Source organism: Anarhichas minor, unplaced genomic scaffold (assembly GCF_050575085.1).
Source record: "Anarhichas minor isolate MPS153535 unplaced genomic scaffold, ASM5057508v1 ptg000136l, whole genome shotgun sequence".
NCBI classification, from domain to species: domain Eukaryota; kingdom Metazoa; phylum Chordata; class Actinopteri; order Perciformes; family Anarhichadidae; genus Anarhichas; species Anarhichas minor.
Window position 1 is genome coordinate 17,989,297 of NW_027466582.1, and position 144,179 is coordinate 18,133,475.

The window sequence follows — 144,179 nt, forward strand, 5'->3', positions numbered from 1 at the left end:
TGGAAAGCCCATTTTAAAGTCAGCAAATACTAGCAAGTTGCTTGCACTAGTCTTTGTGCTATCATGAAAAAAGGTGTCTTTAAAGTCCCTGTGTCTATGATATAAACATTTCTGACATTGGGGTTCCTTTCGATGTCAATCTCACAATGTCAAGACCTATCGCTTTAAAGCTGCACCAATCACCATTTCTATATTATCAATGGATCAAAAGAGATTCTGGTGTGATAGCTGTATGGATTGTATTCAAATTAATTTGAGCAAGCTACACATTAGTTTGAATTTGTTCAAACTTAACTTGTAACCAACAGTCGACATGGGTACGTCAACTCTCAACCCAAACCTGGAGCCAGCAGGAAGGGGGAAGGATGACATTTACACAGTGTGGGCAGCATCAGGGGCGTTTCTAGGATTCAAAGAAAGGGGGGGCTTAGCCCCAAGGGGAGTGGCATGTTTGCGCGCGTAGTGCACGGCAATTTTTTTTGGGGCCCATTTGGGGCCACGGATATCCATTGTTTCAGACAGTTCATAGATTGGTTCAATCAGAAAGAGTGTGATTTTGCTCTGTAGTTTTGCTTGCATTCAGTATATGATAACACAAGAGACCAAATTTGAGGTCATAGTGAAATTTGACAGCACAAATATGAACTTTTCTCAAATAAAGAGAGAAATAATTTTCCTGCTTGTAAAGGAAAGACGGATAAACTAGCTTTCATATCCGCGTCACTCCCAAATCCTAATTCTTAAAGGGGCCGCACACAATGGATGGAGAATGGACCGGACAGTGTCAACTTTATATCGTTAAGTATGATGATGGCTATTGGATTGTAATTTGAAGGGGGAGAAAACATACAAACCAGAACGCACGCACATATGTAGCATGTTAGAGTTATAAATAACTTGTCCATGTGAGAAACAATAGTTTAATTTAATGACATCACCAAAATAAAAAAAATAATATATATATATATACATATATATATATATATATATACATATATATATATATATATATATATATATATATATACATATATATATATATATATATATATATATATATACATATATATATATATATATATATATATATATACATATAAAGCCAATAATGCCAAATTATTTGGGGGGGCTGAAGAACATTTTAGGGGGGCTTCTCAATAACTTTTTTATGTTTACCGTGTTCTTATCTCCAGGTGACTGTACGCATTTGGTGTATTCATGTTAAGAACAAATATGGAACGTTAAAATCATGCCTGTATATGAAAATGATGCATACATTTATACAATACTTATTACAATCATGAAGCCTAATAGGAATGCCTACACATTATGCTTTGTATGTGTGATGGCTGCAGCTACTAGCCAAACCATCAACCAGGCATCGTGAAGGACATAGTAACATGTTTCCCAGTTCTTTTGTTTAACATCATTATACAAGACATAAAGACACTTGTTTTGGCCCACTTTATTTTTCTGGATTGAGTGCACGCAATCAAGTAAAATTGAGTTAAGGTTAAGGTAAAAGTGTTAACAACTTTCCTGTCAGTGTCCCGTAGCTGACCATCCTTCTGGCAAAAGACTGAGTCCTTGTCAGAAGAGTACTCATAACGTTGTTTTGAACTAAGTTCTGTTTAGGTAAGTTGTGCTTAGACTCCAGAGCAGTTATGTTAAGTTTATATAGTTATTCAAATTTTTCACTTTTGCTTGATTTTGTTACCCATCTTAATTCTTGTAAATACTTTGGGTCAGTAAAATCCCTATGTTTTTCCACCTTTACCTGCTCTTCCAGCTTTATGCATACCCCGGTCCTTCACAGTATGGTAATAGAAATAGATGACATTTTGTTGTACACTTGCATATGGGAATTATGTTTATTCAAAGTCAATTTCATAGTCTCTTGTCTTTTTTGATAATGCTTGCACAATTTGCTTTAAGTTCCACCAAATAAAAACTTCAATGTGAATACAACAAATGCCATGAGTTTGTATAATCTCTATTTTACAAGTGATATGTATTATGTCCAGGACAGTCTAATATAAAGCATATGATGTTAAGAAATAAAAAAAACATTTTACTATCTTAACTAGGTCTTTATAATAGAAACAAATGTATATACAACTTCGTCAATACTGGTATAAATGTTAAAACGGTACTGTCCTGCATACACATAGTTGTTTATCCAAACGTGAAGATAATTGCTTCTTGTTTTCAATGAGTTTGTTTTTTTTGGTTTTATTTAATCTTTCGTAATTATATAACATATTTGCAGTAATAACCTCACAATTTGACAGAACAGAGTGTACTGTTTAAGTGACTTTAGACACCTGTGTGGTGCAGACTCTGTGTACATATACTAACTACACAGAGCACCAAACAGTGACAGTTCCCTTGCACCATGAATACTTTAATAAGCTAGACAGAGTGGATCCAAGATGTTAATCTTTATTTTTTTCCTAATAACATCAATAGTCAGTGCAAATCATCAGACGATGTTACACTCCATAATATCTGTCAATAAAAATACAGCACAAGTTCAGAATGGAAGATGTGCTTATCAAAGATGCCACAAGCAGGTCAGCCACAGAGTTTGTGGGAGCGTAAAGCTGTGTGAAGTAAATAATTATCACAGGAAGGTTTCTACATATTGTGTCAACAGTTAATGAGTCAAGGAAAATATATAACTCCACATAACATATAAGAGGGGACTGCACATTGTTCAGACGGCCCATTGCTATGAAACAACATTAGTCCAAAAAATGTTGCATCAGAGCGAAAGCCCATTTGTCCGACAGCCCGTTATCCCGAAAACAAACATCCATTCGAAGGCCGGAGTTTAACATGTTATTTAAACAAAAGACGAGTCAAAGGAGTTTTGAGTTTGCAAAATTACCTTGAAATAGTTTTCCAGAAATGATCATTCTGAAAGCTGTTCTGAACCAGCTGTAAAAGAAAGCGTAAATAAATGGATTAAGCATTGAATTTGACAGTGTAAGCCAGTTCAGTGTTTCAATCACAGCAATTGGTGTAACATTGTACGTTAAAGGCTGAAAGATGATACAAAGAAAGTACGGAGTCCAACATAAGAGAAAAACTCCCAAAACAATAGCCAGAGTTTTGGTGGCCTTTCTCTCCATCTTACTGACGGTTGCTCCAGATGACTTTGTGCTCAGACCGGTTGTGTTCTGAATGCTGATTGCCTGTCTCTTTGCAACAAGGAAAATTTTCAGGTAGATACTAAGCATTATAATGACCGGGATATAAAATGAAAAAATACATGCCAGAGTGGTTGATATTAGAGCATCAATTAAGCAACTTTCTTCACATTTTCCTTGATTAAAACCTGCAAATATAATGCTGATGCCAATTACAGCAGCAACTGCCCAGCTCACCAGGATCATAATTCCAATGACACGATCATTTACTTTACTTTTATAAGCAAGAGGCTGACACACTGCGTAGTATCTGTCAATAGAAATACAGCATAAGTGCAAAATAGAAGCTGTGCTCAGTGTAACATCAAAGCTTCCTCGTACTTTACAAAACAAACCCTCGTGATACCAACATGAGGTTACAGTGAATGTCATACTGAAAGGAAAGACTAGAACTCCTACAAGCAGATCGGCCACAGCCAGAGACAGAATGAGGTAGTTTGTAGGGATGTGGAGCTGTTTGAAGTAAGAGACGGAGATTATTACGAAAAGGTTTCCACATATTGTGACAACAGACAATGCACCGAGGAAAACATATAATAAAACACATATTATGGAAGGGTTGCTTGTGAATAAGTAAGTTGTATTATCTGATTCGTAGCAGGGATGTATGTCATTAACAGTGTAACTCCCGTTGTCAGTCGCTTCTGGTTCCATGCTTCTACATAGATTCCTGAAATTCAAATTTCCAATATTAACCAACTGAGGAAAATTCTCAAATACTTGAATATTTACTTGTGCATGTGTAACCACAATATCAATCTTCTTGAGAAACAAAGACATACATTTAAAATAACAAAATAATTGTAGTGTGTTAAGATTCATACCAAACCACTCAAAATAGATGACACATCAGCGTGGGGTGTCCTGGGTGTGTGGCATTCTCTGTGCTACTGTGCAAAACCTTTTGACTAGATGTTAAAATAATCAATCCCCACCTAATTACCATAATTTATTAAAAAGTCACCAGTCTAATTAGATGAGATATGCTACATTCTGTTTGCATGTGATATGAGGTATTTTATACTGTGTGTGTCCTTGAGCCTGTTATAACAATTTCAAAGACATTTTTTAAATTAACAATTTAATGTTTACTAAAAGGCTAATATAAGATATACTGCACTTATAGAAATGCAATGACAAGAACCTAGCTACTGCAAAAATGTACAATAAAATGAAGACTCTAAGGCTACATCCACACTAATATAAGTTGTAAAACAAAATGATCTCAGTCCACAACTGAAAACGAATATCACATGACTATTCACGTACACTGGGCATGCGGGTACCGGTGTAAACAGGAAGTAGATTGGTGGCTTAGTTAAAAAAATGATATATATAATACATATAAAGTAATATAGTAGTCTTTAATAATGAAAGGTCGTGCTTGATACTTAAGATCTTTCTCTAAATTCTTCCTCTATAAACTCAAATAGACAAATTTCGTTTTAGAAGTTTTATTTTTCAGACTTAGTTACATTGCTGTGTGTCTTGCTCTCTCTCTCTCTCTCTCAAACATCAAATTTATTTTAAAATCAACACTTACACATAAAAGTTTACTAGATTATGGGTCAAGAAATTTGGTCAACACGCGTCTCTCACTCGTTCCCTCTCGGTTTCGTTGTGTTTTCACAGTTGTAGATCTGCTGGTGGCTGACGTCTCTGTCGTAATGGAGAGCAATTACTGCTTTTGTTCCTTTACAGTTCATGTGTGTTAACTTCACAACAGTTGTGCAGAACAAAATAAGCACTGATAAGGAAAGGAAAGTCCTCCGTTTTGTGTCCGCCGTCTTCCTCAAAGCCGCAAACCGTGACTTCAGACGTCTGCTCTGCCGCTCACTAATTGCTTCAATAACAGCTGCTTCCTCCACAAAAATGAAGACTTTAAGTGCACAACAGCTGTTAGTAAAGACAACAAGGTTAGCAAAACCTGTAATCAGTTCATGTTTTGTGATCTTCCGGGAAAGGGTTGTAAAGGACTCTTAAGAGGTTCTGTGAATGTTTCCTACAAACCTTTTAATTAGAAGTTACTTAAGTTAATCACTTCCTGCTAGCTTTTATTTTGTAAGTCCCTTTTTACGTTTTGGGTCCTTTATTTTGAAGTAATTTTGGCGAAACCGGAAGCAGATCCAAATCTCGTCAGAGTATGTTAGCTTGACTTCGCCACAAGAAAAGTATGAACAGTACAGACTAAAAGGAAAAGTATTATAAAATATATTACTCCGCAATAACAGTTTAATAATTAACGGTTAAGCACCTAGCTGGAACGGGAACAAGGTATTGTGTTTTCATTGTGTTCATTGTGTTTGATGTGTTGGTGTTTCAACTGGATGCTAATGTTAGCTTAACAGATATAGCTAAATGACTAGGCTGTGGTTTTGAGCTGGCATTGGCATCTGGTTGAAGCATTAATATATGCTCCCATGTATATTTAAATGTTATTTTCTGAATGTTTAAACTCGTAAGAGCTCATTCATGTTTTATCTGTTCCGTAGCTCTTACGGTGTTTTCTGGAGAAAGGAGAAAAGTAAATTTGTGTTCATCAAAGTAAAAGTCAACGGTTGAATATGAATAAAGGCCTCTGAAACATCAGTACGCTTCACCATTGTCCGGCTGGGGTCCGCTACAGTAAGAGCTTGGCCCTCACCGATCTGATGACTTGCTGCCTCTATGACGGGCCGTGACAGAGTGTCTTCACGGCTACCTGCTGCTGCTGCTACGTCTCCACATGCTGTCCACATGGATTCCTCCAGCGTCACATGTGCCCATGTGCCAGCACGTAATGCACTTCGGCAACTGTGGTAGTGGTCTCATGGATTCGGTGCATTGGTCAAGTACGGTCACATTACACCCCCCCCCCCCTTTATTACCCACAGTCTACAGTACTGCAAATAAGGAAATAAGGTGAGCCTTGAGACTGAACCAGTGAACATTTCATACTGACCTGCTCATCTACAGTAAAGGAAAGACATTGTTGTTTACATTCATATGGACTCTTATTAATTACAAACATTTTACTACTTTGGATGCTATATTCCAATTACTTTGAGAATTGTGTTAACACGGTACTTACCTGAATATTTACAGTAATTTGAGTATATGCACACGAACGCAACTGTGTTACTTTCTACTGTTGATCTGATATTATACGTTCATGCTGTTTATTGCAAGGGTTTTATAATATCTGTTTAAAGGTTTTTCTATTGGCTAAATTATTTAAGAAATTTAGTTTACGATGTCAGAGTCGGGTAGCGTTAAGGAGACTGAGGAACTTCAAGATTTGCAGAGTGAGCTCCTCTCACTGACTGATGTATCTGAGAGACCCAGTCTGAAAGATAATCTTCACAAAAATGATGACCAACCTGAAGGTCCTCGACGCTCTGAACGTGCACGGAACCCTACAGAGAAAATGCTTGTGTTGCAAGGTGAAGAAGCCAAGAGAAGGGAAAAAAGGCTGCTCTTAATGTATGAGAAATGGAAGCTCAATGTACGTAAGGCAAGAGATCAGCTGAAGACGTACATGCCAGAGAGCGAGCTCTGGCCTCTCATTGAATAGCTGAAGAAAAGTAAAGATAACGTAACATGTATTTCGAGAATCGAGATCTCGCCACACCTCCCACTGACGTGAGAAGACGAGTAGATACGTGTGAATCAATTACCACGGAAATTATCAGTATCGCCTATAATAGAGCAATTAATGAAGAAAGTGAGTTTAATGAGGACCAGGAAAGACACCGCCTTCATGAACTGCTCCACCGTGACTGTGCAAAGTCTGTTTACGGATCTGCTGCTTATTCTATAAGTCACAGCAAATCTGAACACCATTCTATAACTTCATCCACGGCAGCTAAGCGTGTGGATGCAGCTGATGAACTTGCAGTGAAGGAAGCGAATTAAGATGATGGTAGCAGAAGAAAGGCAAAAGGAAGTGATCCGAGAGTTAGAGGAACAGCAACGGAAGGCTCTAGAGGCACAAAAGCGTGAGTTGGAGCGATTGCAGGCAGAGAAGGAAGTGCGGGCGGCTCAAGCCAAACTTAAGGTGTACGATAAGGAAATGGAACGTGAAGCCGCTGACTGCATTAACAACGAAAGGAACGAGGACTCAAGGAATGAGCCTGTAACCACAGTCCCTCTTTCACATGCTGCAACACCCTCTCCTGCAGACATTTCCTCTCTTGCTCAGGTCTTTCAAGACAGCATAGCCTTAAATAGGCTCCCTCTTCCAGAGCCATCCATCTTCAGTGGTGATGCAATGCAATTCATTGAATGGAAAGCAGCATTTACCTCACTCATCGACCAAAGGGTGATCGCTCCAGCTGAAAAACTCTACTATCTGAAGAAATACGTTGGTGGTCCAGCACGTCAGGTGCTAGATGGCAATTTCTTCCAAAATGATGATGAGGCCTATCAGGATGCCTGGAACAAGCTAAATCGTCGCTTTGGCCAGCCATTTACCATTCAGAGAGCATTCAGAGAGAAGCTCACCAATTGGCCAAGGATTCAAGCTAAGGATGCTGAAGGACTCAGAAGCTTCTCAGATTTTCTGAGTGCCTGTCAAGATGCCACGCCTCATGTCAAGGGTCTCAACATATTAAATGACTGTGAGGAAAACCAGAAGCTCACCCGTAAACTACCAGACTGGGCAGCTTCACGCTGGAACCGACAAGTCACACATAGCCTAAAGGAGAAACAAGAATTTCCAAGTTTCAAGGACTTTGCAATCTTTGTGTCAACTGAAGCTGAGATTGCCTGCAATCCAATTACATCTTTCCATGCTCTTCATACATCAGACTCTCGCACTGAAAAGAGAAATCTCCTAGACACAAAGAGAGACAGGGCCAGTGTTCTCACCACTCACACAGCTACAGACAATGCAAACCAAAGGTCGGATCAGAGACAAGTTATAACGCCCTGTATTCTCTGTGAAGATAATAGATACCAGCTACATGCATGTCCTAAGTTCATGGAAATGTTGTTGGCAGAGCGACGGAACTACGTAAGGGAGAAGAAACTTTGCTACGGATGCTTAAAATCTGGCCACAGTGCAAAAGACTGTCGTCACCGTCACTTCTGTGACAACTGCAAAGGAAAGCATCCTACTGTCCTCCATGACTACAGCTATGGAAATGAAAGGTCTTCATCAGAAACAGGGACAAATCAAGGTGTCGCTGCAACGTCCCTCAGTGTAGCAGGTGAGGGCTCATCCTACACATCAATGGTAATGCCTGTGTGGGTGTCATCTAAACACAACCCTACAGTTGAGAAGCTTGTCTACGCCTCTACTCGACACTCAAAGCGATACCACATTCATCGACCAAGAAGTGAGTGACAGTTTAGCTGCTGACAAGTATCCAGTGAAGTTGAAGTTGACCACGATGACTGGAAAGAACACGGTTCTCCCAAGTGAGTGTGTTTCTGGCCTTTGTGTAAGAGGATACAGTTCATCCATTCATGTTGAACTTCCAGGTGCCTACACAAAGGACTGCATACCTATAAACCGTGCTCACATTCCCACTTGTGAGAAGGCTAAACAATGGAGCCACCTCAGAGAAATAGCTGACAAAATCCAACCACTAAAGGACTGTGAAGTAGGACTTCTGATAGGCTACAACTGTTCCAGAGCAATGGCACCAAGACAAATCATTCTAGGAGGAGATGAGGAACCCTACGCTGTATGGACGGATCTAGGATGGTCTATTGTGGGGCGCTCCTCACAAAGCCATGATTCACTGAGCACAAGTGGCTTGTGTCACAGAATCACAGTTAAAGAGCTACCTCTGGTACCACCTGCAGATGCTATTCAAATTCTAAAATCCGACTTCAAGGATGGCAGTGAAGACAGTGAAACTGTGTCACAAGACGACATCACTTTCTCAACAAGCTAGATGAGAGCATATGGAAAAATACGAATGGCCACTACGAAATGCCTCTGCCTTTCAAAAGCAGACCCAGCTTACCTTACAAGGATTCAGCCATGATACGCCTCAACCACCTGAAAAGGAAATTGCAACAGAACGGAAGGTATACGGAGCAGTATGTCAAATTCATGGAACAGGTAATCGAAAGAGGAGACGCAGAGCAGATCGTGGGAGTGAAGGTGAGAAATGATACATTCCACATCACAGCGTTTATCATGCAAGAAAGCTGGATCGACTTAAGGACCAGCCTGCAACACGCCGCGGCATTCTGTCAACAGTGGCCTCACTGTATGATCCTCTCAGATTTGTGGCGCCAGTTCTGCTCAAGGCAAAGGTCATTCTTCAGGAGATGTGTAGGCAAGGAACAAGTGGGGACGATCTTCTCTCAGATGAGCTTCGTCCGCCATGGGAACATTGGAGAACAGATCTAGCTCAACTAGATAATGTCACCACATCCCGCATTTACTCACCTGCTGGAGACTGATTAAACTTGCTTACTCCACTATGCTTCACAATACTTTCTCCAAAAGCTTGTGAGCTCACTTAGTTTATGAAGGTTTTCCACTTTCTTATTGTATATGGAAGGTCATTTTCAGTTAAAAATCATTCGTTCCTAATGTAAATTGTATACAGTTACATTATTTACTCATGATTGGTGGGAGTGTAAAGGACTCTTAAGAGGTTCTGTGAATGTTTCCTACAAACCTTTTAATTAGAAGTTACTTAAGTTAATCACTTCCTGCTAGCTTTTATTTTGTAAGTCCCTTTTTACGTTTTGGGTCCTTTATTTTGAAGTAATTTTGGCGAACCGGAAGCAGATCCAAATCTCGTCAGAGTATGTTAGCTTGACTTCGCCACAAGAAAAGTATGAAATTCACGGTACAGACTAAAAGGAAAAGTATTATAAAATATATTACTCCGCAATAATAGTTTAATAATTAACGGTTAAGCACCTAGCTGGAACGGGAACAAGGTATTGTGTGTTCATTGTGTTTATTGTGTTTGATGTGTTGGTGTTTCAACTAGATGCTAAAGTTAGCTTAACAGATATAGCTAAATGACTAGGCTGTGGTTTTGAGCTGGCATTGGCATCTGGTTGAAGCATTAATATATGCTCCCATGTATATTTAAATGTTATTTTCTGAATGTTTAAACTCGTAAGAGCTCATTTATGTTTCATCTGTTGCGTAGCTCTTACAGTGTTTTCTGGAGAAAGGAGAAAAGTAAATTTGTGTTCATCAAAGTAAAAGTCAACGGTTGAACATGAATAAAGGCCTCTGAAACATCAGTACGCTTCACCATTGTCTGGCTGGGGTCCGCTACAAGGGTCACGTGATAGGGGGGTGACGTATAAGGGAAGGAGACGTCATGACTGCTAAGAACCAATCAAGTAGCGAATGCGGGAGTCTACGTCATCATTTCCAAACTTATGCGTTTAAGACCGTCCACACTAGGAGGCAGTGGTGGGCCGTGCATTTTATACCTGGGCCTTCAGTGCTGTCCTGCAGCTGAAACACCACGTAATAATCTATTTATGAGGCACGCGCAAGCTACGGTTATTTGTTTCTAGGGGTGTAACAATACACGTATTCGTATTAAACCGTTCGGTACGAGGCTTACGAACCAAACAATACGTTTGAATAATACTAGTGCATTTGGAAAATGCAGAAGCTTAAGAAAAAGTATTAAATTATAAAATAGCTATAACTTTGTGATTCTGTTTAGGCCAGCAGAGAAGGCCTTACTGGCCCTGATGGCCCACCACTGCTAGGAGGTAACCCCGGAGTTTTCAAACGTATCTGTTTTCTGTGCTCTGAAACTCTCGCCTAGTGTGGATGCTCAGTGTAAACGTAGCAAAAGATGTGCGTTTTCAAATGGAAACGTAGTAGTGTGGACAAGGCCTAAAATATCATGAATCAATGTATCCAATTATGCAACTCCCCGACACCCTGAACCGCTTCTTTGCCCGCTTTGATATACAGCACAGCAGAGCAACAGCTGAGAAGACCCAGCCCAAGGAGGAGCAGACACTCTTCCTCCAGCACCACCAGGTGAGGTCCGCTCTGAGGAGGATCGACATCACCAAGGCAGCGGGACCAGACAAAGTGTCGGGCCGCACACTGAAGACCTGTGCCGACCAGCTAGCAGAGGTTTTCACTAACATCTTCAACCTCTCCCTGCAACAAGCTGCAGTCCCCACCTGCCTCAAAGCCACCACCATTGTCCCTGTCCCAAAAAAGACCGCAGTCACCTGCCTCAACGACTACCGCCCAGTTGCCCTGACCCCAGTCATCACGAAGTGCTTCGAGATGATGATTCTATCGCACATCAAGGACGTCCTCCCAGCAGACCTGGATAGACACCAGTTTGCGTACTGAGCAAACAGGTCTACGGAGGACGCGGTCTCCATCACTCTTCATACGGCCCTGTCTCACCTGGAGCACCCTAACACATACGTCAGGATGCTCTTCATTGACTTCAGCTCTGCCTTCAACACCATCATCCCCCATAAACTGTTGCATGAACTCAAAAACCTTGGACTTTCTACATCACTCTGTTCATGGATTCTGGACTTTCTCTCAAACAGACCACAGAATGTCAGGATAGGGAACCTGACATCAACAACCACCATCCTGAACACAAGTGCACCGCAGGGCTGTGTGCTCAGCCTGGCCCTCTTCCCCCTCTTCACCCAGGACTGCTCCGCCACACATATTCCTCCAACACAATAGTGAAGTTTGCTGACGACACCACTGTGGTGGGTCTCATCTCCAACGACGACGAGACACACTACAGACAGGAGGCCCAACATCTGGCTGAGTGGTGCTCGGACAACAACCTGGTCTTGAACACCACCAAGACCAAAGAAGTCATAGTGGACTTCAGGAGATCCAGGAAGACCACACCCTCTCCACTCTATATAAGTGGGAACTAGGTGGACAGTATCAAATTCCTGGGGCTCCACATTACTAAAGACCTCACTTGGTCCCTGAACACATCACACCTGGTGAAGAAAGCCCAGCAGAGGCTCTTCTTTTTGAGGAAGCTAAAACAAGCTGGCCTGCTCCCTGCACTTCTGGTTAACTTCTACAGAAGCGTGATCGAAAGCATCCTCTGTCAGTGCTTTACTGTGTGGTATGCCAGCTGCACAGCAGAGAACAGGAGGGACCTGGCCCGGGTGGTTAGAACAGCACAGAGGATTGTGGCAGTTACTCTGCCTGACCTGGACACTGTGTATGCTGGCCGTCTCCAGAAGAAGGCCAGAAACATCTGTACAGACATCACACACCCGGGTCACTCTTTGTTTGTTCCACTACCATCAGGAAGGAGATACAGGACCATCAAAACCCGGACTAACAGGCTGAGGAACAGCTTCTTCCCCAGAGCGGTTTCCTCCATCACCCCCCCACCGCCACCCACCACCCCACCCAGCTCACACCGGACAGTGCTGAAACAAATATAGTCAATAACACGACACTGTAACCAAGAACATTTTTCACTTTGAAGCCATTGATGCCTGTTCTTTATCTTGTTTTATCTTGTATATATTTATTTAATGTCTTGTTTTTAAATCGTCTTGTCTTAATGTTTTTATACACTTTTTAACTGTTGCTGCTGTACTGATGAGTCGCCAACTCAATTTCGTTGTATGTTCGTACAATGACAATAAACATCCTTATCCTTATCCTTAAAGTATGAGACAGAATTATTTTGAACACAATGAAAAAAACCGGTTAATTCCTCAATCAGATATAAAAAGATTTAAAAAACCCACTCCTAACAGCAATCCAAGACACACCGACATTTTGTATACTCAAAAGACATAAACACATTTTTTTGTGGTTACTATCAGAGACTTCATCATTCAGATAACGTATCAAGTATTATGATAGATAAGATGTAACTTTATTCATTGTGAGGGACTGTACAGTAGTTGCAGCACAAAATAGGGAATATATGTAGAGTGTAAATCTACATGATACCAGAAATGCAAACGGGTTAACGGTGTCATAAATATGAGCTGTTTAATGTAAGGTGCAAATCCAACAATGCCAAAAATAAAGCAATTATTGGGAAAGACCACAGATATGTATGAGAAATGGCATATAGCCTTGTATGTACAGTATCAGATCTTAGTTCAGGTGGGTATATGTGATTAATTAGACAGTGGACCAGCTCTTTACCCTTGCAGGGCTGTTGGAGGGGTTATGGGACTCAGGCCATCCAGTCTACATGAGTTTAGTGAACTTGGAAAAGGCTTAAAACTGTGTCCCCCCCTGGAGTCCTGTGGGGGATCTGCGGGAATACAGGGAACCAACTTCGTTGCTACGAGTAATCCGGTCCTATAACAGAAGTAAAAGCTGTGTCCGTATAATCTGCACAAAGTCAAACACTTTTCCAGTGGGTGTTGGCCTCCACTAGGGCTGTCCCCAGTTTGGGGATCTCAGAATTGTGTTTCTGTTCTTTGCAGATGATGTGGTTGTGTTGGCTCCTTCATACCGTGATCTTCAGCATGTGTTGGGAGGGTTTGCAGCTAAGTGTGAAGCATTGGGATGAGAGCCAGTACCTCCAAGTCTGAGGCTATGGTTGTGCGTCTTCGCACACGTGGATTTCGCACACCGCTGCCAGGCATATTTCTCTCAAACGTCCGCTCACTGTGCAACAAACTGGACGAACTTCAGCTACTGGTGGGGAAAGACAGAGACTTTTCTTCATCTTCCGTTTTGTGCTTCACTGAGACCTGGCTCTGTGGATCGATAACGGACTCTGCGCTCCAGCTGGCTGGCTTCAGAGCGGATCAGAGCGGATCGCGACACGGAGCTCTCCGGCAAATCAAAAGGTGGAGGAATCTGTTTCTGCTCCAACAGTGGCTGGTGCAACGATGTGACAGTGATTCTACAGCACTGTTCTCCTGATCTAGAATCTTTCATCATTAACTGCAAACCCTTCTACTCCCCTCGTGAGTTTGCTTCATTCATACTGGTCGGTGTTTACATTCCGCCGCAGAGCAACGTGCAGAAAGCACAGCGGTCACTCGCCGAACAGATACTGTGTGTGGAGCGTACCAACCCGGACTCTTTAGTTATTGTCCTTGGTGACTTTAACAAAGGAAACCTCAGCCATGAACTACCCAAATACAGACAGTTTATTAAATGCCCTACCAGAGAGGAGAACATTCTAGACCACTGTCACACAACAATCAGCGGGGCCTATCACCACGTCATGGTCCATCTGATTCCTGCATACAGGCAGAAACTCAAGCTCTGCAAACCTGTGGTGAGGAAATTCAAGAAGTGGACCAGTGAGGCTATGGAGGATCTTCGGGCGTGCTTGGACTGTACAGACTAGGACGTTTTCAGGACTGCTACCAACAGTCTGGATGAGTATGCAGAGGCTGTGACTTCATATATCAGCTTCTGTGAGGACAGCTGTGTTCCATCAAGCACCAGGGTGAGTTACAACAACGACAAACCCTGGTTTACAGCAGAACTCAGACAGCTAAGGCCATGTCCACATTACTCCGTTTTTGCTACGTTTACACTGAGCGGCCACACTACGCCGGAGTTTTGGAGCACCCTAAACGGAGGAGTCTGAAAACTCCCCCGAGGTTGGAGGTGTTTGAGAACTCTGGGGTTGCGTTTGCGTGTGGACGGTCGGATACGGATGTGTTTTGAAAAAATGACGGCCACACCCGTGTTCGCTACTGGATTGGTTCTTAGAAACCATGACGTCTCCGTCCCTGATTTGTCACACTCACTATCACGTGACCCGTACCCGGAAGAAATCGCGATTCATTTCAACATGGATAACTAATTGCAAGCGTTGCTGCTAGCACAACAGCTAGCAGCAGCTAGCAGCTGTTGTGCAGTAAAAGTCTGCATTTCTGTGGAGGAAGCAGCTGTTATTGGAGCGATTAGCAGGCGGCGCTACCAGCGGCGTCATCAGCCCTATGGAGCAGCTCGTTGTTTTTAGATTCTAATGAGAAGACATGCTGCACTAACGTTCTACTTCTTCCGTTTGGTAGCCTTGAGAGACCTTAGTCTGTAAGTATGTATTTATGAAGCATGAAAAGATGTACGTAGATATATTCTATTCGCTCTGTTAGTATAACATTTGTGTTGTATTAAATGCTAATCGCGGTTAGCATTTCTCCATTGGCGGTAATGTTACAATTAGCTTAGAAGCCAGCTAGTCGGACATGTTACATGATGTTCAGAGCTACGACTGAGAACAGACATCAACAACACGGAGGAAACGAGTGAGAGATGTGTGTTGACCACATTGATGGACCCATAATCTAGTAAACGTTTACGTGTAAGTGTTGATTTTAAAGTAAATTTGATGTGAGAGAGAGAGAGAAAGACCCGCAGCGCTGTAACTAAGTCTGAAAAATAAAACTTCTAAAACTTTCCACGAACTGTGTCTGTTTGAGTTTATAGAGGAATATTTTAGAGGAAGATGTTAAGTATCAAATACAACCTTTCATTATTAAAGAGTACTTTATTACTCTGTCGTAATTTTTTTAACTAAGCAACCAATCCACTTCCTGTTTACACCGTCACGTGCATGCCCAGTGTACGTTAATGGTCACTGCTGTCCACCTTCGAAGGTTGCCGTGTGGATGCAGATCAATTCGAGAATGATGCTGAAACGGTCGTGTGGACGGAGATCGTTTCTATTTGACAAATCTGCTTCCAAATAGAAACGGAGTAGAAACGGAGTAGTATGGATGTAGCATAAGACTGCAAAAGGATCAGGCATTTAGGAGTGGGGATAAGGACTTGTATAAAGAGTCAAAGTACAGGTTTAGTAAGGCAGTGAGAGATGCTAAACGACTGTACTCTGAGAAACTGCAACACCAGCTCTCAGCAAATGGCTCTGCTTCTGTCTGGAGAGGCCTCAGACAGATCACCAACTACAAGCCAAAAGCCCCCACTCCATGAACGACCTCCGCCTGGCAGACGAGCTGAACGAGTTCTACTGTCGCTTTGACAGAAAATGGGACAGCCCTGACTCCATCCCCCACAGCTCCATCAACCAGCCCCAGACCACTTGGTTCCCCTCCCCCAGCCCAGCAGGAGCCCATGCCTCTGTACCACCCATCACAGTGTCCCCCCCACCCCCCTCCCCAGTAACGACTCTCTCTATTCGGGAGAGTGACGTCAACAGGCTCTTTAAAAAACAACATGCCAAATACCAGCCTGCTTCAAGGTCTCCACCATCATCCCCGTCCCCAAAAAACTTAATGACTACAGGCCCGTCACCCTGACCTCTGTGGTCATGAAGTCTTTTGAACGCCTGGTCCTGTCCCACCTAAAAACCCTCACTGACCCACTCCTGGACCCCCTGCAGTTCGCCTACAGAGCCAAGGTCTGTAAACGACGCAGTCAACTTGGCCCTTCATTTCATCCTCCAGCATCTGGACACCCCAGGAACCTATGCCAGGATCCTGTTTGTGGACTTCAGCTCTCCCTTCAACACCATCATCCCGTCTTTGCTGCACGACAAGCTCTCTCAGCTGCACGTGCCCAACTCCACCTGCAAGTGGATCACAGACTTCCTGTCTGACAGGAAGCAGCACGTCAAGCTGGGAAAGCACGTCTCAGCCTCTCGGACCATCAGCACCGGTTCCCCCCAAGGCTGCGTTCTTCCCCTCTGCTCTTCTCCCTGTACACCAACAGCTGCACCTCCAGTCACCAGTCCGTCAAGCTCCTGAAGTTCGCGGATGACACCACCCTCATTGGACTCATCTCTGGTCAGGATGAGTCCGCTTACAGGTGGGAGACTGACTATCTGGTGACCTGGTGCGGTTTGAACAACTTAGAGCTCAATGCTCTGAAGACAGTGGAGATGGTTGTGGATTTCCGGAAGAATGTAGCCCCACCAGCCCCTATCACTCTGTGTGACTCCCCCGTCGACGCGGTGGAGTCCTTCCGCTTCCTGGGCTCGACCATAACCCAGGACCTCAAGCGGGAGCTGAACATCAGCTCCATCACAAAGAAGACTCAGCAGAGGATGTACTTCCTGAGGCAGCTGAAGAAATTCAACCTGCCAAAGACAATGTTGGTGCACTTCTACACTGCCATCATTGTGTCCATCCTCTGCTCCGCCATCACAGTCTGGTATGATGCAGCCACTGCCAAGGACAAGGGCAGGCTGCAGCGCATCATTTGCTCTGCCGAGAGGGTGATTGGCTGCAATCTGCCGTCCCTCCAGGACTTGTTCACTTCAAGAACCCTGAAGCGAGCAAGAAGGAATGTAGCCGACCCCTCTCACCCTGGACAAAAACTGTTTGTGCCCCTTCTATCTGGTATGAGGCTGAGGTCCATCAGGACCAAGACCTCACGACACATTAACAGTTTCTTCCCTTCGGCAGTCGGGCTCATTAACAGAGCCCGGGGCTCCCACTGACTCCGTCATCCCCAGGACAATTTCCTACCGGTCACTCCCCTGCACATCCCTTCTAGGTTCTTATTTAATTATACTTTTACACTACACTTACATCTCACTTGTTTATAGTCCTATTATCTGTTTGTTTGTGCACTTTATTTTATATTTCACTTTATTTTATATTCCACTTTATTTTATATTCCACTTTATTTTATATTTTACTTTATTTTATATTTTTCTGTAAATTTTAATATGTTTCTACTTTGCACGGTTGATTGTTGTTGATTGTCGTTAAATGTTATGCACCTCCCGTCATGTCAAATTCCTTGTATGTTCAACATACCATGGCAATAAACGGTTCTGATTCTGCATCCCTTGGAATGGGAATGAGTCACCCACAGAAGTGAAGGAGTTCAATTATCTTTGGGTTTTCTTCAGAAGTGAGGGTAAAATGCCACCTGTGGAGTAATGTACATGGTCACAGAGATCCAGTTCAGCAAAAACGAGAACAGCACACCTTAAGTTTTATTTTCTAACTTTTGCTAGCTTTCAAATCAGCAGTGATTTTACTGATGAGAAGCAATATGTGATTATTGTTTTTTGTACTAAGGCAGCTTAACTGTCTTGTAAAAACCCAACAGCTTCACCAAGATGTTACTCAAGCGTTTGGTGGAGTAATTATGTTGATTAGTAGTACAGGGAACTGGTTAATGGCATTTTTGATGGAACAGAACTTGGGGAAAACTAAACACATAATAGGTTGATGCTTAACTGGAGCACTGAAAAAAGTTGAGACCAGCATTTGTAGTGTGGGATGCCCGTATTGGGCGTCAGTTTGTAGCTTCATGTCACCGGCCTTCATAGAAAATGAGATATAGCCTGTTGCTGTGTTAGTAGTGTGAACAGAGCATTAAGGTGCTTTAACACCTAACCCGTTTGATTCCTATAAAACAAACTCAGATCTGTTTTCCTGGTTAGTTCAAATGGGGGGGTGGTGTGAAAGCTGTCAATCAAATCCTGGTGCGGACCTGGTTTGTTTGTGGCACGAAAGCAAATGAACCAACCACATGATTGAATGATAGCAGATATGTGATTTTAGCACTATTTCGAAAGCTAAATTACTAATAAATCTATGTCTATGTCAGGATAAATCTATGTCCATGTCAGGGTGGGTATTTTCCCTAATTAATAGGTCAAAAGATGTTAAAAGTCCTGTTCTTGTATCCGACTCTGTGGAGTCCTTCCGCTTCCTGGGCTCCATCATATCCCAGGACCTCAAGTGGGAGCTGAACATCAGCTCCATCACTAAAAAGGCTCAGCAGAGGACCAAGACCTCACGCCAGACGAACAGCTTCTTCCGGTCCGCAGTCGGGCTCATTAACAGAGCCCGGGTCCCCCACTGACTCTGTCATCCCCAGGACAATTTCCTTCCCTCCCTACTACTCCCCTGCACATCCCTTCATACTTAAATACACTTGTCACTTTTACATAACACTTGTTTACAGTCCTGTTATCTGTTTGTTGTGCACTTTATTTTATATTCTTTTAAATTCTATTGTAAATTTTAATATGTTTCTATTTCTTGCACTGTTGATTGTTGTTTATTGATTAATGTTATTGTCTAATGTTATGCACGTGATTCTGATCACCGGGTCTACTACAGCTCTGGTTGCTGCTGCAGCCTGGGCCGGGAGGATCCACAAAAAATCTCCCCCTGCGGTATACCATCCATAACTTTCAACAGTATTGGTGTATGTTGAAACAAAACACTGTTAAGATGAAGTGGAAAGTTGTTGCTTTCTTCTATTTTTCATTGTTGTCAGAAATGATTAGACTGCAGCTTGCTTGTGTCAGGACATTGTTCCTGGCCCTGACTTCAGTGAAGCATAAAAGGGATTGAGTGTCTTTCTAGAGGAGCAGAGCTGACAACTGATCACCATTTTGTGGTGAGTTGGATTAGGCGTACGGAACTGGTAAACCCAATCATGTAGTTTGGCTGAACTGGGAATGTCTTGCTGAGGCCACTGTCCTCGAGGTCTACCACTCCAACCTTCGAAATAATTCTTTATGCAATCCCGGGGGAGGCAGGTTTTGGGAATGAAAAGGAGCGAGTTTGAGTTATCAGCCTACAAGAAGTGTTGTTTGTGTGGGTCTGCATGCAGTGTGTGTGTAGGGGGGAGAGAACAGCTCAGACAACGTATGATGTAATCTGAAACTTGGCGACGTCTCTCGCGAGCCCACAAGATGGCGCGAGGCTCTAAAATGGCGGTAGACAATAGAGATCTCGTTATCTACACGTATCAGAAGTCGTTAGCGCAACCCCGGAGCTACATTAGCTTAAACCTATATGTGTGTGTTGGTTAGTAAAAGAAGAGAGAAAGCAAACAAAACTAAATAAATCCTCCAAAAACACAATATAATCCTCCCTGCCGCGGTGGAGTACGGAAGATTGTTCTCATCTACAGAAAAATAGCTGATGACTCTCTGATTCGCACAGCCACGGTTCTGACCTCTGAACTAATGAGAAACAACTTCCGGCCTCACCAGCAGTGAAACATCTCCACACGATTGCAGCAGATACACGGTAACTTCTACACACCATTAACGATCTCGGTCGTTAATCTCGGCGATTTTGAGCATACACACCACGTTATGAAAATGAAACAGTAACTTAAGCAACACAAACAAAATAATAAACACAATAACCTAACTGCCCAGATTCTTTGCCTTACTATGAGTCGATTTCTTGGCGGTCGATGAGGTCCTTCTGAGTCCTTGGCTGACTCAGGTTGCGCGGCTCCATGCGGCGCGGTGATAAAACTCTGTGCGTCAGAGAATTTCTTCGGGGTGTTACGGGAATCCTTACGGCTGAAACAAAGGCGGCTTGGGTGGAGAGGAGAAATGTGCTTCTCTCTCTGAATAATCCGTTTCTTGACTTCTGCAGGAAAATTGTCTGCTTCCTCTTCCAGGATGCGAACAAAAACAAAACAAACAGTCCACTAAATTCGTCCAGCGAATGTAAAAATGTTTAACCTAGGATTTTCCTTTAAAACACAGCAAGGTTGCGTGCCTCCTTTTCCAATGTGAGTCAGATGGGAATGGCCTAGAGGTCAGGCTGAAAGACTGTTTTATGGAAACCGGGCTGGTCCACAGGGCACCTGGGGTGTCTGTGGGCCTTGGCCAATGGGAGGACAGTTTGGATGCTATCTACCCAAATCAGGATGGGTCTTGCCTGCAGAATCGGCAGGCCTAGATCTTTGTGTCAGAGCACATGGTGAAGCCAAGGACATGGTCCCAACACTGGGGATATGGAATTAATCTGGGCAATGTTCATAGCCTGCATTGTGCATGAGGCTGCTAGTAGCTGTGGTCAGAAAATCATCAGTGCCTGTCGTGGCGGCAACCTAAGAATGAAGGAGGCCGTCAAGCTGAACAGGTACAGGTTGTCCAGAAGGTCTGCAGCTGTGGTTTCCAAAGCAAAACCCCGGTTGTGGGAAGAGTTCAGAGAGATTATGGACAGGGACTTCCAGTTGTCCTCAAGAAAGTGCTTGCAAACCGTTAGACAACTCAGGAATGGAAAGCAGAGCTTGGCACAGGCTGTGTTCAGCAGGGGAGGAGTACTGCAGAAACGGACTGGGAATTTTGCCGGGCAGTAGAAAGAGCACTTTAAGGAACTCCTGAACCAGACCAGCATGTCCTCGGTGGAGGAGGCAGAGTTTTAAAACTCCGGGGAATGACCCATCCCTATTCCTGGCAGAGGTTTCTATGGTTGTAAAAAAAAGCTCCTCGTCTGCAGGGCGCCATGGGTAGTTGAGTTTCGCCATAAAATGCTGAAAGCTCTGGACATTGTTGGGCTGTCTTGGCTGGCATGCATTTTCAGTGTCACGTGGATGTCAGGGACAGTGCCTGTGGAGTGGCAGACTGAGATGGTGGACAGGGGATGTGCTTTGATTATCTCTGTATCACACTGTTCAGCCTGTTGGGAAAGTTTATCGCAATGTGTTGGAAAGGAAGCTCTGACTCATTGTTAAACCTCAGATACAGAAGGAGCAATGCGGATTCCGACCTGGCCATAGAACAGTGGATCACCTCTTTAACCTTGCAGTTCTCTTGAAGTGGTCATGGGAGTTCGTTTACTACTGAATTTTATTTCTTACACTGCTTTTTAGTGTTTTAATGACTGTTTTTAATGTTTCAATGAATGTTCTTAATTGTTTTCAAATCTCCTTTTCTTTTGCCTTATGCTGCGTTCACACCAAACGCATCGCGAATTATTCGCGCGAGTAGATTACATACAAAGTCTATGCACAGACGAGATGAGACTGGCGCTGCGCGAATTTGCGATGGTGCGGCGCGAATTTGTGATGGCGCGGCGCGATTGACGCGAATTCGCGTCAAACGCCAAATCGCCCCAAACGCGCGAGTTGAAATTTTTGAACTTCTGCGAAATATTCTTGTTACGCCCCGGCGTGATAGCCTATCAGCGTTGAGATGCTCCTCCTGTCATCACTGACGTCCTGCTGTTGTTGAATCAGGAAATAAATACTGTAGCCCTCTGTGTTCACCCAGAGCTCTACGATCAAATCGGCATCATTACGGAGTTATTTCGGAGTCTCTTTTTGTCGGTTTATTCCCGTTAAATCACAGCCAAATCAATTTATTTTGTGTTCATACAGCTATAGTAAACAGCGACGTGTGGCTTGCTAGACACAGTGAATACACCTCGATACTATGTTATCAACCCAGACATGACAGTGTTTAGTTTCCCGGGATATCTGTGACTTCCACACCACGTACTAAGCAGAAATAGAGGTTATTTTTCCATGGTTAATGGCGGACAGTTGAACGGCTTTCAGGGCGATAGCCTCTCCGGCGCATCCAGCACGAATGAACACAAATGGTCCCCGGCATTTTGACCGGCGGCGCGGATGACTAGAATACGCGGCGCGATAAATTCGCGACGCGTTTGGTGTGAACGCACCATTATGCTTTGATGCTGTTAATGGTTTTATGTGAAGCACTTTGAATTGCCTTGTTGTTGAAATGTGCTATACAAATAAACTTGCCTTGCCTTTGTCCATCAAGTCAACATGTGTATTGTAGACTTGGAGAAAGCTTACAACTATGTCCCTCTTGGAGTCCTGTGGGGGATACTGTGGGAATATCGGGCACTGGGGTCGTTGCTACGAGCCATCTGGTCCTTGTATGCCATAAATTCTCACCAATCCTGTTTGTGATTTTCAGGGACAAGATCTTAATTGTCTTCCCATACTCTTGCTCATGCCGCTCCCTCTCCCACACAGATCAATGCTCCAGCCTTGCCAGAGAGCCGTTGCACTGATCAGGGATCAAATAAAACACTACAACAGCTCAATGCACCTTTTGTATGATCGTATGTTTTAACATCGCTTTGTGTGGAGCTGCTTTTTTCTCAGTGCAACTTCAAATTACAGGTTTCAACCCCAATTCTGTACCGACACCGTGACTCACATTATCAAGCCTCTTCTCCCACTTTTGCGCCATGAGCTTTGTGCAGTGCATGGAAGTACTAAAGGGAGTTGGAAAGCCCATTTTAAAGTCAGCAAATACTAGCAAGTTGCTTGCACTAGTCTTTGTGCTATCATGAAAAAAGGTGTCTTTAAAGTCCCTGTGTCTATGATATAAACATTTCTGACATTGGGGTTCCTTTCGATGTCAATCTCACAATGTCAAGACCTATCGCTTTAAAGCTGCACCAATCACCATTTCTATATTATCAATGGATCAAAAGAGATTCTGGTGTGACAGCTGTATGGATTGTATTCAAATTAATTTGAGCAAGCTACACATTAGTTTGAATTTGTTCAAACTTAATTTGTAACCAACAGTCGACATGGGTACGTCAACTCTCAACCCAAACCTGGAGCCAGCAGGAAGGGGGAAGGATGACATTTACACAGTGTGGGCAGCATCAGGGGCGTTTCTAGGATTCAAAGAAAGGGGGGGCTTAGCCCCAAGGGGAGTGGCATGTTTGCGCGCGTAGTGCACGGCAATTTTTTTTGGGGCCCATTTGGGGCCACGGATATCCATTGTTTCAGACAGTTCATAGATTGGTTCAATCAGAAAGAGTGTGATTTTGCTCTGTAGTTTTGCTTGCATTCAGTATATGATAACACAAGAGACCAAATTTGAGGTCATAGTGAAATTTGACAACACAAATATGAACTTTTCTCAAATAAAGAGAGAAATAATTTTCCTGCTTGTAAAGGAAAGACGGATAAACTAGCTTTCATATCCGCGTCACTCCCAAATCCTAATTCTTAAAGGGGCCGCACACAATGGATGGAGAATGGACCTGACAGTGTCAACTTTATATCGTTAAGTATGATGATGGCTATTGGATTGTAATTTGAAGGGGGAGAAAACATACAAACCAGAACGCACGCACATATGTAGCATGTTAGAGTTATAAATAACTTGTCCATGTGAGAAACAATAGTTTAATTTAATGACATCACCAAAATAAAAAAATTATATATATATATATATATTTATATATATATATATATATTTATATAAAGCCAATAATGCCAAATTATTCGGGGGGTTGAAGAACATTTTAGGGGGGCTTCTCAATAACTTTTTTATGTTTACCGTGTTCTTATCTCCAGGTGACTGTACGCATTTGGTGTATTCATGTTAAGAACAAATATGGAACGTTAAAATCATGCCTGTATATGAAAATGATGCATACATTTATACAATACTTATTACAATCATGAAGCCTAATAGGAATGCCTACACATTATGCTTTGTATGTGTGATGGCTGCAGCTACTAGCCAAACCATCAACCAGGCATCGTGAAGGACATAGTAACATGTTTCCCAGTTCTTTTGTTTAACATCATTATACAAGACATAAAGACACTTGTTTTGGCCCACTTTATTTTTCTAGATTGAGTGCACGCAATCAAGTAAAATTGAGTTAAGGTTAAGGTAAAAGTGTTAACAACTTTCCTGTCAGTGTCCTGTAGCTGACCATCCTTCTGGCAAAAGACTGAGTCCTTGTCAGAAGAGTACTCATAACGTTGTTTTGAACTAAGTTCTGTTTAGGTAAGTTGTGCTTAGACTCCAGAGCAGTTATGTTAAGTTTATATAGTTATTCAAATTTTTCACTTTTGCTTGATTTTGTTACCCATCTTAATTCTTGTAAATACTTTGGGTCAGTAAAATCCCTATGTTTTTCCACCTTTACCTGCTCTTCCAGCTTTATGCATACCCCGGTCCTTCACAGTATGGTAATAGAAATAGATGACATTTTGTTGTACACTTGCATATGGGAATTATGTTTATTCAAAGTCAATTTCATAGTCTCTTGTCTTTTTTGATAATGCTTGCACAATTTGCTTTAAGTTCCACCAAATAAAAACTTCAATGTGAATACAACAAATGCCATGAGTTTGTATAATCTCTATTTTACAAGTGATATGTATTATGTCCAGGACAGTCTAATATAAAGCATATGATGTTAAGAAATAAAAAAAAACATTTTACTATCTTAACTAGGTCTTTATAATAGAAACAAATGTATATACAACTTCGTCAATACTGGTATAAATGTTAAAACGGTACTGTCCTGCATACACATAGTTGTTTATCCAAACGTGAAGATAATTGCTTCTTGTTTTCAATGAGTTTGTTTTTTTTGGTTTTATTTAATCTTTCGTAATTATATAACATATTTGCAGTAATAACCTCACAATTTGACAGAACAGAGTGTACTGTTTAAGTGACTTTAGACACCTGTGTGGTGCAGACTCTGTGTACATAGACTAACTACACAGAGCACCAAACAGTGACAGTTCCCTTGCACCATGAATACTTTAATAAGCTAGACAGAGTGGATCCAAGATGTTAATCTTTATTTTTTTCCTAATAACATCAATAGTCAGTGCAAATCATCAGACGATGTTACACTCCATAATATCTGTCAATAAAAATACAGCACAAGTTCAGAATGGAAGATGTGCTTATCAAAGATGCCACAAGCAGGTCAGCCACAGAGTTTGTGGGAGCGTAAAGCTGTGTGAAGTAAATGATTATCACAGGAAGGTTTCTACATATTGTGTCAACAGTTAATGAGTCAAGGAAAATATATAACTCCACATAACATATAAGAGGGGACTGCACATTGTTCAGACGGCCCATTGCTATGAAACAACATTAGTCCAAAAAATGTTGCATCAGAGCGAAAGCCCATTTGTCCGACAGCCCGTTATCCCGAAAACAAACATCCATTCGAAGGCCGGAGTTTAACATGTTATTTAAACAAAAGACGAGTCAAAGGAGTTTTGAGTTTGCAAAATTACCTTGAAATAGTTTTCCAGAAATGATCATTCTGAAAGCTGTTCTGAACCAGCTGTAAAAGAAAGCGTAAATAAATGGATTAAGCATTGAATTTGACAGTGCAAGCCAGTTCAGTGTTTCAATCACAGCAATTGGTGTAACATTGTACGTTAAAGGCTGAAAGATGAGATAAAGAAAGTACGGAGTCCAACATAAGAGAAAAACTCCCAAAACAATAGCCAGAGTTTTGGTGGCCTTTCTCTCCATCTTACTGACGGTTGCTCCAGATGACTTTGTGCTCAGACCGGTTGTGTTCTGAATGCTGATTGCCTGTCTCTTTGCAACAAGGAAAATTTTCAGGTAGATACTAAGCATTATACTGACCGGGATATAAAATGAAAAAATATATGCCAGAGTGGTTGATATTAGAGAATCAATTAAGCAACTTTCTTCACATTTTCCTTGATTAAAACCTGCAAATATAATGCCGATGCCAATTATAGCAGCGACTGCCCAGCTCACCAGGATCATAATTCCAATGACACGATCATTTACTTTACTTTTATAAGCAAGAGGCTGACACACTGCGTAGTATCTGTCAATAGAAATACAGCATAAGTGCAAAATAGAAGCTGTGCTCAGTGTAGCATCAAAGCTTCCTCGTACTTTACAAAACAAACCCTCGTGATACCAACATGAGGTTACAGTGAATGTCATACTGAAAGGAAAGACTAGAACTCCTACAAGCAGATCGGCCACAGCCAGAGACAGAATGAGGTAGTTTGTAGGGATGTGGAGCTGTTTGAAGTAAGAGACGGAGATTATTACGAAAAGGTTTCCACATATTGTGACAACAGACAATGCGCCGAGGAAAACATATAATAAAACACATATTATGGAAGGGTTGCTTGTGAATAAGTAAGTTGTATTATCTGATTCGTAGCAGGGATGTATGTCATTAACAGTGTAACTCCCGTTGTCAGTCGCTTCTGGTTCCATGCTTCTACATAGATTCCTGAAATTCAAATTTCCAATATTAACCAACTGAGGAAAATTCTCAAATACTTGAATATTTACTTGTGCATGTGTAACCACAACATCAATCTTCTTGAGAAACAAAGACATACATTTTAAATAACAAAATAATTGTAGTGTGTTAAGATTCATACCAAACCACTCAAAATAGATGACACATCAGCGTGGGGTGTCCTGGGTGTGTGGCATTCTCTGTGCTACTGTGCAAAACCTTTTGACTAGATGTTAAAATAATCAATCCCCACCTAATTACCATAATTTATACAAAAGTCACCAGTCCAATTAGATGAGATATGCTACATTCTGTTTGCATGTGATATGAGGTATATTATACTGTGTGTGTCCTTGAGCCTGTTATAACATTTTCAAAGACATTTTTGAAATTAACAATTTAATGTTTACTAAAAGGCTAATATAAGATATACTGCACTTATAGAAATGCAATGAGAAGAACCTAGCTACTGCAAAAATGTACAATAAAATGAAGACTCTAATTCATCGAATTCATCGCGCCGCGTATTCACGCCATTCGCGCCGCCGGTCAAAATACCGGGGACCATTTGTGTTCATTCGCGTGAATTGCACTGGACGCGCCGGAGAGGGGGCGCGGCTTATCGCCCTGAAAGCCGTTCAACTGTCCGCCATTAACCATTAAAAAAATAACCTCTATTTCTGCTTAGTACGTGTTGTGGAAGTCACAGATATCCTGGGAAACTAAACGCCGTCATGTCTGGGTTCATAATATTGTCCAGAGGAGCTCCATGGATTTTATCGAGCTGTATTCACTGTGTCTAGCAAGCCACACGTCGCTGTTTACTACAGCTGTATGAACAAAAAATAAACTGATTTGGCTGTGATTTAACGGCAATAAACCGACAAAAAGGGACTCCGAAATAACCACGTAATGATGCTGATTTGTACTTGTCTTCTCAATGGAGCTCTGATGGATCGGTGCTAGGCTAAGCTAACATTGTAGCAGCTCCACCAACACTCAGAATAACGTCATGTAGACGTAAATACGGCAGCGTCTATTCATTGTTTGTACCATATGGTTTACACACACACATTTATACACATAGTTTGGTCCGGTCTCTATTGATATGAGGTATCGTAGAGCTCTGGGTGAACACAGACGGCTACAGTATTTATTTCCTGATTCAACAACGCCAGTCCTCGATGGTTGTTTCTGATTCAGCAACGGCAGGACGTCACTGATGACAGGGGGAGCAACTCAACGCTGATAGGCTATCGCGCTGGGGCGTAACACGAATATTTCGCAGAAGTTGAAAAATTTCAACTCGCGCGTTTGGGGCGATTTGGCGTTTGACGCGTCAATTGCGCGGCGCCATCGCAAATTCGCGCCGCGCTAGTCTCATCGCGTCTGTGCATAGACATTGTATGTAATCTACTCGCGCGAATAATTCGCTTTGGTGTGAACGCACCATAAGGCAGTGGTTTTCAAACTGTGGGGCGCGCCCCTCTAATGGGGCGCAGCGGTATTGCAGGTGGGGCGCAGGGGGAAATGCAGAATTTGTTTATTTCAAGAACTTTATTCATACCTGCAAACTTGTCGCTTTACAATATGTACACATTTGACATCCTCTTGTCCCGGGACCCTCACATCGGAACAGGAAAAACTCCCCCAAAAAACCCTTTTAACGGGGAGAAAAGAGGAAGAAACCTTAGGGAGAGTAACAGAGGAGGGATCCCTCTCCCAGGATGGACAGAACTGCAATAGATGTCATGTGTAGAACAGGATAAGTGAATTACAACACATTCAATGTAATTACAACACATTCAATGTATGACATAACCACGGCAGGAGGTAAGACCTGGTCCAGGTATAACCCGGATACACAGGAACCTGTGAGGCGAGAAAGCACAGAGACTGGTGAAGAAGCAGGTCAATAATGTGCATTAATGGTATCGGTAATATGAAATAGTAATGTGAGTAATAATAAAAGTGATATTAGCAGTTGGAGTCAGCAGGGCCATGGTAGGAGGAAGGACCAGGGTCCAGATGAAACCATGCTCCATGGAAACCTGTGAGGAGAGAAAGCACAAGGACTCCGGGGGAAGAAAAAAAGTCAGTACTGTGCATTAATGGTATCGGTAATAGGGTTAATAATGTTAATAATGAAGATCGTAGTAGGTGTCAGCAGGGCCATGGATGGTTGAAGGACCAGTGTCCAGATAGAACAGCGGTCATGGGAACCTGTGAGGCGAGAAAGCACAAATACTCCGGGGAAGAAGTAAAGTTAGTAATGAGCATTAATGGGACATTAATGCATAAAGACAGAAGTGAAGAAGAGGAGGAGAGAGGTGCTCAGTGTATCCTAAGGAAGTCCCCCTGTAGTTTTTGCCTATACCAGTTTGTCTAAGGGCCGGTCTAAGGCAAACCAGAGCCAGCCCTAACTATAAGCACTATCAAAGAGGAAAGTCTTAAGCCTACTCTTAAATGTGGTGAGTGTGTCTGCGCCCCGGACTGAAACGGGAAGCTGGTTCCACGAAAGAAGTGCTTGATAACTGAAGGCTCTGGCTCCCATCCTACTTTTTAAGACTCCAGGAACCACAAGTAACCCTGAATTAATGGAGCGCAGCTCTCTAGTAGGGCAGTATGGTACTATAAGCTCTTTAAGATATGATGGTGCCTGACCAATTCGGGCTTTGTAGGTAAGTAAAAGGATTTTAAATTCTATTCTAGATTTTATAGGGAGCCAGTGCAGAGAAGCTAATACAGGAGTAATATGATCTCTTTTCTTAGTTCTTGTTAGTACACGAGCTGCAGCATTCTGAATCAACTGGAGAGATTTAAGAGACTTATTAGAGCAGCCTGAAAATAAGGAATTGCAGTAATCTAGTCTAGAGGTAACAAATGCATGAACTAATTTCTCTGCATCGCTTTGAGACAGGATGTGCCTGATTTTTGAAATATTACGTAGGTGAAAAAAGGCAGTCCTAGAAATTAGTTTTATCTGAGAGTTAAAAGACAAATCCTGATCAAAGGTAACTCCAAGATTCTTTACGGTGCTGTTGGATGCCAGCGCAATGCCATCTAGAGAAACTATATCATTAGATAAATGATGTCGGAGGGGTTCTGGGCCTAGTAGAATAACTTCAGTTTTGTCTGAGTTTAACATCAGGAAGTTGCAGGTCATCCAGGTTTTTATGTCCTTAAGACATGCTTGCAGTTTAGCAAGCTGATTGGTTTCATCTGGTTTGATCGATATATATAATTGAGTATCATCTGCATAAGAATGAAAGTTTTTAGAGTGTTTTCTGATAATATTGCCTAAAGGAATCATATATAAGGTGAACAAGATTGGTCCAAGCACAGAACCTTGTGGAACTCCATAATTGACGTTGGTCTTCATCGAGGCTTCATCGTTTACATAAACAAACTGAGATCGATCCGATAAATAGGATCCAAACCAGTTCAGTGCGGTTCCTTTGATGCCAATATAATGTTCTAGTCTCTGCAACAGGATGTAGTGGTCTATAGTATTGAACGCAGCACTAAGGTCTAACAGGACAAGAACAGAGACTAGTCCTTTGTCTGATGCAATTAGAAGGTCATTAGTTATTTTTACCAGAGCTGTCTCTGTGCTATGATGCTTTCTAAATCCTGACTGAAAATCCTCAAATAAACTATTGTTACGTAGAAAGTCACACAACTGATTTGCAACTGCTTTCTCAAGGATCTTGGAGAGGAAGGGAAGGTTAGAGATCGGTCTATAGTTGGCCAACACCTCTGGATCAAGAGTGGGCTTCTTAAGAAGAGGTTTAATTACAGCTACTTTGAAGGACTGTGGTACATGGCCTGTTAATAAAGACAGGTTGATCATATCTAATAAAGTCGTGCTAATTAATGGTAGGACTTCTTTAAGCAGCCTAGTCGGTATAGGGTCTAAGAGACAGGTAGAAGGTTTAGACGTAGAAATTGTTGAAGTTAGTTTCTCATGGTCGATGGGAGTAAAGCCATCTAAACATATATCAGGGTTTACAGCTGTTTCTAAGGTTATTCTATTTGTGGAAAGATCGGTACTAGTCGAGGGCAGTACATTGTTTATATTCTCTCTAATAGTTATAATCTTATCATTAAAGAAGTTCATGAAGTCATTGCTACTGAGGTCTATAGGGATACTCGGCACAACAGAGCTATGACTCTCTGTCAGCCTGGCTACAGTGCTGAAGAGAAACCTGGGGTTGTTCTTATTTTTATCCATTAACGATGAGTAATAAGCTGCTCTGGCATTACGGAGGGCCTTCTTATACGTTTTAAGACTGTCTCGCCAGACTAACCGAGATTCTTCCAAGTTAGTGGAACGCCATGTTCTTTCAAGTTTTCGCGATGTTTGCTTTAATTTGCGGGTTTCAGGGTTATACCAAGGAGCGAACCTCCTTTGTTTTGCTAACTTCTTTTTTAAAGGAGCAATAGAGTCTAGTGTCCTTCTCAGTGAGCTTGTAGCACTATCAACAAGATGATCAATCTGGGTAGGACTAAAGTTAGCACAGGAGTCCTCTGTTATATTGAAGCATGGTATTGAGTTAAATATAGATGGAATCACTTCTTTAAATTGAGCTACGGCACCATCAGATAGACATCTAGTGTAGTAACTCTTGCTTAACGGTGTACACTCCGTTAGTAGGAATTCAAAGGTTATTAGATAATGGTCCGATAAAAGAGGGTTCTGTGGAAAGACTATTAAATCTTCTATGTTAATGCCATAAGTCAGAACCAGGTCGAGAGTGTGGTTAAAACAGTGAGTGGGTTTCTGTACATTCTGACAGAAACCAATCGAATCTAATAATAAGATAAATGCAGTACTGAGGCTATTGTTCTCGACATCCACATGAATATTAAAGTCACCTACAATAATTATCTGTTTTAAGGACTAGACTTGATAAAAACTGAGAAAATTCCGATAGAAATTCAGAATACGGACCTGGGGCCCGGTACACTATAACAAATATAACTGGCTGTATTGTTTTCCACGTTGGGTGTGAAAGACTAAGAACCAAGCTTTCAAATGAGTTATAATCTAGTTTAGGTTTAGGGTTTAATAATAGGCTTGAGTCAAAGATGGCTGCTACTCCACCTCCTCGGCCGGTGCCTCGAGGAATGCGAGTATTAATATGACTTGGAGGAGTTGATTCATTTAGGCTGACATATTCTTCATTACACAGCCAGGTTTCAGTAAGACAAAATAAATCAATATGATTATCTGTTATTAGCTCATTTACTAGTACAGCTTTAGATGACAAAGATCTGATATTTAAGAGTCCACATTTAATTATCCTATTTTGTTGCACTGTTGCGGTAGTTTTAACTTGGATTAGGTTATTTTGTTTAACTCCTTGATCGTTTATTTTTGATTTAATTAATTTAAGTGGCCGTGGGGCAGACACAGTCTCTATGTGGTTTTGGGTGAGTAACTGCTCTAATGGAAGCTCAGAGAAGTGTGTAAGACTGCAACTCTGCTTCCTGGTCTGAACTCTGGGTTGTCATGAACCAGGTCCATACAGAAACTGGGTCATATTTGCAGAAATGAGATCTGCTCCATCCAAAGTGGGATGAATGCTATCCCTCCTAAGCAAACCAGGTTTTCCCCAGAAAGTGTCCCAGTTGTCTACGAAGCCGACATTGTTTGCTGGGCACCACCAAGACAGCCAGCGGTGAAATGATGACATGCGGCTAAACATTTCATCATTGGTCAGATTCGGGAGCGGGCCAGAGAAAACTACGGAGTCCGACATGGCTTTTGCGTATGTACACACAGATTCCACATTAACACTAGTCCCCAGTTTGGGGATCTCAGAATTGTGTTGCTGTTCTTTGCAGATGATGTGGTTGTGTTGGCTCCTTCATACCGTGATCTTCAGCATGTGCTGGGAGGGTTTGCAGCTGAGTGTGAAGCATTGGGATGAGAGCCAGTACCTCCAAGTCTGAGGCTCTGGGTTTCTGCGTCCCCTGGAATGGGAATGAGTCACCCACAGAAGTGAAGGAGTTCAATTATCTTTGGGTTTTGTTCAGAAGTGAGGGTAAAATGCCACCGGTGGAGTAATGTACATGGTCACAGAGATCCAGTTCAACAAAAACGAGAACACCGTAAGTTTTATTTTCTAACTTTTGCTAGCTTTCAAATCAGCAGTGATTTTACTGATGAGAAGCAATATGTGATCATTGTTTTTTGTACTAAGGCAGCTTAACTGTCTTGTAAAAACCCAACAGCTTCACCAAGATGTTACTCAAGCGTTTGGTGGAGTAATTATGTTGATTAATAGTACAGGGAACTGGTTAATGGCATTTTTGATGGAACAGAACTTGGGGAAAACTAAACACATAATAGGTTGATGCTTAACTGTGTCATTGGAGCACTGAAAAAAGTTGAGACCAGCATTTGTAGTGTGGGATGCCCGTATTGGGCGTCAGTTTGTAGCTTCATGTCACCGGCCTTCATAGAAAATGAGATATAGCCTGTTGCTGTGTTGTTAGTAGTGTGAACAGAGCATTAAGGTGCTTTAACACCTAACCCGTTTGATTCCTTTAAAACAAACTCAGATCTGTTTTCCTGGTTAGTTCATTTCATGTGGGGTGGTGTGAAAGTTGCCAATCAAATGCTGGTGCGGACCTGGTTTGTTTGTGGCACGAAAGCAAATGAACCAACCACATGATTGTATGATAGCAGATATGTGATTTTAGCACTATTTCAAAAGCTAAACTACTAATAAATCGATGTCTATGTCAGGATAAATCTATGTCCATGTCAGGGTGGGTATTTTCCCTAATTAATAGGTCAAAAGATGTTAAACGTCCTGTGCTTGTATCCGACTCTGTGGAGTCCTTCCGCTTCCTGGGCTCCATCATATCCCAGGACCTCAAGTGGAGCTGAACATCAGCTCCATCACTAAAAAGGCTCAGCAGAGGATGTACTTCCTGAGGCAGCTGATGAAATTCAACCTGCCAAAGACAATGATGGTGCATTTCTACACGGCCATCATTGAGTCCATCCTCTGCTCCTCTATCACAGTCTGGTACGCTGCAGCCACAGCCAAGGACAAGGGCAGACTGCAACGCATCATCCGCTCTGCCGAGAGGGTGATTGGCTGCAATCTGCCGTCCCTGCAAGACTTGTTCACTTCAAGAACCCTGAAGCGAGCAAGAAAGATTGCAGCCGACCCCTCTCACCCTGGACACAAACTGTTCGTGCCCCTTCCATCTGATAGGAGGCTGAGGTTCATCAGGACCAAGACCTCACGCCAGACGAACAGCTTCTTCCGGTCCGCAGTCGGGCTCATTAACAGAGCCCGGGTCCCCCACTGACTGTCATCCCCAGGACAATTTCCTTCCCTCCCTACTACTCCCCTGCACATCCCTTCATACTTAAATACACTTCAATCAGGAGAGACAAGTAAATGATTAGTAGTTAACATTTATTATGACAGATGAAGCGTTCATAAGTTACACGGAATTTGTTTGGCGCTTGAACTCGACAAGGATATTTGTGATTGCGTTGTGATTGCCCTGAGCGGCAACAATATATATAAATCCCCCCGAGGAGTCCAGACACTGGTGGTAGTGGCTGGAGGTTCTGCTGGAGTTGGCTGGAGCTGCTGATGGAGTACTGCATCTGCGAAGATGGATGGTGCTGGGGAGGAGGGTCGCATGAAACAGCAGCAGGAAGCTGGAGGCGGGGATAGGGCACATTTAAGAGGAGACAGCGGCAAGCTGATAGGCTAACGAAGAGGGTGTGACTCTGCACTATTAGCCGGGAACGGCCAGCTGTTGAACAGCTGATAGAGTCTATGACACCTCTGACAGTGACAGCCGGAATAGAGAATGTGCTGCTAGTTAGGGAGCGGTATGAGAGAAAAGCATATGAGCATGAGCGTGCAGGGATAGTCTTCCTGTCTGAACTTGCGCTAGAGCTTCATTTCAATCAGGAGAGACAAGTAAATGATTAGTAGTTAACATTTATTGTGACAGATGAAGCGTTCATGAGTTACACGGAATTTGTTTGGCGCTTGAACTCGACAAGGAGATTTGTGATTGCGTTATGATTGCCCTGAGCGGCAACAATATATATAAATCCCCAAAAGTGAGGAGGGAACATGCGATATGACCCCCCCGAAGAAAGTATTACTTACCAGGCTGTACTTGAATGGCTGCGAATTTTCAGCGAGTCGGTGTGGGCTGCTTAGAGATGAGGCATGAGATAAACATTACGCTGCAGTTGAGGTTAAATGGATAGCCGTACTTATGATTTAATGATGTGCCTGCAGTAGAGCCAGCCATGCCCTACTTGTGATGAATGCTTTAGCCAGCATTGGCTAATGGTCACCAGTGACCTGAAAGGATCCGTTTGAGCTAAGAAACGTGGCTAGTGTCCTAGAATGACCGGCATGATATTTTATGGATTTCCCCAGCGGGAAGTCTCCATTACCTACCCCTTTTAATGAATCGGCCATCCCTCATAGGACAGGCTGCGTGCCCTGCTTGTGATGATGTAGCCAGCAGCAGCTAGAGGGCTGCGTGCCCTGTTGTGATGACTGAAGTAGCCAGCAGAGCCCCTGACTGCTAAGGTTTAGACTTTGGATGACCGGTTTACATGAATCACGAGAATCACAGAACTTTCAGTTTATACCATACATGATACCACCCGCTTAAGCATTTCATACATTTAAACAACGAAGCCTTAATGATCCTGCGGAACTCTTAGGGTCGGTAATGACCTGCATTTATGATTTGTTGGCTGAGTAAAGTGTAAGACCCTCAACCACCGACCACCAGTTATATGCAGTGCTTATGGCTGCTAAGATTTTAGGGATCTTTGAGCTCCGATGATGGCAGAGACATCAGGACGCACGTAGGAGGCATAAGCTGAGGATGACCAACACCCCAATTGTTGAAGTGACGCCGTAGATTGGCCTTGTATGGCTGCTGAGGTTGCAGCGCCTATCCTGAATGAATGACCCGAGTAGAGTTTTCGGTTTAGGTCGCATTTTTGAAGTACCTGCTCCAGGTGATGGCTAAACCAGGACTTGGACATGGGATTACCGTTGGAGGTCAGGAACAGAGGGGCATAAGGGTCGCCCCCCGACCTGTTTTTTAAATATTTACACATAGATTTAAAAGGGCAGAATTGAGAATCCAACCGGGCGATAACTATTTGACAAGCACCTCCGGCTTTGGAGTGTTTGAGTAAAAGAGTGAAGAAATCTGGGTGAAAGGTTAAATCTGCCAAGGTGACGTCCTTAGCTGGGTCGAATGAATTAGAGGCAGTGGTGAATTCCCCGCTCCTTAAGAACCCACAAACAGCTAGTAGAAAACAGCTATCCAGCAGGGAATCCACGTAGGGAGAAAAACACCCCTGTTTAACCTCTTGGGCCCTAGCCCTATTTTTAGGCCTCTTCGCGAAAATTGCATAGCCATACGCAAAAGAGTCCTGAGCTCTAACTACAAGGTCTATTTTAATAATTTTGATGCTAGAATACTGGTAACACTTGTGAGATGTGTTTAATTGTGTAAATATTGTGTATATGTTACTGGTTAATAACTGATATACTTATGGCACAGCTCAAATTAAAAAATTTCTAGGTTTGCCTGAAAAAAAGCACTTGTATTGAAAAAACATTTTTTTTAAATAATGCAGCTGCAAATCTAAAATCACACCACAGTCATAGAACAACACGTGTTACATGTCCCCACAACATATTTTACTTCGATTGAGTGAAGAAAGGCCAGCATAAATGGTCATAAAAATCAAAATTATGATTTTATGATTTTGCTGTATACTCATTTCATATACTATATAACTACATATTAACTATATATTCACTTTTCTTATCACTAAGAGTGTTCAATAATCCTAATAAATCAGTTTGACACCATTTTGAATAATTTTGAGCAGTTATGATGTGTCATATCTGTCATTCATAACAATAAATGGCTCATAATGTGTGTCATGTGACCCTGGTAAGGCCGATTTACTCGTGTGAGACATTTTTAGATGTGGGATAGTCCAACGGGAGCCATGCAGGGGTGTTTGATCGTATCCGGGTCTGTTTACTGGCTAGAAATCGCAAAATGCTGGGCGAACCCCCCTCTCTACATGGATTGCTCCACCCCACAGAATCGTCTGCCATTTTGTCATTCATTCCGCCAGCGCATTGATCTCACTCACAGGCATGCAGCACAACATGGAGGAAAGAGCTGCGCCGAAATCCGCTGGAATAAATCCGTTTTTCGTCGCCAAAACCGTCAAAACGTAAGTTTTTTTTACCCAATTTTTTTTCTCGTGACCTGTGGCTGATGTTGACATGCATACCCATAACTTTTGAACGGTTTGAAAGAGAGTAATTTGGACGCCGCTGTGCGTTTCCGGGTCGAATCGTGGCCCTCCTGCATGTGTTCAGCCGCCATGTGCGATCATGCTCCGTGATGAGAGAGCCATAGAGTGAGCATAGATCGTCGATTTTTGGCCAAAATTGTGGCAAATCTTCTAGATATCGTCCAGATATGATATTAGTTCATGTATAATTGTGTTTGCAGTGTTTACAATGGCTGGTATGATGATGTTGCTCGGACTTTTCCCGTTAATTCGATATTTAAAATGTCTGGAGCAATAATCATATTTCTTTATGAAAAATGCTTTCTACCACACGCTGAATGCTGCACACTCTAAAACAGCCCCCCGTGGGTCCAGCTCGGGTCCAAAGGGAGCATTAGTGCTTCTAGGGGAGGAACGGCTGTTGGAGATGGGTTGGCTTCTGGGCACAGGCTCTTGAATACCTGAAATTTGAAACGGGATAAGGCATCAGCGATTACATTGGTATGACCTGGCACGAAACGAGCTGTTAAGATGAAGTTTTGTGTGACAGACAGCCATGAGATGCATCTCATGAAAGGCATTATGTCGAGGCTGGATGAGCGGCCTTTATTGATAATGCCTACAACTGCTTGGTTGTCGCACTGCACCGCATGCGTTTGCGTCTCCAAAACTTCCCCCATAGGTGACAAGCTACTGCAATGGGGTAGATTTCGGCCATTGCTGAGGAAGAATCGAGCTTGGGGAATGAATGAGGCCAGCTGCTGGCAAACCATTGGCCTTGGAAGTACCCGCCGAAACCCACAGAGGGCGCAGCGTCTGTGAAGAACCTTAGAGAGTCGGAGGAATGAACTATGTCATCTTAAAATAATGTTACCCCGTTCCAATGCCTTAGCAACCGTGACCAGAAACGCAGATCAGAGCGGCACCCTTCGTTCAGTGTGATGACGTCGTGCAAATTTGGCACGACGAAGCCAGATACAGCAAGCTGGAAATGAATGAGCGGCCCTGGGGAACGACGTGCATTGCGTAATTTAAATGGCCAAGGAGGGAAAGCAATTGCTGCTTTGTTACTTCTTTTGATGTCGTATGGGACTGAGAAATGTCGGCAATGCGCTCGCGTTTCTCTGCAGGAAGAGAAGCTTTCATTACGACAGTGTCCAGTGTAATGCCCAGACACTCGAGGCGAGTTGACGGACCATTAGTTTTCTCGTCGGAGAGTGGAACGCCGAGATGTTTAAACAGGCGCTTAAGTTTGCCCAGTGATGCGCCTGAGTTATCGTGCGGAGGGTCTATCAAAAGAAAGTCGTCGAGCAGGTGAAGGAGAGAGGGGACTCTGACTCTGTTTAAGAGAATCCAGCAAAGGGCTTCGGATAATTGATTAAAGATCGCCGGACTGCTTTTACACCCGAACGTGAGGCGCACTGCGAAATACAGTTTAGCTTCCCACTTAACCCCGAAAAGATGCCACTGCGAAGGATGAATTGGGATAATTTTGAACGTGTCTATGATGTCCGTTTTGGAGAGCCATGCGCCCTGCCCGGCTAGTTTGATGAGCTTTATGGCGTTGTCTATGGTGGCGTAGTGAAGGGAAAAAGGTTCGGAAGGAATGAGACTATTAACACTCGGTGTTGGCCCCATGTGGGGGGCGGAAAGATCAAATATTAATCTTTTATTTCCGGAGTATTTCCTAGTTGCTACTCCTATGGGGCTGGATCGGAACACGGAGAAGGACGAAGCATTGAAAGGTCCTATTACGTACCCCTTGTCGACCTCTTTTTTAAGAAGATTGGACACTACCGTTGGTTCTTTTATCGCAGATTGAAGGTTTTTGGACACGTGAGAGGACTCTAGCGGTGAAGCGACCCCTACCCGGAACCCTTGGGAGAGGCCGGAGAGCAGGTAGTCAACAAACACTGAATCAGGATGAGAAGATAATTCTGATGCAAGAGCTGGGACGTTTATTGGTGTTGATAGGTGGACTGTCAGTAAGTCCTTGGCCCTCGACGCTTCTGCTGGGGCCGAGCCCTGCGTAGACACACAGATTTTGGGTGTGCATCTTGGCAGTAGCTGCAGATGTGAAGAAATGCGCAGTTGGGGTAAGTGCACACATTCTCATTGAAGTTATTGCAAACAGGCTGGTTATTGACCATGTGCACCTTGCGGCCGCGGCTGTCTGTTTTCTCCGGGGAACGTGAATCCTGGTAGAGGCAAGTGCGGTCAAATTTGGTTTCGGCCTTAGCGCCGTGCTCCGTGGGAAAAAATGGTACCCTCGGGCAGAGATGTGCTGAGTGACCCGGCATACCGCATGTTAAGCAAGTCACTGGCTGCGAGCCACCCACTATCATGACTAGCAGTTCGGTGTCCAGGACTGACCAGTTCAGGCGGATGTTTGATTGGGCTATGTATACCGCGGCTTTGATGGAAAACCCTTTGTGGTATTTGAAGAAGGTGATTTTTCCGTACCTGATATTAAGGTCGCCAATAAGCGCTAGATACACATCCAGTTATTGACGGCGATCTGGGTACACGGAGCATATTACTTCTCGATAGATGCCGAAAGCAACTATGAATTCGCCGATTGACATGTCTCTTGACAATCTAGGGTCGGCCGTTTTGATGAGTGCAGTAAATGTATCTCCGGTGGTGATGTTACCTTCACACTCGGGGGATGGCAGTATGAGGCTGATGAGGTTAATATCTTTCCCCTGCAGGATTTTTGATCTTAGGCGTGGTGAAATGTGAAGGGGAGTGGGGATGGCGGAGGCCAGGGAATGTTGAGGTAGGATTAGGTCGTATGCTTGCTGGAGTGCAGGTGCTGGCCGTGCGTTGGACTGCAGATTTTGAGCTCTGCGCCTTGCCGAGGAAGATGAAGCTTGGTTGTCTTCTATGGACTGGAGGCGGGCATCTATGGCCTGGATAGAATTGACCAGCAACTGGAGAGTTGCTGAGAGGGCCGGAGGTTGGTCGAGCTGGGCTGAGCTGGGGGCGACGGCCTTATGTTTAGCTGGAGGAGCTGCATGATGAGCTTTCTTTGCACGTTTGCGGCCGGGAGCTGCGGTGGTGGGCTCGTCCTGGGCTGGTGATCCGAGACCCACTTCGTCGATCAGGGTTTGAAGCTGTGAGCCGTCTAAGCCCGGAGCCGGAATTATGCCTTGAGCGGTTAAGATCTCCAATAATTCAGAACCCGTTTCCTCTTGACGGGTTGCGATGCGTTGCGGATGTGACCGAAGCCGAATCGTTCAACTCAGCATCGATGAATTCTGTGTCTGAGTCTGCCATCGTGAGGAGGGATATCAGCCCAATGATTAGCAGCAAAACGAATCAAGGATTTGCCATGAGCGCCTGTCAGTACGGAGTCGCATGAAACAGCAGCAGGAAGCTGGAGGCGGGGCTAGGGCACATTTAAGAGGAGACAGCAGCAAGCTGATAGGCTAACGAAGAGGGTGTGACTCTGCGCTATTAGCCGGGAACGGCCAGCTGTTGAACAGCTGATAGAGTCTATGACACCTCTGACAGTGACAGCCGGAATAGAGAATGTGCTGCTAGTTAGGGAGCGGTATGAGAGAAAAGCATATGAGCATGAGCGTGCAGGGATAGTCTTCCTGTCTGAACTTGCGCTAGAGCTTCATTTGTCACTTTTACATAACACTCGTTTACAGTCCTGTTATCTGTTTGTTGTGCACTTTATTTCATATTCTTTTAAATCCTATTGTAAATTTTAATGTTTCTATTCCTTGCACTGTTGATTGTTGTTTATTGTTTAATGTTATTGTCTAATGTTATGCACCACCTGCCATGACAAATTCCTTGTATGTTACATACATTGGCAATAAACGGTTCTGATTCCGATCACAGCCCCAGGCTGCAGCAGCAACAAGAGCTGTAGTAGACCCGAGCCGGGAGGATCCACAAAAAATCTCCCCCTGCGGTATACCATCCATAACTTTCAACAGTATTGGTGTATGTTGAAACAAAACACTGTTAAGATAAAGTGGAAAGTTGTTGCTTTCTTCTATTTTTCATTGTTGTCAGAAATGATTAGACTGCAGCATGCTTGTGTCAGGACATTGTTCCTGGCCCGGACTTCAGTGAAGCATAAAAGGGATTGAGTGTCTTTCTAGAGGAGCAGAGCTGACAACTGATCACCATTTTGTGGTGAGTTGGATTAGGCGTACGGAACTGGTAAACCCAATCATGTAGTTTGGCTGAACTAGGAATGTCTTGCTGAGGCCACTGTCCTCGAGGTCTACCACTCCAACCTTCGAAAGAATTCTTCATGCAATCCCGGGGGAGGCAGGTGTTGGGAACGAAAAGGAGCGAGTTTGAGTTATCAGCCTACAAGAAGTGGTGTGTGTGTGTGTGTGTGTTTGTGTGGGTGCATGCAGTGTGTGTGTAGGGGGGAGAGAACAGCTCAGACAACGTATGATGTAATCTGAAACTTGGCGACGTCTCTCGCGAGCCCACAAGATGGCGCGAGACTCTAAAATGGCGGTTGACAATCGAGATCTCGTTATCTACACGTATCAGAAGCCGTTAGCGCAACCCCGGAGCTACATTAGCTTAAACCTATATGTGTGTGTTGGTTAGCAAAAGATGAGAGAAAGCAAACAAAACAAAAGAAATCCTCCACAAACACAATAAAATCCTCCCTGCCGCGGTGGAGTACGGAAGATTGTTCTCATCTACAGAAACACAGCTGACGACTCTCTGATTTGCACAGCCACGGTTCTGACCTCTGAACTAATGAGAAACAACTTCCGGCCTCACTAGCAGTGAAACATCTCAACACGATTGCAGCAGATACACGGTAACTTCTACACACCATTAACGATCTCGGTCGTTAATCTCGGCGATTTTGAGCATAAACACCACGTAACACCAGTAATTTAAGCAACACAAACAAAATAAAACAATAATCTAACTGCCCAGATTCTTTGCCTTACTATGAGTCGATTTCTTGGCGGTCGATGCGGTCCTTCTGAGTCCTTGGCTGACTCAGGTTGCGCGGCTCCATGCGGCGCGGTGATACAACTCTCTGTGCGTCAGAGAATTTCTTCGGGGTGTTACGGGAATCTTTTTTTCCTTACGGCTGAAACAAAGGCGGCTTGGGTGGAGAGGAGAAATGTGCTTCTCTCTCTCTCTCTGAAGTATCCGTTTCTTGACTTCTTGACTTCCGTTTCTTGACTTCTGTAAAAATGTTTAACCTAGGATTTTCATTTTAAACACAGCAACGTTGCGTGCCTCCTTTTCCAATGTGAGTCAGACGGGAATGGCCTAGAGGTCGGGGTGAAAGACTGTTTTATGGAAATCGGGCTGATCCACAGGGCACCTGGGGTGTCTGTGGGCCTTGGCCAATGGGAGGACAGCGTTGCATATGGGTGATGAGTTCACATCTAGATGTGAACTTTTTTCTGGTGGGGGTTTGGATGCTATCTACCCAAATCAGGATGGGTCTTGCCTGCAGAATCGGCAGGCCTAGATCTCTTTGTCTCAGAGCACATGGCGAAGCCAAGCACATGGTCCCAATACTGGGGGTATGGAATTAATCTGGGCCATGTTCATAGCCTCCATTGTGCATGAGGCTACTAGTAGCTGTGGTCAGAAAATCATCAGTGTCTGTCGTGGCGGCAACCTAAGAATGAAGGAGGCCGTCAAGCTGAACAGGTACAGGTTGTCCAGAAGGAGTGCAGCTGTGGTTTCCAAAGCAAAACTCCGGTTGTGGGAAGAGTTCAGAGAGATTATGGACAGGGACTTCCAGTTGTCCTCAAGAAAGTGCTTGCAAACCGTTAGACAACTCAGGAAGGGAAAGCAGAGCTTGGCATAGGCTGTGTTCAGCAGGGGAGGAGTACTGCAGACACGGACTGGGAATTTTGCCGAGCGGTAGAAAGAGCACTTTAAGGAACTCCTGAACCAGACCAGCATGTCCTCGGTGGTGGAGGCAGAGTTTGAAAACTCGGTGGAATGACCCATCCATATTCCTGGCAGAGGTTTCTATGGTTGTAAAAAAAAGCTCCTCGTCTGCAGGGCGCCATGGGTAGATGAGTTTTGCCATGAAATGCTGAAAGCTCTGGACATTGTTGGGCTGTCTTGGCTGGCATGCATCTTCAGTGTCACGTGGAGGTCAGGGACAGTGCCTGTGGAGTGGCAGACTGAGATAGTGGACAGGTGATGTGCTTTGATTATCTCTGTATCACACTGTTCAGCCTGTTGGGAAAGTTTATCGCAATGTGTTGGAAAGGAAGCTCTGACTCATTGTTAAACCTCAGATACAGAAGGAGCAATGCGGATTCCGACCTGGCCATAGAACAGTGGACCACCTCTTTAACCTTGCAGTTCTCTTGAAGTAGTCATGGGAGTTTGTTTACTACTGAATTACATTTCTTACACTGCTTTTTAGTGTTTTAATGACTGTTTTTAATGTTTCAATGAATGTTCTTGTTTTAAAATCTCATTTTCTTTTGTGTATTGTAGACTTGGAGAAAGCTTACAACTATGTCCCTCTTGGAGTCCTGTGGGGGATACTGTGGGAATATCGGGCACCGGGGTCGTTGCTACGAGCCATCTGGTCCTTGTATAAATTGTCACCAATCCTGTTGTGATTTTCAGGGACAAGATCTTAATTTGTCTTCCCATACACTTGCTCATGCCGCTCCCTCTCCCACACAGATCAATGCTCCAGCCTTGCCAGAGAGCCGTTGCACTGATTAGGGATCAAATAAAACACTACAACAGCTCAATGCACCTTTTGTATGATCGTATGTTTTAACATCACTTTGTGCGGAGCTGCTTTTTTCTCAGTGCAACTTCAAATTACAGGTTTCAACCCCGATTCTGTAATGACACCGTGACTCACATTATCAAGCCTCTTCTCCCACTTTTGCACCATGAGCTTTGTGCAGTGCATGGAAGTACTAAAGGGAGTTGGAAAGCCCATTTTAAAGTCAGCAAATACTAGCAAGTTGCTTGCACTAGTCTTTGTGCTATCATGAAAAAAGGTGTCTTTAAAGTCCCTGTGTCTATTATATACACATTTCTGACATTGGGGATCCTTTCGATGTCAATCTCACAATGTCAAGACCTATCGCTTTAAAGCTGCACCAATCACCATTTCTATATTATCAATGGATCAAAAGAGATTCTGGTGTGACAGCTGTATGTATGAACTGTATTCAAATTAATTTGAGCAAGCTACACATTAGTTTGAATTTGTTCAAACTTAACTTGTAACCAACAGTCGACATGGGTACGTCAACTCTCAACCCAAACCTGGAGCCAGCAGGAAGGGGGGAAGGATGACATTTACAGTGTGGGCAGCATCCTTTCAAATAAGACATTGTGATTGAAAGAATAAGCGTATTCTGACTGATTGCTAACTTTTTTATGTTGACCGTGTTCTTATCTCCAGGTGACTGTAAGCATTTGGTGTATTCATGTTAAGAACAAATATGGAAAATTTAAATCATGCCTGTATGTGAAAATGATGTATACATTTATACAATACGTATTACAATCATGAAGCCTAATTGGAATGCCTACACATTATGCTTTGTATGTGTGATGGCTGCAGCTACTAGCCAAACCATCAACCAGGCATCGTGAAGGACATAGTAACATGTTTCCCAGTTCTTTCGTTTAACATCATTATACAAGACATAAAGACACTTGTTTTGGCCCACTTTATTTTTCTAGATTGAGTGCACGCAATCAAGTAAAATTGAGTTAAGGTTAGTAAAAGTGTTAACAACTTTCCTGTCAGTGTCCTGTAGCTGACCATCCTTCTGGCAAAAGACTGAGTCCTTGTCAGAAGAGTACTCATAATGTTGTTTTGAACTAAGTTCTGTGTAGGTAAGTTGTGCTTAGACTCCAGAGCAGTTATGTTAAATTTATAGTTATTCAAATTTTTCACTTTTGCTTGATTTTGTTACCCATCTTAATTATTGTAAATACTTTGGGTCAGTAAAATCCCTGTTTTTCCACCTTTACCTGCTCTCCCAGCTTTACCCCGGTCCTTCACAGTATGGTAATAGAAATAGATGACATTTTGTTGTACACTTGCATATGGGAGTTATTTTTATTCAAAGTCAATTTCATAGTCTCTTGTCTTTTTTGATAATGCATGCACGATTTGCTTTAAGTTCCACCAAATAAAAACTTCAATGTGAATACAACAAATGCCATGAGTTTGTATAATCTCTATTTTACATGTGATATGTATTATGTGCAGGACAGTCTAATATAAAGCATATGATGTTAAGAAATAAAAAAACATTTTACTATCTTAACTAGGTCTTTATAATAGAAACAAATGTAAATACAACTTCGTCAATACTGGTATAAATGTTAAAACGGTACTGTCCTGCATACACATAGTTGTTTATCCAAACGTGAAGATAATTGCTTCTTGTTTTCAATGAGTTTGTTTTATTTTTGGTTTTATTTCATCTTTCGTAATTATATAACATAATTACAGTAATACCCTCACAATTTGACAGAACAGAGTGTACTGTTTAAGTGACTTTAGACACCTGTGTGGTGCAGACTCTGTGTACATAGACTAACTACACAGAGCACCAAACAGTGACAGTTCCCTTGCACCATGAATACTTTAATAAGCTAGACAGAGTGGATCCAAGATGTTAATCTTTATTTTTTTCCTAATAACATCAATAGTCAGTGCAAATCATCAGATGATGTTACACTCCATAATATCTGTCAATAAAAATACAGCACAAGTTCAGAATGGAAGATGTGCTTATCAAAGATGCCACAAGCAGGTCAGCCACAGAGTTTGTGGGAGCGTAAAGCTGTGTGAAGTAAATGATTATCACAGGAAGGTTTCTACATATTGTGTCAACAGTTAATGAGTCAAGGAAAATATATAACTCCACATAACATATAAGAGGGGACTGCACATTGTTCAGACGGCCCATTGCTATGAAACAACATTAGTCCAAAAAATGTTGCATCAGAGCGAAAGCCCATTTGTCCGACAGCCCGTTATCCCGAAAACAAACATTCATTCGAGTTTAACATGTTATTTAAACAAAAGACGAGTCAAAGGAGTTTTGAGTTTGCAAAATTACCTTGAAATAGTTTTCCAGAAATGATCATTCTGAAAGCTGTTCTGAACCAGCTGTAAAAGAAAGCGTAAATAAATGGATTAAGCATTGAATTTGACAGTGTAAGCCAGTTCAGTGTTTCAATCACAGAGATTGGTGTAACATTGTACGTTAAAGGCTGAAAGATGATAAGAAGAAAGTACGGAGTCCAACATAAGAGAAAAACTCCCAAAACAATAGCCAGAGTTTTGGTGGCCTTTCTCTCCATCTTACTGACGGTTGCTCCAGACGACTTTGTGCTCAGACCGGTTGTGTTCTGAATAATGATTGCCTGTCTCTTTGCAACAAGGAAAATTTTCAGATAGATACTAAGCATTATAATGACCGGGATATAAAATGAAAAAATACTTCCCAGAGTGGTCGATATTAGAGCATCAATTAAGCAACTTTCATCACATTTTCTTTGATTAAAACCTGCAATTATAATGCTGATGCCAATTACAGCAGCAACTGCCCAGCTCACCAGGATCATAATTCCAATGACACGATCATTTACTTTACTTTTATAAGCAAGAGGCTGACACACTGCGTAGTATCTGTCAATAGAAATACAGCATAAGTGCAAAATAGAAGCTGTGCTCAGTGTAACATCAAAGCTTCCTCGTACTTTACAAAACAAACCCTCGTGATACCAACATGAGGTTACAGTGAATGTCATACTGAAAGGAAAGACTAGAACTCCTACAAGCAGATCGGCCACAGCCAGAGACAGAATGAGGTAGTTTGTAGGGATGTGGAGCTGTTTGAAGTAAGAGACGGAGATTATTACGAAAAGGTTTCCACATATTGTGACAACAGACAATGCACCGAGGAAAACATATAATAAAACACATATTATGGAAGGGTTGCTTGTGAATAAGTAAGTTGTATTATCTGATTCGTAGCAGGGATGTATGTCATTAACAGTGTAACTCCCGTTGTCAGTCGCTTCTGGTTCCATGCTTCTACATAGATTCCTGAAATTCAAATTTCCAATATTAACCAACTGAGGAAAATTCTCAAATACTTGAATATTTACTTGTGCATGTGTAACCACAATATCAATCTTCTTGAGAAACAAAGACATACATTTAAAATAACAAAATAATTGTAGTGTGTTAAGATTCATACCAAACCACTCAAAATAGATGACACATCAGCGTGGGGTGTCCTGGGTGTGTGGCATTCTCTGTGCTACTGTGCAAAACCTTTTGACTAGATGTTAAAATAATCAAACCCCACCGAATTACCATAATTTATTCAAAAGTCACCAGTCCAATTAGATGAGATATGCTACATTCTGTTTGCATGTGATATGAGGTATTTTATACTGTGTGTGTCCTTGAGCCTGTTATAACAATTTCAAAGACATTTTTTTAAATTAAAAATTTAATGTTTACTAAAAGGCTAATATAATCCGGAACAGGTGGTGGAGAGGAGGACACTGAAGAAACTATTATCCATATTGGATAACCCGGATCACTCTCTCCACCACCTACTGCAGGGACAGTGGAGCACTTTCTCCAATAGACTGATTCAGCTCCGCTGTCACAAGGACCGATACAGGAAAACATTCCTGCCCTCTGCTATAAGACTGTACAATAAATCACCTCAGGCCAGATCATCCTTCAATTGACTACAACACTGCTAACTGTTGTTGTTTGCTGTTGGTGATCCTTGCACTACTGTTTTTTACCTAGTTAGTTAACTTATACCATTGTATTTTATTGTACATACTGTGCATTTTTTATTTTCTTTAAATTGTATTATATTCTGCTCTGTTATCGTATTGTATTGAGGATCTTTCATATTTTTATGTTTACTCTGTAACTTCGTTTGCTGCTGCTACAAACAAATTTCCCCCTGGGGATGAATAAAGTATACATCTATCTATAAGATATACTGCACTTATAGAAATGCAATGACAAGAACCTAGCTACTGCAAAAATGTACAATAAAATGAAGACTCTAATGGTGCGTTCACACCAAACTCGGCGCGAATTATTCGCGCGAGTAGATTACATACAAAGTCTATGCACAGACGCGATGAGACTGACGCGGAGCGAATTTGCGATGGCGCGGTGCGATTGACGCAAATTCGCGGCGCGATTGATGCGAATTCACGTCAAACGCAAAATCGCCCCAAACGCGTGAGTTGAAATTTTTCAACTTCGGCGAAATATTCGCGTTACGCCCCGGCGCGATAGCCTATCAGCGTTGAGTTGCTCCCCCTGTCATCAGTGACGTCCTGCCGTTGCTGAATCAGAAACAACCATCGAGGACAAATTAATAGTGGCGGTTTGTGGGTTCCCCGAGCTTTACAATACGTCGTCATATCTCTACCGCGACCGATCTAAAAAAGATATCGCATGGAGGAAAGTGAGTGAGGACGTCGGACAACCTGGTAAGTTCTTATTATGTCTTTGTTACTTGATTCTAGCTATCGGTTGTACTTTACTATATGAACCATGTTAACCCCTTCGTGACTCCCAGGGAGAGTAGCGGTAACATGGGGCGGACGGTCGAGGAAGACAGTACCGCAGAGTACTTCACAGATGCAGGACCAGACCAGGACGAGATGTCAGAGGCAGCAGCAGGGCCATCTGAGATTGACAGGGGAGGTTAGTTGAAGTGAAGACACAAAACCACAGCATAGTTAAGTCATACAGAAAAGATTAATAAGGCTGAAAAAGTAACGCCAGGCCAAAGCAGTGCAAGTGTTTTTTTTTTCATTTGGCAAAGCCTGGTTCTGTATGGTTTTCATACTTATTAAAAAAATGTTTCATGAGCAAAAAGAAGTTATAATAAAGGTGAGTTTTGAACCCTGGGCTCCGGATCAACCTCTTTAGCCCGAGCGAGCCCCAATTGGGGTTCTAGTACCGGTACCGAGGTTCCGAATGGACTTTTCATCAAATAATATGAAAAATGGCCCAGACATGTAAAATAACGAAAAAAGAAAAAAAAGTCCGAGCAAAATCATCATGCAGGTATTTTTACGCAATTATACACAGTATACACAAACTAATTCAATACACTAGAAGATTTATCACAATATCAGGATTTTTCTGCAAAAAATCCGCCAACTATGCAGCAGAAATTCATCTTTCATCACAAAGCCGGCAGCGAAAATGCCCGAAGGATACATGAAATCACACGAGGGCTCGATACGGCGTCAACCCAGCGTGTCCAAATAGACCTCCGACAAAGCATTCAAAGGTCACAGGACAAACCCCAAGAAACCGCACACTGCTCTCGAGAAATAAAATTGAAAATCTACATACCTTTTGGCGATTTTCGTCCAGAAAAAAAACAGTTAATCCATTGAAAGCTGCTGCAGCGCTGTAGTGTATTTCCTTGTCTGTCTGCCTGCATTGAAATGAACGTGCTGTGACCTGGCATGCGAAAATGGCCCGCATTCTTCGCCAGGACCAACCTATTTTTCGCATGGGGGTCGAGCCCACCTTATCAAGATTTTTACTGACTAATGTCCCTCAGCATTCCAAATAACACCCCTGACGGCTTTCAATGGACTATTCCGGACCCAACGACGTGTCATATACCTAAATCGGCCAATCACAGGCCTTACAAATCTCACATACACACTGAGTCAGAGCAGGTTTTTTCATGAATGACACATATGACATCTGGAAATAACTGAACATGGCTGAAAATTATTGCAAACTGCTTTATTATGATGTATTGAACACTCTTAGTGATAAAGCAAGTGAATATATAGTTAATATGTAGTTATATAGTATATAAAATTAGTATACAGCAATGCAACAGCTGGTTCCGAAAATCAAAATTTTGATTTTTATGACCATGTATGCTGGCCTGCTTCACTCAATCGAAGTAAAATATGTTGTGGGGACATGTAACACGTGTTGTTCTATGACTTTTGTGTGGTTTTAGGCCAAGCCAGGCATTATTTAAAAAAAAAAAGTTCAATAAAAGTGCTTTTTTTCAGGCGAACCTGGAACTTTTTTCAATTTCAGCTGTGCCATAAGTGTATCAGTTATTAACATATACACAATATTTACACAATTTAACACATCTCACAAGTGTTACCAGTATTCTAGCATAAAAATGATTAAAATAGACCTTGTAGTTAGAGCTTGGACTCTCTATGGGTATGTGTATGCAATTTTCGAGCAGAGGGCTAAAAATAGGGCTAGGGCTATAGAGGTTAATATACTATCATAGCTTTAAAGGCAAATTACTATTTAATTAAAGCAGCACTTTTGAGTTATAAAATTGTTTTATTATTGATGTTCAAAGAAGAACCAGATCGGTCATCAGAGGACGGTGAGGAAGAACCTCAAGGTGCTGCTGCTGCTGCTCCTCCTCCTGCTGCTCCTGCTCCTAAACCACCCATGAGTATTGTGGAGGATTTCAGTATTAAAAACATTATTAGTATGATTAAAGGGTTAGGGTTAGGGTTACCAACAAAAGGAATATGTGAAATTTCAAATTCACAAATTTATTTATGAAGCCAGCACTGTGGTGCTGAATTTGGAACATTTGGAGTAAATGTCTGGGGGACAATCTTTCCAGGGAACGAACCAGGAATAAAAAAAAAGTTATTACATGTTTTGTATATATATATATATATATATATATATATAGCATTTTTATGATTGTTTACTAATTATATTATTATATATTATATAAGACTTATTTTCTTATATTTTGTTTGCATTAAAAAAAAAAAAAAAATGCACTTTATTTCATGCTACTTTGTCCATGTTCTTTATTGTAGTTTTACAAGAAAACTCTTAACAAACAAAGGATACAACTATCCTATATGTATATATATATATGTGCCTTTTTTATAACATCCCATCACTGCACTGAATATAGTACATTATAGTGTGGGATGATTGTATTGTGAAGGACACACTGCTACTACATATATTAAGTAATATTGCAGGAAGTTTGCTCAGTAGTAATGTGTGGGTGGCTCTTAAAAGAGCCGTTTTGGATGTGCTTGGGCATTACACGGTGTCTTGCCAATAGTTCTTAGACAGGTTACAGGCTTTTCAAAACTGCTATACAGATTTATTTTACCTGACCAAGAGGTGATCAGTTTAATTCTGAAAAGTCAGCTTTTTAAAAACCAACATGGCTCCAGTTTGCACCCTCTACTTTTTCTACTCTGTTTACTGGTGCATTACAGTCATACGATGCCTATAGCGTCAACTTCTAACAAAACTTCAACGTAGTCTATTCGCTCCAAACCAGTTGATGGAATAGTGCCTTCCTGTACTTTTCTCTAAACGTTTTCTCTTTTCTCTAAAATTTAGCTTCAAAGTTGCTAGACAATCGAATGGCAACAAGGCTACTCTCGGAGGCAGGCTTTGGAAACACCTGCCTGACGAGGTCTTTGGAACTTCTTTGGAAAGGAATTTGCAAACCAAACTTTACTAAAGTCTTCAAAATCACAACGTTGTGTATGTCATGTTGTACCAGTAATTAATCAATGGAATTATGTTGTTCACATTCTCTTTTATTATCATTAAAGAGCTAAATAATTATTATAAAATGTTCATGTAGATTTCAAAGGATATATTCAAAGTAGTTTTTCTTTCTTTCAATCTTTTTTAATTTCAGTTTACACAGGTTACATGCGACATGCCACTCACAAACAGAACAGCACACAACATACCTGCCAACCACACAAACAACCAATCCCGGACACAAAAAACCCCCCAAAAAAAAACATAGATCATCATCCTCCAACTAGATACCAATGAACATTGTGAACCTAGCTTCCTGGGCGTCCCCTGGAACCCGAAGTTACAAAAACCTCCCTCCTACACACATCCACTTTTCGGCCGACACATTTTATATATAAAGTCGTTTTTATACTTTTATCTTAGGTACAGTACAGTCTATAGTATAGTGTATTTATAGACTGTGCATACATATTTGTGTATGTTTTTTATGTGTATGTTGCATACATTTTCATCATCGACACTTCTACACAATACATACTGTATTTCAGCACAGCTAACCATTAATTAGAGTAGTTTTGAGTTTGTAAAATCACCCTGAATTATTTTTCCAGAAATTATCATTCTGAAAGCTGATCTAAACCAGCTGTAAAACAAAGCATAAATAAACGGATTGAGCATAGAATTTGACAGTGCAAGCCAATTAAGTAATTCAAACAAAGGAAGCGGCACGTAAACATGACTGAAAGAAAGAACGGTAGTAAGAAAAAAAGGAAGCCAAGACAGCAAAAAAGTCCCCATCACAATAGCCAGAGTTTTGGTGGCCTTTCTCTCCATCTTACTGACAGTGGCCCCACACTTTGTTCTCTGACAGGTTGTCTTCTGGATGCTGCGTGCCTGTCTCTGTGCCACAAGGAAAATCTTCAGGTAGATAAACAGCATTACAATCGCTGGGAGGTAAAATGAGAAAATAAGTCCGAAAATGTTTGCCATTAAAGCATCAATTAGACATGTTCCGACACATTTTTCTTGGTTTATTCCTAAAAGTATGAAGCTGATTCCAATTAGAGCAGGAGCCCCCCAGCTCACCAAGATCATGATCACAACAACATGATTATTTATCTTAGCTCTGTATGTCAGAGGCTGACACACAGCATAATATCGGTCAATAGAAATACAACACAAGTTTAGAATAGAAGATATGCACAATAATACATCAAAGGTGCTCCGTACTTTACAAAATAAATCTTCATAGTACAAACATGACGTTCTAGAGAATTCCATGGTGAGAGGAAAGACTAAAAGCCCAACAAGTAGGTCAGCCACAGCAAGAGAGAATATGAGGTAGTTTGTAGAAGTGTGGAGCTGTTTGAAGTAAGTGATGGAGATTATTACAAGCAGGTTTCCACATACAGTTATAGCAGATAATGAGCCAAGGAAAATATGAAACAATACACATATTGCAGAAGGGTTGCTCGTTAGTACGTAAGAGACATCTATCTTATAGCAGGGATGTATCTCAGTAAGCACATTAGTCCTGTTGATGCTGATATCCATGTCCAACCTAATGCGTTCCTGTCATTCAGTTATCCACACATACATTATGAAAAATAAGATTGAGAAATATTCAGTTCTAAGCATTTGATTGACAAAATATTATGTTCAATATTAATGCACATTTAAAACATTAGTTTTTTCGATCCTAGCTCTTCATACATTTTCATACCACAGCTTTTGAACCCTCCAGATAGTCTACACATCAGTATAGAAGTCCTTGATTACGGTGGCACTCTGCCTGAGTTAGACTTAATATTTATTAATTCCTGTCTCATTACTATAATTAATGCAAACCTCACTTGTCCAATCAAACTTAGGATACAGTGTCCTGTGAGATCCCAAACCGCAATGAAAGCTAACAACTTGCTGTTTGTTTTTTCTTTGTGTTTGTGTGTGCATTTCATTTCATCAAGAAATAAAAGATAAAATAATTATTGTATTGACACAATATAAAATATCTTATGATAATCTTTCCCTTTGTCCAGGAAACAAAACATACCCTGGCTGAGCAAATACTCAAATAGCACATACATTTTCAGTCTGAATCCGACCTTGGGTCAGATAACCCAACCCAAAGTTTGGGGCCAAGTAGTAGTCTACCATTGTCTTGATGGCCTTTGTGAAGACTCATCCAATCCACTATCGGTCATGTTCCTTTTCCGGGCAGTTCTTTCTCTTACAGGACTCTGGCTGTCAGCTGATGACCAGCAGACAGCTGTCAGCTGTCAGCTGATGACCTAAGCCTGGTGTTAAAGTTCACCACCTGAACATGATTTTCTTGTCCTTGGCTGACACAACTGTTTTTTCCCTTCTTTTTTTTCACACATCCACACATGCTTACATTACTGATTACTTACTTTCCACGTTTGTTCTATTGTTTTGAATAATTTTGTAAATAAATGTGCTTATTTATTACTTTTATCCTGTCTGGTCTCCCATTTTTGTTGTAACCTCTGAGCCGGACTGTAACAGCCTCTGTTCTGATCAGGTTTCATCTTACTTAAGGGTGTCAATGTTATGTCTTCCTACATGGGAATTCATTAAATCATTTTGTTTGAATATCTAAAACTTTTCATGAGAGATGTAACTTGGTGGAGGCATTTGTATGACCCTGGGAGTTGTGTTTTGTGGGCAATAGCTGCTGTGCTTGTGCACCGAACAGAACTTTGGAGTACCCAGCCAGTCGTTGCGTCAACCTAAGAATGAAGGAGGCTGTCAAGCTGAACTGGTACAGCTTTGCCAGAAGGGCTGCAGCTGTGGTTTCCAAAGCAAAAACCCTGTTGCGGTTGGAGTTCAGAGAGATGATGGAGAAGGACTTCCAGTTGGCCTCAAGGAAGTTCTTGCAAACCGTTGTTAGGGCACTTCTGATCGAAGAGAGAAACCGCCCTTCCCCCTTGCCATGTGCTTCTTATCCGCCTCCAAAATAGAACAGCTGGTCCAAGTCAAAATCAAAAGGATTTATTATCCAACAAACGCAAAAACAGTTACAAACTGAATCACACTATTAATAATCTAATGTTCCATGGAGCAGAGACCAAATATGTCACACACCACAGTCTGGCGTTGCCCAGTCTAGCTGTAATGTACTCCACATTAGGTCTGATCTTCTCCGGACAGTCACAGTTCTTTTGTGTTCCGAGTGTCTCTGAGAGGTCCCGTATCAGCTCAGTAATTGGCTGAAATCCAATAAGCTCCTCCTGGCCTTTGACCCATTGGCCTGGTCAATCCTCCTCTGAAGTCTGCTTTCTCTTCCCAGGCAGCTGACGGTGTCTTCACTCCTTTCCTTTGTATGGTTGCGACCTGTGAACCCCTCACTATTGTAGACTTGAAGAATGCTTACGACCATGTAACCCTGGGAGTCCTGTGGGGGATACTGTGGAAATACGGAGCACCGGGGTCGTTGCTACGAGCCATCTGGTCCTTGTATGCCCAAAATGAGAGCTGTGTCCGTAAACTTGGCATTAAGTACAATACATTTCCAGTGTGTGTTGAACTCCGTCAGGGTTGTTCCTTGTCAACAATCCAGTTAGTGATTTTCAGGGAGGGGATTTTAAGGTACCGCCGGGGTGAGGAGAATGTCTGGTTTGGGGACCATAGAATTGCATCTCTGCTCTATGCAGATGATGTGGTGATGTTGGCTCCTTCAGAACATCACCTTCAGCATGCACTGGGGCGCTTTGCAGCCGAGTGTGAAACGATCGGGATGGGAGTCAGTACCTCTTAGTCTGAGGCCATGGTTCTTTGCGGGAAAAAGGTTGATTGCACCCTCTCGGTTTGGAGTGAGTCACTGTCCCAAGCAAGGGAGTTCAAGTTTATCATGGTCTTGTTCTTGAGTCAGGGTGTAATGGAGCATGAGATGGACAGGTGGTTTTGTGCAGCGCCAGGAGTGCCCTGGGCATTGTTATGCACTGTTGTGGTGAAAAAGGAGCTGAGCAGGATGGTATAGCTCTAGATTTACCAGTCCATTTACGTTCCGACCCTCACCTATGGTCATGAGCTTTGGGATGTGACCAAAAGTAACAGATTGCGGATACAAGTGGCCAAAATGAGCTTCCTTTGCAGGGTGGCTTTGCTCAGCATTTGAGATAGAAAAGGGACCTCAGAGCTACTGTTCCTGCACGTCAAAAGGGGCCAGCTGAGGTGGTTCGGGCATCTGATCAGGATGCCTTCTGGACGCCTCTCTTTTGAGGTTGTCTGGGCACGACCAATTGATAAAAGGCCCTGGGGTAGACCCAGAACACCCTAGAGGGACTCTATATATCTCATCTGGCCTCGGAACGCCTTGGGGTTCCCCAGTAAGAGTTCGAAAGCCTTGCTGTGGAGAGGGACGTCATATATTAAACCTGCTGCACCCACGACCCATAGGCGGAAGACGATGGATGGATGGATGGATCTAAAGTTTTTGCAATCAGTTGACTGTCTTCTCTCTCTGAAGGTTTTAATGTAGCTGCATTCTTGGGCCACTTTCAGATGTGGTATTCATTCCTTAATCCAAAACGTTCTCAATGCATCATATATGTCAATGTTTTTGTTACATACAAATTCATTCAAAATGGAATGAATTACAAGGGACTTGTTTTAAAATAGTTTGTATGAATTTTCAGCTGTTAAAAGGAAATAATGGTGATCATTACATGAAGTTTTCCACATACTGGGACAACTTTTGGTTGATTACAATTTTTATTTTTTTTTCCAAACATGAATCTGTCCATTATTTTAATAGTTAAGTATTGTATGCAAGATGACAGGTATGTTTATGCATGGCAGTGGCACTAATAGGCCATCACTCATTTTCATTTCCACATTTATGTTTAAAAAAACATCAATTTGAATAGCTTGTATGCATGACAGACAATGTTGATATTGTGTGACGGCCCAGGGCCATCAGGAAGATTGGAGGCAGCTGGCCAATGCCTTCGCCCTACAAGACCCGCCCCATCCGGAGGAGGGGGTGGCTTCTTTTCCCTGACACCTGGTGTGCTACACGGAGTGTTTAGGGGGAGCAGTTACACCGTCTGGGATGCTGCGAGAATGCTCTCCTGTTGTGCACTTTGAACTGTCCCGACCTTTTTCTAATAAAGGTGGTTTCTTTATTTAGCACCGTGCCTGAGTTTTCGTTACGTTTTGTTGTGGTTCAAGAGCCAGACCATAACAAATGGCATTGGTATCAGTTGACAAGGTATGTTTATAAATGGCAGTGGCATGGCCACCCTACTCACTGTACCTTGCACATGTTTAAAATAAAAACATGAATATATGAACCTGTGTATTATTTGAATAGCTTAGTATTGAATGCACAATAACAAGGTATGTTTATACATCGCACTAGGCCCAGTTTAATATAAAACACAATTGTATACAATATATAGATTTGGGGGTCCCTGCTCCATCTCTCTATCAGTTTGGGGGTCCTTGGCCTGAAAAACGTTGAAGACCCCTGCTCTAGTTGGCACCCTCTACTTTTTCCTTCACTTCTAACAAAACTTCAATCCCTTCTAGTTTATTCACTCCAAACCAGTTGATGGAAACATGCCTACTGTTACTTTTTTCTGAACGTTATTTTTTGTGTGACAAAAGTTAGCTTCAAAGTTGCTAGACAATTAAATTTCAACACGGCTACTGTCAGAGGCAGGCTTTGGAAACACCTGCCTGAGAAGGTCTTTGGAACTTTGGAAAGGATTTTGCAAACCAATCTTTACTAATGTTTTCAAAATCACACCCTTGTGTGTCATGTTGTACCAGTAATTAATCACATTTTTAACAATAACAAAAGAAAATGTGAACAACAGATTTTCATTGATTAAGTATTTTAAAACATTCATATAGATTTCAAGGGATTTATTCAATGTAGTTTTTATACTTTTACCTGAGGTACAGTACAGTCTATAGTGTGTGTTGTGCATACATATTTGTGTATGTTTTTGCATGTGGATATTCCATACATTTTCATCATAGACACAATACATACTGTATTTCAGCACAGCTAACCATTAATTAGAGCAGTTTTGAGTTTGTAAAATCACCCTGAATTATTTTTCCAGAAATTATCATTCTGAAAGCTGATCTAAACCAGCTGTAAAACAAAGCATAAATAAAGGGATTGAGCATAGAATTTGACAGTGCAAGCCAATTAAGTAATTCAATCAAAGGAAGTGGCACGTAAACATGACTGAAAGAAAGAACGGTAGTACAAAGAAAGAAAGGAAGCCAAGACAGCAAAAAAATTCCCATCACAATAGCCAGAGTTTTGGTGGCCTTTCTCTCCATCTTACTGACAGTGGCCCCACACTTTGTTCTCTGACAGGTTGTCTTCTGGATGCTGCGTGCCTGTCTCTGTGCCACAAGGAAAATCTTCAGGTAGATAAACAGCATTACAATCGCTGGGAGGTAAAATGAGAAAATAAGTCCCAAAATGTTTGCCATTAAAGAAACGATTAAACATGGTCCAGCACATATTTCTTGGTTTATTCCTACAATAATGAAGCCGATTCCAATCACAGCAGAAACCCCCCAGCTCACCAAGATCATGATCACAACAACATGATTATTTATCTTAGCTCTGTATGTCAGAGGCTGACACACAGCATAATATCGGTCAATGGAAATACAACACAAGTTTAGAATAGAAGATGTGCACAATAATACATCAAAGGTGCTCCGTACTTTACAAAATAAATCGTCATTGTACAAACATGAGGTTATAGAGAATTCCATGGTGAGAGGAAAGACTAAAAGCCCAACAAGTAGGTCAGCCACAGCAAGAGAGAATATGAGGTAGTTTGTAGAAGTGTGGAGCTGTTTGAAGTAAGTGATGGAGATTATTACAAGCAGGTTTCCACATACAGCTATAGCAGATAATGAGCCAAGGAAAATATGAAACAATACACATATTGCAGAAGGGTTGCTCGTTAGTATGTAAGAGACATCTATCTTATAGCAGGGATGTATCTCAGTAAGCACATTAGTCCTGTTGATGCTGATATCCATGTCCAACCTAATGCGTTCCTATCATTCAGTTATCCACACATACATTATGAAAAATAAGATTGAGAAATATTCAGTTCTAAGCATTTGTTTGACAAACTATTATGTTCAGTATTAATGCACAATTCAAATATTAGTTTTATTTTATACTAGGTCTTCATACATTTTCATACCATACCTATTGAACCCTCCAGAAACACATCAGTATAGAAGTCCTTGATTACTGTGGCACTATGCCAGAGTTAGACTTAATATTTATGAATTCCTGTCTCATTACTATAATTAATGCAAAACTCACTTGTCCAATCAAACTTAGGATACAGTGTCCTGTGAAATGCCAAGCAACAAAAAAAGGTAACAACTTGCTGAATGTGTGTGTGTGTGTGTGTGTGTGTGTGTGTGTGTGTGTGTGTGTGTGTGTGTGTGTATCAAGAATGCTAAAGGAATTTTGTATTGATGCAAAAGAAAATACATTATCATGAACTTTCCCCTTTTCCATGGACCAAAACAGTCCATGGCTGAGCAAATATTCCATTTTCAGTCTGATTCCATCCTAAGGTCAGATAACACAACCCAAACAAGGTTGGGGCCAAGTTGTATTGTGCCATTTTCTTTATCATGTTTCACCCTACTATTGTTTGTCAGTGTTATGTCACCCTACATGGGAATTCATGATTCATCATAATTTTGTATGAAGATCTTAAGTTTTTGCAATATGTTGATTCCCTGTTAGCCATGGCAAGGTGCTGATGCAGCTGCATTATTAGGCCACTTTCAGGCAGGGTATTCCTTGTTAAATGTCATTTTCTCATTTGAATAATGTAGTATAGTAGCATTTCCAAGTCTGAATTGAATGGCATCACGTTAATGAAAATCCTATGGCATGCTCAAATTAATACTGCACTGTAATGTATTCTGATCGCATCATTTGTAGGGGACTGAAGAGACTTATTGAATACTGGGTTTGGGACTGCACTAAATGATGTTCTGAAAGACAGACTGGTGTGTGGCAATAACAATTATATAGAAGCGCATGACAAAATGAAGCTCTAGCGTAACTTCAGTCAGGAAGACTATACTCTTGCATGCCTAAGCCCGTAGTTTATTTATCATACATCTGGCATTCAATCGTCACGCAGGCTCCCTCATTATTTCCTTGCTGTCATTTTTTGGGGCTGTCAATCATGATATCAGCTGTTTAGATCAGCTGGTCTCTTCTATCCAACAGCACAACGCAACAATGACATTGTTAGCCTATCATCTTGTTGCTGTCTCTTTTAAATATGATTGTCTCTCTACCTTCAGTACGTTCATGCTGCTGTTACGCACCCCTCCACCTACCCATCACCGCCCAGTCTTCGCAGATTCATACGCTTCATCAACTCATCATTCTATCAGTCTAATCAACAGAAGGAGGCACTTGGCCAGGAAATGCAGCAGCACCAGGCAGTCCAGACAGAGCCAATGAAACAAAAAAGGTGCAACCCCTAAGCAGGAAGATGATGAGGAAAAGGAAGACTATGCCCAAATGCTGTACAATCTGGATGTTGAAGCGAGAGGGGAGCCATACAGAGAAGAATTGTCAGTTACAAAGAGCAGACCATAACACCGCCCCACCAGACCTAGTTGAAATCTTTTCTGACAATGCTCAATTATTACCACAGGCTCTTGCCCAATTTCTCCACCATGCTGTGGCCACTACATGAGCTCTTCAGGAAGGGAGCCGCATGGAGATGGGGAAGCAAACATTTAAGGCTGCCAAAATGTGCCTTCAGTGGGAGCAGTTGTTAGTGCACTTTGATGACACAAAGATGCATTACCTTATAGTGTCAGAGCAGTTTTATCCCAACGGTTTCCAGAGTCCACTGACAGACTAATCGGATACATGTTATGTTACATGTTATGCTTGACATAAAAAACACTGGCTATCATTTCCAGCCACAATCATACGCATACACAATTGTGACCGACTAGAAACCACTACTGGGCCTCTTGGGAGAGAATAAGGGCATCCAACAACTTGTGGCAAGGTGGTAATGCTCATGGAGCACATGAATGGCACACCACTTCAAGTAAAACAGGACGGCATTCTGTCCAGAGTACATTAGTGGCTGTTGTAGAGCTCCTGCACTATTGATGCTCACTCAAAGTGGATTGAGGCAAACCGAGTGCAGCCTATAACTTCATCCATGACAGTGGATAAATTGAGAAGGATCTCTGCCCCCCATGTACTCCCAGCAGTCCTAGTCAGTGATAATAGGTCCAGCCTGATCAGTGCAGTGTTCAACACCTTCCTGTAAAAGAATAGCATAAAGCATGTAACAACAGTACCATGCCACCCATCCTCAATCGGGTGTGCAGTGCGTGTGTTCAAGGATGGACGAATAAAGATGGGGGAGGGCAGTGTGGAACCAAAGCTAACCAGGTTCCCGGTTACGTACCGATCAACCCCATAGACCACAACCGGAGCCATGTCTGCTGATCTGCTTATGAATCAAAGGATTTGGACCCAGCTGGATCTGGTGCATCCTTCACTACCTGGCAAGGTTGGGCAGAATCAAGCCAGATAAAAAGAGTACCATGATAAGCATGCGAGAGACATAATGTTCACAGAGTCCAACTCAGTCTATGTTAAAGGGTACTCTGACCGGAAGTAGATTCCCACAACACTCATTGTGAGTAGAATCTTGTTACAGGACACTCTGACTAAGGCTACATCCTAACTAAGTTAGGATGTAGTGGAGTTTTCCGTCCACACAGGCGTTTCAGCATCGTTTTCAAAATGATCTACATCCATACTACGCTTGAAAATGAACATCACTATTCACGTACACTGGGCATGCGGGTTGGTGCTGGTGTAAACAGGAAGTAGATTGGTTGCTTAGTTAAAAAAATACGACGATGGAAAGTTTTAGAAGTTTTATTTTTCAGACATAGTTACAGCACTGCGGGTGTTGCTCTATCTCTCTATCTCTCACACACATCAATTTACTTTAAAATCAACACTTACACATAATGGTTTACTAGATTATGGGTCAATAAATGTGGTCAACACACGTCTCACTCGTTTCCTCGGATTCATTGTTTCTGTTCTCACTCGTAGCTCTGCTGGTGGCTGAAGTCTCTGTCCTACTGGAGAGCAATTTATGTTTTGTTCCTCTATAGTTACGTTTGTGGACTTCACAATAATTGTGCAGAACAAAATAAGCATTAATAAGGAAAGTCTTCCGTTTTGTGTCCGTCCTCCTCAAAGCCGCTAACCGTGACTTCAGACTGTCGCTCCGTAGGGCTGATAATGCTGCTGGACACGCCGCTCGCTAATCTTTCCATTAACAGCTGCTTCCTCCGCAAAAATCCAGACTTTAACTGAACAACAGCTGATAGTAAAGACAGCAAGGTCAGCAACACCTGTAATCAGTTGTCCATGTTGAATTAACCACGTTTATTATGGGAGGCACGCTACGCTAAACTTACCGGGAAAACCAACAGCAGCACAAACGCTACAAACTATTCCCGCAGAGTTTGGGCAGCTATTCCCTACTGATTGGAACAGGGCTAAAGGTATATTTATAGCCGCGGATATGAGACCCTACTCTGGAGTGGAAAACGCAGGCCGTAAGAACATGCTTAATGTTATTGAGCCCCGTGACACTACTCCTTCATGAGCCCATTTCGCCAGACCATAATTCCTGCTTTGTAAAAGAAAACAAAAGCTAAAACAGAGAGTCAAATGACCGAAGCACCCGCTGTTCCTCTGACAACAGACGGACGTACATCACAAAGCTACCTGACTGTAACGACACATTACCTCACTACTGAATCGGAGATGAAGAGCCATGTTCTTCAGACACGCCCCCTTGAGAGTCTCATCAGTGAGGATATGGCCCAAGAGATGACAGAATCAGTGGAAGTTGGAGCGATGTAACTATTCCTGGGACTACTGACAATACCAGGAATATAGCAAATGCTGTTAGAGCTGCTGGACTAGGACCACAAATAGGATGCTTTGCCCATGTCATTAATCTAGCATTTCAGAAAGCAATGGCAGTGGTGCAGATCTCTGGCCTCCTAGCAAAGATCAGAGAGTGTGACCTTCTTTCACTGAAGCAAAACGGCAGCCTGTGTTGAAGACAAAAAAGGAGTTGCTGCAGCTTCCTGTACACAAATGAATCCATCATTGTTCAAAGTTAAAAAAGAAGATACTTTATGATATTAGTTTAATGAATACAAATATTTTAAAATCAAGGACATTTTTCTGGCATTTTTGCTGTATTGAAAAGGTACCGAAACGTGCCACCACTGTGTCGTATTTAACCGATTCAAGAATTTTGTGAACCGTTACACCCTAAAAAATACAGTAAAGTATAAAAATATAATAAAAAATAAGCCAGATAAAGTTAGAAGTTACAATCAATTTAAATCAAGATCTGAAATGGGCCTTTGAACAGCTGCAATGGTGGCATAAAGTCCAAGTTTAAGTATATTTGCAGACTGACACAGGCTATGGAATGACTCTACCTGTGTTAACTAATGTGGAAAAATTGCCCAAAACCAGGATTACACACATCCAGGATGAGATGGGAATCAGACTTGAATATAACAATTGATGAAGAACTCTGGTCAGATTTGTGCCAGAACAGTTTGTCAGCAACGGTTAATGCCCAGTACAGACTTGTTCATTATAATTGTCTTTATCAGCTGTACCTCACCCCACAGAAGCTACATAAATCGAAACCTGAATTGTCAGAAATGTGTTTCAGATGTGATATAGAGGTCGGCTCCTTCCTACACTGTACCTGGCTTTGCACAAAGGTGAGGTCCTTTTGGTATGACTTTTTTAATACAATAACAAAGATCACAGGGGTTACCTTTCCATTGGATCCTGAGCTATGTTTACTGGGAAACTTCACAACTCTCAACAGGTCTTTAACGAAGCTCCAAATTAAACTTGCAGAAATTGCTTTATGTGTGGCCAGGAAATGTATCGCAATGACGTGGAAGTCTGATTCCCCCACTCTCATCGACAAATGGTCTGTGGAAATGAATAGTTGTATTCCTCTTGAAAAAATTACATATAGTCTCAGAAAAAGATATAATTTATTTTTGAAAATCTGGCAGCATTTGGAGTACATGGGTACAACACTAACAGTACCATAGGACTGTAACTATTTAGAGCTCTGAGTTACAATATACACTGTGTCATTGCAGTCTGTTTGTGCTGTGTCACTCTATGCACCAACCTTTTTTGTTTTGTATGGGTGGGGGGAATTATTTATTTACTTAATTTTATTTCATCTATTTGTGTATTTTTTTTTCTCTCTCTTTCTTAACCTGTTATGTAATTTTTTGTAATGTTTAATGTACTGTGTTCTGTACGCTCTGCATGTTCTCTTGCATTGTTAAAATACTTTGAAAAATTAAATATTCCAAAAAAAAAAAAAGCTTTATAGATGAATAGATAGAGCTTTATAGAGCCTTTGGGCCCCACTTGGGTGTGTAACCCCCAGCCAATAAGTAGTATATATTTTGTGTTTGTAAAACACAATCGTTTTGTGACGGCTCTCTGCATCTGATACCGAGGCACAATGCCCCCTTTGGCGTTTGTATGACCAACAGCGGTGAAGAACGGGTTGTCATCACAAAGCCACAGCGACAAGATGAAGCGTGTGCTTAGGCTGCATTCCTTCTAAATCCGGCACATTTCCTCAGGATTGTGCAGACATGTGGGTGTGTTTATTTGTGCTTTAGAACGTAAGCATGACACAATCAGAAAATAATATTGTATCTCTCTGATACGCTGCTTTGTTCACACTAACGTCAGTCTTTCTCGCTCGCCTACCGCTGCACTTTGTCTCTCTCTGGCTCGGTTAGCCGTGGTGAAAGGGCAAACTTTGAATGCTGTATACCAGGGGTGTCAAACTCAAGGCCCGCCACGTCATTATATGTGGCCCGTGAATCCGCCAGCAAAAAAAAAAAAGTTAATTTTTTTTAATATATATTAAGTTAGACTTGATAATAAAAATATCCCCATCGTCGAAATTATGAGATAGAAAGTCATAATTATGAGATACTTAAACACAACAGTCATAGAAGCAGCTCTTTGGCTGGTTACCCTACATTTGACATGGAAATGTATTGTGAGTACATTGAAGACTACTTTAAACGCGGCTTTACAACACATGAAATACTTCATGTGAGAAAAAAACGCACCCTTGAAAGGATTTTAAGCTTTGAACAAAGTTATTGTAATAACTTGTGTTTGATATTTGTCTTTGCTATTTTATTTAATAGTTTGATGGAGTAATGTGGGTTTCTTACATTTACAACCGGCCCTTTGAGGGCAACCGTAATGCTGATGTGGCCCAGAGTGAAAATGAGTTTGACACCCCTGCTTTATACAAACTGACAATGCTACATGGTTTACCTTTGAGCTAAAACTTTTAACTGAATTGCATTAACAGTGCGCCTCATCAAGTGCTATACTATAGAGTATAGTGTTGTTTTGATTTCCAGTATGATATTCATTTTTCACACACCGCCATAGCGGTGCATAGCTGAAACAACTGCTGTAACTCTTTAACAGGCAACTAAATATATTGTTGGCCGCGGAGGGCACTGTGGTCGGAGCTAGTTTTTTTAAGTGTATTGAGAGGGACCCCTAATCATGGTTCTAACTTTATAACACAACAATTAATAACCCACAACTAACGCTCTTTAACACAGCAAAACACCACGACACAACAGTTTGTGACAAATAAACAATTTGTAACACTAATAATTGTACATCGCCGAACCAGCATGCTGGGTACAGCTCGCTAGCTAGCCCGCTAGCACAACAGTCTGTTAACAGCTGGGAGAGGCTCCGTTGCAGAAAAGAGGATGCAGGATGAACAAAGACAGACCGGAGATGCACCGATAGTCTGTGGCCAAGAGAGGAGCTGGGTCTGCTGTTTAGAAGTGTTTCGGTTTTAAAAAAGTCCGACGACCAAAAGACTATATATTGCAAAGTCTGTCGAGCCACTGTTGTTGCAGCTGCCGGTAACACTAGCAACTTACTCCATCACCTTAGCAGAAAACATGAGTTGGAATACCAAGTGTGGCGCTGCATATGACAAGAAAAGCAAGGGGTGGAGCGACATTACAAACTCAATAACGATCCACCTCTGCAAGGAAATGGTCCCGCTACAGACAGTCGAGAAAGACTGGCTCAGAGCAATAATTAAAACACTGGATTCCAGGTATGTCTTACCAGGGCGAAAATACTTCAGCCAAACTGCTATCCCAACATTATACGAACAAACAAACAAACCTTATAGTAAGCAAACCTTTATACATGATGACATTAAAATGTTTTTATATTCGATGTACTCCTGACAGTAGAGTACAGTCAGGTCATTTTTGCTTTAATTAATCCAGTTTATGTTGTTGTTTTGTGTTAGTTACTATTGTTTCACATTATTTCTTGGAACATTTATTTGAAACAAATACTTCTAAAATGATTTTTATGACATTTGCAGAAATATGCAATTCTGAGTACAATGAAAAATAAAGTTATATGACAAAGTGTGAAGATAATCATCTTTATTATGACAGATGAATCATAAGCCATTTAAGTAGTTCATGTCAAGACAGTTTTGAGTCAGTAAAATCACCTTGAAATATTTTTCCAGAAATTATCATTTTAAAAGCAGATCTGAACCAGCTGTAGAAGAAAGCATAAATAAATGGATTGAGCATTGAATTGGAGAGTGAAAGCCAGTTTAGTGTTTCCATCACAGAAAGTGATACTGAATTATTAATGAAAGAAAAAAATGTGACACAAAGAAAGATAGGAGTCCAACATAATAGAAAAACTCCTAAAACAGTAGCCAGAGTTTTGGTGGCCTTTCTCTCCATCTTACTGACAGTGGCCCCACCCGTTGCTCTCTGACAGGTTGTGTTCCAGATGCTGCGTGCCTGTCTCTGTGCCACAAGGAAAATCTTTAGATAGATACAGAGCATTATGATCACTGGAAGGTAAAATGATAATATAGGTCCAATAGTGTTTTCTATGAGAACATCAATGAAACAACTTTCCTCACATTTTTCATTATTTAATCCAGCAATGACGATGCTAACTCCAATTAGAACAGAGACCCCCCAGCTCACCAGGATCATGATCACAATAACACGATAACTTATTTTAGTTGTATAGGTCAGAGGCTGACATATTGCATAATATCTGTCAATAGAAATACAACATAGGTTCAGAATAGAAGCTGTGCTCAGTGTTATATCAAAAGTGCTTCGTACTTTGCAAAATAAACCCTCGTAATACAAACACGAGCTAAGTGAGAATGCCATGCTTAAAGGAAAGACTATGATCCCAACAAGCAGGTCAGCCACAGCCAGAGAAAGAATAAGGTAGTTAGTAGGAGTGTGGAGCTGTCGGAAATAAAATACGGATATTATAACAAGAAGGTTTCCACATATTGTTTTGACGGACAAAAGCATTAGAAAAATATATAACAATACACAAATAACAGAAGGTTTTTTTGTGAGTATGAAATCGAAATTATCTATTTCGTAGCAGGGATGTGTGGCAGTCACAATGTTGGTCCAGTTGAAAGTGACTTCTGGTTCCATGTTTTAGGGTTTCTACAATTAAATAAAACACAACAAGGAAATATAACATATATTATATCAGATATCATTACTTTAATAAATAAATGGTAAATAGTAAATGGACTATACTTGTACAGCGCTTTTCTGGTCTTCTGACCACTCAAAGCGCTTTAACACTACATGTCATCATTCACCCATTCACACCCATTCATACACTGATGACAGGGGCTACCATGCAAGGAGCCACCTGCCCATCAGGACTATCTAACATTCATACAACATTCACACACCGTAGGCACAGCTAGGGCAGCAATTGGGGGTTAATTGTCTTGCCCAAGGACACATCGACATGGACTAGCGGAGCCTCTGATTGAAGGACGACCCCTGCTCTACCACTGAGCCACAGTCGCCCATATAACAATTCAGTACATTTATGTATAGTTAAAGTTATAGTTATAATTAAGAAAGCAATGTTTAAGTCAAGCCTGATGTTACCTTACACATAAAAGAATGATCCCAGTCTCTTACACACAGTGAGGCATACAACTTATTAATTAAACACTGGTATCAGATTGGTACCCTGCATACATTTTTCATATCATACCTGTTAAGCCCTCATGATTCTCCATGCATTTGTGCTCATGTGCAGAACCTTCATTCTTATCAACATCTATCTCATCACCATATTTGTTGGCCAATCAGGAATGGTAATGCATCCTCTGCAAAAAACTACGTAAGAACGTAATTGACCAATGATGTGTATGCTTATACTTTTATTACTTATTACTTATTTTCGTGTATGTCAAAACACAATTTCATGTTTTATTTTTTTAACTTTGATTCCCAAACAGACAGTTAAATTGTAGTGTTGGCAGCTTGAGTGGTAAACTGACCGATTGGTGTAGTTTTCATTAGCTTGAATTGGAAAATAAAGTGGAGTGAGGCAAGTTTTTACAGATAAGTAAATAGAACAATCCTGCATTTTATTGTCATTGAACACAACTCTGTACAGTTCCTTAAATCATGTTAACATAAATAATTACACTTGATAAGAAAACTCTATTATAGCATTCCTTTTAGTGGCACTGGACGGCCTGCTGTCTGCAGACATTAACCTGTGTGCTACAGTATGCAGCACCACTGGTAGCTAAATGGTAGCCGTAACTGCATTACAGTATTACTGCGCCAATTACTTACCTATCGTTACAGCTGAAATTTATGAGAGAGAAACTGAAGTTTAGACGAAGTCTGTTCTCCAGTCGAATAGTTCTTCCATCCTGTTAAACTGATAGCGCCCCCTCTGTGGTTTAGGTATAAGTAGGGGGTAACAAATATCGTCAGGAAAACAGTATTCGACACAATGTGGAGACTGTTCAGGCTTTATACAACAGTTCTTTTTTAACGCCCCTTGTTTGTAAAGTCCTTGAAACCGACTTTGTGGTCCGTACACTGATTTCTGACCTGATCATCCGACTGGACAAAAACTACACTACAATGTCATTTAATGAATACACAAAAAAACACAAAGATGCCTTGAAAAGAAACAAAGAGAGCTAAAAAGGATTCATGTCTGAGCTGAAAAAACTGTTTGCCTGGACGAGAACAGTCAGGAGTAACATTATGCTTCACTGCCATTCAATGAATGCATGACAATCCACAAACATGCCGGCGGAAGTTTAAAGTGTGTTTACAGTCTGATTAGAAACTTGAAACGCGAGACTGGAGTTGGAGTTGTGTACATCCAGATTGTTTCACAAGTAGTCAGTTTACAAGCTAATATCAAACCTATAAAAAGCACTCTGCATGGACAGTTTAAAAAATACTACTCAGACTACTAACCAGAGTGCTTCCAAGACCAAAATCTTGTCCCATTGCCCAAACATTCGACAGGTGAATGCAGAATCTGTTTATAGAGATTAAGTGATAGCTGACTGCACTGAGCGGACTTTGGAGCTTTAAAATGAAATGAACAATGCTATCTTGGCCTACCAGCATCACTAGAGATGTTATGATGAGATAGGACCAATACCAAAAGCAAAGGAGCAAATTTGCTCATGCAGTTCATGAAGAATCTTGCAGATCCTTGGCTTTGGTGAATGTTTTTCTCTTACAGACACTTTTACAAAACACAGTCTAATCAACAATTAGGCTGGTTCCCCTGTGTAAAGACAATATAGATAGTTATGATCATGGTAAAGCGACTCGCTACCTGGTCCAATCAAGGAAGAGCCAGATGTGGCTTCACCTGATAGCAATCTCCTAATTGGTGACTGACAATACTACTCTAGTGGTCCAGCTGGACTCTAGACTCAGATCAGCCATTGCAGACACTTCTGTCGTTCGTGGCACGCAACCTGTGCAACAGCTTTTTGGTGAACTCACCGAAAACCTGGCTAGAACACTTGAACTGGTGTTGGCCTATGAGGCGCATATTTATATCATTGTAGTGTCTGCCGCGCTGTTCGACCAACTTAAAACAATAGCACAACAGTAAGGACAAACCCTCCATCTGCATCATTGTACACTGGACGTCCAGGCTTTGTCCACAGTAGGCCCCAAGCTGAACTTGTTAGCCCTCATATACTGGACATTCAAACCAATGAAGCTTGTCCATCCAGTCTACGTGTCTCTTCTTGACTCGGTTCCCTTGCTCACCGGTAAGGATTTGCTTAATTGCTTCGATCTGCTAATAGAATTCAAGCAACCCAAAATATGGGCAAGGTGCAGCAACCCTTACCTGACGATTTACCAATTCAAACAGAAGCCCAATGCTATGGTTTCAATGATTATAACCAAGCACCACAACCGCTGCTGGATGAACAAGGTACTCAATCAGGGAAACTCACTCAGGATGGGGAGATAAAGCCCTCAGAACATGGACGACCTCCCTTTGCCCTCCTCCAGGAAAACGACACATTTCCCTGTTGTCTTGAAACTTCAACCAACGAGGTATAATACTGCCCTCTTAATATTGCCCTGTTGTGAAGGCTGGACACTTGTGAAAGGACAGTCTGCATCAGGAAGCGGTCCTTGCCTTGCGGGTAAACAAATCTGCAATCAACTTGAACCTGGTTGAAGCTCTACAGTGCGACCAGCCTGAATCACAGTTGGTCGACAAATCCTTTCAGTTCTCTTTGGGCACCAACCTACCGACCGCAGTCACAGGAGTAAGATGGGGCACAATGCACCTGCAATGGAACCAGCAGGCCCACAACTATAAGTATTCCAGGATTGTAGTTGGGCGAGCTGATGCTACTGCCCACCCTATCCCATCCAAGGACCTATCAGCTGTGCTCAATCTCATACACCTCATAGCAACCACCCTCCTCAAGGTATCCAATGATCTCCTTTTAGCAGCCGACAGAGGGAAGAGCTCGAATTTAATGCTGAATTCATGTAGGACTGAAGAGGACCCTCTAGTCTAGGACAGTTTGCAAGAAGGCTGGGCAATGCAGGCTTTGAGGTGCGGCATGGGGGCAGAGGATTCTGAACTCCTGAAATTTAAAAGAGACAGAGTCAGCAATTTTATTATTGAGGCCAGGAAGGTGCGCTGCGCGGAGAGTGAAATGACCCTTGACACACGACCAAGCTAGTCGTCTGACGAATCGATTGATGAGGCGAATAGAAGATCGACCTTTCTTTATGATGTTTACAGTTGTCTCATTATCACAGAAAACTACAAGTTTTTTTTCGAGACCATAGGCTGCCCCAGAGAATGCATGCAACAATGATGGGATATAGCTCCAAGAGTGCGGTAGATTGTAGATTTGGAGGGAGAGCGAGCAGTTCTTTTGGCCAGGTGTCCGCGAACCATTGATCGTAGTAGATTCCCCCAAAACCAACGGAAGGAGCTGCATCAGTAAAGATTTTTAGAGCGACTGATGTTTGGGTATAGTCATTGTAGAAGAACGAGATGTCGTTCCAATTATCACACAGCAAAGTCCAGAATCTAAAAATCGGATCTACAGCCTTCCTCTAAGGCAACAAGATTGTGAAGCTTGTCCGCCGTTTTTGAGAGGTCAAGTAATCTGGATATGAAAGATCTGCCTTGAGGAATAATTCTCATCGCAAAGTCAAAGTGGCCTAATAAGGACAGCAGAGCACGTTTGGTAATAGACTCTGCATCTACCGCACCTTTCAATGCGGACACAGCTCCTACTGCAGTCGTACAGAGACCGGATCGCCCGTTGTAACGGGTCCGGCACCCCATACTCCCGCAGCACCCCCCACAAGACCCCCCGAGGGACCCGGTTGAAAGCCTTCTCCAAGTCCACAAAGCACATGTAGACTGGTTGGGCAAACTCCCAGAGCCCCTCCAGTAGTCTTGCGAGGGTAAAGAGCTGGTCCACTGTTCCACGGCCGGGACGGAATCCGCACTGCTCCTCTTGAATCTGAGGTTCGACAAGCGGTCGGAGCCTCCTTTCCTGCACCCTGGCATAAGCCTTCCCCGGGAGGCTGAGTAGTGTGATACCCCGGTAATTCGAGCACACTCTCCGGTCCCCCTTTTTGAAGATGCGAACCACCACCCCGGTCTGCCATTCCATGGGCACTGATCCCGACCCCCATGCGACATTGAAGAGGCGTGTCAGCCAGGACAGCCCAACTATGTCCAGCGCCTTCAGCATCTCAGGGCGGATCTCATCCACCCCCGGCGCCTTGCCACCAAGGAGCTTTTTAACTACCTCAGCGACCTCTGCCAGGGATATGGGTGAGCCTCCCCCTAGGTCCTCAGGCGCTGCCTCCTCTGCAGAGGACATGTTGGTCGGGTTTAGGAGTTCCTCAAAGTGCTCTTTCCACCGCCTGACGATGTCCTCCGTCCGGGTTAGCAGTTCCCCCCCCATGCTGAGAACAGCCTGGGGTAAGCCCTGCTTTCCCTTCCTGAGCCGTCGGATGGTTTGCCAGAACCTCCTTGAGGCCAACCGAAAGTCCTTCTCCATGGCCTCCCCGAACTCCTCCCATGCCCGAGTTTTAGCATTCGCGACCACCGCAGCTGCAGCCCTTCTGGCCTGCCGATACCTGTCAGCTGCTTCAGGAGACCCCTGGGCCAACCAGGCCTTGAAGGTCTCCTTCTTCAGCTTGACGGCTTCCCTCACCTCCGGTGTCCACCACCGGGTTCTCGGGTTGCCGCCACGACAGGCACCGATGACCTTCCGGCCACAGCTCCTAGCGGCCGCGTCCACAATAGCGGCTTTGAACATGGTCCACTCGGATTCCGTGTCCCCAACCTCCCTCGGGATGTGTGAGAAGTTCTTCCGGAGGTGGGAGTTAAAGACCTCCCGGACAGGGTCCTCCGCCAGATGTTCCCAGTTTACCCTCACTACACGTTTGGGTTTACCGGGTCTTTCCAACCGGTTCCCCTGCCATCTGATCCAACTCACCACCAGGTGGTGATCAGTTGACAGCTCTGCTCCTCTCTTCACCCGAGTGTCCAAGACATACGGCCACAAATCAAATTATACGATTACAAAGTCGATCATTGATCTCCGGCCTAAGGTGTTCTGGTACCAGGTACACTTATGAGCCACCTTATGTTCGAACATAGTGTTCGTTATGGCCAAACCGTGGCAAGCACAGAAGTCCAATAACGAAACACCATTTGGGCTCCTCCGCGAATCGCCACCTTATCGTGGTGGAGGAGTTTGAGTGGCTCAGTGATCCTGGGAGCTATGTTGTCCGGGGCATTAGCCCCTGGTAGGGTCTCCCAAGGCAAACAGGTTTCAGGGGAGAGCCCAGACTAAGAGCGGTTCAAAACGACCCTAATGATAAGCAGCCCACGGACTAAAGTCACCTCGCCCGGACCAGGGAAACCGGGGCACCCTCCCGGAGCCAGATCCAGGAGGGGAGCTCGTAGGCGAGCGTCTGGTGGCCGGGCCTTTGCCCATGGGGCCCGGTCGGCCTCAGCCCGAATAAACACCATGGAGCAGCCACCCTGTGGACCCACCACCCGCAGGGACACGCATCGGGGTCGGGTGCTATGCAGACCGGGCGGTAGGTCGGGCGGGAGGCCCGGGCATGCCGATCGCCGGTGACATAGACTAGCTCTAGGGATGTGGAACGTCACCTCGCTAGCGGGGAAAGAGCCGGAGCTGGTGCAGGAGGTGGAGCGATACCAGCTAGAAATAGTTGGACTCACCTCCACACACAGCGTTGGCTCTGGAACCAAGCTCCTGGAGAGGGGTTGGACTTTGTCCTTTTCCGGAGTTGCCCAGGGTGAGAGGCGCCGGGCGGGAGTGGGGATACTCACGAGCCCCCGGCTGGGCGCCGCTGTGTTGGAGTTCTCCCCGGAGAGCGAGAGGGTCGCCTCCATGCGCCTACGGGTTGCGGGGAGCAAGGCTCTGACTGTGGTTTGTGCTTATGCACCAAACAGCAGTTCGGAGTATCCGGCCTTCTTGGAGTCGGTGGGAGGGGTCCTGGAAAGGGCGCCGCCTACCGACTCCATAGTTCTCCTGGGGGACTTCAACGCTCACGTGGGCAATGACGGAGAAACCTGGCGGGGGGTAAAACTGTTAATGGAATTTAATTAGAAATAAAGATACAATAAAAGATTTAGTAAAATAAATCTCTCTCTCTGTGTGTGACACGTATCCAACTGTCTCACTGAGCTTTCTGTTATTATTGCCTTGTTTTTGCTGCTTTGACTGTCAAAGCACTTTGTGAACTCTGTTTTTAAAGGTGCTATATAAATAAATTGTTATTATAGCAGTTGTCATTGACCTCCTTGTGTATGACTCTGAGGACCACTCACAAATCAATACCACTCATGTCTGTTAATTTAAATATGGAATTCACAACCAGCAGCTTTTTAGCTTAGTTTGCATAATGACTGAAAACAGCTGCACACAGCTATCTTGCCAAAAGTAACATAATCTACCTATCAGCAGCTCAGAAGTGAATCAATTATTGCTGTAATTCTTGTTTATTCGACCCATACAATATGGCAGGGGCTACTTGACCCCACTGATTGCCTGGAAATTGCATGGTAACAATAACGCTCCATGACCTCAAAATGCCCATTCACAATATGGAGTAGATAATAAAATTGAAGTTATAAATACAGCAAAGTATGAAAATAGAATAGATGCACTCAATCCCGTACACTGCATGGCGGTTAAGCACAAAAGTGTCTTGTCATGGGCCTCCTTTTGGTTGATGGTTCCTCTGAGCCAAAGGGGGGTAATGTTGACATACACTCGTGATGCACCTTGTTGTGGCCACCGCGGCATGAAAAAACGTCCTTCTCGTTGCAACAAAAGGCTTCACCTGAATCTTAAGTTCCATAAAACTTGAAGAGGACAACCAGGTCCAACAGTAGGTCTGGTTCAGGGGTAAAATACTCGCTAAGGGTGCGCTTACAACCACCAGGTTCTACAATGCCATGGAACATTCCTCAACAGACACCACCCAACTCAAATTTGGTGCTCAGAGTGGTTTGAGCATCCAGTTGGACTCAAAGGTGAAATAATTAGTTTTGGTGGTCAAATGTCAAGGTCACTGTCACTTTCTTCCCATTCCATCAACACGTTATCTCAGGACTGCCTTGAAGTCATTTCTTCAAATTTGGCCCAAACATTCACTTAGATTAAGAATGGACTGATTCGGTCAAAGGTAATTGTGACCTCACTCAAAAATACATGTTCATCATGTATGTTATGTTCGGGGCAGCCATCCGCGCTGCTCACACATGCAGTGTGGCCCGGGCGTAAGGATCCCTACTTATGGGCTGAGTTGTAGGCAGCATGGAATGATTTCATAATGGTGGCAGCTACAACATCCCCATAATCCAAAAGAGAAATAAATATTTATTCTACAATATTTTAATTCTATGGCAAATAGGGATTCAATTGTTATTTCTGGACAGAAAACCAAGTATTGCTCTCAATTTAGTAATTAGGGTGTTGAAGGTACAATATGCAGCTTTTTCCCTAAAAGCAATGTAAAGACCGATACAAAAATAAAGCTTCTCAATCATCACATGTGACCCACTAGAAGCGGTGCCTGGATCTAGAGTGACCTCTACCTGTATTTTCCTCTTTTTTTCTTATTTTATCATACTTGGGATGTTTGTGTGGAACCGAACAGAGCCTTTGGGCCCCACTCGTTACACCAGTACCAGACTGTCATAGTCAAGTACTTCAACGTGTCTTTACTTTTAAAAAAGATTCTAAATTGTATTATTCCAAATTATTTTGTCAATTGCGTTAGTTACTTTTGTTTCTCATTAGTGGTTGGAAAATGTATTTGAAACAACAAATTTCCGAAAGGATTTTTTTATCATGTTTGCAGAAATATGCAATTCTGAGAAAAATGTATAGTACAGTTGTGTGAAGATGATCATCTTTATTGTGCCAACCAAATCATTAACCATTTCAGGAATTCAAGTCAAGACAGTTTTGAGTCAGTAAAATCACCTTGAAATATTTTTCCAGAAATTATCATTTTAAAAGCAGATCTGAACCAGCTGTAGAAGAAAGCATAAATAAATGGATTGAGCATTGAATTTGACAGTGTAAGCCAATTTAGGGTTTCAATCACAGGAACAGGTACTGAATTATTACTGAAAGGCAAAAATGTGACACAAAGAAAGAAAGGAGTCCAACATAATAGAAAAACTCCTAAAACAGTAGCCAGAGTTTTGGTGGCCTTTCTCTCCATCTTACTGACAGTGGCCCCACCCGTTGCTCTCTGACAGGTTGTGTTCCAGATGCTGCGTGCCTGTCTCTGTGCCACAAGGAAAATCTTTAGATAGATACAGAGCATTATGATCACTGGAAGATAAAATGACAATATAGGTCCAATAGTGTTTTCTATGAGAACATCAATTAAACAACTTTCCTCACATGTTTCATTATTTAATCCAGCAATTATGATGCTAACTCCAATTAGAACAGAGACCCCCCAGCTCACCAGGATCATGATCACAATAACACGATAGCTTATTTTAGTTTTATAGGTCAGAGGCTGACATATTGCATAATATCTGTCAATAGAAATACAACATAGGTTCAGAATAGAGGCTGTGCTCAGTGATATATCAAAAGTGCTTCGTACTTTGCAAAATAAATCCTCGTGATACAAACACGAGCTAAGTGAGAATGCCATGCTTAAAGGAAAGACTATGATCCCAACAAGCAGGTCAGCCACAGCCAGAGAGAGAATAAGGTAGTTAGTAGGAGTGTGGAGCTTTTGGAAATAAAAGACGGATATTATAACAAGAAGGTTTCCACATATTGTCACAACAGACAATAACGTTAGGAAAATATATAACAATACACAAATAATAGAAGGGTTTTTTGTGAGTATGAAATAGAAATTATCTATTTCGTAGCAGGGATGTGTGGCAGTCACAATGTTGGTCCAGTTGAAAGTGACTTCTGGTTCCATGTTTGAGTGTTCCTACAATTAAAGACATATTAGCAGTAAGCATTGATTTGATATATACCTATGGTATCTGGGCAATAGGCAGATCAGGTTATCTGATATTTTAACAATGCAATACATTTACATCCAAGCATTTATTTGTTACATTTTGTTTCGCAAAGTTAAGAAGGTAATGTGTAAGTCAAGCCTGATATGTTACCTGACAAAAAATAATGTATAAAATAATATAAATACTGTATTTATATATATATATATTTGACAGTCAACACAATAACAATTCTCTACATTTTTTACATCATACCTGTTAAACTCTCACAGTTGTCCAATGCATTAATGTTGATGTGCAGAAACTTTATACTTACCAACATCTATCTAATCACTATAATTGTTCTTGTCCAGTCAGGAATGGGACTGCAGTTTGTTAGCATGAGTCATCGAAGATACAATAAAAGGACATAGTTGACCAATGATGTGTGAGCGTCTACTCTTCTGTTTTTTTGGGATGCCTCAACACAATTCCATTTGTTATTTTTTTAATCTTTGATTCTTATCCAAACCTCAATAGTTCCACTTGAAAGATTTTGCTAAATTGCAGTGTTGCCAGGTTGGGTGGTAAACTGGCCAATTGGACTTGTTTTCATCAGCTTGAGCTGGAAAGAAGAGTGGTGGGCAAAGTTTTTACAGATTAGTATACAGAACAATCCTGCATTTGTATGGTCATTATACACAACACTGCAGATCCTTGAATCCCGTTAACATAATTAGTTACACTAGGTTGAAAAACCAAATCCTAGCAACCAGTGTATTGGCACTAGAGGGCCTGCTGTCTGCAGACATTCACCTGTGTGCTACAGTGTGTGGTACCACTGGTGGCCAAATCCTGTGCAATGCCAAAATGAGTAAAATATGAGAAAAGCTATCAGAAGGAGTGGGGAAATGAGCCTGATCTAAGCCTTGAGTTGCACCTGTTCTGTGGTAAAAACTGTCATTTATAAAACAGATACTTCCCTTCTATGATTATGATCAGCTGAGCTCTATTCAAACCCGTTGTAAAATACTCCATTACCAGCTGCGACTTAATTACAGTATCACCGTGCCAATTAGTCACCTATCATAACAACTGAAATTAATGAGAGAGAAACTGAAAAGCTGGAAAAGTTAAGAAAGAAGCAGGTGTTATGTCAAAGTCTGTTCCCCCATCGAATAGTGTTTCCCTCCTGTTAAAATGATAGCGCCCCCTCTTGGTGCTTCAGGTATAAACAGTATTCTAAACAACATTCGAACCTGATCATCCACCTGGACGATAATAATCAGGAGAATGCTTCGCTATCATTCAATGCTGCACAAAAAAAAGCCAAAGACAGCCGACAGGGATTTATGTTTGAGCAGCCAGGGAACCCACACTGTGTCCTGTTGCTATGTTGCCATTTTACCTCAAGAAACTACACAAACAATCTTGGTTAAGATAACAATGTAGCGTTAGCTAGCTTGCATGTTTTTATTTGTAGCCCAAAATGCTCACGTTTCTATAGGCATGTTGTCAATTGCTAGAGAAATAATTCTTAAAATGTAATTCATTAAATAACATAAAAAGGCTGTTTTTAAATATACTACAATATGGTGTTCAAGTAAAAGACAAGACATTGGTCGTATCATTATGCAGGTCAAGCTTTCGATAGGATAGAATGGCCATACTGAGTCCATGTCCTTGCTAATTTTGGAATTGCTGAGAACTTCCTTAAACAGAAAAAAAGGTGCTTTATGCTGTTCCAAAAGCCTCTGTAATTACAAACAGCAAATGGTCTCCCATCTTTCCACTTGAACGAAGCCCTGCACAGGGCTGCCGCTATCACCTCTACTCGTAGCATTAGCAATAGAGCCTCTTGCAGAGGTCATCCATACTGATCCTGATGTTAGGGCTATTCAAACAGGGGCCAAGCGGTACAAAATATCATTGTATGCTGGTGACATATTACTCTATGTAAGTATCTTAACTGAGTTACGAGATACAAGATTAACTACGCAAAATCTAAAGCAATATTTCTCTCCAAGCAGGATCCTTGTGCACCCACTGATGCTTCTACTTTCTGATGGTCTCCATCAGGATCTACTTATTTATCCACATCACCATCTATCTACCTGATTTGTATATGGTGACTTTCACGTAATCATATATTCCGTTTGAAATGGAATGGGAGACTGATTTTGGTGTAGAAATTAAAGATAGGATGATATGATATGTGGTATATGTTAACCACTAATAGAACAAAGGAACTTTAAGATAAATCATTGGCTACATATTACCCCAGGGAGATGCAATGAAATTAACCCAGATATATCAAAGTTTTGTGTTAAGTGCAAGATAACAGAAGGCTCATATGCTAACCATTTTATGAGAATGTGTATATACACAAATTACTTAGGACCTGATTGTTTCCGGACAATAACAGCAAGGTTCTGTGGTCTGGTGTGGGGAATGTTTTATTTTCAATGTACTGTGTTTGTACACTGCTGTTCTGTAATGTCACTGTCTTTTTGATTTGATTTGTCAAATGACATGAACCATAAACCTGATGATGAGCAGTATTTCGGTTTTAAAAAATCCGACGACCAAAAGACTATATATTGCAAAGTCTGCCGAGCCACTGTTGTTGCAGCTGCCGGTAACACTAGCAACTTACTCCATCACCTTAGCAGAAAACATGAGTTGGAATACCAAGTGTGGCGCTGCATATGACAAGAAAAGCAAGGGGTGGAGCGACATTACAAACTCAATAACGATCCACCTCTGCAAGGAAATGGTCCCGCTACAGACAGTTGAGAAAGACTGGCTCAGAGCAATAATTAAAACACTGGATTCCAGGTATGTCTTACCGGGGCGAAAATACTTCAGCCAAACTGCTATCCCAACATTATACGAACAAACAAGCAAACCTTATAGTAAGCAAACCTTTATACATGATGACATTAAAATGTTTTTATATTCGATGTACTCCTTACAGAGTACAGTCAGGTCATTTTTGCTTTAATTAATCCAGTTTATGTTGTTGTTTTGTGTTAGTTACTATTGTTTCACATTATTTCTTGGAACATTTATTTGAAACAAATACTTCTAAAATGATTTTTATGACATTTGCAGAAATATGCAATTCTGAGTACAATGAAAAATAAAGTTATATGACAAAGTGTGAAGATAATCATCTTTATTATGACAGATGAATAATAAGCCATTTAAGTAGTTCATGTCAAGACAGTTTTGAGTCAGTAAAATCACCTTGAAATATTTTTCCAGAAATTATCATTTTAAAAGCAGATCTGAACCAGCTGTAGAAGAAAGCATAAATAAATGGATTGAGCATTGAATTGGAGAGTGCAAGCCAGTTTAGTGTTTCCATCACAGAAAGTGATACTGAATTATTAATGAAAGAAAAAAAGGTGACACAAAGAAAGATAGGAGTCCAACATAATAGAAAAACTCCTAAAACAGTAGCCAGAGTTTTGGTGGCCTTTCTCTCCATCTTACTGACAGTGGCCCCACCCGTTGCTCTCTGACAGGTTGTGTTCCAGATGCTGCGTGCCTGTCTCTGTGCCACAAGGAAAATCTTTAGATAGATACAGAGCATTATGATCACTGGAAGGTAAAATGATAATATAGGTCCAATAGTGTTTTCTATGAGAACATCAATGAAACAACTTTCCTCACATGTTTCATTATTTAATCCAGCAATTATGATGCTAACTGCAATTACAACAGAGACCCCCCAGCTCATCAGGATCATGATCACAATAACACGATAGCTTATTTTAGTTTGATAGGTCAGAGGCTGACATATTGCATAATATCTGTCAATAGAAATACAACATAGGTTCAGAATAGAAGCTGTGCTCAGTGTTATATCAAAACTGATTCGTACTTTGCAAAATAAACCCTCGTGATACAAACACGAGCTAAGTGAGAATGCCATGCTTAAAGGAAAGACTATGATCCCAACAAGCAGGTCAGCCACAGCCAGAGAGACAATAAGGTAGTTAGTAGGAGTGTGGAGCTGTTGGAAATAAAAGACAGACATTATAACAAGAAGGTTTCCACATATTGTCACAACAGACAATAACGTTAGGAAAATATATAACAATACACAAATAATAGAAGGGGTCTTTGTCTGTATGAAATCGAAAATATTTATTTCGTAGCAGGCAGTCACAACGTCGGTCCAGTTGAAAGTGACTTCTGGTTCCATGTTTTAGGGTTCCTACAATTAAATAAAACACAATATGCAAATATAATATATATTATATCAGATATCATTACTTTAATAAATAAATGGACTGTACTTGTACAGCGCTTTTCTGGTCTTCCGACCACTCAAAGCGCTTTAACACTACATGTCATCACTCACCCATTCACACCCATTCATACACTGATGACAGGGGCTACCATGCAAGGAGCCACCTGCCCATCAGGACTATCTAACATTCATACAACATTCACACACCGTAGGCACAGCTAGGGGAGCAATTAGGGGTTAAGTGTCTTGCCCAAGGACACATCGACATGGACTAGCAGAGCCTCTGATTGAAGGACGACCCTGCTCTACCACTGAGCCACAGTCGCCCATATAACAATTCAGTACATTTATATATAGTTAAAGTTATAATTAAGAAAGCAATGTTTAAGTCAAGCCTGATGTTACCTTACACATAAAAGAATGATCAGTCTCTTACACACAGTGAGGCATACAACTTATTAATTAAACACTGGTATCAGATTGGTACCCTGCATATATTTTTCATATCATACCTGTTAAGCCCTCATGATTCTCCATGCATTTGTGCTCATGTGCAGAACCTTCATTCTTATCAACATCTATCTCATCACCATATTTGTTGTCCAATCAGGAATGGTAATGCATCCTCTGCAAAAAACTACGTAAGAACGTAGTTGACCAATGATGTGTGTGCTTATACTTTTATTACTTATTACTTTTTTTTCGTGTATGCCAAAACACAATTTCATGTTTTATTTTTTTAACTTTGATTCCCAAACAGACAGTTAAATTGTAGTGTTGGCAGCTTGAGTGGTAAACTGACCGATTGGTGTAGTTTTCATTAGCTTGAATTGGAAAATTAAGTGGAGTGAGGCAAGTTTTTACAGATAAGTAAATAGAACAATCCTGGATTTTATTGTCATTGAACACAACTCTGTACAGTTCCTTAAATCACGTTAACATAATTAATTACACTTGATAAGAAAACTCTATTATAGCATTCCTTTTAGTGGCGCTGGACGGCCTGCTGTCTGCAGACATTAACCTGTGTGCTACAGTATGCAGCACCACTGGTAGCTAAATGGTAGCCGTAACTGCATTACAGTATTACTGCACCAATTAGTTACCTATCGTTACAGCTGAAATTTATGAGAGAGAAACTGAAGTTTAGACGAAGTCTGTTCTCCAGTCGAATAGTTCTTCCATCCTGTTAAACTGATAGCGCCCCCTCTGTGGTTTAGGTATAAGTAGGGGGTAACAAATATCGTCAGGAAAACAGTATTCGACACAATGTGGAGACTGTTCAGGCTTTATACAACAGTTCTTTTTTTAATTATAATTCGCAGGCGAGTATTTCGCATTTTCGTATTGTGAATTTGTCACGCCCCTTGTTTGTAAAGTCCTTTAAACCGACTTTGTGGTCCGTTCACTGATTTCAGACCTGATCATCCGACTGGACGAGAACTACGCTACAATGTCATTCTACACAAAGATGCCTTGAAAAGCAACAAAGAGAGCTAAAAAGGATTTATGTCTGAGCTGAAAAAACTGTTTGCCTGGACGAGAACAGTCAGGAGTAACATTATGCTTCACTGCCATTCAATGAATGCATGACAATCCACAATCATGCCGGCGGAAGTTTAAAGTGTGTTTACAGTCTGATTAGAAACTTGAAACGCGAGACTGGAGTTGGATTTGTGTACATCCAGATTGTTTCACAAGTAGTCAGTTTACAAGCTAATATCAAACTGTACTGACTGCACTGAGCGGACTTTGGAGCTTTAAAATGAAATGAACAATGCTATCTTGGCCTACCAGCATCACTAGAGATGTTATGATGAGATAGGACCAAGACCAAAAGCAAAGGAGCAAATTTACTCATGCAGTTCATGAAGAATCTTGCAGATCCTTGGCTTTGGTGAATGTTTTTCTCTTACAGACACTTTTACAAACCACAGTCTAATCAGCAATCTGGCTGGTTCCCCTGTGTAAAGACAATATAGATAGTAATGATCATGGTAAAGCGACTCGCTACCTGGTCCAATCAAGGAAGACCCAGATGTGGCTTCACCTGATAGCAATCTCCATGTTACGGTCGGTTATTCTGGACCCATGCGCAGACAACAGGGTAGGTGAAATAAAAAGTTTTATTTAGTTGTTCGTGGAGCCAGTGGAACATGCAGGTAGGAAGGTGAGGCGGTGTGAGTGGCGGCAGCTGGGCGGCGACGTGGCACAGGAATCTTGGTGCACAAGAAAAACACAAGTTAGTTGCAGATCGGGAAAACAAAGCGAACTAACTGTTGAGACGAGGTAAACCTCAGCGGGGCTGGGGCTGAGGCTGCAGCTACCACTGAGCTGAAGAAACAATCTGGCGATGAGACTGAAGGAAGCTGGGGTATTTGAGCTGTCTGTGATGATGGTCTGATTGTTGGCAGGTGTGAAGATGAGCCCAGGTGCCGAATGATTGAAGCCATGCCCATGGCATAAACACACACACACGCTCACAGACAGAGAACAGAGGTGAGACACCGATACACGCTGAGGTCACAGCGGAGCCGTGACACTCCCGGTGACTGACAATACTACTCTAGTGGTCCAGCTGGACTCTAGACTCAGATCAGCCATTGCAGACACTTCTGTCGTTCGTAACACGCAACAGCTTTTAGGTGAACTCACCGAAAAGGGCCCGTGAAATCAACTTGGCTAGAACACTTGAACTGGTGTTGGCCTATGAGGTGCATATTTATGTCATTGTAGTGTCTGCCGCGCTGTTTGACCAACTTAAAACAATAGCACAACAGTAATAGCACAAACCCTCCATCTGCATCATTGTACACTGGACGTCCAGGCTTTGGCCACAGTTGGCCCCAAGCTGAACTTGTTAGCCCTCATATACTGGATGATCAAACCAATGAAGCTTGTCCATCCAGTCTACGCGTCTCTTCTTGACTCGGTTCCCTTGCTCAATCGCTTCGATTTGCTTAATCGCTTCGATCTGCTAATGGAATTCAAGCAACCCAAAATATGGGCCAGGTGCAGTGTTAGGGTCATAACTTTTGAACACAGAGAAATCGCCCCCCCCTCCCTGCAGCCGTGTGCTCTCAATCGCCTCCAAAACACAACAGCAGGTTTAAGTCAAAATCAAATGGATTTATTATCCAAGAAACATAAAACAGTTACAAACGGTTACAAACCGAATCACACTATTAATAACAAAACAAACATATCGATTCCATGAAATGTGAGATCCAATCCGAGCCACCCAGGCGGCTGGTATGCCTCCTCGGTCGCCAGCAGAAGATCTGAAATCCCCCAGAGCTTCCAACCCTTTGTCCCCCAATGTTACATCTCTCTGTCACGATCAGGCTTTGCCTTGTGTGTTCTGTAGCTGTGTCTCAATTCAGGGTCTGCATCCTTCGGAGGCTGCATTCGTAGACCGGTTGCGTCACAGCGCTGCGACTAGTGCTGTCCCATTTCGCATTTTTGTTGAAGAGTCCTTCAATGCAGCCGACGAATGCAGCCTTCTCGTCGGAGATTTGGAGGACACATCTGATGTATGCTTCGCGGCCCACCATATCCCAAGATGCATTGCGTGCCGGTGCGCTATTACCGGCAGCTCGGCTGCCTGCATCCGACCGTAGTAAGCCTTGTAAAGTAACTTTTAATAACTTCACTTTCAAACCTCAGAGGTTGAATAATATCTGACTGAGTGTGTGATGATTTTACAGATGATTTATACTTTATATCATGTACATAAACGGACCAACGTGAGCTCAGGTAGACAGGTTGTGAACCTGAAATATCACTTTAAGTCCGGTAACATTTCAAACGTTGAGATTAACTACACGAATACACTGAATTTGAGTATTTTGCTGATTCTGTTCTTGTTTTGTTACAGAGAGCCAGGATCTGAGGAGAGAACGATGGACAAACATTCAGCAACTGTAGCTTTGAATTAAGACATTAGTCCATTTGTAATATCTCCATTTGACCATCCTGCACTTAAGGTTACAGTTACATGAGCTCTCATCCTGTACTAATAACACAACCAGTAGATCCTTCTCATTTGTTCATGTTGCTGTCACAGAGATGACAGTTGTGATGTCACCTTTTTATTTTATTTCTTTAAATTGACATAAGACATCCATGTAAATGATTTCTATGTGAATATGTATATATTCTGCTGTGTAAAATGTGTCAATCTTCTAAGTTTGCATCCCTGTGTGAACATTATTGACAAATGTTTCTCTTTTCATCATTTTCTCAATGTGATTTGGACAATTTTTGAGAAAATGTGCCGGGGGGGGGCAACTTATTTAGAAAATATAAAGTATATCCACATGTGTTACTGCAAGTTAATAAACACGTTTGCTGACATTTGTTTTGCTGCTGTTAATGTTAACTGTCTTGATTGATTTCCTCTGCTTTAGGATTGCTATATATATATATATGTATATATATATGTATGTGTGAATGAAATGAAATAAAGTTATTGATAAATGAATGTAATTACAAGAACTATAACTGATTGAAAATTAGTTATTAGTAACTGATTTAATTAACTGATTATTATTATAGAAAAACAATATTATGAAAAAGATCTATGAATTAATTATTGAATATATGATAAAAAACTGATTAAAACACTAAACTAAAACCTTTCCAGTATATATACTGAATAGGTTTTAGTTTAATGTATTTATATGTATATATATATATATATATATATATATATATATAATCCTGTTGAGCAGGGATTTTAGGGACGGGAGCAGCAAGAGGGGGGCGGGTAGGGGCGGGCGGGAACAGCTGTTGACGCAAACAGGAAGTCCTCTGTGGCGTAGGCCGTCTCATTTCGTAGACTGCACGGTCTAGCCTACGCGGTCCTAAAAGGACGTGGCCCACGTAGACCGCGAAGGCTGGGTCCTCCGAAGGATGCAGCCCCTGAATTGAGACACAGCTTCTGTGTGTTTTTCTGTAGCTCCTCACTCTACCTGTCAGCCACTCCCTCAGCACCAGTCCAACTCCCTTCACCTGTCCCTGATCAGTAATTGGACGATGTACCAAGTCAAACAGAAGCCCAATGCTATGGTTTCAATGCTTATAACCAAGCACCACAACCTCTGCCGGATGAACAAGGTACTCAATCAGGGAAACTCACTCAGGATGGGGAGATAAAGCCCTCAGAACATGGACGACCTCCCTTTGCCCTCCTCCAGGAAAACGACGCATTCCCTCCTGTCTTGAAACTTCAACCAACGAGGTATAATACTGCCCTCTTAATACTGCCCCGTTGTGAAGGCTGGAACAGGAGAGGAACCTCATCTACAGTCATCTGCCACCTTATCACAGGAGATTGCAGAGTCAGGTGTGGTGGATGTATAGAGGGTCAAACATATCCAGGCTAGACAGTACACACGGGTGAAGGTGTTGAATGGGAACATTAGGGCAGCGAGGCTGGACAGGGTTTACATATCTCATAGTTTTAGCTACCGGTCACATTTACCCAGTATGAAAAGTATCAAATAGAAATTATCTATTTCGTAGCAGGGATGTGTGGCAGTCACAATGTCAGTTGAAAGTGACTTCTGGTTCCATGTTTGAGTGTTCCTACAATTAAAGACATATTAGCAGTAAGCATTGATTTGATATATATCTATGGTATCTGGGCAATAGGCAGATCAGGTTATCTGATATTTTAACAATACATTTGCATCCAAGCATTTATTTGTTACATTTTGTTTCACAAAGTTAAGAAGGTAATGTGTAAGTCAAGCCTGATATGTTACCTGACATAAAATAATTTATAATATAAATACTGTGTGTATATATATATATATATATTTTTTACAGTCAACACAACAATTCTCTACATTTTTTTTACATCATACCTGTTAAACTCTCACGGTTGTGTGAGCGTCTACTCTTCTGTTTTTTTGGGATGCCTCAACACAATTCCATTTGTTATTTTTTTTAACTTTGATTCTTATCCAAACCTCAATAGTTCCACTTAAAAGATTTTGCTAAATTGCAGTGTTGCCAGGTTGGGTGGTAAACTGGCCGATTGAACTTGTTTTCATCAGCTTGAGCTGGAAAGAAGAGTAGTGGGCAAAGTTTTTACAGATTAGTATACAGAACAATCCTGCATTTTTATGGTCATTATACACAACACTGCAGATCCTTGAATCCCGTTAACATAATTAGTTACACTAGGTTGAAAAACCAAATCCTAGCAACCTGTGTATTGGCACTAGAGGGCCTGCTGTCTGCAGACATTCACCTGTGTGCTACAGTGTGTGGTACCACAGGTGGCCAAATCCTGTGCAATGCCAAAATGAGTAAAATATGAGAAAAGCTATCAGAAGGAGTGGGGAAATGAGCCTGATCTAAGCCTTGAGTTGCACCTGTTCTGTGGTAAACACTGTCATTTATAAAACAGATACTTCCCTTCTATGATTATGATCAGCTGAGCTCTATTCAAACCCGTTGTAAAATACTCCATTACCAGCTGCGACTTAATTACAGTATCACCGTGCCAATTAGTCACCTATCATAACAACTGAAATTAATGAGAGAGAAACTGAAAAGCTGGAAAAGTTAAGAAAGAAGCAGGTGTTATGTCAAAGTCTGTTCCCCCATCGAATAGTGTTTCCCTCCTGTTAAAATGATAGCGCCCCCTCTTGGTGCTTCAGGTATAAACAGTATTCTAAACAACATTCAAACCTGATCATCCGCCTGGACGATAATAATCAGGAGAATGCTTCGCTATCATTCAATGCTGCACAAAAAAAACCCAAAGACAGCCGACAGGGATTTATGTTTGAGCAGCCAGGGAACCCACACTGTGTCCTGTTGCTATGTTGCCATTTTACCTCAAGAAACTACACAAACAATCTTGGTTAAGATAACAATGTAGCGTTAGCTAGCTTACATGTTTTTATTTGTAGCCCAAAATGCTCACGTTTCAATATGTTGTCAATTGCTAGAGAAATAATTCTTAAAATGTAATTCATTAAATAACATAAAAAGGCTGTTATTAAATATACTACAATATGGTGTTAAAGTAAAAGACAAGACATTGGTCGTATCATTATGCACGTCTAGCTTTCGATAGGATAGAATGGCCATACTTAGTCCATGTCCTTGCTAATTTTGGACTTGCTGAGAACTTCCTTAAACAGACAAAGGTGCTTTATGCTGTTCCAAAAGCCTCTGTAATTACAAACAGCAAATGGTCGCCCATCTTTCCACTTGAACGAAGCCCTGCACAGGGCTGCCGCTATCACCTCCACTCGTAGCATTAGCAATAGAGCCTCTTGCAGAGGTCATCCATACTGATCCTGATGTTAGGGCTATTCAAACAGGGGCCAAGCGGTACAAAATATCATTGTATGCTGGTGACATATTACTCAATGTAAGTATCTTAACTGAGTTACGAGATACAAGATTAACTACGCAAAATCTAAAGCAATATTTCTCTCCAAGCAGGATCCTTGTGCACCCACTGATGCTTCTACTTTCCGATGGTCTCCATCAGGATCTACTTATTTATCCACATCACCATCTCTCTACCTGATTTGTATATGGTGACTTTCACATAATCATATATTCCGTTTGAAATGGAATGGGAGACTGATTTTGGTGTAGAAATTAAAGATAGGATGGTATGATATGTGGTATATGTTAACCACTAATAGAACAAAGGAACTTTAAGATAAATCATTGGCTACATATTACCCCAGGGAGATGCAATGAAATGAACCCAGATCTATCAAAGTTTTGTGTTAAGTGCAAGATAACAGAAGGCTCATATGCTAACCATTTTATGAGAATGTGTATATACACAAATTACTTAGGACCTGATTGTTTCCGGACAATAACAGCAAGGTTCTGTGGTCTGGTGTGGGGAATGTTTTATTTTCAATGTACTGTGTTTGTACACTGCTGTTCTGTAATGTCACTGTCTTTTTGATTTGATTTGTCAAATGACATGAACCATAAACCTATAATGAGCAGTGTTTCGGTTTTAAAAAATCCGACGACCAAAAGACTATATATTGCAAAGTCTGCCGAGCCACTGTTGTTGCAGCTGCCGGTAACACTAGCAACTTACTCCATCACCTTAGCAGAAAACATGAGTTGGAATACCAAGTGTGGCGCTGCATATGACAAGAAAAGCAAGGGGTGGAGCGACATTACAAACTCAATAACGATCCACCTCTGCAAGGAAATGGTCCCGCTACAGACAGTTGAGAAAGACTGGCTCAGAGCAATAATTAAAACACTGGATTCCAGGTATGTCTTACCAGGGCGAAAATACTTCAGCCAAACTGCTATCCCAACATTATACGAACAAACAAACAAAGCCTTTATACATGATGACATTAAAATGTTTTTATATTCGATGTACTCCTGACAGAGTACAGTCAGGTCATTTTTGCTTTAATTAATCCAGTTTATGTTGTTGTTTTGTGTTAGTTACTATTGTTTCACATTATTTCTTGGAACATTTATTTGAAACAAATACTTCTAAAATGATTTTTATGACATTTGCAGAAATGTGCAATTCTGAGTACAATGAAAAATAAAGTTATATGACAAAGTGTGAAGATAATCATCTTTATTATGACAGATGAATAATAAGCCATTTAAGTAGTTCATGTCAAGACAGTTTTGAGTCAGTAAAATCACCTTGAAATATTTTTCCAGAAATTATCATTTTAAAAGCAGATCTGAACCAGCTGTAGAAGAAAGCATAAATAAATGGATTGAGCATTGAATTGGAGAGTGCAAGCCAGTTTAGTGTTTCCATCACAGAAAGTGATACTGAATTATTAATGAAAGAAAAAAAGGTGACACAAAGAAAGATAGGAGTCCAACATAATAGAAAAACTCCTAAAACAGTAGCCAGAGTTTTGGTGGCCTTTCTCTCCATCTTACTGACAGTGGCCCCACCCGTTGCTCTCTGACAGGTTGTGTTCCAGATGCTGCGTGCCTGTCTCTGTGCCACAAGGAAAATCTTTAGATAGATACAGAGCATTATGATCACTGGAAGGTAAAATGATAATATAGATCCAATAGTGTTTTCTATGAGAACATCAATGAAACAACTTTCCTCACATTTTTGATTATTTAATCCAGCAATGATGACGCTAACTCCAATTAGAACAGAGACCCCCCAGCTCACCAGGATCATGATCACAATAACACGATAACTTATTTTAGTTTTATAGGTCAGAGGCTGACATATTGCATAATATCTGTCAATAGAAATACAACATAGGTTCAGAATAGAAGCTGTGCTCAGTGTTATATCAAAAGTGCTTCGTACTTTGCAAAATAAACCCCCGTGATACAAACACAAGCTAAGTGAGAATGCCATGTTTAAAGGAAAGACTATGATCCCAACAAGCAGGTCAGCCACAGCCAGAGAGAGAATAAGGTAGTTAGTAGGAGTGTGGAGCTGTCGGAAATAAAATACGGATACTATAACAAGAAGGTTTCCACATATTGTTTTGACGGACAAAAGCATTAGAAAAATATATAACAATACACAAATAATAGAAGTTTTTTTTGTGAGTATGAAATAGAAATTATCTATTTCGTAGCAGGGATGTGTGGCAGTCACAACGTTGGTCCAGTTGAAAGTGACTTCTGGTTCCATGTTTTAGGGTTTCTACAATTAAATAAAACACAACAAGGAAATATAACATATATTATATCAGATATCATTACTTTAATAAATAAATGGTAAATAGTAAATGGACTGTACTTGTACAGCGCTTTTCTGGTCTTCCGACCACTCAAAGCGCTTTAACACTACATGTCATCATTCACCCATTCCCACCCATTCATACACTGATGACAGGGGCTACCATGCAAGGAGCCACCTGCCCATCAGGACTATCTAACATTCATACAACATTCACACAACGTAGGCACAGCTAGGGCAGCAATTAGGGGTTAATTGTCTTGCCCAAGGACACATCGACATGGACTAGCGGAGCCTCTGATTGAAGGACGACCCTGCTCTACCACTGAGCCACAGTTGCCCATATAACAATTCAGTACATTTATATATAGTTAAAGTTATAGTTATAATTAAGAAAGCAATGTTTAAGTCAAGCCTGATGTTACCTTACACATAAAAGAATGATCCCAGTCTCTTACACACAGTGAGGCATACAACTTATTAATTAAACACTGGTATCAGATTGGTACCCTGCATACATTTTTCATATCATACCTGTTAAGCCCTCATGATTCTCCATGCATTTGTGCTCATGTGCAGAACCTTCATTCTTATCAACATCTATCTCATCACCATATTTGTTGTCCAATCAGGAATGGTAACGTATCCTCTGTAAAAAACTACGTAAGAACGTAGTTGACCAATGATGTGTGTGCTTATACTTTTATTACTTATTATTTATTACTTTGATTCCCAAACAGACAGTTCAATTGTAGTGTTGGCAGCTTGAGTGGTAAATTGGAAAATAAAGTGTCGTGATTGGAAAGTTGGGCAGATTTTATTTTTTTTGAGGCAAGTTTTTACAGATAAGTAAATAGAACAATCCTGGATTTTATTGTCATTGAACACAACTCTGTACAGTTCCTTAAATCAAGTTAACATAAATAATTACACTTGATAAGAAAACTATTATAGCATTCCTTTTAGTGGCGCTGGCCGGCCTGCTGTCTGCAGACATTAACCTGTGTGCTACAGTATTCAGCACCACTGGTAGCTAAATGGTAGCCGTAACTGCATCACAGTATTACTGCGCCAATTAGTTACCTATCTTTACAGCTGAAATGTATGAGAAAGAAACTGAAGTTTAGACTAATTCTGTTCTCCAGTCGAATAGTTCTTCCATCCTGTTAAACTGATAGCGCCCCCCTCTGTGTTTCAGGTATAAGTAGGGGGTAACAAATATCGTCAGGAAAACAGTATTCGACACAATGTGGAGACTGTTCAGGCTTTAAACAACAGTTTTTTTTTTTTTTTTATTATAATTCGCAGGCGAGTATTTCGCATTTTCGTATTGTGAATTTGTCACACCCCTTGTTTGTAAAGTCCTTTAAACCGACTTTGTGGTCCGTTCACTGATTTCAGACCTGATCATCCGACTGGACGAGAACTACGCTACAATGTCATTCTACACAAAGATGCCTTGAAAAGCAACAAAGAGAGCTAAAAAGGATTTATGTCTGAGCTGAAAAAACTGTTTGCCTGGACGAGAACAGTCAGGAGTAACATTATGCTTCACTGCCATTCAATGAATGCATGACAATCCACAAACATGCCGGCGGAAGTTTAAAGTGTGTTTACAGTCTGATTAGAAACTTGAAACGCGAGACTGGAGTTGGAGTTGTGTACATCCAGATTGTTTCACAAGTAGTCAGTTTACAAGCTAATATCAAACCTATAAAAAGCACTCTGCATGGACAGTTTAAAAAATACTACTCAGACTACTAACCAGAGTGCTTCCAAGACCAAAATCTTGTCCCATTGCCCAAACATTCGACAGGTGAATGCAGAATCTGTTTATAGAGATTAAGTGATAGCTGACTGCACTGAGCGGACTTTGGAGCTTTAAAATGAAATGAACAATGCTATCTTGGCCTACCAGCATCACTAGAGATGTTATGATGAGATAGGACCAATACCAAAAGCAAAGGAGCAAATTTGCTCATGCAGTTCATGAAGAATCTTGCAGATCCTTGGCTTTGGTGAATGTTTTTCTCTTACAGACACTTTTACAAACCACAGTGTAATCAGCAATCTGGCTGGTTCCCCTGTGTAAAGACAATATAGATAGTAATGATCATGATAAAGCGACTCGCTACCTGGTCCAATCAAGGAAGAGCCAGATGTGGCTTCACCTGATAGCAATCTCCCGGTGACTGACAATACTACTCTAGTGGTCCAGCTGGACTCTAGACTCAGATCAGCCATTGCAGACACTTCTGTCGTTCGTAACACGCAACCTGTGCAACAGCTTTTAGGTGAACTCACCGAAAACTTGGCTAGAACACTTGAACTGGTGTTGGCCTATGAGGCGCATATTTATATCATTGTAGTGTCTGCCGCGCTGTTCGACCAACTTAAAACAATAGCACAACAGTAAGGACAAACCCTCCATCTGCATCATTGTACACTGGAGGTCCAGGCTTTGTCCACAGTAGGCCCCAAGCTGAACTTGTTAGCCCTCATATACTGGACGATCAAACCAATGAAGCTTGTCCATCCAGTCTACGTGTCTCTTCTTGACTCGGTTCCCTTGCTCACCGGTAAGGATTTGCTTAATTGCTTCGATCTGCTAATAGAATTCAAGCAACCCAAAATATGGGCAAGGTGCAGCAACCCTTACCTGACGATTTACCAATTCAAACAGAAGCCCAATGCTATGGTTTCAATGATTATAACCAAGCACCACAACCGCTGCTGGATGAACAAGGTACTCAATCAGGGAAACTCACTCAGGATGGGGAGATAAAGCCCTCAGAACATGGACGACCTCCCTTTGCCCTCCTCCAGGAAAACGACACATTTCCCTGTTGTCTTGAAACTTCAACCAACGAGGTATAATACTGCCCTCTTAATATTGCCCCGTTGTGAAGGCTGGACACTTGTGAAAGGACAGTCTGCATCAGGAAGCGGTCCTTGCCTTGCGGGCAAACAAATCTGCAATCATCTTGAACCTGGTTGAAGCTCTACAGTGCGACCAGCCTGAATCACAGTTGGTCGACAAATCCTTTCAGTTCTCTTTGGGCACCAACCTACCGACCGCAGTCACAGGAGTAAGATGGGGCACAATGCACCTGCAATGGAACCAGCAGGCGCACAACTATAAGTATTCCAGGATTGTAGTTGGGCTAGCTGATGCTACTGCCCACCCTATCCCATCCAAGGACCTATCAGCTGTGCTCAATCTCATACACCTCATAGCAACCACCCTCCTCAAGGTATCCAATGATCTGCTTTTAGCAGCCGACAGAGGGAAGAGCTCGAATTTAATGCTGAATTCATGTAGGATTGAAGAGGACCCTCTAGTCTAGGACAGTTTGCAAGAAGGCTGGGCAATGCAGGCTTTGAGGTGCGGCATGGGGGCAGAGGATTCTGAACTCCTGAAATTTAAAAGAGACAGAGTCAGCAATTTTATTATTGAGGCCAGGAAGGTGCGCTGCGCGGAGAGTGAAATGACCCATGACACACGACCAAGCTAGTCGTCTGACGAATCGATTGATGAGGCGAATAGAAGATCGACCTTTCTTTATGATGTTTACAGTTGTCTCATTATCACAGAAAACTACAAGTTTTTTTTCGAGACCATAGGCTGCCCCAGAGAATGCATGCAACAATGATGGGATATAGCTCCAAGAGTGCGGTAGATTGTAGATTTGGAGGGAGAGCGAGCAGTTCTTTTGGCCAGGTGTCCGCGAACCATTGATCGTAGTAGATTCCCCCAAAACCAACGGAAGGAGCTGCATCAGTAAAGATTTTTAGAGCGACTGATGTTTGGGTATAGTCATTGTAGAAGAACGAGATGTCGTTCCAATTATCACACAGCAAAGTCCAGAATCTAAAAATCGGATCTACAGCCTTCCTCTAAGGCAACAAGATCATGAAGTTTGTCCGCCGTTTTTGAGAGGTCAAGTAATCTGGATATGAAAGATCTGCCTTGAGGAATAATTCTCATCGCAAAGTTAAAGTGGCCTAATAAGGACAGCAGAGCACGTTTGGTAATAGACTCTGCATCTACCGCACCTTTCATGACTTCTCTAATACGAACCAGCTTTTTGAGAGGCAGTGATGCTTGCATTAGATCGCTGTCTAATGTGATGCCTAGAAACTCGATCTCTTTCAATGGGCCTTGGGTTTTTTCTTGCGGAGAGAGGAACACCTAATTGTTTAAAAGTGTCCTTGAGTGCACTAATGCATCGGTCTGGTTGGGACTGTGGCTAATCCACAACAAGGAAGTTGTCTAACAAGTGAAGTACGAATGGCAATTTGCAGTTATTTAACAGTATCCAACAAAGTGCTTCAGACAGGGTATTGAATATGCAGGGGCTACAACGAAAGCCAAAGCTTAGTCTAACTGAGAAATAAGTTTTATTTCGCCATTTGACGCCGAAAAGGTGCCACTGAGAAGGATGGAGTGGCATGACCTTGAAGGCGTCTGTTATATCACCCTTCCCTAACCATGCTCCTTTACCGGCTACCTTGATGAACTGAATCGCGTTATCGACTGTTGCGTAGAATAGGGAAAAAGGCGCGAGAGGTATTAGGCTATTAATGCTTGGAGCGCTATCGTCGTGGGGTGCTGATGAGTCTATTATCAGACGCTTTTTTCCAGAATATTTTCGAGTTGCTATGCCTATAGGATTAATGCGGAATGTGGGGAATGGCGGATCATCATAAGGCCCGATCATGTAGCCCTTCTCGACTTCTTTGGCCAATAACATGTCCACTATTTCTGGTTATTTCAGAGCAGATAGAGGTTATTACAGACGTGGGATATTTTTGGAAGAAAACTTAAACCAGCAAGAAAACCTTGAATTAAACCAGTAAGTAAATAATTGACAAAACAACGATTTGGATGCTTCATCAATTTTTTGCCAAGTTCTGAGACAGGTGACAGGTGTAGATGGTTTATTTACTTCTTTTTCACTAGACGGGTGTGGCAGGGACACACGGACCTGCAAGCATGTATAAATTTACAGTTAGAGAATCTGCAAACATTCTCGTTGAAATTGATGCAGAGAGGAGTCTGGGAAGTATTGTTTTTTAAAAGCACCTTGCCACTTTTCCGTTCGTCGCTGAAAAAGTGGTGAGGATCCTGTCCAGGCTGTGTTTGGATCGCCGTTTGTGGGCAAAAGCTCGCTGTGTGTGAAAAAAGACCCGCACACAACGCATGAAAGGGCCTGATGCCCTGTGAAATGTCTGCTCATCAGCGCCAGATCAACAATGGACCAGTCCAGTCTTTGGTTGAATTTTTGAATGTACAGAGCCGCCTTTGCGGAGAAAGATTTGTGGTACTCGTAGAAGAGAGTGCCGCCGTAAAACATTGCTAGGTCTGAAATAATGGCTAAATAAGTCTCCAGTTCGAATCGACGATCTGGGTCGACTTCGCATATGACGTCTCTGAAGACTCCAAATGCCACGTTAAACTCGGCCATGGTCAGACTCTTCGCCAGTCTGGGATCGCTTTCCTTCAAGACGACTGAGACCTCTCCACAGTCAACAATACGTCTGTCGGGTATATCAGTAGAACACAGCAGAATTTTTATTAAATTAACATTGTTACCTGCAATAATTTGATTCCTCAGCTGACGAGAAATTGCAGAGGCAGGAGGAAAGAATGGCACTCCGGCGGAAGCGACGGGAACTGCAGTTCCCAGCGTTCTATGCGGTGTGACGTCATACGGAAGCGCACAAGCTGCCGTAGACGCGGCATGGAGATTTGCGGCTGTTGTAGTAGATGTCCCGGGGATCGAAGTTTGGGAAAAGCGGTCGGAACGGTTTTCCAGAACCTGGAGGTGGGCGTCCATCCCGCTAAGGGAAGACTGGATGTTTGTGAGAGCGGCCAAGACCGGATCTTCTTCCTGAAGATTGGCGTTCGGAAGTTGTCTTGCTCTTTTAGCCGCGGAGCTAATGTCAGTGGAAGCGGAAGCATGAGCGATGGCGGCGAGGAGACGACAGTTCTTCTGCTTAGCTGAACGTTTCGTGGGAGTAGGGAGAGGAGCGACGGGAGGCACTACGCCCTGATCGTTTGCATTTGCCACGAAAAACTGAAAGAGTTCTTCATGGCTTGCCCCATGGCTTACTTACTTTGGATAGCTTCGCCAGCAGTATGGTCTGTAACAGCGTAGATGTACTTTGGATAGCTTCGCCAGCAGTGCGGTCTGTAACAGCGTAGATGTAGAATGAATCAGTGAGGAGGGAGTCATATTTAAATAAACCTCCTTGAAGTGAGAGTGGGCTGTGATTGGTGCGTGGCCGAATGGAAGCGATTCAATCGGCTGGCTGTCAGCTGGTTACAGCTGGGGGTGTATGACTTCCGTGTCCTGCATGAACTTACGCAAAGCTTCATTTGTTAATTTTACTAAATTATTTTACTAAATGCAGTTGCACTCGATTGATGGCTGTTTTCGGTGAACGGCTCAGACGGGAGCAGTTTGAGTGGCTGGGCACGGGTCGTGTTGCAGGTGGTTTCTGCAGGTTCAGTGCGGAGTGCCGCTTTCGGTGACTGCTGCGGTCTCTGGTCCCTTCATGGCGGGCGTCTTTGGTGATTGGTGGAGCGCCGTTTTGGTTCCTGGGGGGTCTTAGCCCATTCCTCATGGGTGGTGGCCTGCGGCTCTCTGTTGTTCTTGGGTTTGGGTTTTTGTTTAGTTGTTTCTTCCATTTTATTTTGACTTTCCCTGCCTCTTGTGTCCTGTGTTAACTTCACTTCCAGTCCTTGTCTGTTTCCCGCCTCTGTGATTGTCTGCCCTGCCCTTAATTGAACCCTGCTGCGTATCATCACCTGCACCTTCCCTGTGTATTTAAACCCTGTGTGTCCCCTGTCTCATTGTCGGTTCGTCTGTGGTGTATCCTGGTCTGTGATGATTCCTGTTGTATTACCTGGTCTGCTGTTCTCCCGTTATGCTCATCCATCGTATGTTCCCAGTGTTGGTTCTTGTCCTGTTGTCTTCAGTTAAGTGGGTTTCCCTCTTGATTGTTTTTTTGATAGCCTTACCCATTTTTTGAGTTTTGCCTATTCCTTGGTTTTTCCCTTGGACTTTTTTGTTACACGTTTTTTGGACTTTACTTTGGACATTTTTTGTTTTCGTATTAAATCCTCATTGAACAAATCATTCTGCTTCCGTGCCTCTCTGCGCTTGGGTCCATCCCCTACCAGTCTTTCCCATAATCCTGACTCTTTCTGTCTGTCCGTGGTGGAGAGCGTGGTGAGTTTGGCTGAAAGTTTGCCGACCAAGACCAAAGTGGTAGAGGGACACAGCGGGCAGACAGACAGACAGTCAGGACGGGGAACAGAGAGCTGATTCAAGCGGAGATAAAATGATTGATGAGAACTCAGCTGTTGTGAGTTTCACAACAGAGGGAAGGAAAGGAGGAGAGGAAAGGAAAGGAGTAGAGGAAGCACTGACAGCAGGAGCAGAGAAAGGTATCAGTGAAAGTGGAGGAGGCAGCAGTAAAGGGCCGACAGCTGAAGCTGTCCAAAGTCAGGCTGCTGGTCCAAAGGTGAGTAGCGGTCATGAATTCTGGATAAGGAGGAGGAGATGGAGTACGACACTGACTCTGACTGTCTCTCTGTCACAGACTCACAGTCTTACAGTGGAGATCTGTACACATTGGAGGAAATTAATAACTTCCTGGATGAAATGTTTGGAAAGTCCGTAAATGTTTTTGAGTATTTTCCAGACGCAGACAAATTTATTAAAAGTATTTTGACATTACAGAAAGTGGTTAGTGTGGATTTATTAGATGAAAACAAACGTTTCCATCTAAAAAAGCACATAATGAGTCTCAGGAAGATAATGAAGAGTAATAAAGGGAAAGGTCCCAAAAGGTGGGGGGGGGGGGGGGGGGGACTGGAATTGCACCATAAATTTCTCATTGGATAGAACAGGAGAGGAACCTCATCTACAGTCATCTGCCACCTTATCACAGGTGATTGCAGAGTCAGGTGTGGTGGATGTATGGAAGGTCAAACATCCCCAGGCTAGACAGTACACATGAGTGAAGGTGTTGAATGGGAACATTAGGGCAGCCAGGCTGGACAGGGTTTACATATCTCATAGTTTTAGCTACCGGTTATTGAACAGTCACATTTACCCAGTAGGATTCACCAACCATCACCTAGTCACTTTAGATGTTCAAACCTCACCAACCACTAAATGCAGCTCTTACTGGCACTTCAACGTTAAGCTGCTTCAGGACAGTGACCTTGAGTCCCTGAGTCAGTGGTGTGATGTAGGAAAGGCACATATACGAGTCTTTGTTCAACAATATACAAGTCACTCCACAGTAAAAGTCAAAAGGGTCATTGAGGATCTAGGAAACGAAATCAGGGATTTGGAGCAAAGTCTATTCACCCACACCAGCACAGACACTCAGGCTTCAACAGAAGAAACGACAACTAGGTTAATTTCTACGAGAACGAGCTAAAGGAGCTTTGGTTAGGTCAAGGTTCACCAGTGTTAGGGACATGGATGCTCCTACCTCCTACTTCTTCAATCTGGAGAAGTCTGTCTCTCGGACCAAACAAATGGTGTGTCTCCGCCTCCCTGATGGTAAGATGATGACTGACCCGATTGAAATAAGACAACATGCCGTAAGCTTTTACAGCACCCTCTTCAGTAAGAAGGACAACCACAGAGAGAGTGTTGACGAGCTGCTTCAGGACCTTCCTCAGCTGGGCCCGAGAGCTGACTGCTGCTGTGCGTCAGATGGCTGCTGGTAGAGCTCCTGGACTGGATGGACTGCCTGCAGACTTATATCAACACTTCTGGAAGTGTTTGGGAGCCGACCTGTGGGAGATGCTGCAGGAGTGTTCACAGACAGGCCTGTTACCGACATCATGTGGCATACAGTACTATCACTGTTACCCAAAAAACAAGATTTTTCCTAACTTAAGAACTGGAGACCGGTGGTGTTGTTTTGCACAGACTATAAACTTCTTTCCAAGGTGCTCGCCAACCGGCTTAAAAATGTTCTAGAGTCTATAATCCACAGAGACCAGTCTTACTGCGTACCGGACAGATCCATCATGAGAGACTTGTTGGATCTTTGTAAACTGTACAATATTGATGTTGGTGTTATAACATCAGATCAGGAGAAGGCTTTTGATAGGGTTGATCATGGTTTTCTTTTTTCCACTTTATGAGCATTTGGTTTTGTTGAAGGGTTTGTGTCACTGTTGGGTTTGATGTACAAGGAAGCTACTTGTCTGGTAAAGGTAGGGGGCGCACTGAGCTGTCCAGTTCAGCTCCAGAGAGGCATCAGACAGGGATGTCCTATCTATCACGGCTCCGCTGTGACCTCAGCTCGTCTCCCCTCTGTTGTCTGTCTATGTGTGTGTGTGGGGCTTGAGCGCGCCTGCAATCATCCAGCACCTGGGCTCATCTCCTCACCTGCCAACAATTAGACCTTCATCACCTTCAGCTCAAATACCCCGGCTTCCTGCAGTCTCATCGCCAGATTGTTCCTTCAGCTCAGTGGTAGCTACAACCTCGGCCCCTTTTGAGTTTAAATCTCTTCTTGGAGCAAGTTAGCCTTTTTGACGTTGCAACTAACTTGTGTTTTCCCTCTGCCTCAGCGATTCCCGTGCCACGTCGCCGCCCAGCCGCCGCCGCACACAGCGCTTCGCTGCTCTACCTGCATGTTCCACCGGCTCCACAGACAAGCCAAATAAAAACCTTTTTTCTCACCTACTCTGCTGTCCCGGTGTCTGCGTTTGGGTCCAGAATAAACCGACCGTAACACTATCTCTGGACAGCCATTGAGTCTCATCTGAACAGGTTACGATCCCGTCTATCAGGACTCATGTTACCTGGGCTGCCTCAGCGCCGCTCACTGGTGGTGTCAGCATATGCTGATGACATTTATGTGTTCATAAAAGATCAGAGGGATATCAAGTTCCTAGGTAGCAGTTTATATTTGTTTGAGAGGGCATCTTCAGCAAAGGTAAACTGGGAGAAAGGTATGGAGAGAGTGTGTACCAGACTGTCTAAATGGAAATGGCTGCTACTTCAGCTCTCTTACAGGGGGAGGGTCCTAATTGTCAATAACTTGGTTGCCTCGACCCTTTGGCACAGACTGGTAGTCCTACCTCCACCACAGGGCCTGATTGAAGAAATCCAGAGGGCAGTTGTAGACTTCTTCTGGTCAGGGCTTTCCTGGCTGAGATCCGTGGTGCTGTATCTGCCGGTCCAGGAGGTAGGACAGGGCCTGGTGGACATCGCATCACAGCCTTCAGACAGCTCAGAGACTGCTGTACAGCTTCGGCAATGGACTGATACTGCCTGTGTGCTGCTGAGGAGGGCTGGACGCTTAGGTTATGACAAACACCTGTTCCTACTTCAGCCCCAGTCAGTGGATTTAATTGGTCTGACACTGTTTTACCAGTCCGTCTTACAGGTGTGGCAGGTTTTTACATTCCATCGGAGAGATGTGACGGCGGATGTGGCTCTTTGAGGGAGCCGCTGTTTGGAAGCAGCTACATCACATCCCAAGTCCTGGTGTCCGTCAGCCTGAGATCCAGACTGAGAGAGGCTGGCTGTGTGAAGCTAGGTCATCTAATGAAAAACCTCCATCCCTCATCTAGCGGAGCTGATCATCATCTGGTCCAGCAGGCTGCAGCTCAGGCTGGTGGAGGAGGTCTGTGCTTCCCTGCCAGAAGCACTCAGAGCGTATGTTAGAGACCGTACACTATCTGACCAGTGGGATGAAGAATGTGAGTATATCTGTCCTGTTGTGGGACAGTAGAAGGGTGAGGAGGACATCCTGCTGTCTCTAAAGACACCACAGTTGGGGGTCTTTGAGACTCTGAGGAGGAAAGTAGCGTATCATGTCAGTGTGAAGGTCTCTAACTTACGCTCTCTGGCAGGAGTGAGGGTGTCGAGGTGGACCGAGTTTTTTGGCAGGGGATCCTCCCCAAGGGGCTGTTGGCGGTCCCGTAACAAACCCCCTGTGGACAACGGACAGGAGACCTCCGGTGGAGGATTGTACATGGGGCCATAGCTACAAACAGGTATCTGGTGCACCTCGATCCTGGCTCAGGAGACGGCTGTCCGTTCTGCTTGCAGAGTGCTCCAGACTGGTGAGACTCTTCAGCCGCCTGCAGGCGTGGTTTCAGAGCTTAGGAGAACACTTTTATTTCTGTATTTTTATCTATGGTCCAAACTACCCTGCTAAGAAAAAACATGTACCCACACTAATGAACTTCCTTTCAGGACTGGCCAAACTAGCAATTTGGGAAACGCGGAAAAGCCATGTGAGGAGTGAAGGGTCAGAGGACGTGAGTTTGATGCTGACGGGGCTGCTGGCTGCTCGGCTCAGGCTGGAGTTTGGCTTCTACAGACTGACAAAGAACACTGAACTCTTTGAACATATGGGGTCTGAAAGACATTCTGTGTTCAGTCAGAGAGAATGCTCTGGTTCTGAACTTATGAATGATGTTTTTTCTTTAGTATTTATATTTAGTTTTTTTGCATGAATTAGTTTTGTTTCATTTCATTTTTGATAAACAGTAAAACTGTTAATGGAATTTAATTAGAAATAAAGATACAATAAAATATTTAGTAAAATAAATCTCTCTCTCTGTGTGTGACACGTATCCAACTGTCTCACTGAGCTTTCTGTTATTGTTGCCTTGTTTTTGTTGCTTTGACTGTCAAAGCACTTTGTGAACTCTGTTTTTAAAGGTGCTATATAAATAAATTGTTATTATAGCAGTTGTCATTGACCTCCTTGTGTATGACTCTGAGGACCACTCACAAATCAATACCACTCATGTCTGTTAATTTAAATATGGAATTCACAACCAGCAGCTTTTTAGCTTAGTTTGCATAATGACTGAAAACAGCTGCACACAGCTATCTTGCCAAAAGTAACATAATCTACCTATCAGCACCTCAGAAGTGAATCAATTATTGCTGTAATTCTTGTTTATTCGACCCATACAATATGGCAGGGGCTACTTGACCCCACTGATTGCCTGGAAATTGCATGGTAACAATAACGCTCCATGACCTCAAAATGCCCATTCACAATATGGAGTAGATAATAAAATTGAAGTTATAAATACAGCAAAGTATGAAAATAGAATAGATGCACTCAATCCCGTACACTGCATGGCGGTTAAGCACAAAAGTGTCTCATCATGGGCCTCCTTTTGGTTGATGGTTCCTCTGAGCCAAAGGGGGGGTAATGTTGACATACACTCGTGATGCACCTTGTCGTGGCCACCGCGGCATGAAAAAACTTCCTTCTCGTTGCAACAAAAGGCTTCACCTGAATCTTAAGTCCCATAAAACTTGAAGAGGACAACCAGGTCCAACAGTAGGTCTGGTTCAGGGGTAAAAGACTCGCTAAGGGTGCGCTTACAACCACCAGGTTCTACAATGCCATGGAACATTCCTCAACAGACACCACCCAACTCAAATTTGGTGCTCAGAGTGGTTTGAGCGTCCAGTTGGACTCAAGGGTGAAATAATTAGTTTTGGTGGTTAAATGTCAAGGTCACTGTCACTTTCTTCCCATTCCATCAACACGTTATCTCAGGAATGCCTTGAAGTCATTTCTTCAAATTTGGCCCAAACATTCACTTAGATTAAGAATGGACTGATTCGGTCAAAGGTAATTGTGACCTCACTCAAAAATACATGTTCATCATGTATGTTATGTTCGGGGCAGCCATCCGCGCTGCTCACACATGCAGTGTGGCCCGGGCGTAAGGATCCCTACTTATGGGCTGAGTTGTAGGCAGCATGGAATGATTTCATAATGGTGGCAGCTACAACATCCCCATAATCCAAAAGAGAAATTAATATTTATTCTACAATATTTTAATTCTATGGCAAATAGGGATTCAATTGTTATTTCTGGACAGAAAACCAAGTATTGCTCTCAATTTAGTAATTAGGGTGTTGAAGGTACAATATGCAGCTTTTTCCCTAAAAGCAATGTAAAGACCGATACAAAAATAAAGCTTCTCAATCATCACATGTGACCCACTAGAAGCGGTGCCTGAATCTAGAGTGACCCTGCCCTCTACCTGTATTTTCCTCTTTTTTTCTTATTTTATCATACTTGGGATGTTTGTGTGGAACCGAACAGAGCCTTTGGGCCCCACTCGTTACACCAGTACCAGACTGTCATAGTCAAGTACTTCAACGTGTCTTTACTTTTAAAAAAGATTCTAAATTGTATTATTCCAAATTATTTTGTCTATTGCGTTAGTTACTTTTGTTTCTCATTAGTGGTTGGAAAATGTATTTGAAACAACAAATTTCCGAAAGGATTTTTTTTATCATGTTTGCAGAAATATGCAATTCTGAGAAAAATGTATAGTACAGTTGTGTGAAGATGATCATCTTTATTGTGCCAACCAAATCATTAACCATTTCAGGAATTCAAGTCAAGACAGTTTTGAGTCAGTAAAATCACCTTGAAATATTTTTCCAGAAATTATCATTTTAAAAGCAGATCTGAACCAGCTGTAGAAGAAAGCATAAATAAATGGATTGAGCATTGAATTTGACAGTGTAAGCCAATTTAGGGTTTCAATCACAGGAACAGGTACTGAATTATTACTGAAAGGCAAAAATGTGACACAAAGAAGGAAAGGAGTCCAACATAATAGAAAAACTCCTAAAACAGTAGCCAGAGTTTTGGTGGCCTTTCTCTCCATCTTACTGACAGTGGCCCCACCCGTTGCTCAACATAATGACGGATGAAATAAAAGACGGATATTATAACAAGAAGGTTTCCACATATTGTCACAACAGACAATAACGTTAGGAAAATATATAACAATACACAAATAATAGAAGGGTTTTTTGTGAGTATGAAATAGAAATTATCTATTTCGTAGCAGGGATGTGTGGCAGTCACAATGTTGGTCCAGTTGAAAGTGACTTCTGGTTCCATGTTTGAGTCTTCCTACAATTAAAGACATATTAGCAGTAAGCATTGATTTGATATATACCTATGGTATCTGGGCAATAGGCAGATGAGGTTATCTGATATTTTAACAATGCATTTACATCCAAGCATTTATTTGTTACATTTTGTTTCGCAAAGTTAAGAAGGTAATGTGTAAGTCAAGCCTGATATGTTACCTGACAAAAAATTATGTATAAAAGAATATAAATACTGTATGTATATATACGTATATATATTTGACAGTCAACACAACAACAATTCTCTACATTTTTTACATCATACCTGTTAAACTCTCACAGTTGTCCAATGCATTAATGTTGATGTGCAGAAACTTTATACTTACCAACATCTATCTAATCACTATAATTGTTCTTGTCCAGTCAGGAATGGGACTGCAGTTTGTTAGCATGAGTCATCGAAGATACAATAAAAGGACATAGTTGACCAATGATGTGTGAGCGTCTACTCTTCTGTTTTTTTGGGATGCCTCAACACAATTCCATTTGTTATTTTTTTAAACTTTGATTCTTATCCAAACCTCAATAGCTCCACTTGAAAGATTTTGCTAAATTGCAGTGTTGCCAGGTTGGGTGGTAAACTGGCCAATTGGACTTGTTTTCATCAGCTTGAGCTGGAAAGAAGAGTGGTGGGCAAAGTTTTTACAGATTAGTATACAGAACAATCCTGCATTTGTATGGTCATTATACACAACACTGCAGATCCTTGAATCCCGTTAACATAATTAGTTACACTAGGTTGAAAAACCAAATCCTAGCAACCAGTGTATTGGCACTAGAGGGCCTGCTGTCTGCAGACATTCACCTGTGTGCTACAGTGTGTGGTACCACTGGTGGCCAAATCCTGTGCAATGCCAAAATGAGTAAAATATGAGAAAAGCTATCAGAAGGAGTGGGGAAATGAGCCTGATCTAAGCCTTGAGTTGCACCTGTTCTGTGGTAAAAACTGTCATTTATAAAACAGATACTTCCCTTCTATGATTATGATCAGCTGAGCTCTATTCAAACCCGTTGTAAAATACTCCATTACCAGCTGCGACTTAATTACAGTATCACCGTGCCAATTAGTCACCTATCATAACAACTGAAATTAATGAGAGAGAAACTGAAAAGCTGGAAAAGTTAAGAAAGAAGCAGGTGTTATGTCAAAGTCTGTTCCCCCATCGAATAGTGTTTCCCTCCTGTTAAAATGATAGCGCCCCCTCTTGGTGCTTCAGGTATAAAAAGTATTCTAAACAACATTCGAACCTGATCATCCGCCTGGACGATAATAATCAGGAGAATGCTTCGCTATCATTCAATGCTGCACAAAAAAAAGCCAAAGACAGCCGACAGGGATTTATGTTTGAGCAGCCAGGGAACCCACACTGTGTCCTGTTGCTACGTTGGCATTTTACCTCAAGAAACTACACAAACAATCTTGGTTAAGATAACAATGTAGCGTTAGCTAGCTTGCATGTTTTTATTTGTAGCCCAAAATGCTCACGTTTCTATAGGCATGTTGTCAATTGCTAGAGAAATAATTCTTAAAATGTAATTCATTAAATAACATAAAAAGGCTGTTATTAAATTTACTACAATATGGTGTTAAAGTAAAAGACAAGACATTGGTCGTATCATTACGCAGGTCAAGCTTTCGAGAGGATAGAATGGCCATACTTAGTCCATGTCCTTGCTAATTTTGGACTTGCTGAGAACTTCCTTAAACAGACAAAGGTGCTTTATGCTGTTCCAAAAGCCTCTGTAATTACAAACAGCAAATGGTTGCCCATCTTTCCACTTGAACGAAGCCTTGCACAGGGCTGCCGCTATCACCTCTACACGTAGCATTAGCAATAGAGCCTCTTGCAGAGGTCATCCATACTGATCCTGATGTTAGGGCTATTCAAACAGGGGCCAAGCGGTACAAAATATCATTGTATGCTGGTGACATATTACTCAATGTAAGTATCTTAACTGAGTTACGAGATACAAGATTAACTACGCAAAATCTAAAGCAATATTTCTCTCCAAGCAGGATCCTTGTGCACCCACTGATGCTTCTACTTTCCGATGGTCTCCATCAAGATCTACTTATTTATCCACATCACCATCTCTCTACCTGATTTGTATATGGTGACTTTCACATAATCATATATTCCATTTGAAATGGAATAGGAGACTGATTTTGGTGTAGAAATTAAAGACAATGGTATGGATGGTATGATATGTGGCTGAACCTGTCTGGCTGTTTAACCACTAATAGAACAAAGGAACTTTAAGATAAATCATTGGCTACATATTGCACTGCGATAGTCTGGCGACCTGTCCACAGTGAACCCTCCCTTCGTCCAAATGTCACCCTCCCCCAGTTTTGGTTAATGGATGGATGGATAGATTACATATTACCCCAGGGAGATGCAATGAAATGAACCCAGATCTATCAACGTTTTGTATTAAGTGCAAGATAACAGAAGGCTCATATGCTAACCATTTTATGAGAATGTATATATACAAATTACTTAGGACCTGATTGTTTCCGGACAATAACAGCAAGGCTCGGTGGTCTGGTGTGGGGAATGTTTTATTTTCAATGTAGTGTTTGTACACTGCTGTTCTGTAATGTCACTGTCTTTTTGATTTGTCAAATGACATGAACCATAAACCTGATGATGTTTACTAAAAACTTATTTTTATTGTATTATTGTTCATTTCATTTGTATTAACCTGTAAAAAGTTGAATGTATGTTGATCTAAATGCTCACTTGTTTGTTATGATAATAGTGCCTCCAGTTAGATGATGTGATGCAACAGCCTTCAATTAGAGGTGTGAATGTATGTCGTGGTTGCTGGTCCCTGGGCCACACACACACACACACATACTCTCTCTCTTCTTGACAGCATCATCTCACCTCTTCAACCTGGGGCCTTATTGTTTTCTAGCAATAACAAAACTAATTGAGCAAAACAATTTTGTGACCTCCTAATGATCTTAATAATGACATAATAAACCCAGTCCAATTAAATGAGGAACAAGAAACATACAAGAAATGAGTTAGCCTTCCCTATAGTCTTGGGAATACATTCTGTTTACTCACTGAATACTGAGTTTCCTGCCAGAAGTTCTCTTATGAAGTTTTCTTATATGTAAAATGTATGATTCAGAATACATTCAATGCTTCTATTTGCATCATGGTGTTGTGTAACTGCATACCCAGATAACAGAAAAATAACAGGTATATTAACAGTTCCCGGATTGTTTATAATGGGGAACCTTTACTGAGGTAGAGGGTACTCTGGGAAAAAAGTTAACCCCCAACTTTGGAGCCTATATAGAAGCTATAATACTTCCTTATAGATGGATAAATTGTGCTGCAACGTGTTTCAGGGGAGGCTCAGTGAATGGAAGTGAAAAAATATTACATTTGTAATTGAATTATCAGAAGAAGATTTCATAGAGTAGCCTAAATGCGAGTGATTTTGTGAAAGAGACACCGTAGCTTTTGAGAATTTTACTGTTTCCCACTTTCCCAGAGTTAGACACTAATAAATGTCTTAGGACAGACATTTTGTTATGTATTAAGTGTAGTCTGAAGTTACAACAAACACAATATTTGGCTATCTTTGCTCAATTGTTTGGTGTCTATGGGATCATATAATATAATCATGATCCCATAGTTATGCTCAATTCCTGGATGCCTAAGTAAGTAATCTAAAGCGGGGGGAGGGGGACTTCAGTCCTTTAAAAAAGAACTGGTTTAATTTAAGTGCTTGGTGAAGGTTGTGGGAAGATTGCCTTCGTTGTTCAAAAAAACCGACATTAGTTACATTCCTAACTAAATGTAGTGCAATTTATTTTTATTTTTTTTAATTTCCAGAAAATGGGCTAATGAAAATTAACATGCATTTCAATCCACTTCTGAAAAAAAACAAGGAATGTCCTATGCCGTTATTACGCTTAATATTTAGCCATGTGCTGCTGTTTGTTGCACCAAGCCTTTGTATTTACGAAGCAATGTTTTCGGGACAACAAGCCGTCCAACAAATGGGCTTTCGATGAAGTGGGACATTTTTGGACTATTGGGGTTCTCTTAATAATAGGCCATCGGAAAAATGGGCAGTCCCCAGCAGTCAAACCATAGACAATAAAACAATGTGTACTATGTGATGGAATTATGGCCCTTCTTTCGTCAGCCCCAATGTTTGTTTTCAGTGGCCATTACATGCTAAAAGCCTTTCAAGCCTTATTTTCTATTGCCAAGTTTCTATTGCACATTTTACCTTAACTGTCCTGTAGGGATCACATAAGGCTCTATTCTTGGACCAATTTTATTTTAACTATATATTAATAACCCACCTAAGGCATGCTCAATATTCAAATGTATGCAGATGATGCAATAATTTGAATGTGTGCAAAAGATGTGCAAGACGCCTCCTCAATCAATGTTCAAGTTTGGCTCACGAAATTATGAATTCCAAAAAATACGCTTTTCATGATGTTTACAAAAAATACAGTCGAGGTGACACAGTCAATGTGTTCCTAAGAGGGGAGGAGCTTGACATTGTAAATTACTTCAAATACTTTCGGGTCACGTTGGACTCTACATTAACCTTTAAAAGTAATTTGAAAATGATACCGGCGAGTATCTTGGACAGCGAAAACACACAGGACGGCTGGTAAGACGGATTCAGGATCAGATTTATCCACATCATGACCAGCTATACGGACTGAATGCAGTCACCAGGAGGACAGTTTCCCTGTGGACTAAGCACCATGAGAACCTGTCTATCTGTAGCCAGATAATTCAGCACAAGAAACAAGTGTACTGGTTTCCCCTGAAACCGGGTCTGGGCAACATTATCCAGTATGAGTAAGCAAGGCACCCACTTATCTCAAGGACTCAGTGGCGGGCCGTGCATTTTATACCTGGGCCTTCTGTGCTGTCCTACTACACTTGAGCCATCTCCTAATAAGCTCATTGTGATGCCACAGCTATGGTTATTTGTTTCTAGGGGTGTAATAATACACGTATTCGTATGAAACAGTTTGGTACGAGGCTTATGAACCGAACAATACGTTTGAATAATACACTTAAATTGTCGGAAATATAATGTTTTTGGTGGACTGCGCTCACGTAGGAGACAACGGACTGTGTGACCTCTAAACCCGCAACAATGACAAAAAACAGCTGAGACTGCGGCACCGCACGTGTCTTCAGGGAGGCTAAGCTAAATTAGCTTAGCGGGGAAACAACAGCCCGAACAGATTCAATTGTCCGGACAATAACCCCGCGCATGACGGGGTGCTTCGTAATTAACGGACAATGCATATAGTCCAAATCATTGTAATTAACTCAATGATAAGAACAAACTCACAAGAACCAGTCACATATATTTATATGACAACAAACCAACAAATCAATCCAGCAACACTGCTGCACTAGAGCACGAGCCATTCATATTATTCATAAAAACAACACGATAGACAAATGAACACAGTAGTAACGCTACTGCAGATGTAAAAACGCAAAAGCAGTTAACTTACCACAGCTGCTGTTCACTTAAAGACAAAGTCCATCCTCCTTTCTTTGTTAACAAAGAGTTTAAAACCGCGGTTGTACAGAACATCGGTGCGGGTCAGTTCCAGCCAGAGTCCTCCTGCGAACTTGTTCGTTCAGTTGCAAATGAAACTCGTTCTTAGCCATAAAATATGCAACGCTTCTCCGCCGCTGTCAGCCAGAAATACCGTTCGTACAAATCCTTTTCCATGCTGGGTCAGGGCTGCTAGCTGTGGGGTTGACCGACCCTTTGATACGATGTCCAGTTTTTCTGGAAATGTCCTTCTCCAGAAATCCGTTTCTCCTCCTTCAGCCATTGAGTGTTACAAAACAAAGCTAGGTAAAAAAAAACTACACCAAGCAAAACCCTAAAAATTTTATAATTTCTTCCATATCTTTCAATTTGGACTCTTACTCCTCCAACTAAGCTCCATTGGCTAGTTAAGTTTCGGTTCACAATAGTCACGTGCTCGCCCACTGACCAATCATAGTGCACGCTGCACCTTACTGCAGTGCTGCACCTGAAAACTGAGCTGCGAGTTAATGCTGACGTAGTTGTAGGCCAGCTAGCAGGCTCTGGCACGTCAAAGAATACGCCCAACATGTCAAACTAAAGATCTGATTAGTTGAACACTATGACAATCAACAATATCGTCCCTATTGACTTAAACTGGAAAGGGATTCACTTGTGACTCTGCAGGCCTCAGGCCTCTCTTCTTACCTAGAGACACAGAGGTGAAATCTGATTGGATAAAAGCTCTACTTAAAACAAGCTGTGCTGGAAGCAGAGCAACTGAGGAAGACAGTAGCTGTGCAATGTGAAAATAAGATAATGGGAAAAATATTTTTATAAACTATAATACATGTAGTGTATTTATGAAAAATTATTAAATTATAAAATAGCTATAGCTTTGTGATTATGTTTAGGCCAGCAGAAAAGGCCTTGAAGGCCCTGACAGCCCACCACTGCAAGGACTATGTTCACATAGAAAAAGAGGAACAATCTTTGTGGTTAGATGACCACCACAAGGATCTGTAGCCGGTTGTATATGGACCCAAATGCAACACACAGGATTCCAGGGATCTTTGACCTTTTATTACAAACTTTGATAACAGCAGACAGAGTTTAAACAGGGTCAGGATCAGAAGGCTGGTGGGTTTACCGGGAGTCAGGCAAGGTGGGTAGAACAGGGTCGGTAACAGGAGATCAGTCCGTGAGAGCGTGCTGGAGAGTCTGGCATGGAAAACCGAAGAACAATCTGGCAAATGTGTCTGGGAGGCAGGAGTCTATATAGGGGCTTGATTACTGATCAGAGGCAGGTGAGTGAACAGGTGAAGGGAGTTTAGACTGATGAGGAGGGAGTGACTGACAAGTAGAGTGAGGAGGGTGTGGAGCTGAACTGTGACAGAACCCCCCCTTTAAGGGACGGCTCCCGAAGTCCCAAAACAACCACAACCAGGTAGGCAGAGGGGACCTGGATGAGGGTTAATATTCATCAGACATCTCCATCCTCTCCTCATCCTCAGTGGGTGAGTTGTCCTGGCCGGAAGATGGCTCCTTTTCATCCTCCCCAACGTCTGAAGCTGCAGATGGAACAGTCTGGCTGGGTAGCCCCAGTGGGCATCGAGCCCTTGGAGGGCTGGTCCGGATGGCAGCGGTGAAACTCCCTGATGAGAGGGGCATCCAGAATGTATCGAGCGGGGACCCAGGATCTTTCTTCTGGACTGTAGCCCTCCCAGTCGACCAGGTATTGTAGACCTCTCCCACGGCGGCGAGAACAAAGGTAAGACCTCCATCGATGAATCGCGGCGGAGGCTGTACAGCAGGAACCAGTGGGCACTCTCGAACCAGCTTCACCTTGGAGACATGGAATGATGGGTGGACCCGCATGGTCCGGGGCAGCTTGAGCCTCACTGCTGCAGTATTGATGACCTTCAGGATCTCGAATGGCCCAATGAACCTGGGTGCCAACTTCTTAGACTCTACCCGCAAGGGTAGGTCACGGGTCGATAGCCACACCTTCTGGCCAACATGGTAGATGGGGGCTTTGGAGCGGCGCCGGTTGGCCGCTGTGGAGTAGCGGTTGGCCGAGCGGAGGAGCGCAACTCTGGCTTCGACCCAGGTACGGCGGCAGCGGCGGACGAAAGCCTGGGCAGAGGGGCAGGAAACCTCCTTCTCCAGGGCCGAAAACAGTGGAGGTTGAAAACCGTAGTCACACTAGAATGGGGACATTCCAGTGGCAGAGCTGGTCAGGGTGTTGTGGGCATATTCCACCACAGGAGCTGCTGGGACCAGGACGATGGATGCTTGGAGACCAAGCACCGTAGAGCCGTCTCCATTTCCTGGTTCTTGCGCTCAGTCTGGCCGTTAGATTGCAGGTGGAATCCAGATGACAGGCTGGCTGTGGCCCCGATAAGTGTGCAGAACACTGACGTAAACTGAGGTCCCCGGTCAGAGACCACATCCGTGGGGAGACCATGGAGCCGGAAGACATGCAGCAGGACCAGCTCAGCAGTTTCTTTGGCCGAAGGGAGTTTGGGCACGGGCACAAAGTGGGCCATCTTACTGAACCGATCTACCACTGTCAGGATGGTGGTATGTTTGTTGGACAGTGGTAGACCGGTAACAAAGTCCAAGGAGATGTGGGACCAGGGGCGATGGGGCACAGACAGAGGTTGCAGGAAGCCAGCGGGAGCCTGGTGGGATGGCTTGTGCTGGTTGCAGACAGGACAGGCGTTGACAAACTCCCGGGTGTCTTTTTCCAGAGTAGCCCACCAGAACCTCTGCTGCAAAGCATCCCTCGTACGCTGGCTCCCGGGGTGACAAGTGAGTTTGGAGCTATGGGCCCACTGGAGGACATCGGACCTCAGAGTCTGAGGGACGAACAGGAGCTAGGACCGGGCTGGTCCTCCAGGGCAGCCTTGACTCTCTCCTCTACCTCCCAGGTGACTGAAGCAACCAAGACGGGGGCAGAAAGGATATTGTCATTGCAAGGGGTGGAATCCCCCTTATCAACAAACTGGCGGGACAGGGCGTCAGGCTTGACGTTGCGGGTACCGGGCCGGTAACAGAGGGAAAAGTTGAATCGGGTAAAAAACAGGGACCATCTGGCTTGCCGAGAGTTCAGTCTCTTGGCAGACTGAATGTACTTGAGGTTCTTGTGATCAGTCCATACCAAAAAGGGCAGACTGGTCCCCTCAAGCCAGTGACACCACTCCTTGTCATAGTTCCTTTCAGCAGGTGAGAGCTGCCTAGAAAAGAAGGCACAGGGGTGGAGTTTCTGGTCGCTGGCAGCCCGCTGGGATAGGATGGCCTCCACCCCAACAACAAACTGTCTCTCTGGGTCAGGGACTTGGAGGATAGGGGCAGAGGTAAACCGGGCCTTAAGGTTTCGGAAGGCCTCCTCAGCCGAGGGTGACCACTGGAACAGCACTTTGGATGAGGTAAGGGCCGTGAGTGGGGCAGCCACGGTGCTATAGCCACGGATGAACCTCCGGTAGAAGTTAGCAAACCCCAGGAATCGTTGCAGCTCTTTACGCGAGTCAGGGACGGGCCAGGACGTAACAGCTGACACCTTGGCTGGATCCATCTGCGCGATGCAGATGAGGCGTGGAATTCACACTTCTCTACCTTAACGAACAGAGAATTATTAAGGAGGCGTTGAAGGACTGCTTGGACATGGTGAATGTGCTCCTCTCGGGACCTGGAGAAAATCAGAATGTCGTCAAGGTAGACGAACACATGTTTGTTTAACTTGTCTCTCAGCACATCATTCACCAGGGCCTGGAAGACAGCAGGGGCATTGGTGAGACCGAAGGGCAATAGTAGGGGCGATGTGGAGGCAGAGATGAGGCCCTGACCTTACTGAATACCTCCCGATAGTCATGGTATTCAGTAGGCACCCCTGACAGGTCCGAAGCAGAGCTGGAACAGACTGACTGCTGGGGTGCAGCAGCTTGTTTCAGGCAAATCAGGAGACAGGATGAGCTCCACCCCAGGATGGCTCCTGTGGCCCAGTCTATGTGGGGGTTATGGCGGCAGAGCCAGGGGTACCCCAGGATTAATGGATGCTGGGGTGACCGCAGGATAAGAAACCGGATAGTCTCATGGTGGTTACCAGACAGGAGCATACGGACTGGCATGGTCTGGTGAGTCACTGTCCCCAGTAGGTGGCCATCCAGGGCGCTGGCAGGAACAGGGCATGGCAGAGGTACCCGGTTGATACCCAGCTGAAGGGCTAGGTCCTCATCAATGATGCTGTCATCAGTGCCAGAGTCAATGAGTGTAGTGAGGGTCTGGGATCCATTCGTGAGCAGAAGCTGAACGTGGCAAAGGGGTCTTTGGTTGGGAGAGAGTCTTGTGGTTCGGCTCACCAGTACCTCCCCTACTACTGGCGAGCCGTGCCCTTTTGCTGGTCACCGGGATATAAAGTGACCAGCCTGGCCACAGTACAGGCAAAGATTTCCCCAGCGGCGGCGCTCACGCTCCTCTGGAGTGAGACTGGTGCGCCCCACCTGCATGGTTTAAACGCCCCCAGGTTGAGGCCCTGGGATGACACCGGTAGCTGCTGGAGGACCTCTAGGCAGGGTGGAAAGGCAGCGATCTGTCTCCCCCTTGCGTCGCTCTTGTCGCCTTGCCTGGATGAGTCTGTCCACTCGGGAAGTCAGTTCCACTAGGCCATCCAGGTTAGCAGGTAAATCAAAAGAAATCAGTTCATCTTTAATATACTCAGCTAGTCCAGCCAAAAAAGTGTCACTGTGCTGCCGAGTTCCAGTCGCTAAGGCGTGCGAAACTCGATGGCATAGTCAGCAACTGTCCGGTTTCCCTGAAGCAGTTCCATAAGTCCCCCCGGTAGGATCAGGGCCCTTGGACACCATCCCGAACACCTTACATAGCTCCGCAGAAAAAGCCAGGAATGAAGAGCAGGCTGGCGTGCGCCTCTCCCATTCAGCGGTGCCCCAGAGTCGTGCTCTCCCTGTCAGGTGGTTGATGGTGAAGGCTACTTTAGCTTCCTCCGAGGCAAACGTGTAGGTTCCCACACGGGGCTCGTGTGCTGGAGCAGGCGTTGGAGGGACAGGAGGCGAAGCCGAGACTACATGCTGGGTCAGGGCTGTTGTTAGTTGTTGGACCTGAGCGGCTAACGCAGCCATAGCCTGCTCCTGGGCTGCTGCTGACTGACGTGTCTCAGCGGCGATGTTGGTCATCAGCGCCTCATGCTGCTGGAGAGCCCCCTTGATGCTCTCGAAACGGCTCACTGGTGCAGGGGTGTGTGCTGGGTCCATGACTGGCCAGATTGTACTGTAACCGGTTGTATATGGACCCAAATGCAATGCACAGGATTCCAGTGTTGATACGGGGAGGTTTTTGGATGTCAATAAACTCATTAAATGGACATTATGGAGTATGTAGGATGTTGGGAATCCGTGACTTTATTACATATGCTGACATTGCAACATAAATATGGGCCAGGTGTGGCAACCCTTACCTCAGGGGTGTCAAACTCAAATACACAGTGGGCCGAAATTAAAAAATTGCTACAAGTCAAGGGCCAGACGGGTTCAACGTCTATTGAAAACTTATTGAAAGAACCTTAGTGCACATATTGAACCTGGAACTAACAAGGCCTATAGAGTATTGCCTATAAAACAACATTAATTATGAAATAAATGAATAAAATAATAATAAAAATAATAAATAAAAATAATACATAAATAAATAAAAATAAAAGTAATAAAATCAGTTTCATTAATTGCTTATGGCTCTATCTGCAGTTTTTCCAGAGTAATTTCAAGTGAAAACATTTTCGACAGGCAAACAACAGCCAAAAATAATTTACTTCAAAGAAAAATCAAATGTCCTGTAGTAGCAAGAGAAAAAAAAATGCAAAAATGAAACTGCATTAAAAACTGAAAATGCGTCAAAGCACCGTTTGCTGCTCTGTGATGCTCACTGGTCTGAGCCAGACACTTGGTGTCTCATCTTGGATACAAGTTCATCAATGTCTGGGGTCAGGCTCTGAGCTGAGGAAATCCTCAGGATTGAGTGAAGGTGCTCATCAGTAAGACGAGTTATGTGTGAAGTTTTGTTTATCTTCATCAAAGAGAACAGTTGCAGCGCCCACAGACTCATATTTTGCCTTCAGTGTGTCATTAGATTGGAGCTCAATCAGCTCCATTTGGAGGTTTGATGGTGCGTTTTCCACATCAGCTGCAAATGGATTACTGAGCAGTTCATACCTGCTTTTTTGGGCTTCAAAATCGGCAAATCGCCGTGTGAAGTCAGCACCAACTATGCCGAGTTTTTCACCAAACTGTGTAGTTGGAAAGGCAGCGACCTGCTCTTTCATTGTTTGGCAGTGCGGAAAATGGCTCAAGTTTTCATGCAGCATCTGTGTCTCCCACAGGCGCAGCTTGGTTTTAAAAGCCCTCACTGTAGCGTACATGTCAGTGATGACACGGCCCCGCCCCTGAAGCTGCAGGTTGAGCATTCAGGTGGCTCGTGATGTCACACAGAAACGCCACTTCACACAGAAACATTTTATTTCGGAGCTCTGTTGTGCCTTTCCCTTTGCTTTCCATGAACTCACAGATCTCCTCACGCAACTGGAAAAATCTTTCCAGCACCTTTCCCTGGCTTAGCCATCGCACCTCTGTGTGATAGGGCAAGTCACCATATTCTGTACTTAACTCCTCCAGAGAAGACTTGAACTGGCGGTGATTTAAACCTTTGGCTCTGATAAAGTTAACCGCTAATGTTATGATGCTCATCACATGTTCCATTTTCAAGGCTTTGCCACACAACGACTCCTGGTGTATGATGCAGTGATAAGCTGTCAACTCACTTGTGACGTTTTCCTCCTTCATCTTTTCTTGGATCTTCCCCACCAATCCACTCTTTTGACCGCACATCGCAGGCATTCCATCTGTTGTCAGTCCCACAAGTTTATCCCACGGCAGCCCCATTTTATCTACACATCTGGACACCTCTTCAAAGAGATCTTTCCCCGTAGTTCTGCCATGCATTGGGTGTAATCCCAAAAACTCTTCTGTTATGCACAGGCTTGAGTCCACTCCACAGATGAAAATTGACAGCTGGGCAGTATCAGAAGTGTCGGTGCTCTCATCCGCAGCAAGGGAGTATGCGATGAAATCTTTTCCCTTTCCCACAAGCTGTTGTTGGAGATTGGCAGCAAGGTGACGCACACGGTCAGCAACAGTGTTAAAAATGCTTGCCTTTTTTCTGGGTACACGGCGTTGCAAACTTTAATCATGCAGTTTTTGACAAATTCCCCCTCGGTAAAGGGCCGGGCTGATTTTGCAACCTCTGCTGCCACAATAAAACTGGCCTTAACAGCAGCCTCGCTTTGTGATTTGGCTTTAGTGAACATAGCCTGCTGTGACACCAGACTTCTTTTTAACTCCTCTACCTTTTGTAGCCTTTGTGTCGTGTCCAGATGCTTGTATCTGTCTTGGTGCTTCGTTTCATAGTGTCTTCTTATGTTGTATTCTTTCATTACATCCACACTGTCTCCGCACAGAAGACACACAGCTTTGCCCTTTACATCCGCGAACATATACTGTGCCTCCCACCTGTCTTGAAAACTCCTGTTTTCAAATTCCACCTTTCGTTTAGCCATTTTTTGGGGCGAGGGATAGTTGAAAGTTGACACAAGTGGTATGTAATACAGACTGTGAGGCGTGCGTTCACGGGCCCGCGATTGACGTGCCGACACACGGGCAGTGCATTGTGGGATTTGTAGTATTATGGTGGTGCGTGCGATATACCGGCGGGCCAGCTCTAATAGTGAATAGATTTTATCATGCGGGCCAAAGATAATTCATTCACGGGCCGGATGTGGCCCGCGGGCCTTGAGTTTGACACATGTGCCTTACCTGCTGATGTACCAAGTCAAACAGCAGCCCAATGCTCTGCTTTCAATGCTGATAACCTAGCAGCACAACCTCTTTTGGATGAAAAAGTTACCCAATCAGGGAACCTCACGCAGGATGGGGAGATAAAAACCTCAAAACTTGGACGACCTCCCTCTGGCCTCCTCCAGTAAAACAAAGCATTTCCCTGTCCTCTTGAAAAGTCAACCATCAAAGTGCTGCCCAAAATCCTAATTTATGCTACAGTTATATAATAAAATGGAAGATATAAATACAGTGAAGTATAAAAACATAACAAAAAATAAGCCAGATAAAATTACGATTAGAAGTTACAATCAATTAAATCAAGATCTGAAATGGGCCTTTGAACAGCTGCAGTGGTGGCATAAAGTCCAAGCTAAAGTCTATTTGCAGACTATTCCATGTATATATAAGGTGCACTGCAAGAGAGTGCACTGTTGAGTAACAACCTATTCTGTGAGTGTGTAAGATTGTGTGAGTTCAGAACAAAAAAATATTAAATATAGGGTTAAAGCATCTGTATTAAAGCCCCCCCCCCCCCCCCCCCCCCCCCCACACACACACACACACAAAGTAGACAAGCCACAGCGACAAGATGATGTGTGTGCTTAGGCTGCATTCCTTCTAAATACAGGCAAATTTCCTCAGGATTGTGCAGACATGTGGTTGTGTTTATTTGTGCTTTAGAACGTAAACATGACACAATCAAAAAATATTTTATTTCTCTGATACGCTGCTTTGTTCGCACTAACGTCAGTCCTTCTTTTCATTCACAGTCGCTCGCTCGACCACTGCTGCACTTTCTCTCTCTCTGGCTCGTGAAGCCGTGGAGAAAGGGCAAACTTTGAATGCTGTATACAAACTGACAATGCTACATGGTTTACCTTTGAGCTAAAACTTTGAACTGAATTGCATTCACTGAACAGTGCGCCTCATCAAGTGCTATACCAGTCACAGTCAGGTCATTTTTGCTTTAATTAATCCAGTTTATGTTGTTGTTTTGTGTTAGTTACTATTGTTTCACATTATTTCTTGGAACATTTATTTGAAACAAACCACTTCTACAATGATTTTTATCACATTTGCATAAATATGCAATTCTGAGTACAATGAAAAATAAAGTTATATGACAAAGTGTGAAGATAATCATCTTTATTATGACAGATGAATCATAAGCCATTTAAGTAGTTCATGTCAAGACAGTTTTGAGTCAGTAAAATCACCTTGAAATATTTTTCCAGAAATTATCATTTTAAAAGCAGATCTGAACCAGCTGTAGAAGAAAGCATAAATAAATGGATTGAGCATTGAATTGGAGAGTGTAAGCCAGTTTAGTGTTTCCATCACAGGAAGTGATACTGAATTATTAATGAAAGGCAAAAATGTGACACAAAGAAAGAAAGGAGTCCAACATAATAGAAAAACTCCTAAAACAGTAGCCAGAGTTTTGGTGGCCTTTCTCTCCATCTTACTGACAGTGGCCCCACCCGTTGCTCTCTGACAGGTTGTGTTCCAGATGCTGCGTGCCTGTCTCTGTGCCACAAGGAAAATCTTTAGATAGATACAGAGCATTATGATCACTGGAAGGTAAAATGATAATATAGGTCCAATAGTGTTTTCTATGAGAACATCAATGAAACAGCTTTCCTCACATGTTTCATTATTTAATCCAGCAATGATGATGCTAACTGAAATTACAACAGAGACCCCCCAGCTCATCAGGATCATGATCACAATAACACGATAGCTTATTTTAGTTGTATAGGTCAGAGGCTGACATATTGCATAATATCTGTCAATAGAAATACAACATAGGTTCAGAATAGAAGCTGTGCTCAGTGTTATATCAAAACTGATTCGTACTTTGCAAAATAAACCCTCGTGATACAAACACGAGCTAAGTGAGAATGCCATGCTTAAAGGAAAGACTATGATCCCAACAAGCAGGTCAGCCACAGCCAGAGAGACAATAAGGTAGTTAGTAGGAGTGTGGAGCTGTTGGAAATAAAAGACAAACATTATAACAAGAAGGTTTCCACATATTGTCACAACAGACAATAACGTTAGGAAAATATATAACAATACACAAATAATAGAAGGGGTCTTTGTCTGTATGAAATCGAAAATATTTATTTCGTAGCAGGCAGTCACAACGTCGGTCCAGTTGAAAGTGACTTCTGGTTCCATGTTTTAGGGTTCCTACAATTAAATAAAACACAATATGCAAATATAATATATATTATATCAGATATCATTACTTTAATAAATAAATGGACTGTACTTGTACAGCGCTTTTCTGGTCTTCCGACCATTCAAAGCGCTTTAACACTACATGTCATCACTCACCCATTCACACCCATTCATACACTGATGACAGGGGCTACCATGCAAGGAGCCACCTGCCCATCAGGACTATCTAACATTCATACAACATTCACACACCGTAGGCACAGCTAGGGGAGCAATTAGGGGTTAAGTGTCTTGCCCAAGGACACATCGACATGGACTAGCAGAGCCTCTGATTGAAGGACGACCCTGCTCTACCACTGAGCCACAGTCGCCCATATAACAATTCAGTACATTTATATATAGTTAAAGTTATAATTAAGAAAGCAATGTTTAAGTCAAGCCTGATGTTACCTTACACATAAAAGAATGATCAGTCTCTTACACACAGTGAGGCATACAACTTATTAATTAAACACTGGTATCAGATTGGTACCCTGCATATATTTTTCATATCATACCTGTTAAGCCCTCATGATTCTCCATGTATTTGTGCTCATGTGCAGAACCTTCATTCTTATCAACATCTATCTCATCACCATATTTGTTGTCCAATCAGGAATGGTAATGCATCCTCTGCAAAAAACTACGTAAGAACGTAGTTGACCAATGATGTGTGTGCTTATACTTTTATTACTTATTACTTTTTTTTCGTGTATGCCAAAACACAATTTCATGTTTTATTTTTTTAACTTTGATTCCCAAACAGACAGTTAAATTGTGGTGTTGGCAGCTTGAGTGGTAAACTGACCGATTGGTGTAGTTTTCATTAGCTTGAATTGGAAAATAAAGTGGAGTGAGGCAAGTTTTTACAGATAAGTAAATAGAACAATCCTGCATTTTATTGTCATTGAACACAACTCTGTACAGTTCCTTAAATCACGTTAACATAATTAATTACACTTGATAAGAAAACTCTATTATAGCATTCCTTTTAGTGGCACTGGACGGCCTGCTGTCTGCAGACATTAACCTGTGTGCTACAGTATGCAGCACCACTGGTAGCTAAATGGTAGCCGTAACTTCATTACAGTATTACTGCGCCAATTAGTTACCTATCGTTACAGCTGAAATTTATGAGAGAGAAACTGAAGTTTAGACGAAGTCTGTTCTCCAGTCGAATAGTTCTTCCATCCTGTTAAACTGATAGCGCCCCCCTCTGTGGTTTAGGTATAAGTAGGGGGTAACAAATATCGTCAGGAAAACAGTATTCGACACAATGTGGAGACTGTTCGGGCTTTATACAACAGTTATTTTTTAACGCCCCTTGTTTGTAAAGTCCTTGAAACCGACTTTGTGGTCCGTACACTGATTTCTGACCTGATCATCCGACTGGACAAAAACTACACTACAATGTCATTTAATGAAGAGGACCCTCTAGTCTAGGACAGTTTGCAAGAAGGCTGGGCAATGCAGGCTTTGAGGTGCGGCATGGGGGCAGAGGATTCTGAACTCCTGAAATTTAAAAGAGACAGAGTCAGCAATTTTATTATTGAGGCCAGGAAGGTGCGCTGCGTGGAGTGAAATGACCCATGACACACGACCAAGTTAGTCGTCTGACGAATCGATTGATGAGGCGAATAGAAGATCGACTTTTCTTTATGATGTTTACAGTTGCCTCATTATCACAGAAAACTACAAGTTTTTTTTCGAGACCATAGGCTGCCCCAGAGAATGCATGCAACAACGATGGGATATAGCTCCAAGAGTGCGGTAGATTGTAGATTTGGAGGGAGAGCGAGCAGTTCTTTTAGCCAGGTGTCCGCGAACCATTGATCGTAGTAGATTCCCCCAAAACCAACGGAAGGAGCTGCATCAGTAAAGATTTTTAGAGCGACTGATGTTTGGGTATAGTCGTTGTAGAAGAACGAGATGTCGTTCCAATTATCACACAGCAAAGTCCAGAATCTAAAAATCGGATCTACAGCCTTACTCTAAGGCAACAAGATCGTGAAGTTTGTCCGCCATTTTTGAGAGGTCAAGTAATCTGGATATGAAAGATCTGCCTTGAGGAATAATTCTCATCGCAAAGTTAAAGTGGCCTAATAAGGACAGCAGAGCACGTTTGGTAATAGACTCTGCATCTACCGCACCTTTCATGACTTCTCTAATACGAACCAGCTTTTTGAGAGGCAGTGATGCTTGCATTAGATCGCTGTCTAATGTGATGCCTAGAAACTCGATCTCTTTCAATGGGCCTTGGGTTTTTTCTTGCGGAGAGAGGAACACCTAATTGTTTAAAAGTGTCCTTGAGTGCACTAATGCATCGGTCTGGTTGGGACGGTGGCTAATCCACGACAAGGAAGTCGTCTAACAAGTGAAGAACGAATGGCAATTTGCAGTTATTTAACAGTATCCAACAAAGTGCTTCAGACAGGGTATTGAATATGCAGGGGCTACAACGAAAGCCAAAGCTTAGTCTAACTGAGAAATAAGTTTTATTTCGCCATTTGACACCGAAAAGGTGCCACTGAGAAGGATGGAGTGGCATGACCTTGAAGGCGTCCGTTATATCACCCTTCCCTAACCATGCTCCTTTACCGGCTACCTTGATGAACTGAATCGCGTTATCGACTGTTACATAGAATAGGGAAAAAGGCACGAGAGGTATTAGGCTATTAATGCTTGGAGCGCTATCGTCGTGGGGTGCTGATGAGTCTATTATCAGATGCTTTTTTCCAGAATATTTTCGAGTTGCTATGCCTATAGGATTAATGCGGAATGTGGGGAATGGCGGATCATCATAAGGCCCGATCATGTAGCCCTTCTCAACTTCTTTGGCCAATAACATGTCCACTATTTCTGGTTATTTCAGAGCAGATAGAGGTTATTACAGACGTGGGATATTTTTGGAAGAAAACTTAAACCAGCAAGAAAACCTTGAATTAAACCAGTAAGTAAATAATTGACAAAACAACGATTTGGATGCTTCATCAATTTTTTGCCAAGTACTGAGGCAGGTGACAGGTGTAGATGGTTTATTTACTAATTTTTCACTAGACGGGTGCGGCAGGGACACACGGACCTGCAAGCCTGTATACATTTACAGTTAGAGAATCTGCAAACATTCTCGTTGAAATTGATGCAGAGAGGAGTCTGGGAAGTATTGTTTTGTAAAAGCACCTTGCCACTTTTCCGTTCCACGCTGAAAAAGTGGTGAGGATCCTGTCCAGGCTGTGATTTCTTTTGGATCGCCGTTTGGGGGCAAAAGCTCGCTGTGTGTGAAAAAGACCCACATACAACGCATGAAAGGGCCTGATGCCCTGTGAAATGTCTGCTCATAAGCGCCAGATAAACGACGGACCAGTCCAGTCTTTGGTTGAATTTTTGAATGTGCAGAGCCGCCTTTGCGGAGAAAGATTTGTGGTACTCGTAGAAGAGAGTGCCGCCGTAAGACATTGCTAGGTCTGAAATAATGGCTAAATAAGTCTCCAGTTCGAATCGACGATCTGGGTAGACTTCGGATATGATGTCTCTGAAGACTCCAAATGCCACGTTAAACTCGGCCATGGACTCTTCGCCAATCTGGGATCGCTTTCCTTCAAGACGACTGAGACCTCTCCACAGTCAACAACACGTCTGTCGGGTATATCAGTAGAACACAGCAGAATTTTTATTAAATTAACATTGTTACCTGCAATAATTTGATTCCTCAGCTGACGAGAAATTGCAGAGGCAGGAGGAAAGAATGGCACTCCGGCGGAAGCGACGGGAACTGCAGTTCCCAGCGTTCTATGCGGTGTGACGTCATACGGAAGCGCACAAGCTGCCGTAGACGCGGCATGGAGATTTGCGGCTGTTGTAGTAGATGTCCCAGGGATCGAAGTTTGGGAAAAGTGGTCGGAACGGTTTTCCAGAACCTGGAGGTGGGCGTCCATCCCGCTAAGGGAAGACTGGATGTTTGTGAGAGCGGCCAGGACCGGATCTTCTTCCTGAAGATTGGCATTCGGAAGTTGTCTTGCTCTTTTAGCCGCGGAGCTAACGTCAGTGGAAGCGGAAGCATGAGCGATGGCGGCGAGGAGACGACAGTTCTTCTGCTTAGCTGAACGTTTCGTGGGAGTAGGGAGAGGAGCGACGGGAGGCACTACGCCCTGATCGTTTGCATTTGCCACGAAAAACTGAAAGAGTTCTTCATGGCTTGCCCCATGGCTTACTTACTTTGGATAGCTTCGCCAGCAGTACGGTCTGTAACAGCGTAGATGTAGAATGAATCAGTGAGGAGGGAGTCATATTTAAATAAACCTCCTTGAAGTGAGAGTGGGCTGTGATTGGTGCGTGGCCGAATGGAAGCGATTCAATCGGCTGGCTGTCAGCTGGTTACAGCTGGGGGCGTATGACTTCCGTGTCCTGCATGAACTTACGCAAAGCTTCATTTGTTAATTTTACTAAATTATTTTACTAAATGCAGTTGCACTCGATTGATGGCTGTTTTTGGTGAACGGCTCAGACGGGAGCAGTTTGAGTGGCTGGGCACGGGTCGTGTTTGCAGGTGGTTTCTGCAGGTTCAGTGCGGAGTGCCCCTTTCGGTGACTGCTGCGGTCTCTGGTCCCTTCATGGCGGGCATCTTTGGTGCTTGGTGGAGCGCCGTTTTGGTTCCTGGGGGGTCTTAGCCCATTCCTCATGGGCGGTGGCCTCCGGCTCTCTGTTGTTCTTGGGTTTGCGTGCTGCTGCCGCCTTCTTCGGGTCCTGCTGGGGATTTTCTGTGGGGTTCGGGTCAGGCGACTGTGGCAGTCACTCAGGTTTTTTTTGCCACCTGCCTCCTCAGAAATCTGGTGGCAGCCGTTGGTGGCTTCCGCTTTCTGCCACGTCCAGGTATTGTAGCCAGTGTTCCTCTAACTTTGAGCTCCGGGTCCACCGGGGCTTGGTTTTGGAGGGGGTTGTGGAGGGCTCTGGAGTGGCCATCGCGGTTGCCTGACTTGGGCCTGATTTGCGGTAGGGGTTGAAGCATTTTGAGTGCAAATGTGTATATGAACAGTATGTATGCGTGTATGTATACCTATATATGTATATGTGTCCCAGTTTTGGGTTTTTGTTTAGTTGTTTCTTCCGTTTTATTTTGACTTTCCCTGCCTCTTGTGTCCTGTGTTAACTTCACTTCCAGTCCTTGTCTGTTTCCCACCTCTGTGATTGTCTGCCCTGCCCTTAATTGAACCCTGCTGCGTATCATCACCTGCACCTTCCCTGTGTATTTAAACCCTGTGTGTCCCCTGTCTCATTGTCGGTTCGTCTGTGGTGTATCCTGGTCTGTGATGATTCCTGTTGTATTACCTGGTCTGCTGTTCTCCCGTTATGCTCATCCATCGTATGTTCCCAGTGTTGGTTCTTGTCCTGTTGTCTTCAGTTAAGTGGGTTTCCCTCTTGATTGTTTTTTTGATAGCCTTACCCATTTTTTGAGTTTTGCCTATTCCTTGGTTTTTCCCTTGGACTTTTTTGTTACACGTTTGTTGGACTTTACTTTGGACATTTTTTGTTTTCGTATTAAATCCTCATTGAACAAATCATTCTGCTTCCGTGCCTCTCTGCGCTTGGGTCCATCCCCTACCAGTCTTTCCCATAATCCTGACTCTTTCTGTCTGTCCGTGGTGGAGAGCGTGGTGAGTTTGGCTGAAAGTTTGCCGACCAAGACCAAAGTGGAAGAGGGACACAGCGGGCAGACAGAGTTTCACAACAGAGGGAAGGAAAGGAGCAAAGGGAAAGTGGAGGAGGCAGCAGTAAAGGGCCGACAGTTGAAGCTGTCCAAAGTCAGGCTGCTGGTCCAAAGGTGAGTGGGGGTCATGAATTCTGGATAAGGAGGAGGAGATGGAGTACGACACTGACTGTGACTGTCTCTCTGTCACAGACTCACAGTGGAGATCTGTACACGTTGGAGGAAATGAATAACTTCCTGGATGAAACGTTTGGAAAATCCGTAAAAGTTTTAGTGTATTTTTCAGACGCAGACAAATTTATTAAAAGTGTTTTGACATTACAGAAAGTGGTTAGTGTGGATTTATTAGATGAAAAGAAACGTTTCCATCTAAAAAAGCACATAACGAGTCTCACGAAGATAATGAAGAGTAATAAAGGGAAAGGTCCCAAAAGGTTAAGAACGAGTAAGTGAGTCTATGATGGATGTGTTGCACTTAATCTTTCTGTTACTGTTTCCTCTAGCTGTCTACATCACCACTCTTTTTCATTTGTCAATGCACAAGGGGAGGGTTGGCTCCTTAAATATGGAGACTGGAATTGCACCATCAATTTCTCATTGGATAGAACAGGAGAGGAACCTCATCTACATTCATCTGCCACCTTATCGCAGGTGATTGCAGTCAGGTGTGGTGGATGTATAGAAGGTCAAACATCCCCAGGCTAGACAGTACACATGGGTGAAGGTGTTGAATAGGAACATTAGGGCAGCCAGGCTGGACAGGGTTTACATATCTCATAGTTTTAGCTACCGGTTATTGAACAGTCACATTTACCCAGTAGGATTCACCGACCATCACCTGTACTAAGTTTTAAAATTTTTCGGGGCGGAGACATGATGGAGCCTATTATCGTACCCCCACCCAAGGTATAACCACACCACTTTAAGACACCAAAAATAATGTAAAAAAATGACTTGTGAATTAGGCAGTTATGCCTAAAATGGGTACAAGGATTGGATTCATATTCTGGAGAGCCCTAATCACGCGTTCTGCATAGGCATGCTGTTCCTGAACGATGGAAGTCTGGCCCTCCCTCAACAATGTAAGGTTTTGCTCGGTGTCCCTGTTATCCTCTGCCTGGGTCGCCACCTGCTGGGCAACCTGTGTATTCTGATGGGTGAACAGTGTATCTAGCTTTGCATCTAATTGTGCAAACCGTCTAGCCGTCTCAGATGCAAAGTGACGTCTTTCCCTATCGGCTGCCGCTAATGTCTCACCTAACAACTGTACGTACTGGCGGCATTGCAAGCACCCCTGATATTCGGCCCGCTGATATGCATATAGTGATTGTTGTACAGAGGGCCCCTGCTTGGGCGGTGTTTCATGTATTGAGGATGTTTGCAGTTCAAGCAGTTCGGATTGTGTTGACAAAATCGTGTCTGGTAGCTGTGTATTTTCTAGGCTAAGAAGCAAATCATATAGATCAGTTGGGTTGGCTACATCGAGGCCAAGACCACTCAAAGCATCCAATTCACACAGATCCGGGTTTGTTGACAAAACAGAGTCTGCTATGCTAAGAAGCAAATAATTTAACTCAGTGGGGCTGTCTACAGCGGCACCAGATGGCGCATGCTCAGTAGTCACAGGCGCATTAGTCACCGGGGGGTCTATACACACATCATCAGCGACAATACATTGCTCAAACGCGAACTGTACAATGTCAAACGGCAGTTCTGCCAGCGGTGATACTGCGTTGTACTCACTGTTTGATGTTACAGGAAATTCGGGCTCGGGCATGTGCTCCACGACAACATTGTTCAAAAAATACGAGAGTCCCTCGCCGATCTGCGCAATATCCCCAGCTGGCCCCTCAGATATCTCCTCAGCGTGGATGAGCGCGTCCACAGTTATGGCTTGTTCACCATCCAGGCGGTTCGTCCCTATTTGTGGCTCGTATGGCCAAGTCCTCTCAGTCAGCACGCACCCTGATGAAACAAAATAATAGTTAAATACATAAATATATATAATACACACGGGCACATTAAGTAACGCATCTTTAATGCGTACATTACCTTGTAGTTTTCTCCCTAGAGGCCCGAGTATCTTCCGGGGCGTAGTTAATTCCTTCACAGGAATGAGATACACCCGGCTCCGCAGAGGATCTTGCGTATGGTTGTGGTCTCTCAGACAAAACCCTAATGAACAAAACAATAGTTAAATATATGTATATGAAATAACTTTTGTAAATTAAACTAATCTTTAATGAACACATAGGTTACCTTGCAGTTTCTTTCGGTTTTCGCTCCTCCGCTGGTTTTTCAGTCCTCTTAAACTTTAACGTTGATCTCCGTGGCGGGGGTACGGGGATAGCTACAAGTATTTACAGGGCATGAAATTAAAGGAATATTCTCTTGTAGTAAAATAACAAAATGGCTTTACAGACACGGGTTTATTACTCACTAGTTTTCAATCTCTTGGGTTTCTGAACAGAAGATGTTTTGTTCTTGCGTTTTTTAGTAGTCGGTTCAACGTCTGATGAGTCTAGAAAAGTATATATATATTTGAAATAAATAGACGTAAAATAAAATGGAATAAAAAGTATTTAAACCACAAAACTAAATACTTACCATACACTGGGGCCAGCGGCCTGTTTTCGATATCGTCATCGCTGATTTCGCCAAAGAGGTGATCTGATAATGATAAACTTTAAAAGCAATCCTGATTTTTAAAACACCCCCACAGATAACACCGAAATAATTAAAATAAGAATAAAATACTCACCCTTGTTCACGAGCCATGGATATAGCGGGGGTAAGACAACGCTTCAGAAGAAATGAGGTGGATTCGTTCCAAACTAGCCTTCTTGATACTGATAGAACAGCGGTCTAACCGAATTAGACAGGTCGAATCGAAAAAGGTTTGACGAATGACCCGGGGGTCTTTATATTGATCCTTTTCAAAAAACCCGCCTTAAGGGACCGACCTGTAAGGCATGACGATACCTCCATCCATCCATCCATTTTCCTCCGCTTATCCGGGGTCGGGTCGCGGTGGCAACAGGCCAAGCAGGCTGACCCAGACTTCCCTCTCACCGGCAACATGTTCCAGCTCATTCTGGGGGATCCCGAGGCGTTCCCAGGCCAGCTGGGAGGCATCCAGGAGGCATCCTAATTAGATGCCCGAACCACCTCAGCTGACTCCTTTCGACGCGAAGGAGTAGCGGCTCGACTCCAAGCTCCCTCCTGATGACCGAGCTCCTTACCCTATCTCTAAGGCTGAGCCCGGCCACCCTACGGAGGAAGCTCATTTCGGCCGCTTGTAGCCGCGACCTTGTCCTTTCAGTCACGACCCAGAGTTCGTGACCATAGGTGAGGGTAGGAACGTAGACCGAGTGGTAAATTGAGAGCTTTGCCTTCCGGCTCAGCTCCCTCTTCACCAAGACGGTCCGGTGCAGCGCCTGCTTTACTGCTGCAGCCGCACCGATCCGTCTGTCGATCTCCCGCTCCATCTTACCCTCACTCGTGAACAAGACCCCAAGATACTTGAACTCCTTCGCTTGAGGTAGGCACTCCGTCCCCACCTGGAGGGAGCAATCCACCGGTTTCCGGCAGAGCACCATGGCCTCAGATTTGGAGGTGCTAACTCTCATCCCCGCCGCTTCACACTCGGCTGCAAACCGCCCCAGTGAATGCTGGAGGTCACGATCCGAGGAGGCTAACAGGACCACATCATCTGCAAACAGCAGAGAGGCGATCCCGAGACCCCCGAACCTGACGTTCTCCTCCCCCCGGCTGCGCCTAGATATCCTGTCCATGAAAGTCACGAACAGGACCGGAGACAAAGGGCAGCCCTGGCGGAGGCCAACACCCACCGGGAACGTGTCTGACTTATTGCCGAGAATGCGGACACAGCTCCTACTGCAGTCGTACAGAGACCGGATCGCCCATTGTAATGGGTCCGGCACCCCATACTCCCGCAGCACCCCCCACAAGAACCCCCGAGGGACCCGGTCGAAGGCCTTCTCCAAGTCCACAAAACACATGTAGACTGGTTGGGCAAACTCCCAGAACCCCTCCAGTAGTCTTGCGAGGGTAAAGAGCTGGTCCACTGTTCCACGGCCGGGACGGAATCCACATTGCTCCTCTTGAATCTGAGGTTCGACAAACGGTCGGAGCCTCCTTTCCAGCACCCTGGCATAAGCCTTCCCCGGGAGGCTGAGTAGTGTGATACCCCGGTAGTTCGAGCACACTCTCCGGTCCCCCTTTTTGAAAATGGGAACCACCACCCCGGTCTGCCAGTCCATGGGCACTGATCCCGACCCCCATGCGACATTGAAGAGGCGTGTCAGCCAGGACAGCCCAACTATGTCCAGCGCTTTCAGCATCTCAGGGCGGATCTCGTCCACCCCTGGCGCCTTGCCACCGAGGAGCTTTTTGACTACCTCAGCGGCCTCTGCCAGGGATATGGGTGAGCCTCCCCCTAGATCTTCAGGCGCTGCCTCCTCTGCAGAGGACATGTTGGTCGGGTTTAGGAGTTCCTCAAAGTGCTCTTTCCACCGCTCGATGATGTCCCCTGTCCGGGTCAGCAGTTCCCCCCCCTGCTGAGAACAGCCTGGGGTAAGCCCTGCTTTCCCTTCCTGAGCCGTCGGATGGTTTGCCAGAACCTCCTTGAGGCCAACCGAAAGTCCTTCTCCATGGCCTCCCCGAACTCCTCCCATGCCCGAGTTTTAGCATTCGCGACCACCGCAGCTGCAGCCCTTCTGGCCTGCCGGTACCTGTCAGCTGCTTCGGGAGACCCCTGGGCCAACCAGGCCTTGAAGGTCTCCTTCTTCAGCTTGACGGCTTCCCTCACCTCCGGTGTCCACCACCGGGTTCTCGGGTTGCCGCCACGACAGGCACCGATGACCTTCCGGCCACAGCTCCTAGCGGCCGTGTCCACAATAGAGGCTTTGAACATGGTCCATTCGGATTCCATGTCCCCAACCTCCCTCGGGATGTGTGAGAAGTTCTTCCGGAGGTGGGAGTTAAAGACCTTCCGGACAGGGTCTTCTGCCAGACGTTCCCAGTTCACCCTCACTACACGTTTGGGCTTGCCGGGTCTTTCCAACCGGTTCCCCTGCCATCTGATCCAACTCACCACCAGGTGGTGATCAGTTGACAGCTCTGCTCCTATCTTCACCCGAGTGTCCAAGACATACGGCCGCAAATCAAATGATACGATTACAAAGTCGATCATTGATCTCCGGCCTAAGGTGTTCTGGTACCAGGTACACTTATGAGCCACCTTATGTTCGAACATGGTGTTCGTTATGGCCAAACCATGGCACGCACAGAAGTTCAATAACAAAACACCATTCGGGTTCAGCAAGCCGTTCCTCCCAATCACCCCCAGCCAGGTTTCTCCGTCATTGCCCACGTGAGCGTTGAAGTCCCCCAGGAGAACTATGGAGTCGGTAGGAGGCGCCCTTTCCAGGACCCCTCCCACCGACTCCAAGAAGGCCGGATACTCAGAACTGCTGTTTGGTGCATAAGCACAGACCACAGTCAGAGCCTTGCTCCCCGCAACCCGTAGGCGCATGGAGGCGACCCTCTCGTTCTCCGGGGAGAACTCCAACACAGCGGCGCTCAGCCGGGGGCTCGTGAGTATCCCCACTCCCGCCCGGCGCCTCTCACCCTGGGCAACTCCGGAAAAGGACAAAGTCCAACCCCTCTCCAGGAGCTTGGTTCCAGAGCCAGCGCTGTGTGTGGAGGTGAGTCTAACTATATCTAGCTGGTATCGCTCCACCTCCTGCACCAGCTCTGGCTCTTTCCCCGCTAGCGAGGTGACGTTCCACGTCCCCAGAGCTAGTCTATGCTGCCGGCGATCGGCTCGCCCAGGCCTCCCGCCTGACCCGCCGCCCGGTCTGCATTGCACCCGACCCCGATGCTTATCCCTGCGGGTAGTGGGTCCACAGGGTGGCTGCTCCATGCTGTTTATTCGGGCTGAGCCCGACCGGGCCCCATGGACGAAGGCCCGGCCACCAGACGCTCGCCGACGAGCTCCCCTCCTGGGTCTGGCTCCGGGAGGGTGCCCCGGTTTCCCTGGTCCGGGCGAGGTGACTGAAGTCCGTGGGCTGCTTTTCATTGGGGTCGTTTTGAACCGCTCTTAGTCTGGGCTCTCCCCTGAGACCTGTTTGCCTTGGGAGACCCTACCAGGGGCTAATGCCCCGGACAGCATAGCTCCCAGGATCACTGAGCCACTCAAACTCCTCCACCACGTTAAGGTGGCGATTCGCGGAGGACGATACCTGGTAGGCGTAATTGATTACAACTCTAAGGGGGTTGACATGAATTCACCCACACACACACACACACACACACACACACACACACACACACACCTATGCAGACACTTACACTCTCATGTATGACCTCCCCTCCGTGATTACAACTCTAAGGTGAAGAGGGGTGACAAGAATTCACCTCTGCAGACACACACACACACACACACACCTCTGCAGACACACGCGCTCTCATGTACGCACAAAAAAGTTCAGTTTTCAGATCATTATGCAAATTATGCAAATTCGGAAGAAAAAAAATAAATAATTTTAAATATTCAAAAATGCACGCGCCTCATGCACGCTTTTTCACATACACGCGCATATTTACTACAGGTTTACGTGCACGCGGAAACATGTAGTATTATTACTACTACTGTCACTTTCTTCCCATTCCATCAACACGTTATCTCAGGAATGCCTTGAAGTCATTTCTTCAAATTTGGCCCAAACATTCACTTAGATTAAGAACGGACTGATTCGGTCAAAGGTAATTGTGACCTCACTCAAAAATACATGTTCATCATGTATGTTATGTTCGGGGCAGCCATCCGCGCTGCTCACACATGCAGTGTGGCCCGGGCGTAAGGATCCCTACTTATGGGCTGAGTTGTAGGCAGCATGGAATGATTTCATAATGGTGGCAGCTACAACATCCCCATAATCCAAAACAGAAATAAATATTTATTCTACAATATTTTAATTCTATGGCAAATAGGGATTCAATTGTTATTTCTGGACAGAAAACCAAGTATTGCTCTCAATTTAGTAATTAGGGTGTTGAAGGTACAATATGCAGCTTTTTCCCTAAAAGCAATGTAAAGACAGATACAAAAATAAAGCTTCTCAATCATCACATGTGACCCACTAGAAGCGGTGCCTGAATCAAGAGTGACCCTGCCCTCTACCTGTATTTTCCTCTTTTTTTCTTATTTTATCATACTTGGGATGTTTGTGTGGAACCGAACAGAGCCTTTGGGCCCCACTCGTTACACCAGTACCAGACTGTCATAGTCAAGTACTTCAACGTGTCTTTACTTTTAAAAAAGATTCTAAATTGTATTATTCCAAATTATTTTGTCAATTGCGTTAGTTACTTTTGTTTCTCATTAGTGGTTGGAAAATGTATTTGAAACAACAAATTTCCGAAAGGATTTTTTTATCATGTTTGCAGAAATATGCAATTCTGAGAAAAATGTATAGTACAGTTGTGTGAAGATGATCATCTTTATTGTGCCAACCAAATCATTAACCATTTCAGGAATTCAAGTCAAGACAGTTTTGAGTCAGTAAAATCACCTTGAAATATTTTTCCAGAAATTATCATTTTAAAAGCAGATCTGAACCAGCTGTAGAAGAAAGCATAAATAAATGGATTGAGCATTGAATTTGACAGTGTAAGCCAATTTAGGGTTTCAATCACAGGAACAGGTACTGAATTATTACTGAAAGGCAAAAATGTGACACAAAGAAAGAAAGGAGTCCAACATAATAGAAAAACTCCTAAAACAGTAGCCAGAGTTTTGGTGGCCTTTCTCTCCATCTTACTGACAGTGGCCCCACCCGTTGCTCTCTGACAGGTTGTGTTCCAGATGCTGCGTGCCTGTCTCTGTGCCACAAGGAAAATCTTTAGATAGATACAGAGCATTATGATCACTGGAAGATAAAATGACAATATAGGTCCAATAGTGTTTTCTATGAGAACATCAATTAAACAACTTTCCTCACATGTTTCATTATTTAATCCAGCAATTATGATGCTAACTCCAATTAGAACAGAGACCCCCCAGCTCACCAGGATCATGATCACAATAACACGATAGCTTATTTTAGTTTTATAGGTCAGAGGCTGACATATTGCATAATATCTGTCAATAGAAATACAACATAGGTTCAGAATAGAGGCTGTGCTCAGTGATATATCAAAAGTGCTTCGTACTTTGCAAAATAAATCCTCGTGATACAAACACGAGCTAAGTGAGAATGCCATGCTTAAAGGAAAGACTATGATCCCAACAAGCAGGTCAGCCACAGCCAGAGAGAGAATAAGGTAGTTAGTAGGAGTGTGGAGCTGTTGGAAATAAAAGACGGATATTATAACAAGAAGGTTTCCACATATTGTCACAACAGACAATAACGTTAGGAAAATATATAACAATACACAAATAATAGAAGGGTTTTTTGTGAGTATGAAATAGAAATTATCTATTTCGTAGCAGGGATGTGTGGCAGTCACAATGTTGGTCCAGTTGAAAGTGACTTCTGGTTCCATGTTTGAGTGTTCCTACAATTAAAGACATATTAGCAGTAAGCATTGATTTGATATATACCTATGGTATCTGGGCAATAGGCAGATCAGGTTAATCTGATATTTTAACAATGCAATACATTTACATCCAAGCATTTATTTGTTACATTTTGTTTCGCAAAGTTAAGAAGGTAATGTGTAAGTCAAGCCTGATATGTTACCTGACAAAAAATAATGTATAAAAGAATATAAATACTGTATTTATATATATATATATTTGACAGTCAACACAATAACAATTCTCTACATTTTTTACATCATACCTGTTAAACTCTCACAGTTGTCCAATGCATTAATGTTGATGTGCAGAAACTTTATACTTACCAACATCTATCTAATCACTATAATTGTTCTTGTCCAGTCAGGAATGGGACTGCAGTTTGTTAGCATGAGTCATCGAAGATACAATAAAAGGACATAGTTGACCAATGATGTGTGAGCGTCTACTCTTCTGTTTTTTTGGGATGCCTCAACACAATTCCATTTGTTATTTTTTTAATCTTTGATTCTTATCCAAACCTCAATAGTTCCACTTGAAAGATTTTGCTAAATTGCAGTGTTGCCAGGTTGGGTGGTAAACTGGCCAATTGGACTTGTTTTCATCAGCTTGAGCTGGAAAGAAGAGTGGTGGGCAAAGTTTTTACAGATTAGTATACAGAACAATCCTGCATTTGTATGGTCATTATACACAACACTGCAGATCCTTGAATCCCGTTAACATAATTAGTTACACTAGGTTGAAAAACCAAATCCTAGCAACCAGTGTATTGGCACTAGAGGGCCTGCTGTCTGCAGACATTCACCTGTGTGCTACAGTGTGTGGTATCACAGGTGGCCAAATCCTGTGCAATGCCAAAATGAGTAAAATATGAGAAAAGCTATCAGAAGGAGTGGGGAAATGAGCCTGATCTAAGCCTTGAGTTGCACCTGTTCTGTGGTAAAAACTGTCATTTATAAAACAGATACTTCCCTTCTATGATTATGATCAGCTGAGCTCTATTCAAACCCGTTGTAAAATACTCCATTACCAGCTGCGACTTAATTACAGTATCACCGTGCCAATTAGTCACCTATCATAACAACTGAAATTAATGAGAGAGAAACTGAAAAGCTGGAAAAGTTAAGAAAGAAGCAGGTGTTATGTCAAAGTCTGTTCCCCCATCGAATAGTGTTTCCCTCCTGTTAAAATGATAGCGCCCCCTCTTGGTGCTTCAGGTATAAACAGTATTCTAAACAACATTCGAACCTGATCATCCGCCTGGACGATAATAATCAGGAGAATGCTTCGCTATCATTCAATGCTGCACAAAAAAAAGCCAAAGACAGCCGACAGGGATTTATGTTTGAGCAGCCAGGGAACCCACACTGTGTCCTGTTGCTACGTTGCCATTTTACCTCAAGAAACTACACAAACAATCTTGGTTAAGATAACAATGTAGCGTTAGCTAGCTTGCATGTTTTTATTTGTAGCCCAAAATGCTCACGTTTCTATAGGCATGTTGTCAATTGCTAGAGAAATAATTCTTAAAATGTAATTCATTAAATAACATAAAAAGGCTGTTTTTAAATATACTACAATATGGTGTTAAAGTAAAAGACAAGACATTGGTCGTATCATTATGCAGGTCAAGCTTTCGATAGGATAGAATGGCCATACTGAGTCCATGTCCTTGCTAATTTTGGACTTGCTGAGAACTTCCTTAAACAGAAAAAAAGGTGCTTTATGCTGTTCCAAAAGCCTCTGTAATTACAAACAGCAAATGGTCTCCCATCTTTCCACTTGAACGAAGCCTTGCACAGGGCTGCCGCTATCACCTCTACTCGTAGCATTAGCAATAGAGCCTCTTGCAGAGGTCATCCATACTGATCCTGATGTTAGGGCTATTCAAACAGGGGCCAAGCGGTACAAAATATCATTGTATGCTGGTGACATATTACTCTATGTAAGTATCTTAACTGAGTTACGAGATACAAGTATAGCTACGCAAAATCTAAAGCAATATTTCTCTCCAAGCAGGATCCTTGTGCACCCACAGATGCTTCTACTTTCCGATGGTCTCCATCAGGATCTACTTATTTATCCACATCACCATCTCTCTACCTGATTTGTATATGGTGACTTTCACATAATCATATATTCCATTTGAAATGGAATAGGAGACTGATTTTGGTGTAGAAATTAAAGACAGGATGGTATGATATGTGGCTGAACCTGTCTGGCTGTTTAACCACTAATAGAACAAAGGAACTAAAATCATTGGCTACATATTGCACTGCGATAGTTTGGTGACCTGTCCACAGTGAACCCTGCCTTCGTCCCAATGTCACCCTCCCCCAGTTTTTGGTTAAAATGGATGGAGGGATAGACTACATATTACCCCAGGGAGATGCAATGAAATGAACCCAGATCTATTAAGTGTTGTATTAAGTGCAAGATAACAGAAGGCTCATATGCTAACCATTTTATGGGAATGTATATATATACTAGTGCTGGGCAAGTTAACATGTTATTATCGCGTTAACGCATTCATTAATTAACGCCGACAATTATATTATCGCGCGTTAACGCAGTTTTTTTTATATTATTAAGCGGCCATTTTTAACACAAGAACCAGGCAGCAAGCGGTGAACAGCTGTGTTTATGTGGCGTCTCTTCCTTCTGCTGCCGCTCTCCCCCCCACCAGGTGACATGCCAGATCCGGAACCGTCGCCCCCCCCTGTCTCACACACACACACACACACACACGTGCGTGATCGTCTCGTCACAGGATCAAACGTGACGATATCAAAATACATATTGTCGTGTTTTTAAATGAACATATAAGCACGTGAGAACAAGCTGCTCTTAACTGGAACTCTTTATTGGCATAACTTCCTCATGCACGTTACTGCCACGGTACAGACTACAGGTTCCATGCGTCACCTATATTCCCCTGGGTCCTAAGTCCCTCCAAGTACAGCTTCTTATCACCCTCTATGTACCAACGTACATAACAAATACCACACATATTACGGTAATCAGCGTTGCATATGTGTCTGACCAAAATACCAAAAAAAGCAAAAAAGAAATCATTGATTTATATATTTTTTTTAGAGTTTTTAAAGTTGTTTTGTTTGTAATATGTATAATAAGTATATCATTTAGTTATGGCTACTAAGAATTTAACAAACATAAAAAACATGACGTAGATAGGTTTGCAGTTTTCAATTATACACATGAAGATAAAGTTGTGAACACCGGCTGAATATCTATTAGAATCATAACTGTATTTTAACTGCTACTGTGTAAAGGGAATACTGCTGTTAAAAAGAACCTGATTTGTTTAAAGTGTTTGCAAACCAAATGTTATTGCCCTTTTGTTCATATAGCAGTACTTTTAAAATAAAAGTGCGCAATACACTACTTTTGAATTCATTATTGAACTGTGCGCATAACAATGCGATTAATCGCGATTAAAAATTGTAATCGTTGCCCAGCACTAATATATACAAATTACTTAGGACCTGATTGTTTCCGGACAATAACAGCAAGGCTCTGTGGTCTGGTGTGGGGAATGTTTTATTTTCGATGTACTGTTTGTACACTGCTGTTCTGTAATGTCTGTCTTTTTGATTTGTCAAATGACATGAACCGTAAACCTGACGATGTTTAATAAAAACTTATTTTTATTGTATTATTGTTTATTTCATTTGTATTAACCTGTAAAAAGTTGAATGTATGTTGATCCAAATGCTCACTTGTTTGTTATGATCCAGTTAGATGATGTAATGCAACAGCCTTCAATTAGAGGTGTGAATGTATGTCGTGGTTGCTGGTCCCTGGGCCACACACACACACGCACACACACACACACACACACACACACACACACACACACACACGTACTCTCTCTCTCTCTCTTCTTGACAGCATCATCTCACCTCTTCAACCTGGGGCCTTATTGTTTTCTAGCAATAACAAAACTAATTGAGCAAAACCAATTTGTGGCCTCCTAATGATCAGAATAATGACATAATACACCCACAGAGTCCAATTTGTGGAACAAGATACAAGATATCTGAGTTAGCTTTCCCTATAGTCTTGGGAATACATTCTGTTTACTCACTGAATACTGAGTTTCCAGCCAGAAGTTCTCTTATGAAGTTTTCTTAAATGTAAAATGTATGTTTCAGAATACATACAATGCTTCTATTTGCATCATGGTGTTATGTAACTGCATACCCAGTTAACAGAAAAGTAACAGATATATTATTAGTTCCCGGATTGTTTATAATGGGGAACTTTTACTGAGGTAGAGGGTACTCTGGCAAAAAAGTTAACCCCCAACTTTGGAGCCTATATAGAAGCTATAATACTTCCTTATAGATGGATAAATTGTGTTCCAAAGTGTTTCAGGGGAGACTCAGTGAATGGAAGTGAAAAAATATTACATTTGTAATTGAATTATCAGAAGAAGATTTCATAGAGTAGCCTAAATGCGAGTGATTTTGTGAAAGAGACACCATAGCTTTTGAGAATTTTACTGTTTCCCACTTTCCCAGAGTCAGACACTAATAAATGTCTTCGGACCGACCTTTGTTATGTATTAAGTGTAGTCTGAAGTTACATCAAACTCAATATTTGGCTATCTTGGCTCAATTGTTTGGTATCTATGGGATAATATAATATAATCATGATCCCATAGGTATCCAGGAATTGAGCATAAGTAATCAAGTTATCTAAGTGTGTGTGGGGGGGGGGGAACGACGACTTCAGACTTTAAAAAAAAATCTGTATATCTTCACCTGTAATGTCTCCGTTTGTGTTACTTGCCTCGAGACTACAGTTCTAAATTAGCATTTTTGCTAACTCAGGCATGTTTACATCTTTTATTTTGTATTGATGTTCATTAACATGCTCTGTCCTATCAAATAAATACATAGATCAATACATTTCTCTTTAATTGATATACCAACTTTTCCTATTCAGCCAAGCATACTGTTTCGTAATATTTTAACTTTTCTTTTCATTATTGGAGTCCCTATAAGAATAAATAAACTTAGGAGTCTTCTAGTTAAAGTAATGTCAATCTTCAGTTGTCTTTGATGGACCATCACACGCTCCCCGTTATATATAATACTCCTTTTACACATGCATATCCCATTGTCGGCACAATTGCTGAAAGTGATTCAGTCGTTCCGAAAGCCTGCACACCTCAATATAACTTTTTTTTTTCAGTGATATAACATCACCCTACTTCAGACTTTACTACTTGAACATGAACATATGTCCTTTTGACTGCCATGCAATGCTGTGTTGTTTCTGGAGAGGATATTGTTTGCAAGACCACAAGAGGGTGCTGCCGATAGCTCCTTGGAAAAAATGACTTATGCTATCGATTTCTTACAAATACACTTTCCTGTAGGCATAGAGAGACATTAAGTAATGTCTTATTAAACGTAAAGTGTGAGGTTATAAGAATAATCACAACATCAGCATATATGATACATATAACACTGTGGCGGGCCGTGCATTATATACCTGGGCCTTCTGTGCTGTCCGAATACAGTTGAACCATCTCCTAATAACCTCATTATGATGCCACAGCTACGGTTATTATTTGTTTCTAGGGGTGTAACAATACACGTATTCTGTTCCGTATATTGTTGTTCGGTACGAGGCTTACGAACCGAACAACACGTTTGAATAATACTAGTGTATTTGGAAAATGCAGAAGCTTAAATTAAAACAAGCTGTGCTGGAAGCAGTGCTGCAGGCTGGAAGCAGAGCAACAGAAGAAGACAGGAGCTGTGCAATGAGAAAATATGCTAATGTTAAAAAAAAGGTAATACATGTAGTGTATTTGTGAAAAGTAATTAAATTATAAAATAGCTATAACTTTGTGATTCTGTTTAAGCCAGCAGAGACGGCCCACCACTGAGTAATACAGATTATTTACAGGCCACTAGAGGAAGACTGGTGCTCAATGTTCAAGGAGTAAAAGGAAATAAACTCCTCTTTAAAGCTGTTGCATGAATAGGTATCTCTTTGTGGCCTAAAAATGCGTAAAATGGGTGCTTTTGTTTCATGACTCAGCCGAGTACAAATATTTAGGCCCTCTCCACTACTTATTTATTAACTGAGAAACTAATGTGTGTGGTCGACCTCTCTGTAGAATTAATGTATACACTTAAATCTAGGGTTGTTAATGTTGCTCTAGATTTGGATAAATATCCAACTGAAAAAAAAACATCCCAGTGTTGCCATCTCTTTACCAATGACGGTAACCATCAGCACGAGCTCCAACAGTCCCTAAATCTTGGGAGAAAGTTGCCAAGTCTGCAACAGTAATATATGTAAGGAGGTAGGGAGGCAGGGAGGCCATCTAATCATTTCATTTGAGCAGAATGATTATTAGAGTAATTTCCCCCCCCTTAATTTAGCGGCCATCTAAAACGCTTTCAAAACTGCCATTCCTCAAACGGTAGTTGTTCCTTTCGCGAATGCTTTTGGACAAACCATAAAGAGACGGGAACATGACAAGCAAAAATAAGAAAAAAGCCGTAAGAGCAGACATGAAAAGAAAATTCCAGTCATCCGATCTGACACACTGAAGTGCATCTGACACAGCTGACAACAACCTCTGTGTGAAACAATTTGGACCCTCACACTGTTCTAAAATTTTCACATTCATATAAAGCTAAAAGAAAATTGTAAAAGCCACTTTGTATATATAACGGGAGTATACATCATAAATAAATAAAAACAGTGTTTCATATGTGGTCTTTATTTTAAATGGAGATCCTTTTTACCGAAAACAAATGGGATTCAACCATTTGAAAGCCCGCCCCGCCACCTCCCAGACACTTTTCAATGGTCTGATATAAAACTTTCTATGCAAAAGATAAAATCAACATATCATATTGCTCCACTGTACAATCAACCAGTGTTTCTAGGCCAAGAACAAACTCACTTAACTTGTCAGACAGGTGTGTGACTCACATAGTATTCCAGGAAGTTGTCTGATGGCCATTCCATCATTCATCTGGAGCGGTACAGTACAATCAGCCTCCCCTCCTGACGAGTCTTTTTTTTTGGAAGCTGGAAGACAATGAGAGGTAAACAAATACAATTACCCTATTAAAACCACTTTTTCTTGCATACATAGGTGGTTGTTATGCTTTCAGGGAAACTGTAGCCGCATATTACAGAAAAGGGCATCGGTTTGATGTAGCCTGGATAGTTCTTTTAAACTTAACTCAATTCTTCAACTAAATTTACATTATTCCTAATATCAAGTGTTTGAATCAAATATATCTTCAGTAACTGTAAACGAGAACTTTCTGATGTGTTAACCAAATTAGGTTTACCAGAGTCAGACGTCTAGTGACAAATGCAACTTATTCCTGGGCCAATCGCTTGACAGGGAATAAATCATGAATAGTTGTAGACCTCAGTCTTTAAAAGGCAATCATGTCATAAAAAGTTTTCTCAAACACATTTGAATTAATTTTGATTATTTGCTCCTTGGCTAGTAAGAGCGTGAGGCTTCTCATAAAAGATAAAAGGTGAAGGAAGTTTCACAAAAATGAATGCGTGAATAAAAAAAATAGAAATGGTAAAAAATAAAGTTTTCATACGCAACAAATCTAAAATAGCAATATTCATTTTCAAGCAGTGTTATTAACTGACAATAATAATATAAAAATAAAAGCGGGTTTACAAAGTGCTTAACGAACAGAATCAGAAATGCTGATAGGAAGATACAAGAACTGTAATTGAATAGTGAAAAAATGAATAGAACCATAATATGACGTACGCAAAATAGGAGGGGGCTACAAATACAAAAATGCAAAATGTCAGCTGTGAATTCCCTCATCATTTCTAAAATGTACAGACAGTCAGTGTAATGAAGCTAACATCTACTAAGTAATAAGTATAAAGTGGACCAGCAAAGTTTTAAACAAGGTGGAGTTGATTTATTACCAGAGAAATGTGAGCGTCTAACAAGGAAGTCAATCTCTCAAAGGAAGCATGACTAAACAAATACGATTCAGGAGGAAACTAAGTATCTTAGTTTCGCTGGCCTTTAACTGCAGGATGTTTTGGTCTCTTAATTAATGTCACGAAGCCAGTCATGAAGAACTGATCATTAGGATTAAAATGAATCAAAAGTAAGTGGGTAGAAGTCTGTTTTTTCTTGGTGACACCTTCTCATACTGTGTTGTTGACGGAAACATTTGAGCAATTTTTCAACCAATTTGTTCTAGTGAACTAAATATAGCTAGACCTTAAGTGTTGCCTTGAGCAAAATTTGCAGAAAAATAAAACAAGACAAAAAAGTGTGTATTTTCAGCTTACATCAGTACATTCAGTATATGACATTATATATTCCATAAACCACACTTATAACTGTACAAAAAATAAGTTTTGTGTGAAGAAAAGCTGGATAGAAAGTTTCTTCCCTCTATATGACATCGCATGAAATAATCCCTGCACTTTTCTTTCATGCAACAAAAGTCTTGAAAACATTTTTTGTTGGGGGGGGTCAAAACTATTGAGTGTGCTGCACTGGGGGCTTGTTGTTCATTATTGAAATACCTTAAAGCATGTTTACCTCACATCTGAAGTCACACCTTGGTGATTAGAATTAAAATGTATTTCTGGAGTAACTGGTCAACATACTTTATTATTATTTTTGCAAGCATGCAATCAATTTTAACTTACCACAAGATATCATGAGTTATAAGGACTTTTTTATTATTAGCCTCCTGGTAACAAAACGCTTATGCACCAGCACAATCTCACATTATGTCTTGCAGTTTTAAGCATCTACTGTATGCAATCATCAGCTATACTTCATGGAATACATGTATACTTGTCCTCTGACCGAGTTGGTAATGAGAAATCATTGTGTTGCTTGTATTCTCTCTCTAGTTGGGATGCCGTTGTCAACGGCAGCGGGATTCTTGTTGGTTCTTCTGGTTATATACCGCAGTCTGCAGAATCAGGGATACAGAGAGTCTCTGAATGTATTCTTTGAAGTAAGAATAACAATTAATCAGGAACAAAACTCAACTGTCACTAAAGATGTGAGATATCTGAATGTGGTGTGTAGTTATGCCAGTATTCATTTACAGTTATTATTTAATGTCGACAAACAAGTATAATTGCAATAATAATCAACAGGACATTGATTTTTTTTCCAGGAATTGGTGGGTACAAAAGCATCACACACTCATGCCAGAGAAAAAAGAGTGGGTGAGTCACATTTTGATATTATCAACAGAATAAAGCAATCCTGAATCTGTCCTTGTCTGGTCACTGAAATGTGGACTATTGATTGAATATCTGATTATGTCCATCCCATGTCTTCACAGCTTCTTTGAGTTCGTCTAATTACGAATTCCAAGTTGTTATCAACACCTCTGACCTGGCGAGCCTCCAAACGCTTTTGAGCAACCTCAGTTTACCT

At 42.6% G+C, this 144,179-nt stretch overlaps 12 protein-coding genes across 12 annotated transcripts in view; 1 reads left to right on the forward strand and 11 right to left on the reverse strand.

Moving 5' to 3' along the window:
- Positions 1 to 2,861: 2,861 nt before the first annotated feature.
- Positions 2,862 to 3,866, reverse strand: LOC142941977 (trace amine-associated receptor 1-like). The gene has a single exon (XM_076084108.1). The coding sequence runs from the start codon at positions 3,864 to 3,866 to the stop codon at positions 2,862 to 2,864; it is 1,005 nt and encodes a 334-aa protein (XP_075940223.1).
- Positions 3,867 to 25,837: 21,971 nt separating this feature from the next.
- On the reverse strand, positions 25,838 to 26,842 carry LOC142941980 (trace amine-associated receptor 1-like). Its single transcript, XM_076084111.1, has one exon. The coding sequence runs from the start codon at positions 26,840 to 26,842 to the stop codon at positions 25,838 to 25,840; it is 1,005 nt and encodes a 334-aa protein (XP_075940226.1).
- A 19,421-nt stretch (positions 26,843 to 46,263) lies between these two features.
- On the reverse strand, positions 46,264 to 47,268 carry LOC142941983 (trace amine-associated receptor 1-like). Its single transcript, XM_076084114.1, has one exon. The coding sequence runs from the start codon at positions 47,266 to 47,268 to the stop codon at positions 46,264 to 46,266; it is 1,005 nt and encodes a 334-aa protein (XP_075940229.1).
- Positions 47,269 to 52,327: 5,059 nt separating this feature from the next.
- On the reverse strand, positions 52,328 to 55,231 carry LOC142941984 (trace amine-associated receptor 1-like). The gene is made up of 2 exons (XM_076084115.1): positions 55,169 to 55,231; positions 52,328 to 53,335 (listed from the first exon to the last, which is right to left on the reverse strand). Exons 1-2 carry the CDS (start codon positions 55,229 to 55,231, stop codon positions 52,328 to 52,330), a joined length of 1,071 nt encoding a protein of 356 aa, XP_075940230.1.
- A 2,580-nt stretch (positions 55,232 to 57,811) lies between these two features.
- Positions 57,812 to 61,144, reverse strand: LOC142941985 (trace amine-associated receptor 1-like). The gene is made up of 2 exons (XM_076084117.1): positions 61,133 to 61,144; positions 57,812 to 58,822 (listed from the first exon to the last, which is right to left on the reverse strand). The coding sequence occupies exons 1-2, from the start codon at positions 61,142 to 61,144 to the stop codon at positions 57,812 to 57,814; spliced, it is 1,023 nt and encodes a 340-aa protein (XP_075940232.1).
- Positions 61,145 to 66,424: 5,280 nt separating this feature from the next.
- Positions 66,425 to 67,426, reverse strand: LOC142941986 (trace amine-associated receptor 1-like). The gene has a single exon (XM_076084118.1). The coding sequence runs from the start codon at positions 67,424 to 67,426 to the stop codon at positions 66,425 to 66,427; it is 1,002 nt and encodes a 333-aa protein (XP_075940233.1).
- Positions 67,427 to 75,784: 8,358 nt separating this feature from the next.
- On the reverse strand, positions 75,785 to 76,786 carry LOC142941987 (trace amine-associated receptor 1-like). Its single transcript, XM_076084119.1, has one exon. It carries the CDS (start codon positions 76,784 to 76,786, stop codon positions 75,785 to 75,787), a length of 1,002 nt encoding a protein of 333 aa, XP_075940234.1.
- Positions 76,787 to 80,028: 3,242 nt separating this feature from the next.
- On the reverse strand, positions 80,029 to 81,021 carry LOC142941988 (trace amine-associated receptor 1-like). Its single transcript, XM_076084120.1, has one exon. It carries the CDS (start codon positions 81,019 to 81,021, stop codon positions 80,029 to 80,031), a length of 993 nt encoding a protein of 330 aa, XP_075940235.1.
- Positions 81,022 to 89,710: 8,689 nt separating this feature from the next.
- On the reverse strand, positions 89,711 to 98,814 carry LOC142941989 (trace amine-associated receptor 1-like). The gene is made up of 2 exons (XM_076084121.1): positions 98,765 to 98,814; positions 89,711 to 90,575 (listed from the first exon to the last, which is right to left on the reverse strand). The coding sequence occupies exons 1-2, from the start codon at positions 98,812 to 98,814 to the stop codon at positions 89,711 to 89,713; spliced, it is 915 nt and encodes a 304-aa protein (XP_075940236.1).
- A 20,564-nt stretch (positions 98,815 to 119,378) lies between these two features.
- LOC142941990 (trace amine-associated receptor 1-like) lies at positions 119,379 to 126,858 on the reverse strand. The gene is made up of 2 exons (XM_076084122.1): positions 126,808 to 126,858; positions 119,379 to 120,242 (listed from the first exon to the last, which is right to left on the reverse strand). Exons 1-2 carry the CDS (start codon positions 126,856 to 126,858, stop codon positions 119,379 to 119,381), a joined length of 915 nt encoding a protein of 304 aa, XP_075940237.1.
- Positions 126,859 to 133,686: 6,828 nt separating this feature from the next.
- On the reverse strand, positions 133,687 to 134,688 carry LOC142941991 (trace amine-associated receptor 1-like). The gene has a single exon (XM_076084123.1). It carries the CDS (start codon positions 134,686 to 134,688, stop codon positions 133,687 to 133,689), a length of 1,002 nt encoding a protein of 333 aa, XP_075940238.1.
- Positions 134,689 to 143,646: 8,958 nt separating this feature from the next.
- The window catches only part of LOC142941993 (adhesion G protein-coupled receptor F5-like), a 22,256-nt gene continuing 21,723 nt past the window's right edge, over positions 143,647 to 144,179 (forward strand). The window contains exons 1-3 of the mRNA XM_076084124.1: positions 143,647 to 143,736; positions 143,914 to 143,965; positions 144,085 to 144,179. The exon at positions 144,085 to 144,179 is cut by the window's right edge and continues 49 nt beyond it. Of these exons, the coding sequence (XP_075940239.1) occupies positions 143,647 to 143,736; positions 143,914 to 143,965; positions 144,085 to 144,179 (237 nt within the window). The remainder of the gene's footprint in view (positions 143,737 to 143,913; positions 143,966 to 144,084) is intronic.

Coding starts and splice junctions, on each gene's coding strand:
- LOC142941977 (XM_076084108.1), bottom strand. CDS start 3,866: ATGGAACCAGAAGCGACTGACAACGGGAGTTACACTGTTAATGACATA.
- LOC142941980 (XM_076084111.1), bottom strand. CDS start 26,842: ATGGAACCAGAAGCGACTGACAACGGGAGTTACACTGTTAATGACATA.
- LOC142941983 (XM_076084114.1), bottom strand. CDS start 47,268: ATGGAACCAGAAGCGACTGACAACGGGAGTTACACTGTTAATGACATA.
- LOC142941984 (XM_076084115.1), bottom strand. CDS start 55,231: ATGGCTCGTAGCAACGACCCCGGTGCTCCGTATTTCCACAGTATCCCC. Junction 53,336..55,168: donor TCCCCCACAGGACTCCCAGG/GTTACATGGTCG, acceptor ACTGAATGACAG/GAACGCATTAGGTTGGACAT.
- LOC142941986 (XM_076084118.1), bottom strand. CDS start 67,426: ATGGAACCAGAAGTCACTTTCAACTGGACCAACATTGTGACTGCCACA.
- LOC142941987 (XM_076084119.1), bottom strand. CDS start 76,786: ATGGAACCAGAAGTCACTTTCAACTGGACCAACATTGTGACTGCCACA.
- LOC142941988 (XM_076084120.1), bottom strand. CDS start 81,021: ATGGAACCAGAAGTCACTTTCAACTGGACCGACGTTGTGACTGCCTGC.
- LOC142941989 (XM_076084121.1), bottom strand. CDS start 98,814: ATGTTCCCATTCAACACCTTCACTCATGTGTACTGTCTAGCCTGGGGA. Junction 90,576..98,764: donor TACTGTCTAGCCTGGGGATG/TTTGACCTTCCA, acceptor TTTTCTAATGCT/TTTGTCCGTCAAAACAATAT.
- LOC142941990 (XM_076084122.1), bottom strand. CDS start 126,858: ATGTTCCTATTCAACACCTTCACCCATGTGTACTGTCTAGCCTGGGGA. Junction 120,243..126,807: donor ACTGTCTAGCCTGGGGATGT/TTGACCTTCTAT, acceptor TTCCTAACGTTA/TTGTCTGTTGTGACAATATG.
- LOC142941991 (XM_076084123.1), bottom strand. CDS start 134,688: ATGGAACCAGAAGTCACTTTCAACTGGACCAACATTGTGACTGCCACA.